The following is a 144179-nucleotide window of genomic DNA, read 5'->3' as shown; positions in this document are numbered from 1 at the left end:
GAAAAAGAATTAGCCATGATTAAATGGCGGAGCAAACTCGCTGGGCCAAATAGCCTAACTCTGCTCCTATGTCTTATAGTTTAAGGGGAACCTAAGGGGAAACTTCTTCAGTCAGAGGGTGGTGAGAATGTGGAACCAGCTGCCTACAGAAGTGGTGGATGTGGGTTTGATCTCAACATTTAGGAGAAGTTTTGATAAGTACGTGGAAGGGAGCATTATAGAGGGCTATGTTCCTCGTGCAGGTCAATAGGACTAGCACAGACTAGATGGATCGAATGGTTCCTGTACTGTAGTGTTCTATGACTCTTATAACATAGAACGGTACAGGACAGGACAGATCCCTTGACCCATGATGTCTGTGCTCACTCTGATGCCAAGAGATTAATCCAAACTGCAAATTCAACTGAAGTCCCAAATCAGCCCGTTTAATAATAAACACAGGAGATTTTGTGGATGCTGGAAATCTTGAGGAAAAAAATTACTGGAGGAACTCAGCATGTCAAGCAGCATCTACAGACGGGAGTAAACAGTCAACTTTTCGGGCCGAGACTCTCAATCACGACTGGAAAGGAAGGGGGAACAAGCCAGAAGCCCAGGAGGGGCATTAGGAGACGGAATACACGCTGGCAGGTGGTTGGTGAAATCAGATGTTGGTGGAGGGGAGAATGAAATAAGAAGCTGAGAGCTGATAGGTGGAAGAGGTGAAGGTCTGAAGAAGAAGGAATCTGCTAGGAGAGGACATGAAAAGTTGCTGACTCTGCCTCTCGGGACTGCAAAGCCATCTTAACTCAGCTGATAATCGCCTCCAATTGTCCCTGTTTCCAAGAAAAAAAATGCAGATCTCTACCCCCACCCCCCCCAGCAGCAAACAAGGTGCAGGAAGAACTCGGTGGGCCAGACAGCAACTGCGGAGAGAGACGGACAGTCAACATCTTGGCTCAAGAGCCTTCAGATCACCCACTTTGGCAGGAAAACCAGAAGATCAGATTATTATTTAAATGCTAGAGATTGCAGCGTGCTGCTGCGCAGAGGGATCTGAGAGTTCTGCAGGTGCAGCAGGCTATCGAGAAGGCAAATGGAATGTTGGCCTCCATTGCCAGAGGGATTGAATTTAAGAGCAGGGAGGTTATGCTGCAACTGTACCAGATACTGATGAGGCCGCACCTGGAGTACTGTGTGCAGTTCTGGTCTCCTTACTAGAGGAAGGATATACTGGCTTTGGAGGAGGTGCAGAGGAGGTTCACCAGGTTGATTCCAGAGGTGAGACGATTAGACTATGAGGAGAGATTGAGTCGCCTGGGACTGTACTCGCTGGAATGCAGAAGCATGAGAGGATATCTTATAGAAACATAAAATTATGAAAGGGATATACAAGATAGAGGCAGGAAAGTTGTTCCCACTAATAGGTGAGACTAGAACGAGGGGACGTAGCCTCAAGATTCGGGGGAGTAGATTGAGGACGGAGATGAGGAGGAACTGCTTTTCCCAGAGAGTGGTGAATCTGTGGAATTCACTGCCCAATGAAGCAGTGGAGGCTGCTTCAGTAAATATACTTAAGACAAGGTTGGATAGATTTTTGCATAGCAGGGGGAGATTGTTATGGGGGAAAGTCAAGTAGATGGAGATGAGTCCATGGCTCGATCAGCGAAGTAGACTCGACAGGCCAGATGGCCGACTCTTGCTCCTGTTTCTTATGTTCTTATAAAGTCTCAGTCCAGACTTTGTTGCTGGCATATGATTGACTGATTAGATAACTGCATTAACGAGCCGGTGTACATAGCAAAGTAGCCACCGAGTATATAGAAAAATAAAGTAGTGCAAAAACAGAGGAAGTGTTCATGGTCCGTCAGAAATCTGATGGTGGAGAGGAAGATATCCCCAACATGGAGTGTGCCAGTAATAATAAAGCTGATTCTGCTTCTTAAGGCACTGCCCATGTCAGAGTGGATTGTTACCACTGAAGAATAGGGTTCAGAGGTGTCTCTGTTCACTGCATCCCTTCAGACCCAGTGACAGGATTGATCCAAGGCGTTTACCATTGAAGCTTCTTGAAACTGAACTAAAGGACCCACCCAGCTAACGTCAGCTCTGTTGAACAGTGACATACTCTCCTGAACTCAGAGGCATGTGTTGACAGAATGGGAATCTTCCATGTAAATCCAAAATTCCACACTGCATGTTGAAACATCCCGTTCTGAGGGAAGCTTCCAGATTCATTGGACTTGCTGGGTAATTGCAATTTATACTCACCTCTAAAAAGGTGTAAAAGGTCTTAACAGATGTCGAACTCCCAGGAGGTTATTGACTTGTACAGTTTATCACTCAACGCTTCCATTCACATAGTGATGGCTAAACCACAGCACTGGCTTCCAGTGCCATCCCAAGTGTCCAGTTGTTAGCAAACTTGACGTAAAATCCGACCCCCCAGAGGTTAAATCACCTCTAAACATCTCACCTATCATATTGTTGGAAACAACCGTTTTTTTTAAAGAATTTTTTAAAAACTTATAACAAACTCCTGTATTTTTCACACTCAGTGGCAGAAAGCAGTTAAACTAAGTGTGTTTATTTATTGGGATATAGAGTTGAGCAAGCTCTTCAAGCCATGCCTCTCAGCAATCCCCAAGTTTAATCCTAGCCTAATCACAGGACGATTTACAATAACCAGCTAACCTGCCAACCAGTGCATCTTTGGAATGTGGGAGGAAATCAGAGCACTCAAGAGGAAACTCACACGGTCACGGAACATACAAACTTCTTACAGACAGCGGTGGTAAAAGAAACAGGGTCGCTAACACTACCTTGACACCCAAAGTTTATGACTTATTCTCATTTTTCATTGGCTAAGTATTAACACATTATCCATGTGACGTAATTGTTTTAAGTTGAGTAACCCATTAAATAGTTCATCTTTATCGAAGGAGTTTCTCTTATCTATAAAAGTAATGGATTTTTCAGAGGCTCCATAATGGCTTCCTTCCTATCTTTATTCCTTTGTCTTCACATCTATACACCTCAGAGCATAGTTTCTCAGCTCTTTATTTAGTTCGCTTAAGTATTTGTATGTTCATTTGTACTCTAAAATGAACTGAAATCTTGGAATTAAGACTGTTCATCATTCCTGACTCCCAGAAGAACCGCAAGGATCAGAACTTAAACCAAAGAACCAACAACATCCACCACTGCATCCAAATATCCCAATATGCGGACAATTACACTGAAAGGATTAAGTCTGACACTCTATTTATAAACGGGAAATGGATGAGGACACAATACCATGAAAGATAGGAACAGAATTAGGACATTTGGCCCGTCAAGACTGTTCACCATTCCATCATGGCTGGTTTTTTATCTCTCTACCCCATTCTCCTGCCTTCTCCCCGTAACATTCGACTCCCTTACTAATCGAGAACCTATCATTCTCCGCTTTAAATATACCCAGTGACTTGTCCTCCACAACCACCTGGCTAAAGAAATTCCACCTCATCTCTGTTCTATAGGGGCATCCTTCTATTTTGAGACTGTGCTCTCTGGTCCTAGACTCCCCCTCCACTTCCACTCTATCTAGGCCTTTTAATGTTTTGATAGATTTCATTGACATTCCCCCTCATACTTCTAAACTCCGGCAAGTACAGGCCCAGCAATTAAATGCATCTCATACATTAACCCTTCATTCATGTTATCATTCCCATGAACCTACACTGGGCCCGTTCCAATGCCAACACATCCTTTCTTTGATAAGGGGACCAAAACTGCTCACAATACTCCATGTGCTTTGACAAATGCCTGAACAGTACATCCTTGCATTTACATTCTAGTCATCTCAAGTTTGGTGTTTATAGCTCTGATATAACCTTGCACTTGCATTACTTACCACCAACTCAGTCCGCAAGTTAATCTTTAGGGAATCCTGCACGAGGACTCCCAAGTCACTTTTGCACCTTGAACCTCTGAATTTTCTCCCCACTTGGAAGCCATTCAGGACCTCCAACCTTGTGGTTTTCCATTCTTCCAGGAAGTGAAAAAGCTTCTGAACATTTACCCCATCTCATCAACAGAACGTAGAACAGTACAAGCCCTTTGGTCCATAATATTCTGAAGACTTTTTAAACTTGCTCCAAAATCAATCTCAACACTCCGCCCGCGCCCACGCACACACACAGAGCCTTCCATTTTTCTATCATGCATGTACCTGTCCAAGAGTCCTTGAAAAGTCTCTAATATTTCACTCTCTACCACCACCCCAGAGAGAGGAGGAAAAAATAGACCTTGATGCCGTTGAGTTGTAGAACAGAGAGGTGCTGGAAATTGTGGAAATGTAGTAACAAAACGGCATTTTTGTCTGCAACAAAATGGAACCTGCATTGTTTTGCCAATAGTGTTCATTCAACATTTTGCCGATGGAACCCGAGTCCTTGACAAACTGCAGACCAGCAAATCTGTCACTGGAAGAATGCCATACACTGTTTAAGCAGGATGGAATGCATCCTTCCCTTGACTGAAAGCACGAATAGCTGTACTTTGTGTATACAGGAGTGGCTATGTCGTCTTTTTTTTGGAGGCCATCACCGGCACTTGTGCAGTGCTAGTCTCCCCTTGCTGCATTTATGATTGATCCACCCTGACTTAATTGATGCAGTGAAAAGGTGCTCAGCAAAATCTGGAATACACGAGAATCCAGATAGTTACAAAGTCTGTCTTTGTTACTTATGGTCATCAGTGATCCTTCCTCTTCTGGACATTATCTGTGCTGTCAGTGATAACATTAACCAGAGTTAACAGCAGGAAACAAGTTTCAGTATTAAACTCCTCCCTCCAAGCAGACTACAACCTTGTCAGGGTGCTTCAATGACCTGGAGAGCTACTTTGGCTGGAGTCAGGGCCTTGTGCTTTGACTCATGCCTAACAGGTCAAAGGGTAGAGGGTTCACTTTGACTGCTAAGAGTGGTCCACCAGATTCAGCACAGGGCTGAACCCTGACTGGAAAAACAAAATAGTTATGGAAACAGCAATGAAGAATCCTTCTATATCTGTGTGTGACGGTTAAAGGACAGAGAAGGAAGACTTTCATTGCTGCCCTAAACGTCCAGCAGCGTAACGGGCAGTAAGCAAACTTCTCCGTGCCTGATTAAAGTCTGCAACATAGGAATAAATATCACCACACAACAAAGACAAAACATTTTGCCTTCAAACTGGTCCTTAGTTTATTTTCCAGGATTACAACTCAGAAGTCGCGCTTGTAGATAGCTCCATAAATACAGCGAGCGGGAAAGTCCGTGATCCCCCAGGGTTCAGTGGTATTTCCTCCAGCGTTCGTGCTCTACAAGGACACAAAACCAGCAGATCAGCCAGAGGAACGTCAGCCTTCTTGGACATTCAAACCCAACCTGTAGAGCTCTATTTTCTGGGCAGAGGTTGATAGATACTTGATTAGTCAGGGTGTGAAGGGATACGGGGAGAAGGCAGGAGATTGGGGCTGAGAGGGAAAATGGATCAGCATGATGAAATGGCGGAGCAGACCCAATGGGCCAAATGGCCTAATTCTGCTTCTGTATCTTACAGTATTTATACTTATTGTGTGTTTTTGTTTGGATTATTATTGCGTTTTTTATCATTTGTGTTTTTTCTGTGCTACATTAGATCTGGAGTAACAATGACTTTGGTCTCCTTTCCACTTGTGTACAGGAAATGAGATTGGACAATCTTGATCTCAGGCATTTAAAAAAAAACCCAGGAGATATTGTTTATCCAGTTTACTCTATATTTAATACAAAGATAAGAATATTATTGACAAATTATGGCAAATGATCTGGCATTTGGCAAATTAATTTGGCGTAGTGTTTTGCACAAGTATCAATGTACTGTTCTATACTTTATACATGCTGTTCGCTCTGTTCTTGAAACAATGTCACTGCCGATGAGGCCCCAGTTTAACATCTCATATGAAAGATGGCAAGGATTCTGCATTTTCTCAGAATTGAGGATTACAAACTCAAGTCTCCAGGGAAGGACTCAAATCCAAAAAAATAGAGCATTTCAAAAACTCTCACCCTGTGACAAAAGGAAGTCACGTTCACCTTAATATCAAGCAAATCCTTTTCTACCTTCAGCAGACTGGCATCTTCGCCATTCCCTCCAATTTTTAAGCGGAAGACAAATAGTATTTCTGTCTGTAAAATTAATTTAACAAAGCAACAAACACAAAATGCTGGATGAACTCAGCAGGCCAGGCAACCTCCATGGAAAAGAGTGAACATTCGACATTCGAGGCTGAGACCCTTCAGAGTCCTGATGAGTTCCTCCAGTTTGTGTGCGTTGCTTTGGAGTTCCAGCGTCCTTTTGGATTTCTTGTGTTTATTCATTTAGCAAGAACCTGGTTGTCTCACGGACACCAATATCAATATTGACTCTATCTTCCAGGTTTACTCAATTGAAATTTCAATTTAAATTTCTCAGCCGTGCCAAGATCAGAACCATCACTGGATCATTAACACGGACGTGCTGGTGAGCTCTCCTATCAAACCCTGTCTTTTCTTCCCCCTCCACTAAAGGATTCCACTTACTGAGGTGATCGTAGTCCCAGACGTAACTGAGCACGACGTAGCCAGCCAGCAACATGGCAACCCCGCCAATGCCACCTCGTTTCACGTTGATGTACTTGTTGTAGTATCGATCGCGGCCTAGAGGATGGAGAGCAAAGAAAGACACCAGAGACGTGGCTTAAGTCCAGATCGGTATTGACCAGCTCATTTCCACAGCATGGAGAGTCGCCCCAGCTAAGGGAAACCAAACCCAGCACTGCACTTCCTTCAGAGCACGGAACGTTCACGTCACACACCCACTGTTTATTTATTTCTTTAGCAATACATCATGGTAACAAACCCTTCTGGCCCAACGAGTCCACTCCACCAATCACACCCATGTCGCCAAATAACCTACTAACCGGCCCGTCTTTGGAATGTGGAGGAAATCCGGAGCATGCGTTTGAAACCCACACGGTCACGGGGAGAACGTACAAACTCCCTATAGACAGTGGCTGAAGTGAATCCATGACCTAGTAAAGCAGCCAGCATCATCAAAGATCCACCACCCTGGACATCAGGGCAGTGCAGTGGTTAGCACAATGCTTTACAGTACAGACGACCCGGGGTTCAGTTCCCACCATTGCCTCTAAGGGGGTTGCACGTTCTCCCCGTGACTGCATGGGTTTCCTCCCACAATCCAAAGGCATACAGGTTGGTAGGTTAATTGCTTGACTGTAAATTGTCCTGTGATTAGGCTAGGATTAAAATCTGGGGGTTGCTAGGTAGCACGGCATAAAGGGCCAGAAGGACCCATTCCACGCTGTATCTCAACTAAAAATTAAATAAATAAAAACTGTTTTCTACCAACCCTCCCCCCCCCCCCCCCCACCACCACCACCACCAATCAGGTAGAAGGTATAGAAGCCTGAAACATGTACCACCAGGCTTAAGGCAAACACGAGGAAATCTGCAGATGCTGGAAATTCAAGCAAAGCTCACAAAATGCTGGTGGAACACAGCAGGGCAGGCAGCAAATACAGGGAGAAGCACTGTCGACGTTTCAGGCCGAGACCCTTCGTCAGGAATGTGTGCCACCAGGCTGAAGGACAGCTTTTATCTCACTGTTATCAGACTGCTGAATGGTCCCCTAGTAAGAAAGCTTAAGACTTTTGACCTCACAGTCTACCCAATTGTCAACTTGCATGGTACTTTCTCCGTACCTGTTATCACTTGATCCTGCATACTGTTATTGTTTTACCTTGTCCTACCTCAATGCAATGAATTGATCGGTATGCCAGGCAAGCTTTTCATTGTACCTTGGTACATTAATCTGCTAGGGTGGTGGTACAGGCAGATACATTTGGGACATCTGAGAAAATCTTAAGACACATGGATGATAGAAAAATGGAAAGGTATATAGCAGGACTATGGATGGACACTATAAGGCAGCTATGAATGCAACATTATCTACATTGAGCTGCCTTGGCGAGGATAAAAATTCATTTAGGGCAACTATCCATAGGGTCGTCATGAGTCGACAATGACTTGTTGGCCCTTAACAACATGTTTGTGGTGGGGGGGGGGGGGGGGGGGAAAGAGTTAGATTGATCCGAGAGTTAAGGTCAGCACATCATGGGCTGAAGGGGCTGTACACTGAACTCCCTGAGACCACCTAGAATTCATCATCTATGAGATGTCAGGAGCGTTATACTGTTTCCAACTTGAGTTGTAAATTAATCTTATGCTAAATGTCAATCTGCTAGAATATTTGTTAATTTATTTGCGGTGAAATGACTTTATGCATTGTGCACCTTGGTCTGGAGGAACGTTGTTTCATTATGGAGAACATATAGAACATAGAACATAGCACAGTACAGGCCCTTCGGTCCACAACGTTGTGCCGACCCTCAAACCCTGCCTCCCATTTAACCCTCCACCTTAAATTCCTCCATATACCTGTCTAGTAGTCTCTTAAACTTCACTCGTGTTATCTGCCTCCACCACTGACTCAGGCAGTGCATTCTACGCACGAACCACTCTGAGTGAAATATCCCCCTTGAACATCCCTCCCCTTACCTTAAAGCCATGTCCTCTTGTACTGAGCAGTGCTGCCCTGGGGAAGAGGCGCTGGCTGTCCACTCTTAATATCTTGTATACCTCTATCATGTCTCCTCTCATCCTCCTTCTCTCCAAAGAGTAAAGCCCTAGCTCCCTTAATCTCTGATCATTATCCATACTCTCTAAACCAGGCAGCATCCTGGTAAATCTCCTCTGTACCCTTTCCAATGCTTCCACATCCTTCCTATAGTGAGGCGACCAGAACTGGACACAGTACTCCAAATGTGGCCTAACCAGAGTTTTATAGAGCTGCATCATTACATCGTGTCTCTTAAACTCTATCCCTCGACTTATGAAAGCTAACACCCCATAAGCTTTCTTAATTATCCTATCTACCTGTGAGGCAACTTTCAGGAATCTGTGGACATGTACACCCAGATCTCTCTGCTCCTCCACACTACCAGGTATCCTGCCATTTACTTTGCACTCTGCCTTGGAGTTTGTCCTTCCAAAGTGTACCACCTCACACTTCTCTGGGTTGAACTCCATCTGCCACTTCTCAGCCCTCTTCTGCATCCTATCAATGTCTCTCTGCAATCTTAGACAATCCTCTACACTATCTGCAACACCACCAATCTTTGTGTCATCTGCAAACTTGCCAACCCACCCTTCTACCCCCACATCCAGGTCGCTAATAAAAATCACAAAAGGTAGAGGTCCCAGAACCGATCCTTGTGGGACACCACTAGTCACAACCATCCAATCTGAATGTACTCCCTCCACCACGACCCCCTGCCTTCTGCAGGCAAGCCAATTCTGAATCCACCTGGTCAAACTTCCCTGGATCCCATGCCTTCTGACTTTCTGAATAAGCCTACTGTGTGGAACCTTGTCAAATGCCTTACTAAAATCCATGTAGATCACGTCTACTGCACTACCCTCATCTATATGCCTGGTCACCTTCTCAAAGAACTCTATCAGGCTTGTTAGGCACGATCTGCCCTTCACAAAGCCATGCTGACTGTCCCTGATCAGACCATGATTCTCTAAATGCCCACAGATCCTATCTCTAAGAATCTTTTCCAACAGCTTTCCCACCACGGATGTAAGGCTCACTGGTCTATAATTACCTGGACTATCCCTACTACCTTTTTTGAACAAGAGGACAACATTCGCCTCCCTCCAACCCTCCGGTACCATTCCCGTGGATATGTCAAATCAAATTTAATTATCGTTTAACCATAATGCACACAGCGAACAAAACAGTGTTCCTTTGGGGCCAAGGTGCAAAACCAACAAAATAGCACATGGCAAGGAAAGAAGCATATTCATGTGAACAAAAACTTTTATTATATATATAGTCAAGACCCTGAGCAACATGTCCTGACAACTGTATACAGCTGAATGACAATAAACTTGAACTTGCTGTTGTGTTCTATAATAATTTACCCGTTTCAGGGGTTAAGTGGGCTGATACACTTACCTCGCCGTAAAGCACCCAGAACACCATTGGGACTGAAATCCCGTGCAAAAACCCAGCGGGAGAGCTCTCCCAGCTTCACGTCCATCAGGCGCTTCTCCGCAACTGGAACTGGTGGCACAGAAGCAGAGAGGTCAGACATGGTTACAGGCACAAAGGTCACACAACACACAGAACCGCAAACACTTCCTCTCTGGCAATTTCCTCAAGAGGTTACGATTGTTAGCGTATTTATTCAGCATTTGGGATCAGTGCACATTGTCCATCCAGAATGGTCAGTCAGCTTCATGGATCACTGTGGGCAGCAGGATGACGACAGCACGACTGCCCATCACCCTCAGCCCCCAGCAAAACAATTACCCGTCTGTAAGTGTCCCGGCATATTACTATTTGTTATATACAGCAATATGATCACTACATATTACAATGCATTGTTATCATTAGGGGAAAGGGTGCTTGGGAAGCTGAAAGGTCACCTGGACCAGATGGACTACACCCCAGGGTTCTGAAAGAGGTAGCGGAAGAGTTTGTGGAGCCGTTGGTACAGCTCTATCAAGAACCACTAGATCCTGGCATAGTTCCGAAGTACGGGAAAATTGCAAAGGACACTCCACTCTTCAAGAAGGGAGGGAGGCAGAAGGATGGAAATGATAGGCCAGTTAGCTTGACCTTAGCAGTAGGGAAGAGGTTGGAGCTGATTGTTAAGGAGAAGGTCTCATTGTACCTGGAGGCCCATGATAAAATAGGCCAAAGTCAGCATGGTTTCTTCAAGAGCAGCTCCTGCTTGACAAAGCTGTTGGAATTCTTTGAGGAAACAACAAGCAGGACGAACAAAGGAGAACTGGTGGACATGGTGTTCTCGGATTTTCACAAGGCCTTTGACAAGAAGAGCTGATGGTATTACAGGATAGGAGAAAGGCTGATTGGCAGGAGGCAAAGATTCAGATTAAAGGGGGGCTTTTCAGGTTGGCTGCCAGTGACCAGTGATGTTCCGACTGCTTCTTTATAAGTTTTATGTTAATGACTTGGATGATGAAATTGATTACCTTGTGGCCAACTTTGCAGATGATACAAAGGAGGGGCGGGTAGCGTTGAAGAAGCAGGGCATCTGCGGAAGGACTAAGATTAAAAGAATGAGCAGAGAAATGGCAGATGGAATGCTGTGTAGGGAAGCGTACGGTCGTGCAGACTATGCACAGAATAAAAGCACAGACTACTTTCTAAACGGGGAAAAATTTCAAAAATCTGAGATGCAAAGGGATTCAGGAGACCTCGCGCAGGATTCCTTGAAGGTGAACTTGCGGGTTGAGTCAGTGGTGAGGAAGGCATATGTGATGTTTGCATTCATCTCAAGAGGACTAGAGTACAAAAGCAAGGGTGTCATCAGGCACAGGTCAGACCACACTTACTGTAAACAGACTTGGGACCCTCATCTAAGAAAGGATGTGCTAACATTGGAGACGGTTCAGAGGAGGTTCACTAGAATGTTCCTAGGAATGAAAGGGTTAACGTGTGAGAAGTGTTTGATGGCTCTGGGCCTGGACTAAATTTTATTCAGAGTAAGGAAGGTTCTCATTGAAACTTACTGAATATTGGAAGGCCTAGATAAGAGCGGATGTTTCCCTTTACAGGGGAATCTAGGGCCAGAGGGCACAGCCTCAGAATGGAGGGACGTCCAATTTGAACAGAGATGAGGAGGAATTCCTTTAGCCAGAGAGTGTGGTGAATCTGTCGAATTTGATGCCACAGGCATTTCTGGAGGCCAGGTTGTTGGGTATATTTAAGGCAGAGGTTGATAGATTCTTGATTAATCAGGGCGTGAAAGATTTTGGGGGGAAAGTAGGAGATTGGGTGTTAAAATGGATCAGCCCTGATGAAACGGTAGGGCAGACTCGATGGGCCAAATGGCTTAATATTGCTCCAATGTCTTATGGTTTTATATGGCATACTTGTCTTAGGAGCATGAGGGCATTTCTCTTTAAAGCAGGAGCTCCCAATCCTCTTTGTACCATGGATCACTAACTACCATTAACCAAGGGGTCTGTAGATCCCAGGTTGGGGACCCCTGCTTTGGAGTGAAGAGTGAGAGGCAACTTGATAGAGGTGTATAAGATCATAAGGGGGATGAATAGAGTAGACTTGCCAGTGTCTTTTTCCCACAGTGGCAATGGCGCACATCAGAAGGCATCCATTTCAGGTGAGTGGAAGAAAGCTGAGTAGAAATGGCAGAGGAAGTGTTTCTTTTTACACAGAGTGTAAAAAGTGCCCAGACTCTGCTAAGCAGGGGGAGGGGGAGTGTTAGAGGCTGATAACGAGGGGCTTTTAAGAGACTTAGGTACAAGGATGAGAGAAAAATGGAGAGTTGCAGGTTATGTGGAAGGGTTAAAATTTCAGCACATCCTGGGTCAAAGGGCCCATGCTGTTTCCTTGTTTGAATTCATAGACACCAATAACACAAACATCCGCACCTTTACTTCCACCCAGAGTCATTTAAAATCTTAAAACAAATTCATCAAATTCCCACTGACACTGATCAGCAGGTTTTTCAAACATTAAAAATCTATCCTTAAACGTAATTCCTTAGGTACAACTCAGTGCTACAGCTCCACTGAGTACGGTCAAGCCCCCCCCCCCCACCCGCGAAAGGAGGGTTGGGCATGGGGCTAGCAGCCCCACAACCCCATCCCGTAAAAACCCAGAGCTACAGAGATGCCAGCAGAAGGCTCTAAGACCTCAACCCCGGGATCTTCACTGAGATGTGTGAAGTCATGAGGTGAGAGTAGAAGCCACAGGCCGATCAACCATCCACTGGCCCAGGACAGGGGACTCTGGTGAGCTGCCCACGCCCCAGTAGGGGTGACAGGCCTCAGAAGAACACAAAGCTACCATAACACACAAGAAGAATAATCAGCCACACAAAAGGTTCTGCTGTAAGTCCAGAGCAACACACAAAATGCAGATCAGGCAGCATCTACACAAAGGGAAAATAAACAAGTTGACGTTTCAGGCCGAGATAGCCGAAAGGGTCTCAACGCAAAAGGTAGCCTATCCGTTTCCCTCCACAGCTGTCGAGTTCCTCTTGTGTCCGTCTCCAAGCACAATACCCTCCTCAATCACATCAGATGCTGTCATACGTGGTGAAATTTGTTGTCTTTGTGGCAGCAGTGCAATGCATAATAGGAGAGAAAAACTGAATTATAGTCAGCATATATTAAATAGTTAAACAATTAGTGCAAACATAGAAATAAAAAAGCAATGAGGTAGTGTTCATGGGTTCAATGCCCATTCAGAAATCAGATGGCAGAGGGGAAGAAGCTGTCAATGAATCGTTGAGTGTGTCCCTTCAGCCTCTTGTACCTCCTGCCTGATGGTAACAATGAGAAGAGGGCATGTCCTGAGTGATGGGGGTCTTTAATGATGGACACCACCTTTTGAGGCACCGCTCCTTGAAAATGTCCTGGATACTACAGACCTTAATCATCTCCTAGTCGGCTGAATTGTACTGAGCACAGATTCCAATTAATTTCAAAATCCACATTCCTATGCTGATTTCATCCAACACACTCTTTCCCAAGCTGAACTCTTACCAGCTCTATCACAAAATCCCTGGAATGACTGACACTGACAATTTAATTCCTAATATTCCAACACACAGTCCCCCTCCCAAGGGTATATTCAACCTCCAGTCAACTCCAAAGGGACATCGCCTTTGCCCCTCCACCTCACAGCCAATCGTCTCTTACGTTGGAATCTGGCTCCATGTCCAACACACTCTGCCTGGGGTTGTCTCCACCACCCGCCCGCTCCCCAGCCCCCTACCCTCTGGGTCGGAGAGACGGCAGAAGCTGGAAATCTGGAGCAGCACACGCAAAAGGCTGGAGATTCTAACGAAAGGCCTCGGGCTGCAACGACAGTTCCCAATCATGGATATTTCCTGACCCGCTGATTTCCTCCAGCGTGTTATACGTGAGGCTACACCACTCAAATCCCTCCCCAACACTGACCTCTTGCCCTTGCTGTCCAGCCAACGACCCAGGGCAGGATTCCACCCATTCAGGGTGACCTTGCTGACAAATGCTTCCGACCGGCTCCCTGCTCCCCATACACCGTCCCCCCGACCCCGCGGGACGCATCGTATCGAGCAGCCCCCATCGGATACATTGTCGCCAGCCCCGGCGCTGCGAACGCCACAGTATCCCCGCTCGCTACATTGTATCCAGCCCCGCGCTCACCTGGCCGGTCCGCCATCTTCGCTGCCCTGCCCGGTCGGAGCCCCGCGCGACTCTTGCGTGATTACGTCAGGAGAGACGGCCGTCGCCGCTCTTCCAATCGCGTGCCGCCGAAGGAAGGCCGGCGAACCAGCGGGGCCAATCACCTTCGAGAAGATGGTCCATTTTACTGGCCTATGGGAGGCTGGTTTTGTCTTCGTGGAATAACTCCATCGAGAAGTAAGTTTGCTCAGGTCAAAAAGGTCAGTTGCTGTATGTGAAGCAACAAGTTTGCCCCGTCGGAGGCGCAGACGTATTTACATTTCATAGGTATACATCGAGGGCGTAGGCCATTCGGCCCAACTAGCCCATGCTGACCAGGATGCCTACCTGTGTTCAAAGTCAAGTTTACTGTCGTAGGCCCGGATGTCCTGGTATAAAAACACAGAAACATAGAAAACCTACAGGACAATAAGGCCCTTCGGCCCACAAAGTTGTGTCAAACATGTACTTACTTTAGAAATGACTAGGCTTACCCATAGCCCTCTATTTTTCTAAGCTCCATGTACCTATCCCAAAGTCTCTTAAAAGACCCTATCATATCCGCCTCCACCACCGTTGCCGACAGCCCATTCCACACACTCACCACTCTCTGAGTAAAAGACTTACCCCCGACATCTCCTCTGTACCTACTCCCCAGCACCTTAAACCTGTGTCCTCTTGTGGCAACCATTTCAGCCCTGGGAAAAAGCCTCCGACTATCCACACGATCAATGCCTCTCATCATCTTATACACCTCCGTCAGGTCACCTCTCATCCTCCTTCACTCCAAGGAGAAAAGGCCGAGTTCACTCAACCTATTCTCATAAGGCATGCTCCCCAATCCAGGCAACATCCTTGTAAATCTCTTCTGCACCCTTTCCATGGTTTCCACATCCTTCCTGTAGTGAGGCAATCAGAACTGAGCACAATACTCCAAGTGGGGTCTGACCAGGGTCCTATTTAGCTGCAACATTACCTCTCAGCTCCTAAATTCAATACCACGATTGATAAAGGCCAATACACCATATGCCTTCTTAACCACAGAGTCAACCTGCCCAGCAGTTTTGAGTGTCCTATGGACTCGGACCCCAAGATCCCTCTGATCCTCCACACTGCCAGGAGTCTTACCATTCTGCCATCATATTTGACCTACCAAAATGAACCACTTCACACTTATGTGGGTTGAACTCCATCTGCCACTTCTCAGCCAGTTTTGGATCAATGTCCCGTTGTAACCTCTGACAGCCCTTCACACGATCCACAACACCTCCAACCTTTGTGTCATCCGCAAACTTACTAACCCATCCATCCACTTCCTCATCCAGGTCACAAAAATTAACGTTTTGTTACATAAACATAACACAACCATAAATTAACATAAATTAGCATGACAAAATAAACATAATTACAAGGGACTGCAGGTTCTGGAATCCAGAGCAATGCACAAAGTGTTGGATTAAATCAACTGTTGCTGGGCTTGTGGGACCAGAGGGGCCTATTCCATGCTCTGTCCCAACAAATACACTCAGCAAGTCAGGAAATGGTTGATGTTTCGCATTGGGATGGTGATCATAGTGGTGTGAATCACATCGACAGAGAGTGAGAGTGAAAATAAAATATGGTCCGAGGAAGCGTTAGGGTTTTTCAGGTAGAATCAAGATCCTGGTAGCAGTGAGGAAAATGCTGTTGCTGAACTTGGGTGGTTAGGCTCCTGTACTTCCTGCTTGGCATCTGCAACATGGTCTAGATGGAGGGGTCCCTAATGATGGGCATCACAATCCTGAGTCATAACCTCTCGTAGATGTCCACAATGGTGGAGAGCGTTACCCACAATGAACTGTCTGATCCTATTGTAGATGTTCTCAAAAGTGGAGAGAGTTGTACCCACAATGGGACAGGTTTGCGTCTCCTCCTGCCTGTAGCCTCTTGTAGTTTTTCTCAATGGTGCGGAGAGCTGTACCACCAGGGAACTGCCTGAGCCTCTTGTGGATGTCCACAATGGTGTAGAAAGCTGTACCTACAATGGAACTGAGTCTACTCCCGTCAGTAGCCTCTTGTTGATGTTCTCAAAGGTGGAGAGAAATGTAACCACAAGGAAACTGTCTGAGTCTACCCCTGTCTGTAGCATCTTATACATTTAAATTTCCACAACAGCCCATGATGCAAATACTCAAAGTGTTAGTCCTACTTGTCGTTGTTTGGCCCGTATCTTCCGATCATGTATCTGTCCAAATATTTTTTAAACGTTGCAGTTGTACCCCTCTCTTCCGCCTCTACACCCACCACCCTCCCCCTCCCAAACCCTTTAAATCGTACCCAAGTCACCATAGACCAATGGCATGTAGGCGCCCCTACCATTCACTTTATCTGTGCCCCTTATAGATTCAAAGATGCAAAGTACATTTATTATCACGGTATGTATGCAGCGTACAACCCTGAGATTCCTCTTCCCACAGACAGCCACGAAACAAAGGAAACCACGGAACCCGTTCAGCAAGAAAACAGCAAGCCCATCCGACGCACAAGAAAAAGTAAATCTTGCAAACGGCAACAAGAACATCAAACCCCCCCCCCCGCACATGAGGAAAGTCAAATAATTTAAATGGCAACAATAACATCAAACCTCCCACCCCCCCACCTTCATCCCCCTGCTCAAAAAACAAATGGTCCATCTGGAAGATGTTCGCTGGCGCCAGCTTGACCGTGATTATATAAGCTGGAAATAACTCCAAAAATGTGCAGCTCGGCTGGTTGACGGATGGGTCGAGTTGTTCTCTGATCTTGGCGATCCATTTGCAGACGTTTCGTTCACCACACGAGGACCCGTCGTCGGTGAGCCGTTTACTTGTGGCGTGTCATCCAAATGCTTGGCTTTTAAAGCGTTTGAAAATGAATTGCCAAGATCAGAGAACAGCTCAACCCAACCATTTTATAAACCCTTTGAGATCAACCCTTGGTCTCCCGTATTCCAATGAGAACGGACTCAGTTCATCCAGCTCTATATACAGGTCTGTAGCTGTTACACTTTTCTCTGCAGTTTGGTGAGTAATTAAATACTGATCTTAATTTAAAGATTAACTTTTTCGTCATGCCATGTGTCATTTACGACTTCAACCAACACAGTTCAAGGAAGTCCTGGGGGCAGCCCACAAGTGTCTCCATGCCTCTGGCGCCAACACAGAATGCCCACAGCATACCAGCCCAAACCCATATGTCTTTTGAATGTAGGAGGAAACTGGAGCACCCTGAGGAGACCCACATGGTCACAGGGGTAGGGTGGGGTAGCATGCAATCTCCTTACCAGTGGGAATTCAGAGCCCTCGACCGCTGACGGGATAAATGTCACACTTAGGGGGAAGGGGGGGGTGGAGTGCACGCTAGAAGGTGATGAGTGAAGACGGGTGAGGGGAGAAGGAGGTGGGTGGTGGGAGAGGATGAATTGAGAACCTGGGAGGGGTGATGGGCGGTAGAGGTAACGGGCGGGAGAAGAAGGAATCTGACAGGAGAGGAGAGTGGATCACGGGAGAATGGGAAGAAGGAGGGGCACCAGAGGCAGGTGGGAAAAAACAAGGGGGTAAGAGTGGAAGCAGAATGGTTAAAGAAAGAAGGGGCAGGGGGAGAAATTACCAAAAGTTAAAGAAATCAATGCTCAGGCTGTCAGATGGAATAGGATAAGGTACCTGAGAGTGGCATTCAATTACACTATTCAGATTCTTTTTATAGCTAGAACTCTTGATTCTAGGAAATATCCTGGTGAATCTCTTCCATTAGGTGCTACCATGTCTTTTCCGTAGTGTTGAGACCAGAACTGCTCCTTATCCCTGCTCGGACTGATTAATCCAATTTCTCTGTGAGGCGTTCGGTAAAGTTGAAAAGGGAAGTTCCCCTGCAGTTTGTCTTCAGAACACTGGGGGGCGCTGTCCGCCTGTGGTTGAGTGTCTGTGCGTCTTCAGTCAAGATGGAAGGAGGAACAATTAAAGTGATGCCACCACTGAAGGAAAGACACCAGAGATTCCGCAGATGCTATCTCCTGTACCTCCCTCTCTGATGGTAGCAATGAGAAGGGTGATGGGGGTCCTCAATGATGGGTGCTACCTTTCTGAGGTTGGAGATGTCCTCGATGGTGAGGTGGCTAAGTGCCCAGGATGGTGTTGGCCAAGTTTGCAACTTTCTGCAGATTTTTTACAGATTCTGTGCACTGGCCCCTCTTTGGTAACATTCCAAATCTCCTCAGACATCTAATGAAATATAACCGCAGGCGTGCTCACTTCATAATTGCATCAATATGTTTCCAAGGAATATAATACGAGTTCAGGCTCAAGTTTAATTATCATTCAACTGTAGACGTGTATACAGCCAAATGAAACAGTGTTACTCAAGGGCCAAGGTGCAAAACACAGAACCAACAGTCACAGACGGCACACAGATCAGGCTTAATATCTCTGGCATACGCCGTGAAATTTGTTGTCATGTGGCAGCAGTACAATGCAATACATATAAATAAAAAACTGTAAATTACAGTAAGTACATTAAAAAATTAAAGCAATAGTAATTTTTATTTCTACTGTAACCATCAGGTTCGACCTGCATGCATTTGTCTAGGGGAAGACAGCCTCTGGCCCAGCCAAACTGAGAAATCTCGTTTGTGTGGATGCGGTGTGATGTGTTGCCTGGTTACGAATCCGAACTGCAAAATATCAGACAGTACACCATATACAATTAAACGATTGAACTTGATAAGTCTTAATCTAACTATACAGTAAAGAAAATAAAAAGAAAGAGGGCCCATTTTAATGAAACAGTTTAAATTGCACTGCGGAACTCACGGATTCATCCATTTGTTCCCCATTGACCTCCTCTGAGCGTCATTGACCATCGGACCCTCGCTCCGAGTCCACTCCGTCCGCCAGTCTACCAACTCTCTCCATTCGCGTCTTCTCTCTTTCATCTCTCGCCGACAAAAGCCTGTGAAATCCCTGCTCCCAGACCTACAAGAGAAAACAACAGGCCTCTCATCGGATGGCGAACATTCTAAAGCCCCCATTATCTCTAGTCATAACCCAAGCATTGCTGCTGCAGAGAAGCCATTACATCAGCAGTGAAACCTTACAGCACGTTACACTATTTTTTACACTACTTATTTATTTTAACTATTTTATATATATATATATATACTGTAACAGTTTTTTTCCTATTATGTATTGTATTGTACTGTTACTGCAAAGACAACAAATTTCACAACATACGCCGGTGATATTAAACCTGATTCTGATGTCCCACTGTGGCCCTTATCTGCGCATTCTTGGTAACTGCTACACTACTCTGTTTTCTTTTTACCACTATGATGTACGTATATTTGTACGATCTGCCTAGATGGCATGGGAACAAAAAGCTTTTCACTGTATATGTGAAAGTAATAAGCAAATGCCAATAATGACTCACTCAAAAGATGGTTCCTCTCACTAGGTAGCAGCCTCTCAGTATTGCTCTGGGAGACAATCTGGAATTTGGATGTTTCAGTCTCGGGACTGAACCCACAACTAGCTAAAGAGGGATCCCTGGGAGCCTAAAATTGCTGTTACAGTGAATTGAACAGGAACAATTCTTGACAAATAACTTTATTTATAGACCACTTTTCATACAGATGATGTAGCTCTAAGTGCTTAACAATGGGATAAAAGTACAAACATGAATATAAAATAAAACACAAAAATAAGCATGAAGATATAATACAACACGAGTGAATCTGCAGCTGCTGGAAATAAATAAAAAACACAAAATGCTGGCAGACAACGTTTCGGGCCGAAACGTCGTCACTACCTCCTCCCATAGATGCTGTCTGGCCTGCTGAGTTCTGCCAGCATTTTGTGTTTTTATGAAGATATAATAACAACTTTATTGATCCCGAGTGGGAATTTTTTTCATTATAGCAGCAACATTTAAAAACACACTTAGCGGTGAGCAGACCTTAATAATAAAGTACAGAATAATAATATAGACAATGATAATTTACCAATGTGCAATAATAATAAAACAGATTATCGTACTATGATGTGTGTTCTGCTGGACAGAGATGAAGTGTTGTATGTGCTTATTCCATTTGGTAGGAAAGATTTTCTGTAACAATCCTTGTGACAGCGGAGCTGAGTGAGTCTGTTCGAAAGGGTGCTCCGATGTGCCATCACGAGAGGCTGGACAAACTTGGGTTGTTTTTTCTGGTGTGTCGGAGGCTGAGGAGAGATCTGATAGAGGTTTATAAGATGGTGAGAGGCATACCATCTACCATAATGGTGAGAGGTAGACAGACAGTATCTGTCACCAGCAGGCATACATTTGAGAGGAGGTAATTTCGAAGGTGGGGCATTATATAACTATATAACAATCACAGCGCGGAAACAGGCCATCTCAGCCCTTCTAGTCCGTGCCGAACACTTACTCTCACCTAGTCCCACTGACCTGCACTCAGCCCATAACTCTCCATTCCTTTCCTGTCCATATACCTATCCAATTTTTTTTTAAATGACAAAATTGAACCTGCCCCTACCACTTCTACTGGAAGCTCGTTCCACACAGCTACCACTCTCTGTAAAGAAATTCCCCCTCGTGTTACCCTTAAACTTTTGCCCCTTAACTCTCAACTCATGTCCTCTTGTTTGAATCTCCCCTACTGTCAATGGGAAAAGCCTATTCACGTCAACTCTATCTATCCCCCTCATAATTTTAAGTACCTCTATCAAGTCCCCCCTCAACCTTCTACGCTCCAAAGAATAAAGACCTAACATGTTCAACTTTTCTCTGTAACTTAAGCGCAGAAACACAGGTAACATTCTAGTAAATCTCCTCTGTACTCTCTCTATTTTGTTGACATCTTTCCTATAAGTCGGTGACCAGAACTGTACACAATACTCCAAATTTGGCCTTACCAATGCCTTGTACAATTTTAACATTACATCCCAACTCCTATGCTCAGTGCTCTGATTTATAAAGGCCAGCAAACCAAAAGCTTTCTTCACCACCCTATCCACATGGGATTCCACCTTCAGGGAACTATGCACCATTATTCCTAGATCACTCTGTTCTACTGCATTCCTTAATGCCCTACCATTTACCATGTAAATTCCTATTTTGATTATTCCTACCAAAATGTAGCACCTCACACTTATCAGCATTAAAGGGTCTCGGCCTGAAACATTGACTGCTCATTTCAACGGATGCTGCCCGACCTGCTGAGTTCATCCAGCTTGTTTGTACGTGTTGATTTGACCACAGCATCTGCGGTGTACTTTGTGTTTATCAGTCCTAGAAAAGTTGTTCAATGTCATTTCCCATATACGAGTGTAAAGGAGACTGAAAATAATTGATTTTATTGAATATTTTATTGAATTATTGAATAATTGAAAATAGTAGATCCAATATAGCACAAAAAAAAATGCAAAAGATAAATACCACAGTGAGGGGGCGTTGTTTTAAGGTGCTTGGAAATAGGTACAGAGGGGATGTCAGGGGTAAGTTTTTCACACAGAGTGTGGTGGGGGTGTGGAATGCACTGGCAGCAGCAGTGGTAGAGGTGGATACAACAGGGTCTTTTAAGAGACTCTTAGGTAGGTACATGGAAAAATAGAGGTACATTAGAAAAATAGAGGGCTATGCGCTCGGGAAACTCTAGGCAGTCTCCAGAGTAGGTTACATGGTCAACGCAACATTGTGGGCTGAAGGGCCTGTAGATTTCTAATAACAAAACACACAATAAATATGATAGCTTATATTCATAGATTGTCAGCCCATAAAGTGATGCTAAGCTGTACATAATGCGACTGGCAAGAAATACTGAAGTTGTGATGGAGTTAGTGAGTGGGGGGTGGGTGAACTGCCAGGAGTGGTTATAGAAGCAGGAGCTTCAGAGACTTTTATTTATTTATTGGCGTACAACTTATCTACATATCCTCACAAGCATGTTGCCGGGGCTTGAGGACCTCAGCTAGAGAGGAAAAGCTGACTAGGTTAACGTGACGCTCCTACTGCGCCAGTGGCCCAGGGTGAATTCCGTCATTGCCTGTAAGGAGTCTGTACGTTCTCCCCGTGACCGCCCGCCTTTCCTCAGGTTGCTCCGGTTTCCTCCCACAGGTTAGCAGGTTAATTGGTCGCATGCGTGTGATCGGGCAGCGCCACCCTGTAACTCTGCTGTTTACTAAATGAAGTGAAACAAAAGATTCGAGATTCAAGATTGTTTAATGTCATTTCCTGAACACAAGTGTAAAGGAGAACAAAACTATTATTGCTCTGGATCCGGTGCAGTGCAAAAAAACCCACAAAAGATAAAGAATACAATAATAATAAAACACATGATAAATGTAAATATGTAAGACAGCTTATATACATAGATTGATTGTGTGTCCATAAAGTGACACTGGGCTGTACATAAGGTGACTAACAGGAAATAATAAAATAGTGGTGGAGTTAGTGGGTGGAGGTGTTGATCAGCCTCACTGCTTGGGAAAAAGGAACTGTTTTTGACTCTGGCGGACCTGGCATGGATGCTATGTAGCCTCCTCCCTAATGGGAGTGGGACAAATTAAACTGAAGTAATTTTTTAATGAACCATGTTTTCTAACGGAATCTATTTACATTAGCATGAGCAAGGGGGTGAGTGAGATCAAAAACAAAAGGATCATAATCTTATAGACAATAGGTGCAGGAATAGGCCATTCAGCCCTTCGAGCCAGCACCGCCATTTACTGTGATCATGGCTGATCATCCACAATCAGTACCCCGTTCCTGCCTTCTCCCCATATCCCTTGACTCCGCTATCTTTAAGAGCTCTCTCTAACTCTTTCTTGAAAGCATCCAGAGAATTGGCCTCCACTGCCTTCTGAGGCAGAGCATTCCACAGATAATCTTGAAGCAATAGCTAAGCTATTTAGGAGGCAAATTTGCACAGAGGCTTTTAGATATCAGGGACACGGGAAAGTCTGTAGATGCTGGAAACCCAGAGCAACACATGCTGGTGGGAGCCCAGCAGGTCAGGCGGCATCTGTGGAGGGGAAATCAAAAGTCAACATTTCGTGCTGAGGCCCTTCTTTGAGAAGGAAGACGGCAGAATAAAGAGGTGTGGGGAGAGGGAGGAGGCTAACTGTAAGGTGATAGGTGTAGCCAGGTGGGTGGGAAAGGTCAGGGGCTGGGGAAGAAGGGATCTGATAAAAGAGGAGAGTGAACTATAGGAGAAAGGGAAGGAGGAGGGGATCCAGGAGGAAGTGATAGGCAGGTGAAAAGAGCTAAAAGGTCAGAGTGGGGAATAGAGGAAGGGGGAGGGGAGGGAAGATTTTTTACTGGAAATCGATGTCGTGCCACCAGGCTGGAGGCTACCTAAACAGAATATGAGGTGTTGCTCCTCCACCTTCAGGGTGGCCTTATCTTGGCTCAAGAGGAGGCTGTGGACCGACATGTCGGAATGGGAATGGGAATTACAATGTTTGGGCATGGGGAAGTTCTGCTGGTAGCAGAGGTGCTCGACAAAGCGGTCCCCCAATATACAACAGGTCTCACCAATACAGAGGACACAGTAGATGACCCCAGCAGACATCAGGAGACCTGTTCTATGAGACAATTAAGTTTGTACAACAACAAAAAAACATTAATTTTCATTAACGAGAGTTACTGAGCTGGTGGCGCAGTGACATCAGCGCCGGACTCCGGAGTGAAGGTTCCCGAGTTCGAATCCAAGTCGGGCCACCCCCGAACACATTTCTATCCGTGCCGGGTTGAGCGTCGAGCTAGCCACTCGTCCTCATAAAAAAAAACAAAGGGTCGGGTCAGGAATGTTCATACCGTGACCCGGTTAATCTGAAAGGAGACCAATCCTGACACCACGCGCCAGACAAGAATGGCCGACTGTCTGGTGCAACGCGCTAAAAAAAAAACTGAGCTAAAGAGGATGCAGATGTTCCAAACAAAGTTAAAGTCAAGTTTATTGTCATGTGGCCAAGTCCATGTATGCACAGGTGCAATGAATATCTTACTCACAGCAGCATCAAAGGCATGTCAAAGTGAAATCAGATCAAGTCAAGTTTAACTATCATTCAACCATACCTAGAGACAGCTGAACGAGACAGTGTTCCTCTGGGGCCAGGGTGCAAAACATTCAAAATAGCAAGCAAACTTCAAAATAGCAAGCAAAGAATCATAATCGTTTGGGGTTTAAAAAAAAGGAAATACGTATAGTCCAAGTCCCCAAGCGACAATGTCCAGCAGTCGATGGTGCAGTCTCCCGACGGTGCGCAGACGCACGCAATCCAGCCTGTCACTCCACTGCTCGAACACGGGAGGACAGCACTGACGAGGGAGTCCAGCCCCCAGCCAAGCGCAGGCGCCACGCTGTAACGCTTCCCGGTCTTCTCATCTGGTCTGCAGCAGCAGGCGTGTCCGAGGCTTGAGGCCGAGTTCTCACTGCAGCCCAAGCTACACAGCTCCCATGTGGCAGCCGAGATGCAATACACTCAAATAAAAATGTAAGCTAAACATAAGTTAGTTTGGTAAATTGGTTTATTACCGAAGTACAAAGAAAAGCTTGTCATCCATACAGCAGAAGGACGCAGTATAATTATACAAACTTATACTAGAAAGAACAGAATTGGTACTAATAAAGAAAATGCATTGTAACCTGGTCAAAGAATTACCCTACACTGAAGTAATGATTAGAGTGGTGTAGGTTGGTGTGAAAGCTAAATGACTGAAGGGAAGTGACTATTCTTGAACCTGGTGGTGTGGGATTTAATAAGGCCACAAGGCACAAGAAGAACTCAGAATCAAAATCCGGTTTAATATCAACAGCGTATTTCGTGAAATTTGTTAACTTTGTGACAGCAGTACTCTGCAGTGTAGTAATAGAGAAAAAAACTGAGTTACAGTAAATATAAATATATATATCATTAAATTAAATAATCAGTGCAAAAATAGAAATAAATAAGTAGTGAGGTAGTGTTCGTGGGTTCAATGTCCATTCAGAAATCGGATGGCAGAGGGGAAGAAGCTGTTACTGAATCACTGAGTGTGAGCCTTCATGCACCAACAATTCAGCCCATCGAATCAGAACTCCCATTCCACCATGTCTGATTTAATATCGCTTTCAACCCCTTCTCCTGCCTTCTCACCATAACCTTTGACGCCCTCACTATTCAAGAACTTATCAACCTCCGCTTTAAATATACCCGACGACTTGGCCTCCACCGTCATCTGTGGGTTCCACAGATTCACCACGATCTGGCGAAAGAAATTCCTCCTCATCTCTGTCCTAAAGGAACGCCCTTCTATTCTGAGGCCGTGCTCCTAGGCTCCCCCACTATAGGAAACATCCACTCCAATTAGGCCTGTTAATATTCAATAATTTTAAATGAAATACCCCATAAATACAGGAGAGTGTGGGCCCGGAGCCATCAAATGCTCCTCGTACTGTGTGTTAACCCCTCCCCCCCCCCCCATTCCCAGAACCTTCATGCTTCTGTGCCTCCTGTCCGATGGTGGCTGCAAGCTGATAGCATGGCCCAGATGATGGGAGTCTGGTTGGTGGATGCCATGTTCTCGAGACAAGTCCACTGATGGTGGAGAGGGAGGCACCCATGGGTGCATTGGGTTGAGTCCACTACTCTCTGCAGTGTCCTATGTTCCTTCATGTTGGAACTTCCATGCTAATGGGGTTAGGATCAAGGCCGCCAGCTCCAACAGGGGCACTGGCCTCCCCAGCATCCAGGACACCTTCAAAAGGCAGCGCCTCAAAAAGGCGATGTCCATCGCAAAGGACCCCCATCACCCAGGACATGCTCTCTTCTCATTGCTACCATCAAGGAGGAGGTACAGAAGCCTGAAGGCACACACAATGATTCAGGGACAGTTTCTTCCCAGCCTTCATCAGATTTCTGAATGGACATTGAACCCATGAACACCCACTCAGTATCCTCCCCTGTCTTTTTGGGTCACTTATTTAGTTTAATATTTTATATATACTTATTGTAATTTATAGTTTTATTATTATGTACTGCTGCTGCAAAACAACAAATTTCAGGACAAATGCCAAAGATGTGAAAACTGATTCTGACTGATTAACTTTGTTGGCGCTTATGAAAACGGCGACTGAAGCTAAATTTTATTCAAAAAATTAAAGAGGCGTGTAAAGTATTTGGAGGAAGAACATTCGTAGTTCATCAACATTAAATTGTGGTTTCCAATAACCTTTGAACCCTTTGAAGTACTTGTAGCACCCAATCCCAGGCCTCTGCTAATTAAATTGGAATCACTTCCTGAATGAAACAGAACCTCATAAGCCCAGCTTGTGTCCTTTTTTGGATTCTCACTTTCATCTTCAAATATATATAAAACACAACTAAGAGCCAAAAATCGAGATTCCATTCGGATTTGCACTGAACTGTTCTGAGCAGCCAAATTCTCCCTTTTAGCTTCGCTGTTGTACTGAGAACGAAGAGAATTAAGTTGACCACATCAGCAGAAAGCATCAGAACCACTCCACACCTCTCAGCAAAAAATAAACTCCCTCGCCTCCAGAAATATGAGACAAAGAGTCTGTCCTTACATTTAGCTGAACTTCCTGTGGTTTCAAACAGGAAATTTGCAGCTTTGGGCTATTTTTTATAATATTTACAAAATGGTGGGTGCAAAATCTATCAAGTTAACTAAAACCCACCTCTGCAACTCCAAGTCATAAATTCCTTTCTGTGTTAGGTTTCTTGCTCCGCCGCAGTGAAGTTAGGACTTCACAATGGTGCGGAGGCAGATTTACTCAGATTTGCCGGTCCTGGAGGTGGTGGGATACAGCAGACAGAGCTTCACTCCATGGCTAACTTTTTGATGGGAGAGCGTGGAGATATCTTTCCTCTGTAACCAGCCTGTTCTGAAAGTGCTTGTTGGGACTGGGTAGACCATACGACATAGGAGCAGAATTAAGCCATTCAGCCCATCAAGTCTGCTCCATCATTCCATCATGGCTGGTTTATTATCCCACTCAGCCCCATTCTCCTGCCTTATCCCTGTAACTTTTGACACCCTTAATAATTAAAAGCCTATCAATCTCTGCTTTAAATATGTCAATGGCCTGGCTCCCACAGCTGTAGGTGTCAATGAGTTCCACAGATTTGCCACCCACTGGCTAATGAAATTCTTTCTCATCTCTGTTCTAAAAGGACATCCTTCTGTTATGAGGATGTGCCCTCTGGTTCCAGACTCTCCCATTCTTGGAAACATCCTACCCAGTGTAGATGGAGCTTTACTCTGTAATCTAACCCCATTCAGTGTTGGAGGGGATAGTGAAGCTCCTTCTGCATTGTCCCATCAAACGCTCCAAGGACAGGTTAGGTAGGGACTAACTCTCAATGTAACTTGTGCTGTGCCTGAAATAGAAACAAGAGGCGCTTGAAATATTCAGCAGCTCAGACAGCATAGCTAGGAAACGGATCTGAGCTAATGTTTCAGGCTGACAAATCTATATCCAGTCTATATCTGCCTTGGGCTTGGTTGATGGTTCAGCATGCAGGGAGTCTCACTCTGCGTCTGACCCACATCAGAGTGGTCAAAGCAGCGGATGGAAGGGAGAGTGGCAAACTTGGTTCAAAACTTACTGGCAAGAGATTGAAGTTCAAAGTGCATTTCTTTTCAAAGTATGTGTACTTTCTATAACCTTGAGATTCGTCTCCTTACAGGCAGCCGCAAAACACAATAGAGCCCATTAAGAACAAAAGACGGCCATCAAACGCCCAATATTCAGAGAGGGGGAGAAATAAACCATCAGGCAACAATAAAAGTAAGCAAACAGCATCCAGAACTGTACTGCCGCCGCAAAACAACAAATTTCAAGATATAATCAGTGATAATGAACATGATTCTGATCCTGCGAAACCCTCATCAAATCTAAATATTATTTAAGATCTGTACCTTTCAGGGTTCTGGACAAAGTGCTGGAAGGTAGGATTCCTTTGGCATTTTACCAGCACAGCCACAAAGGGCTGAATAGCCTCCTTCTGGGTTGCTGCTACTCATAATTTCCAAGACCTTTTTTATTTGCCCCAATTATGATGGGACTGTATTGAAGGTGTTCCATCAGTGCATGATTGTGGTGACCTACATATACCTGTCTGGACATGCCCCCCGCCCCCCCGGCTGACTGCTCCTGTGGCTCCTCCCACAGACCCCTGTATAAAGGTGATTGGAGGCACTGCTCCTCCCTCAGTCTCCAGGATGTTGTGTGATGGTCTCTTGCGGCTGATGGTGCTTCCTTCCAGCTAATAAAAGCCTACCTTGACTCACGTCTCCGAGAGTTATTGAAGGTGCATCAATGATGTACATCTCTTGAGATTGTTTCGTTTCCGTTTTGTGGGGGGGGGGGGGAGTTTTACTCTGTATCTAACTCATCTTTATGTGTTATTTTTGTTGAGTTTAAAATTTAAAAAAAAACAACAAATCCTTATATGAAAGTGTTCTTGGTGTCTGTAGTATCCAGGATACTAGGATCAGTTGCAAGGAGCATTTGCCTCAAAAGGCAGCATCCATCATTAAGGATCCCCATCACCCAGGTCATGCCTTGTTCTCATTGATACCATCAGGAAGCATGAAGGTACACACTCAGTGATTCAGAAACAGTTTCTTCCTCTTGGCCATCTGATTTCTGAATGGACATTCAACCCATGAACACTACTTCACTACTTTTTTATTTCTATTTTTGCACTATTTATTTTAACTTGTCAATTAATATACACATATATACTTACTGTAATTCATTTTTTAAAAATATTTACCATGTATTGCATTGTACTGCTGCCACAAAGTTAACACATTTCACAACATATGCTGGTGATATTAAACCCGATTCTGACTCTGATTCAGTGAGATTCTCCATCCCCTATGGTGCTTGGTATTTACAGATCAAGTTCCTGTTACCTGACACCACTTTGCACAAGAATCTATACCCCGGCTCCTCAGTCTAAAGGGGGAGGGATTCCACATCACGTTCATGCCTTTTCCAGATAATGGCTGGGGGGGGTGGGGGGGCGTGAGGAAGTGGAGAGTTTACAGGAATAGTCCTTGCATGAAACTTTTTGGAAGCAATAAGGAAGGGCATTTCTAAGAGCTAAGGAGTGTTAGGGGCTTGGGTCCAGTAATCTGATTGCACTGAGTGAAGCTAAGCATGTTGCACATATCAGGGTCTGCTTGACTCCCACATAGGCTTATCTTCTCGCGGCATCAGAGCTTCAGTTCTTTTTTTACAGCTTGCTCCTCAACTATCAGGTCTATCACCACATCCACTCCTGCCAACCACAGCCTCCTTCCCCACCAGCAAGCAGATACCTTGATTTGTCCCAGACTCTGAAACAATCTCAGGCTCGTTGAAGCTTTAATTTTTATCTTACCCTTGCAGTACCTGTTCTGGAATTGCTTGATGGGATAGTGTAGAGGGGGCTTCTCTCTGTGCCTAACCTGTGCTTCTCCTGCTCTGGAAGTCTGGAGTTTGAGGCCTAGTGTTTGGTGATAAAGTCTGGAGTTAGAGGCCTAGCGTTTGCTGATCTAGCCTGGAGTTCGAGGCCTAGTGTTTGGCGATATAGTCTGGAGTTTGAGGCCTAGCGTTTGCTGATCTAGCCTGGAGTTCGAGGCCTAGTGTTTGGCGATATAGTCTGGAGTTTGAGGCCTAGTGTTTGCTGATCTAGCCTGGAGTTTGAGGCCTAGTGTTTGGTGATATAGTCTGGAGTTAGAGGCCTAGCGTTTGCTGATCTAACCTGGAGTTCGAGGCCTAGTGTTTGGCGATATAGTCTGGAGTTTGAGGCCTAGTGTTTGCTGATCTAGCCTGGAGTGTGAGGCCTAATGTTTGGTAACAGAATCTGAAGTTCAAGGCTTATTATGCTTTCCAAGATGGCACTGGTGAACCACAGTGAGGATTTTGCAAGCTACATACAATACATCCAGTATACCTCTTTTGGATTACTCTCACTGCAATCTGCAGCATGTAGTTGCCCTTTAAGCAATCTACTTTTAAATCAACTTAATGATCTACAGATTTCATGATTTTCTGAAGGACTCAGTGGGCTTAACTCTCAAGCAGGCAGGCAGGACACCTTTGAGCAGACGAACGTTCCTCATCATGGCCATAGGCTAGGGGAGGGGGGATCTCCAAGCCAGGCTAAAACACAGAACAATGAGACAACCCCCCCCCCCCCCAGCTTGTAAGCAAATGTGCAGTTGGTGGAGCACAAACCTGAGGACCCGAGGGCAAGATTGCTGTATCAGAGGGAAATGGAATATTGTTGTGCTTTACATTGCCTTGAAAAAGTATTTGGCTTCCAGTCCTTTGTTCACATAAATGCGTATTACAACCAGGGATTTTGATCAATTCAACTGAGAATTTTTATTTGTGAATCACACACTCATTCTTTCTCAGTAGAGCCAAAAAAAAACTTGAGAAAATTGTAAAGCATGAAAAATTAAAAACTCAAAAACTGAAATGTCAGCAGTTCAAAAGTCTTCATCACCCTTTGCTCGGTATTTAGTTGAACCACCTCTCGCAGCTATTATGGCCAGTAGTCTTTTTTGGATAAGTCTCTATTAGCTTTGCACAATGTGATGGAGCAAGATTTGCCCATTACTCCTCGCAAAATTGCTCAGGCTGCACCAGGTCAGTTGGAGAGTGGTGGTGGACAGCAATTGTGAGGTCGTGCCAGAGATGTTCAATTGGGTTAAGGTCAGGAAGGTCAGGACTCTGACAGGGTCACTCAAGGGCATCAATTTTCTTCATCTGAAGCCGCTCCATGGTTACTCTTTGAGTTGTCCTGCTAAAAGACAAATTTAAGCTTTCTGGCAGAGGACAGCAGGTTTTCCTTTATCTAGGATCTCTCTGCATTTAGCAGCATTCATCTTCCCACCTATCCTGACCAGATTTCCAAACCCTGCTACTGAAAGATATCCCCTCAGCATGATCTGTCTCCACCATACCTTACAGTAGATGTGGTCTGACCTGGCTGGTGTGCATTGTTAGATTAATGTCACATGTTCCACTGAAGAAAAGCATGTCCTTGCCTGTAAAGACTCTGCAAAGTGTCTCTTGGAAGATGCTGTAAAACTATGGAAGAAAGTCTTGTGGTCAGATGAAAGTGAAGTGAAACTTTCTGGCCCCAATTCTAAGTGGCACTTGTGGCATAAATCTAATACTGTGCAATAGCCAGGTAACACCATCCTTACTGTAAAGTATGGTGGAGGTAGCTTCATGCTGTGGGGATACCTTTCAGTAGCAGGGACTGGAACTCTGGTCAGGTTTGACGGGAAGATGAATGCTGCTAAATTCAGAGAGGTGCTAGCCTCTGTCAGAAAAGTTAAACTGGTGGGGAAGTTCACCTTTCAGCAGGGCAACAGCCCACTGCCAAAAGCAACCATGGAGCAGCTTCAAATGAAGAAAATTGAGGTCCTGGAGTGGGCCTGTCAGAGTCCTGACCTTAACCCAATTGAACATCTCTGGCAAGACTCCAAGACCGCTGTCCACCGCTACTCCCCACCTAACCCGGTGCAGCTGCGCAATCTTTCAAGGAGAACTAGACAAATCTTGCTCCATCACAAAGTTAATAGAGTCTTGTCCAGATTACTGGCTGTAATAGCTGTGAGAGGCGGTTCAACTGAGCAAAGGGGGATGAATACTTTTCAACTGCTGACATTTCAGTTTTTGAATTTTTAGTTTTTCATCCTTTACAATTCTCCCTGTTTTTTGGGCTCTTCTGTGAAAAACAAACATGTGATTCACAAATAAAAAATCTCAGTTAAATTGATCCATGGCTGTAATGTTCATTTTATATGGACGATGGATTGGGGTGGGGGGGGGGGGGGCTGAATATTTTTTCAAGGCAACGTATTCTTAAACGAAACATGGCTTACTCCCAGCCTGATAGATTGGTGATCAGGCCCAATGGCTTCTCGATTCACAGGATGGACTGAACTGCTGATTCAGAAAAGGCAAAAGGTGGAGGCGTGCGTTTCATGATAAAATTTCGGTGTTTCTCTGATGTGGTGGTTTGGCCAAATTCGTGTTCCCCTGATCTTGAGCACCTAACGGTCAAGTGCTGTTCATTCTATTTTCTTAGGGAGTTCTCCTCCATAAATCTGACTGCAGTTGGCATACCACCAGCGGATGATTATAATCAAGTGCTTGAGATAATGCATGGTGTGGTCACCAAACAAGAAACAATCCCTCCCAACACTTTTCAAATCATAGTCATGGACTTCAAGCGGGCTTGCTTGAGGAAATCCCTGTCCAATTACCATCTGAAGCACCAGCACACTAGATCACTGTTGTACTATGATTGATTCTATTATGGATTTATTGAGTATGCCTGCAAGAAAATGAATCTCGGTGTTGTATGTGGTAACATATACGTACTCTGATAATAAGTTTACTTTGAACTTTGAATTTTAGTGTTTGGTGATACAGTTTGGAGTTCAAGTACTTGCTGATCAGCGTGTCCTGGGATCAATGCCGAGTATCGAGACCTGGGGGTCAAATCAGAAGTCCAGGAGTCAAGACCAGTTTCTGGGGCCGAGTATGTGAATTTCCACGAGTTTCCTAGGGAGGTCGAAGCACAATGTCTGTAAGTCCGAGTCGGAGTCCTCCAGAGGCTGGAGGTTGAAGAAGACAGGGGGTGGGTGTGTGTGTGTGTGTGTGTTGCAGGGAGGAACGGGACTTGTTTTGCTATTGTTGTCTTGTCGCTCGTTCTGTTCTGTGTTGGATGTGCCAAGCATCTTGGCCATCCTATGTTGGCGCCAGAATGTGTGATGGCTCTTGCTGGCTGCCCCCCCCCCACCACCCCCAGCACATCCTGACGTGCGTTGGCTATTTATGCAAGCCATACATTTGACTGCATGTTTCAATGTCCAGATCATAACTAACCTGGAATCTTGAATTTTGAATCTTTGGTCTTTCGATGGGAAGAAGGAGAGAGAAGTTCACACTTGTAACTAATTGTGGTGTCTTATAAAATGATTGATGTTGGAGTTCAACCTGTTCTAGCCCAGAACTCCCTCCTAGGACGCTCCTCTCTCTCACAATGGACACAGTACAATGTATGTTCATGGTCTTCTCCTGCTGTAGCCCATCCACTTCAAGGTTCGACGTGTTGTGCATTCAGAGACTCTCTTCTGCACACCACTGTTGTAAGGTGTGGTTATTTGAGTTACTGTCGCCTTCCTGTCAGCTTGAACCAGTCTGACTGTTCTCTGACCTCTGTGGTGTTTTGTCCCTCCAGACTGCTGCACACTGGATGTGTCTTTGTTTTTCCCATCATCCTCTGTAAATTCTAGAGACTGGTGCACGTAGCAATCCCAGCAGATCAGCAGTCTCTAGGACACTCAAACCACCAGCAATCATTCAAAGGTCAAAGTCACTTAGATCACACTTCTTCCCCATTCTGTTGTTCGGTCTGCACAACAGCTGAACCTCTTGACCACGTCTGCATGCTTTTATGCATTGAGTTGCTGCCACGTGATTGGCTGATTAGATATTTGCATTAACGAGCAGGTGTGCAGGTGTACATAGTAAAGTTGATACTGGGTGTATTTTCCCCAGCACAGATGTAGTTCCTCAGGAGGGGGTTCACAACTAAGGAAACGAGAAGTGCAAAGCAGAAGCTTTTACTCAGGAAAGTTCGAAAAAAGACTCTGATCACATGCCCAGGCTCAGCTGACAGCTACATTGTAAGCAGTAAGGGTTGGCCTTTGAGGACTGAGTTTTGCAATGATAAATTTGTTGGTTTCTGCATTGTGCTCATATGCCGTAAAGTGAAACAGATCGTGCCAAAAGGGAAACTGGAGGCTTTCTTAGCTTACAACTTCCGCATTCAGCCAGAACATGGTGAATCTGTGGAATTCATTACCACGGCCGGCTGTGGAGGCCAAGTCATTGGGTATTTTTGAAGCAGAGGTTGAGAAGATCTTGATTAGTTGGGGCGTCAAAGGTTTCGGGGAGAAGGCAGCAGAACGGGGTTGAAAGGGAAGATGAATCGGCCACAATGGAATGGCGGAGCAGACTCAATGGGTCGAATGGGCTAATCCTGTTCCTGTGACTTATCTAGACTGAGTGCCAATTCATATTGGGACAGAGATGTGGGCTGAGGAAGATGGAAACTTTGACAGTGGTTTTAGAGATGTGGAGTTGACTGGAGGGGTAGGATTTCTGAGACAGGAAACCAGGCTCAAGCACAACTTATGTTGGCTATTGAACAGACATCTTGGACAACAAGGAGGACACTTGACGTCACTATGAACTTGCACCTTATTGTCTGCCAGTCCCGCACCTTCTCTGTATCTGAGATTTTATTCCTTTTTAGAACATGAGGCAGTATGGGTCCATGCTGGCCTTTTGACCCACAATGTTGTGCTGATCTTTTAACCTAGTCCAAGATTAATCTAGGAATTCCCTCTAATTTAGCCCTCCATTTTTCCCATGTGCCAATCCAAGTGTCTCTTAAATGACCGTAATATATCTCCCTGTACCATCACACCTGGCAGCCCCATTCCATGTACCCACCAACCTCTAGGCAAAACACCTACTTCTGAAATCCCACCTACACTTTCCTTCAATCACCTTAAAGTTATGCCCTCTCATATTAGTCATTTCCGTCACTGGAAAAAAGGCTCTGGTTGTTCACTTAATCTGTGCCTCTTATCATCTTGTAATCTCAATTGACACCTCTCATCTGCCTTCACTCCAAAGAGAAAGGTCCTAGCTCACGCGACCCATCTTCATAGGACGTGCTCTCTAATCCAGACAGCATCCTGGTAAATCTCCTCTGCACTCTCTCTAAAGCTTCCACCTCTTTCCTATAATGAGGCAACCGGAATTGAACACAATACTCCGTGGCCTGATTGGAGTTTTATAGAGCTGCAATTTTACCTCTTGAACTCAATCCTCTGACTCTCTAACACCTCCCTCTCCTTTCTTGATTTCTCTGCTTCCATCTCTGGAGACGAACTGTCATCTTTTATAAACCTACTGATTCCCACATTCAACTGAACTAGACCTCTTCCCACCCTATCTCCCGTAAAAAACGCTATTTGCTTTTCTCAGTTTCTTCACCTCCACCACATCCATTCCCAGGAAGTGGCTTTCCATTCCAGGATATCCCAGACATATTCTCCTGCTTTAAAGAATGGTGTTTCCATCCTGATGTTGCATCTCCTCAACTTCCCGCACATCCGCACTTACCCCATCTTCCCGCCGTCGTAATAGTGACAGAGTCCCTCTTGTCCTTGCCTACCACTCTGTCATCCATCACATCCAACGCATTATCCTCAGCAACTTCCGCCATTTCCAAAGGAACCCTACCTTTACCAACCATTCCCTCTGCTTCCCACAGGGTCAGTCCCTCCTGGATCCTCTTGTCCCTCCCTACTAATCTCCCTCCAAGCACTTTCCCTAAATGCTACACCTGCCCATACACCAAACGGTCCTTCCAGGTGGGCCAAAACTTAGCCTGCAAATCTGCTAGGACCATCTATTGTGTCCAATGCTCCCGATGCAGCCCCCTGTGCATTGGTGAGTCGTAAACTGGGGGACCGCTTCGTCGAGCGCTTCTGCTCCAACCGCCACAAGTGGGACTTCCTGGTTGCCAAACGCTTGCATGGTAAAGGACAGCAGCATGCGTCTCAAAGGCAGAAGCTGCTTTAGGATCTCGAGTGTGGCCCATAGCAGCATCCACTTGGCTGCATATTATACGTGATGCAAAACATGGTGAAATGGTAACCGCTGTGCGACACTCCTGGAAGGGTCAAACTTTAATTACATTGACCTAAAGATCATAATCATAAGACATAGGAACAGAATTAGGCCTCTTTGCCCATCAAATCTGCTCTGGCTGCTTTATTATCCCTCTCAACCCCAAACTTCTGCTTTCTGCCCTGCCCCCCACAATCTAATCAAGAACCTTTCGACCTCTACTTTAAATATGCCCAATGACTTGGCCTGCACAGATGTCTGTGGCAAGGAATTCCACAGATTCACCACCCTCCGGCTAAAGAAATTCCTCTAACCTCTGATCTAAATGGACATCACTTTCCTGAGGCTGCGCCCTCTGGTCCTAGACTCCCCAACTACAGGAAGCATCCTCTCCATGTCCACTCTGTCCAATCTTTCGATACTGTATTCGATAGGTTTGAATAAGATTCCCCCCCCCATTCTTCTAAACTCCAGCGACCCAGACCCAGAGCCATCAAGCAGATCCTCACACATTAACCCTTTAATTCCTGGATCATTTTTGAGAACCTCTTCTGGACCCTCTCCAATCTTAATTTCTTAGATAAGGGGCCCAAAACTGCTTGCAAATACTCCCGTGCCTTATAAAACCTGAACACCACATCCTTGCCTTTATATTCTAGTCCTCTCAAAATGAATGCCAACATTGCATTTGCCTCCTGGCTCAACCTGCAAGTTCTCCTAAATTAGCATTGTACAATCCAATTTCCAGAAACAAATATCTTCATCAGATTCTCTTGAACCTTTTGAATTCCTCCAAGTACTAATTTCTTCGGGTATCTCAACTCTTTCGATGTTTCCTATGGCCCTTCAGTCCTCCTGTGGAGTGGAGTGTCTGAGGAGGAGTGTGTAAATGCAGTGAACAGAGGGAGCCTTACTCTGTATCATACCTTTCAGAAACAGTGGTAACCCTACAACCATCAGGCTACCAAGCCAGCGTGACTGTCAACACTATCCAAAGGTTCAAAGGTCCAATTTGGAAACGGACCAGAGAACTATATACAATAAACACCTTGAAATGTGTTTTCTTTGCAAACATCCACGAAAACAGAGGAGTGGCCCCAAAGAATGAACGGCAGTTAAACGTGAGAACCCCAAAGTTCCCTCCCCCCCAGCTCCCCCCCTCCCGTGCGTAACCGGCAGCGAGCAACAATCCCCCCCTCCACCGGCAAAAAAAGCATCGGCACCCCCACCATTGAGCATCAAGTGCAAGCAAGGCAATAGCAAAGATACAGACTTGCAGTTACCCCAAAGACGTCGCGTTTCATCTGGCATTCGACGTGCCACAGGCTCTCCACAAAGCCGAACAGATTTCACTTCCAAGGACTCTACAACTCAGGTTCTCAGTATTACCTGTCTATCTACGTAATTATTCTTTATTTGCCCACCTTTTCCACATTCATTATTTATCCTTCATTGTTCTTTCATAATTTCTATTGTTTTTCTAATTTTCATGAACATTTCTACAGATCTATCATGGAAAACATTCTTACTGGCTGCATCACCGTCTGGTATGAGGGTGGGGGGGGGTGGGCGGGATTGAAATAAGCTGCAGAGAATTGTAAACTTAGTCAACTCTATTATGGGCACTAACCTCCGCTGTATCCAGGACACCAATGGTGGTCATGCACTTTGGTAGAAGAAATGAAAGGGCTGACTGTTTTCCAAATGGAGAGAAAATACAAAAGACAGAGGTGCAAAGGGTCTTGGGAGTCCTTGTGCAGGTGATGCACCATCAATAACTCACTCTGAGACGTAAAGGCAAGATATCGGCTTTTATTGACTGGAAGAAGGAACCAGCAGTGAGTGACCACCATACTACATCCTGGAGACTGAGAGGCCGGCCCCAGGCCTCGATCGCCTTTATACAGGGGTCTGTGGGAGGAGCCACAGGAGCAGTCGGCAGGGGGCGAGTCCAGACAGGCACACGTAGTTCACCACAGCAGGATTCCCTAAAGGTCAATTTGCAGGTTGGGTCTGTGGTGAGGAAGACAAATGCGATGTAGCATTCATTTCAAGAGGACTAGAATGTAAAAACAAGGATATAACGTTGAGACTTTATAAAGCACTGGTGAGGCCTCACTTGGAGTATTGTGAGCAGCTTTGAGCCCTCTGTCTTGTAAAGGATGCACTGAAACTGGAGAGGGTTCAAAGGAGATTCACAAAAAGTAATTCCAGGTTTGAAATGCTTGTCATATTAAGTGTGTTTGATGGCTCTGGGTCTGTATTCACTGGAGTTCAGAAGAATGAGGGGTGACCTCACTGAAACCTATTGAACGTTGAAAGGCCTTGATAGAGTGGTTGTGGAGGGGCTGTTTCCTCCTGTGGGGGAGTCTAAAACCAGAGGAGACAGCCTCAGAATAGAGGGATGTCCTTTTCGAACAGAGATGAGGAGGAATTTCTTTAGCCAGAGAGTGCTGAATCTGTGAATAGGCAGCTGTGGAGGCCAAGTCCTTATGTTTATTAAAGGCAGAAGTTGATAGATTCGTGATTGCTCAGGGCTTGAAGGGAGAAGGCAGGAGACTGGAGCTGAGAGGAAAATTGGATCAGCCATGGTGAAATGGTGGGGCAGACTCAATGGGCCAAATAGCCTCATTCTGCTCTTACAGTCCTATGGTCTTGTGGTCCAGGGGCAGGGAGTGTGTATTAGAAGAATTCAGAGGGAGCTTTAAATAGTATCCCTCCCACTGCTATATCTGTGCTGAGGGTAAAGAGACGATATTGAGGGAGCTTCACTGCCGTTCAAGGAGAGCAGGGCACAGAAAACGCCTGCAGAAACGGGCTCCGCTCATATGGAGTAACACCGAATTTCTACCTTCTAGTGAGTTTCACAAACCGATTTCCGCAACACTCAAATGATGCTCACGTTCTTACAGAAATGACTTCCTAATGAAAAGTGAAGCAAGTTAGACTTTCCCTCTCAAGTGCTCTTTCTCCTGGAGTTTGTCAGAAGCTCTGCGTTCCCCTTGCCCAAAGCGTTTCCCTTCATTTCTGCCTGATTTTCGGAGGGCTATCCAACAGGAGGCTGCGACACTGAAGAGGGACCAGGGCCTCTCCTTACGTTGGATTCACAGGTGGGATGTGGTGTGGCGAGGTTGCAGAGGGGGTGTGGGGTTATTTACAATAGGAGGGGCTCCTGTAAAGCATCTTCAGGCATATTTTCTTCACGAACGTCAGTGGCTTTGCAAATAAAGCTTCTTCCTCATCGTTCACTGGAGCGGATGATTCCTTTTTGGGTCCTTGCACGGGTTGGGTAAGAGTGCTGAGACTCGGGGGTTGTCTTTGACCAGTGGAGAACCACACCCCCACAACAAATCCCCTGTACTGTGCATAAGTTTTAACCCGGGACACTTCCCTGATTCTGTGATGCAGATAGACCATAGGAGACACAGGAGCAGAATTAGGCCATTCAGCCCATTGAATCTGCTCTACCATTGGCTGATGTGCTATCCCTCTCAACCCCATTCTCCTACCTTCTCCCCGTAACCTTTGACACCCTGACTAATCAAGAACCAATCAACCTCTGCTTTAAATATACCCAATGACCTGGCCTCCACGGCCGGTTGTGGCAATGAATTCCACCATCCACTGGCTAAAGATTAATGCGTTAAGTGATTGACTCTGTGCTGGGGACTAAATGCCATATAGAAAGTTGAGAGAGTCCTTTAGGGCGAAGATGTCAAATGTTCATGAGAAGCCACAGGTTCCAGATGAGGGGGAAAGTTCAAAGGTGATTTCAAGGCAAGTATTTTTACACGGAGTATACTAGATGCCCGGAATTCACTGGCAAGGGAGGAGCTGGAAGCAGCTACAACAGCAGCCTTAGAGGCAGCTCATAGAGGGATATGGACACCAGCTGGCAGATGGGATTAAGTTGGATTGGCATCATGGTCAGCACAGGCTCTGTGGACAGAAGGGACTGTTCCTGCCCAGTTCTAAGCTCTGAATGGGACATCTTGAGCAGAATGTCCTGCATGCATGCTTGCTTATTTATTCACCTATTTGTTTGATTTATCTATCTATCTATTTGAGATATAATGCAGAATAGGGCCTTGCAGCCGGCCTCGTCACACCACCCAAAACCCACTGATTTTAACCTTGGCCTAATCGCAGGACAGCTTACAATGACCAACCAACCTTCTGACTGGCCCACCTTTGGACTGTGGGAGGAAACTGGAGCGCCTGGAAGAAACCCACACGCGCACAATCTCGCTGACAGGGGACGCCGGAATTGGATCTGAACTCCGACACCCCGAGCTGTAATAGCATCACGCTAACCGTGACACATGCGCTCAAAGCAGCGCGGGCTTTACGCCAGTGTGTAGTGCCGTGGAGAGTAACGTCTATCCACCTCAAATCAGAGCTCTCGTACCCAGCCTTGCTCCCTCACTTCCTATTTCTCAAGCATAGAGAAGCTGGAAAAGAGTCAGACCCAGGTTTAACATCAACGGTATCTGTTACGAAATTTGTTGACTTTGCGCCAGCAGTATGTTGAAATACAAAATAGAGAAAGAGAACTGTGAATTACATTAAGTATATATATACTAAATAGTTCAATTAAAATAAGTATTGCAAAAATAGAAATAAAGAGGTAGTGAGGTATGTTCATGGTTCAATGTCAATTCAGAAACTGGAACAATTATTACTCCCCAGCCATCAGGCTCCTGAACCAGCGTGGATAATTTCACTCACCCCAACTCTTAACGAATTCTACAACCTATGGAAACACTTTCAAAGACTCTATATCCCATGTTCTCCGTATTATTTATTTTTTTTACTATTATTTTTGTGTTTGCACAGTTTGTCTTCTTCTGCACACTGGTTGTTTGCCAGTCTTTGTTTCTTATTGTGTTTCTTTGTGCTACTGAGATTGGCCACAAGAAAGTGAATCTCAAGGAAATATATGTTCTTTGACAGTAAATGGCCTCTGAACTTTAAAATTGCTAACTCTACCATCAAGAACATGGAACACAGAACAGTACAGCATGGTAACAGGCCATTTGGCCCATCTTGTCTGTGCCGACATCGGCCTGCATATGGTCCACATCTCCCAATCTCTGTCTGTTCATGTGTCTGTGTTGAATCAATCAGGACAGCATCACTCACCCTATCACTGAAAAGTTCCCATAACCTATCACTTTCAAGGACTTTTCATTTCATGTTCTTGATTTTTATTGCTCATTTATTATTATTATTATTAACGTTATTACTTTTTTCTTTCCTTTTGATTTGTTGTCTTTTATACGCTGGCCGTCCGTCCTGTTGGCTGCGGTCTTTCATTGCTTCTATCATGGTTCTTCGATTCACTGAGTATGCCCGCAAGCAAATACATCTCAGGGTTGTATATGATGACATGTGTGTACTTTGATAATAAAATTTACTTTGAACTTTGTCTAAAAGCCTTTTAAATGTCACTATTGCATCTGTTTCCCCCCCCCCCCCATCACATTCTGGGTACCTACTGTGTTTGGTGTGAGAAAACTCACCTCACAAATTTCCTTCAAACTTTTCCCCTCTCACCTCTTGTATTTGCAGTAATACGCACAAAATGCCGGGGGAACTCAGCAGGTCAGGCAGCATCTGTGGAGTAGAATAAGCAGTCGATGATACGACCCAGGACCCTTCTTCAGGGCTGTTCTGCAGATGGTGGAAATCCAGAGCAGCACACGCAAAAAGCTGGTGAACCTCAGCCAGTCAGGCAGCATCTATGGAGAAGAATAAACACTTGACGTTTCAGGCCAAAACCCTTCATCAGGACTGGAAAAGAAGAAGGAAGAAGCCAGACTAAGAAGGTTGGGGGAGGGGAAGAAATACAAGATGCCAGATGAGGGTGAAGGTGGGTGAAGTGAGAAGCTGCAAAGTGATAGGTGAAAAATATAAATGGCTTAAGAAGAAGGAAACTGATTGGAGAGGAAAGTTTTCCTCACTGGGAAAAGGACTCTGACTATCCTATCTACGAGCGGTGATTGATAAGTTTGTGGCCTAAGGTAGAAGGAGTCAATTTTAGAAAACCTAGCACATTTATTTTTCAACATAGTCCCCTCCTACATTCACACACTTAGTCCAGCGGTCGTGAAGCATACGGATCTTGGACCTCCAGAAAGTGTCCACAGATGGGTGATTGATAAGTTTGTGGCCTAAGGTAGAAGGAGATGAGTTATACAGCTCTCGTTACATGCACGTGCAGTTCAACTCTTTGACTGATTATGCAGAAAGTTTGAATATCTCACCTCCTTCTACCTTAGGTCACGAACTTATCAATCACCCCTGCTGTGGACCACTTCCACAAAGAAGGGATCCATATGCTCCACGATCGCTTGACTAAGTGTGTGAATGTAGGAGGGGACTATGTTGAAAAATAAATGTGCTAGGTTTTCTAAAATTGACTCCTTCTATCTTAAGCCACAAACGAATACACTTCTATTCGGTCTCCCCTCAGACTGTGATACTCCAGGTGCGCAGGGACTCATAGGTTTCCCCCACAACCATTGAGCACATCTGCATGGAACGCTGTCATAAGAAAGCAGCATCCATCATCAGACTGCGCTCTTTTCTCGCTGCTGCCATCAGGAAGGTGCTGGAGTCTCAGGACTCGCACCGCCAGGTCCAGGAACATTCACCATCAGGCTCATGAACATAAGGGGATAACTTCACTCAACTTCACTTGCCCCATCATGCCCCAGTGGACCCACTTTGAAGAACTCGTCATCTCATGGTCTCAATATTTATTTATATTTGCATTTGTGCAGTTCGGTGACTTCTGCTCTCTGGTTGAACGCCTAGTTGGACGGTCTTTCATTGATTCCATAGGAGTCACTTTTCTATAGATTTATTGAGTATGCCCACAAGAAAATGAACCTCAGGGTTGTATATGGTGACGTATACTGTGTGTACTTTGATAATAAAATTTACTTTGAACTTTGAAATCACACAGAATCCCCTAGACAATCTATTAGTATTCCTTCATCAGCATCGGTACTAAATTCTGGAGCACGGCAAAGGTTTGAGAAGGTGGACTCACCGCTGTCTACTCGAGGGCAGTAAGTGTGAACTCACCAATAGCGGCCATGCTCCAAGAATTTTAAATAAACTGGAAAAGAGGAACAATGACAGAATGAAAGGAATTTCCCCTTTTACAACAGATTATATTGCTGATAACATGACTGGGCTTCCTCTTTCATCCATCTCACTAATCTTGCTGAATGAGAATGGGGCAGTGAAGAAACTCCAGTGACAAGCCGGTGCCTTTACTATGGGCCCAGAATGGATCAGACATGCATTTTGGATTCTGACGTTTTAATGAAAAGTTCTTTCAGAAGTCAGGAACAGGGCACAAAACTTGTTGCTTCATGGTCATTTTATTGATCGAAGAAAGAAAAAAAATGAACCACTGACAGAAGTCTACTGGTTAAAGAGAGAGAGAGAGAAAGCTATGAAAAGAATGGTGCTGCCTTACAGCCAGCTATTTTCATACTACAGAAGTTACATGTAAATAAGTAATTATATAAAAATCACGCAGATAATTACTTGTTAAGCTACAAAGAAAATATCAATTATACTGTCTAAGAATTAAACAGTCGGATCCAACATGGATGAAGGGAATGCTGAGATTAAGGATACTGTTAGATTAGTTAGTACTCATTTTCATGTTCCCAGTATTATTTATTCATTTTTATTTTTACTTAGAGATGCAGTACAGTAACGGGCCCTTTCGGCCCAATGAGTCTGCACCACCCATTTTCATCCATGTAACTAATTAGCCTACTGACTCCTACATCTTTGGAATGTGGGAGGGAACCAGAATGCCCGGAGGAGACCCACACAGTCACAGAGAGAACGTACAAACCCCTTAGAGGCAGCAGTAGGAATTGAACCCCAATTGCTGGAATAGCATCATGTTAGTCACTACACTACTGTGTCACCAATAATAATATTTATTGAGGTTGTTAATATTTATTATTACAATTTGTTTATTTGTGTAAGCACAGTTTGTCTTCTTTTGCACATTGAAAGCTTGATAGTCTTTGTATGTAGGTTTTCATTGACTCTACTGTGTTTCTTTGTCCTACTGTGACTGCTTGCAAGGAAATGAATCTCAGTGTATGGTGACATATATGCACTTTGATAATAATTTGACCTTGAACTAATGCTCGGACTGGAAAATCTGGAGACTTTGTGGAGCCCTATTCCAGAGGAAAACTTAGCTTTCAGGAAGACACGGAAGGAAAATGAAAAGAACATGCCTTTCATAACGAAGCACTTTCCAAATAGCAGGGAAAGGCAATTCTACCCTTTCTGGTAAAATTTACTAACTTTACAACTCCTCCCTCAGAGTGTCAGACACCCTGAGCCAATAGGCTAGTCCTGGACTAATTTCCACTTGGCATTACTTACTTATTATTATTTAATTATTTGTGGGTTTATATTGCTATATTTCTAAACCATTCTTGGTTGGTGCGACTGTAACGAAACCCAATTTCCCTCGGGATCAATAAAGTATGTCTGTCTGTCTGGTGCTGTTTCTTAGCTCCAGGATTGAATGCAGAAGACACAAAGGTCTGTACTATCAGGTTCAAAGACAGCTTCTATCCCGCGGTTATATATCTCTTGAACAGTTCCCTGGTCTGATAAGGAGGGCTCAACCTCACAAGCTACCTCATTGTAGTTTTACACCTGCATTAGTTAATTGGTGCCTCATCTAGAGTTGTTAAGCCTTTGTGCTTTCTGTTGAATCTTGTCAAGTTTATTTTGACTGGCACGGGGTTTTCAGTGTACTGCACTCATTTAAAGTGGACTCCTGATTAGCGCAGGTCCTTGTGTGTGTGTCGAGAATTATTCAGCTCTCGGGGTCGCTCGACGTTCAGTTTGAATTCTTATGAATAAACTCTTGTTTCTGTCTGAACGTGGGAGTCTGTCGTTCCACTGCACCTGTCATTGGTCAGCGTACTCTGTGACAGAAGGACCTTGTGCCGTAAACGGACCCAGCAGAGGTTCAACAGAGGCCTGGGCATTGGCCGGCCAGAGGCAAAGATGCCTTCTACTCTCAGTGCTTGTTGCAATACCTCAAGTTTCCCAAGGATTTCTGAGTTTCTAGCCTCCATGTCCTGACCTTCTCTAGTCTAATACTAGGTGGTCAAGTTTTCCTGAGTTTCCCATGGCCCTCCAGGCTTCCAGGGACTATTGCAAGCTTCCAAGTACTATTCCATGTTCCCAAATTTGATGCAATATTTCCAAGTACTATTTCATGCTCCTGAGTTTGAAGCTATGCTCCCAAGTTTGATGCTACATTCTAGAGTTATATGCTTTGTTCTTGAGTTACATGCTACGTTCCTGAGTTTTCAAGAACATCAGGTCTGTCTCAGTTTACTAGCCCCGTCTCGAAAGCATCAGGTATCCCTGGGCCATCAGGTGCCAGCCTTAGGGAGGGAGGTATTGCTGTGAGCCTGTGCCTCTGCATTTGTCTTATCGGGAGTTGTTAAGCCCTTGTGCTTTCAGTTTAATCTTATGAAGTTTACTTTGACCGGCATGGGTTTTCAGCGCATCGCACTTACTTAAAGAGGATTCCCAATTAGCGCAGGGTCCTTGTTTGTATTTTGAGAATGACTCACTTGGCAGTGTTGCTTGGAATTCCGATAAATAAGCTCAACGTGGGAGTCTGTCGTTCCACTGCACCTGGGTTCAGTTGTCTGTCAACACACACCGTGACAGCACCTTTTGTCTGCCTGCAGTGCACTTCCTCTGTGACCGTGACATTTCACTCGCCTTCTGTTGTTGCTCTGCCCGTACAACCTCAATGCACCGATGTGCAGAAATTGTCTGTAAGACAATGTTTTTCATTGTTGCTCAGTGCGTGTGACGATGATAAACCAGCTTAGCAGATTAACAGCTTCTGACAGAGATAGTCTGACAGTCACTCAGCAGTCCTGCAGTCTACCAGCTGTGTCACTATGACACTCTTAAACTATTTCTCCCACCAGCTGGTGAACATCTTAACCTCTGGAATGCCCTCCCTATCCCCTCCATTTCTCTCTCCTCCTTCAAAAAGCACCTTAAAATCTGCCTCCGAGTGCTGTCCTTGTGCAGTTTAGTCAAAGTCAAAGCAAATTTATCATGAAAGGTCACATGCTGAACGTCACCATGTACAATCCTGAGATTCATTTTCTTGTGGGCATTTACCGGAAAGTTAAAACATTGAAAAGAATTTATGTGAAACTTTACGTAAAAACGCTATACAGTATATAGATAATAATAACCAATGTGTGTAAGAAGACAAAGTGTGAAAATAAAAATAATAGATAGATAGTTAGTTAGATAGTTAGACAGATAGAGAGATAAATGAAAAGATAGATAGACATGACCTTCTGTCACAGCATATGCACTGGACATCAATCATCCATTTAAACTAATTCTACATAAATATAATCTCTTATTGGGATTTAAGAAGAGAGTTGACTTGATAAAGGTTACACAATAATAAAAGCCATCGATAGAATAAATAGCCAGACACCCTTTCCCTCAGCCCTGCACAGGCAGGCATCTCCCAGTCAACTCAGAGCTAACAGGAACCACCTGCTACTCATTTCTGATTCATCCCCTGCAGCCTATTTAAACCCAGTTCACATCTGCAGCCTATTTAAACCCAGTTCGCATCTGCAGCCTATTTAAACACAGCCTATGTTCACTCATGCAAAGCAGTGAGCATGAATCAGTTACTCCTGGTCCTCAGACAGAGTGGACAGCCAGAGCCTCTTCCCCAGGGCACCACTGCTCAATACAAGAGGACATGGCTTTAAGGTAAGGGGTGGGAAGTTCAAAGGGGATATTAGAGGAAGTTTTTTTTTACTCAGAGAGTGGTTGATGCATGGAATGCACTACCTGAGTCAGTGGTGGAGGTAGATACACTAGTGAAATTTAAAAAACTACTAGACAGGTATATGGAGGAATTTAAGGTGGGGGTATATATGGGAGGCAGGGTTTAAGGGTCGGCACAACATTGTGGGCCGAAGGGCCTGTACTGTGCTGTATTGTTCTATGTTCAGTTACCTTGTTGCCTTGTCATGCTAAATATCTGTTCTCTCTAGTTTTGTGGCCTGTTGTTTTGAAGTTTACTTGTAAAATATTGTTTACTGCTAAATTGTCTTTGCTCCTCTGCTGTTTGGTCAAGCCTCCTCTACCTTTCCTGCTGCAGGGCAAAAATGGCTAATACAAGAGGGAAAATTTTAAGGTGTTTGAAAGAAAACATGGGGAGGGGGGGTGATGTCAGAAGTAAGTTCTTTACACAGAGAGTGATGGGTGTGTGGAGTGCCCTGCCAGGGAAGGTGGCAGGGGCAGGTGCATTCAGGACATTTAAGAAACACTCAAGTAGGCCACATGGATGATGGAAAACTGGAGAGCTATGTCAAAGGGAAGGTTAGATTGACCTTATAGGTTATAAAATCAGCACAACGTCCTAGGTTGAAGGACCTGTACTGCACTGAAGTGTTCCAATGGTCATTCCAGATTCTCTTCAACTCTTCCTAGATGACAGTAGTCACCTACACAGTCAGGACAATTTCCTATCGATCTATTTAGCTATCTATTTGTCTTTCTATCTATCTTTTTACCTATCAACCTGCACTCTTTGAAATGTTGGAGGAAACCAGACCATCCAGAGGAAATCCAAGTGGTCCTGAGGAGAACGTTCAAACTCCACACAGACAGCAGTTGAGGTCAGATCAGACTTTGAAATCTGTGAGGCTGTGGCTCTACTTTCAAGAGACACTTGGATAGGTACATGGAGCTTAGAAAAATAGAGGGCTGTGAGGTAGGGAAATTCTAGGCAGCTTCTAGAGTAGGTTACATGGTCGACACAGCGTTGTGGGCCGAAGGGCCTGCAATGTGCTGTAGGTTTCTGTTTCTATGTTTAACAGCTGTGCCTCTGTGGCATGCTTAAACCTCAGCAAATTCCTCCCAGTAGCTGATGAGTGGCTCTCCTTCAAAAAAACACCTCAAAATCTGCCTCCCAGTGCCGTCCTTGTGTGGTTTTGACAAATTCCAAAGTAAATTTCAAATTGCATATATGTCACCATATACGACCCCGAGATTCATTTCCTTGTGGGCATTTACAGAAAAGTAAAAACAAATTGCTTTTCTGAGAAACTACATGTGAAAACACTGATAAATGAAAATAACCAATGTGTATAAGAAAATAAATTATGAAAATAAAAATAAGTAGACAGACAGTTAGACAGAGGTACATGGATGGATAGATAGATGGGCAGATAGATAGTTAGATAATTGGATGGATAAATAGATGATAGACAGAAAGATAGACTGATAAATAAATGGATAGAGAGAAAGGTAAATAGAAAGATGGAGAGATGGATAGCTAGATAGTTAGATAATTAGACAGATAGAAAGATAATTAGATAGAAAAAGATAGACAGAAAGATAGCTAGATAGAAAAAGTAGATATAGTAAGACAGACAGATGGAAAGATAGATAGAAAAGGATATAGTTAGACACAGATAGAAAAAATAGAAATAGTTAGACAGACTGACAGATAGATAAAGCTGAGATCTTGAGTTGCAGAGCCCTTGAAAGTGTGCCTGTAGGTTGTGCAATAGTTGAGTGTTGGTTGAGTGCAGCTATCCATGCCGGTTCAGGAGCCTGTCGGTTGTAGAGTAACAGCTGTTCCTGTGTCAGCCAGTGTAAAGTACCAAGCTCAGGATGCAGCCCTGCATCGTCAGACACCGCGGCGAACATGCAGCCGTAAGGCACTGCTGAGTTAGAGGTGCTGTGACAATGCAAGGTGCTAGTATTTCTTGCAGCCCGAGGCTTTGCTTTAAATCTGGTGCAGGAGCGATGGAGGGTTTCGCTACCACACGCAGCAAATCATTGTGCCCCACGTTCAACCCAAGGGTGGGGGTGTGTGTGTGTGCAACACCTGCGTGCAGCATTGCAAAATGCTCTAAATAGACTCAGTCACCAAAGGTCGTGCACTCCGCCTTCCTGTCAGATCTCACTCCAAATAAAGTTTCAAACCGTGTGCCCCTGCTGTATAACAGAGCCTGCTTCCCCCCCCCCCCCCCCCACAACCGGTCTCTCCCCCCCAACTCATTCCCTGTTCGACCCCGCCCCCACCTTTGTCAACTCCTCAGCAGGCTGAATTCTGTAGCTATAAAGCGTTAATCAAGCCATTTAAAGATTATAGACTAATAGCTTTATTGGTCATATACATATCAAAACAGACTGTGAACGGCATCATTTCCATCAATGACCAATGCAGTGTGAATGTGCTGGGGGGCAGCCTGCATGTTGCCATGTTTCTGACCTCACCATCGCACACCCACAACTTATTAACCTGTAATTTATTTACCTGTGTCTCTTTTTTTTTATTGGAATGTGGAGGAAACCCACGTGGACACGTTGGGAATGTACAGACTCCTTGCAGGCAGCAGCAGGAACTCAGCCCCAATCTTGCCATCGCTAGCGCTCTACAGCCTTCCAGCCCACAATGTTGTGCCGCCCTTTCAACCTACTCCAAGATCAATCTAACCCTTCCCTCCCAGTTAGCCCTCTTGGAGCATTCGGTTCGGTTCAGTTCTGGTCACTTTAGTGTAAGAAATAGGAGCAGGAGTTGGCCTTCTGGCCCGTCGAGCCTGCTCCGCCATTCAGTAAGATCATGGCTGATCTGGCCGTGGACTCATCTCCACCTACCTGCCTTCTTCCCGTAACCCTTAACTCCCCTTACTATGCAAAAATCTATCCAACCTTGTCTTAAGTATATTTACTGAGGTAGCCTCCTCTGCTTCATTGGGCAGAGAAATCCACAAATAAATGTACCATGTTTACAGGAATGTACAAACTCTTACAGGCAGTGGTGGGAATTGAACCCAGGTCACTGGTGCAGTAATAGTAGACTCTGTTACCGTTCCAATGCTATGCAGAGATAAAGCATAATCACTATTATGTGCTGTTTTGTATGATGTGGGCAATCATGGTCTTTCATCATGATTGTTCTTGGCAAATTTTTCTACAGAAGTGGTTTGCCATTGCCTGCTTCTGGGCAGTGTCTTTACAAGACGGGTGAATCCCCAGCCATGATCGATACTCTTCAGAGATTGTCTGCCCGATATCAGTGGTCACATAACCAGGACTTGTGATGTGCACTGGCTGCTCATACGACCATTCACCACTTGCTCCCATGGTTTCACATGACCCTGATCAGGGGCTAATCAGGTGCTACACCTTGCCCAAGGGGGACCTGCAGACCAGCGGAGGGAAGGAGCTCCTTACAACTCCTTTGACAGATGTGTTTCCACCCCTACCACCCCAAAAAGGACACTAGGCTCTGCATAAGGTAGGTGACGGGAAATAATAAAGTAGCGGTGGAGGTGTTGATCATTACAGCTTGGGGAAAGGATCTGGTGGTCCTGGCACGGACACTCCGCAGCCTCCTCTCGTGGTAGAGTAGCAGCTCGCGTGGCTCTGTCACAGCTTGGCGAGTTCTGGAGTTTGGAGCTCTCGGCACATCTTCCCTGTGGAATGCACGTTTTTTATCTCCGAGTTCTCCAGTTTCCCTCCCACGGTCTAAAGATGCACCAAGAAGGCTAATTCCTCATTTCAGACTGTCCTGTGATTAGGTTAAAGTTGGTCAATCGTGTTTACCAAGGGTTGCTGGGGTAACCTGGCTCAAAGATTTAGTCCCCTAATCTGAGGAAAGACATTCTTGCCATAGAGGGAGTACAGAGAAAGTTCACCAGATTGATTCCTGGGATGGCAGGACTTTAATATGAAGAAAGACTGGATCGACTAGGCTTATACTCGCTGGAATTTAGAAGATTGAGGGGGGATCTTATTGAAACGTATAAAATTCTAAAGGGATTGGACAGGCTAGATGAAGGAAGATTGTTTCCAATGTTGGGAGTCCAGAACGAGGGGTCACAGTTTAAGGATAAAGGGGAAGCCTTTTAGGACCGAGATGAGGAAAAACTTCTTCACACAGAGAGTGGTGAATCTGTGGAATTCTCTGCCACAGGAAGCAGTTGAGGCCGGTTCATTGGCTATATTTAAGAGTTAGATATGGCCCTTGTGGCTAAAGGGATCAGGGGTATGGAGAGAAAGCAGGTACAGGGTTCTGAGTTGGATGATCAGCTATGATCATACTGAATGGCGGTGCAGGCTTGAAGGGCCGAATGGCCTAATCCACCTATTTTCTATGTTTCTATGTTTAAAGGGCCTACTCTGCACAGTATCGCTAAATAAATAAATTAATTAATAAATGATGGGAGCGGGATAAACGGTCCATGAGCAAGGTGGGTGGGATCCTTCATGATGTTACTGGTCCTCTTCCATCACCTTTCTGTGTATATGTCCTTGATAGTGGGTGTGCTGGTGCTGATGATGTGTTGGGCAGTCTCGACTACTGGACAGGTTAATTGTCACTGATGTATGTTGTGACGTGGCATGGATGGATGGCCACAGGACAAGCCCATGAGATCTTTGACATACACCGTCCAACCTCTAATCCTCGAAAGAGCCTCAAATTCTCCCTTTGAGCATACGTCGTCCAGAGTTGGGAGTCAAATCCGCAAGGTTCGTGACCGAGAGTCAGGGTGGAATTCACGGAGACAGAATTGACATTAAGGGACACCGTTTCTTTAAAGAGAACAGAAGATGTATAATTATTTATTTAGAAATACAGCATGGAGCAGGCATTTCTGGCTCAGTGAGCCACGCCGTCCAGTCCTGAAGAAAGGTCTTGGCTCAAAACATCGATATCTGCTCTTTTCCACAGATGCTGCCTGACCTGCTGAGTTCCAATGACCACTAATTTCAAGATTAGTTGTCATTCAACCATACATGAACACCAATGAATACAGCCAAACCAAACACTGTTATTCTAGGACCAAGGCACAAAACCCAGTACCAACAGTCAAACACAACACAAAGAACATGTAGCATGTATTAAACAGCAGTAAACTTCATGGTTTGTCTTTGGAATGTGGGAGGAAACCAGAGCACCCGGAGGAGACCCAGGTAGCTGTGTGGAGAACATACGAACTCCTTACAGATGGCACCGGGAACTAAACTCCAAACTCCATTGTCTGATCCAGTGCTGAAAGTATTAAAAGCAAGGAGGTGCTGCTGAGGCTTTATAAGGCAGCAGTCAGACCACAAGTGGAGAACGTTGAGCAGGTTCGTGCCCTTTATCTCAGAGTTATGCTGGCATTGGAGAGGGTCTCAAGGAGGTTCATGAGAATTATCCCAGGAATTAAATGGCTAATGTACAAGGAGTGTTTGATGGCTCTGGGCCTGTACTCACTGGGGTGTAGAAGACTGGTGGAGGATCCCATTGAAACCTACTGAATATTGAAAGGCCTAGATAGAGTGGACATGGAGAGGATGCTTCCTATAGTGAGAGAGTCTAGGACCAGAGGGCACAGCCTCAGACTAGAGTGAAATCCATTTAGAACAGAGATGAGGATCACGTTCTTTAGCCAGACCGTGGCGAATCCATGGAATTCATCGCCACCGACAGTCACCAAGTCACTGTATATATTTAAAGCAGAGGTTGACAGGTTCTTGATCAGTAAGGGCATCAATAGGTACAGGGAGAAGGCGGAAGAATGGGGGTTGATATTAAATCAGTCATGATAGAATGGTAGAGCAGACTCGACGGGCCGAATGGCCTGACTCTGGTCCAATGTCTTATGGTCATTATGGAAGAGACGCCACTCTAAATTCATAACTCTTTGCCATCTGACCGATTCATGTGTGTGGGTGTCACTTTAAGACAAAGTTTCATATTCGCCTATTGTGGGAGGGAAGGATCTGCACACGCCCACGGCACCCGGAGCGCCTGGTATGGTAGAGGAGAAACTGCAGATACAGGCAGACTAACGGAGACACGGGCAGGGAATTGTCTGTTTTGTTTTCTTTTTAAGTTTTAAAAATGATGAAGAAACAGCTCAATCGGATGTTACAGCTGGCAAACCACGCCGCGGGAAGGTAAGAGACCTGCATGATGTCGTTTTGAACGCCTTGACAATTGCTTTCTGCAATACTCGATTAAGGAAGTTGAAGTCTCGCTGGCTGGTTTGACTGCTCTTCGGTTACATTAAAAAGCAGGGGGCTCCTCCCGTCAGGTCGTAAATGCCTTCATATTATGTGACTGGACACATCTGGGAGGTGGGTGGCCGCTGGAGGTTTGGACGCATGTTCCGTGCCAGGTTTTTTTTTCATCTTCACTGCACAATCATAACCCAGAAATGTGCTCGCAACCGCGATCCCCCTTTCTCTCCCAGTCCCTCCACTCCTTCGTGCAACTGGCCTTGGGGTTGAACCAGAAATCAGAATCGCATTTAATATCCCCGGCGCACGTCGTGAAATATGCGAACTTTGCGGCAGAAGTACGCGATAATGCAGAGAAAAAAAATTGAATCATAGTAAATAATAGTTAAATAAGCAGTACAAAAATAGGAAATAAAAAAAAGCTGAGAGGTGGTGTTCATGGGTTCAGTGTCCATGCAGAAATCGGATGGCAGAGGGGAAGAAGCTGTTCCTGAATCGCTGAGTGTGTTCCTTCAGACTTCTGTACCTCCTTCCTGATGGTAGCAACGAGAAGAGGGCACGTCCTGGGTGGTGGGGGTCCTTAATGATAGACGCAGCCTTTCTGAGGCATCGCTCCTTAAAGATGCCCTGGATGCTCCGGATTTTTGGAGAGAACTTCCACACTGAGTGTTAGCCATCTCCAGCAGGACAGAATCTAACCACCCAGTACTCATTTACCACTGCTTCAGTCTCTCAACACTGACAAGGTGAAAAATACCTTGTACCACAACCTTCGGGGTACTGGCCGCATAATTACCGAGGCAGTGACTTCAGGTGAGGACTCGCTCAGCAGGGTGTCTCAGTGCTGTAAATTGTCTGGGCAGTCTGAGTTCTAATCCACCACAGATGCTGAGGGATTCAAATGTAAGAAATTAAATAAATCTTGTCTTTCGTTTTTTTTAAAAAAAAACTGAGGCAAGGCTTAGTAACAGTGACTATCAAGCTACTGAAATCAGTCCCGTGATTAGGCTAGGCTAGGGTTAAACCTATAAGCAAATTAAATAATCGGATGCCCTTTTCTGGTCTGGCCAGTGTATGACTCCAGGCTGACCCACTGTGACTGGCTGTAAGCTGGTTTCTCTGCTCGAGTACAGTTAGGGTAGACACTGCAGATGTCCTGTGAACCAATAACTGGAAGCCAAGTGCCTCGTCCTCTTTCCACCTTCCACAAAGCACAGATTAGAAACGGAGGAAATTCCCTCATTTCAGAATCGGGTTTAATGTCACCAATATTACAGTGGCACGCAAAAGTTTGGGCACCCCAAGAGACTTGAGCTCTCGAGTAACTTTTACCAAGGTCTCAGACCTTAATTAGCTTGTTAAGGCTGTGGCTTGTTCAGAGTCATCATTAGGAAAGGCCAAGTGATGCAACTTTAAAAGCTTTATAAATACCCTGACTCCTCAAATCTTGTCCCAACAATCAGCAGCCATGGGCTCCTCTAAGCAGCTGCCTAGCACTCTGAAAATTAAAATAAATGCCCATAAAGCAGGAAAAGGCTGTAAGAAACACAGAGTGCACTGCAGATGCTGTGGTCAAATCAAGACATACAGAAAAGCTGGATGAATTCAGCAGGTCGGGCAGCATCCGTTGAAAGGATCCGTCAACGTTTCGAGTCGAGACCCTTCGTCAGGACTAAAGGAGGGGGCAGGGGCCCTATAAAGAAGGTGGGGGGAGGGTGGAAAACCAATCGGAGGAACATTCAAAGTGTGAGGGAGGGGATAGGCCGGAGAGGTGAAGAAGGAATCTAAGGGGAAAGCACTATGGGTAGTAGAAGAAGGCAGAGTCGTGAGAGGTGATAGGCAACTAGAAGAGGAGACAGTGAAACTGGGATGGGGGAGGGGAGAGGGAGGGAATTACCGGAAGTTGGAGAATTCAATATTCATGCCAAGGGGCTGGAGACTACCCAGATGGTAAATGAGGTGTTTCTCCTCCAACCTGACTTTGGCCTCATGGCAGTAGAGGAGGCCATGTATGGGCATATCTGAATGGGAATGTGAAGCAGAGTTGAAGTGAGTGGCAACTGGGAGATCCTCTTTGTTGTGGCGGATGGAGAGTAGGTAATTCTGTCCCTCTCTCTTCCCCCATCCCACCTTCACTCTCTCTTCTAGCTGCCTATCACCTCTCATGACTCTGCCTTCTTCTACTACCCATAGTGCTTTCCCCTTAGATTCCTTCTTCACCTCTCCGGCCTATCCCCTCCCTGCTTCCCCTCCCCCACCCCTTGACCTTTCCTCTGATTGGTTTTCTACCCTCCCCACCCCCACCTTCTTTATAGGGCTCCTGCCCCCTCCTTTAGTCCTGACAAAGGGCCTCGACCCGAAACGTTGACTGCTCCTTTCAACGGTTGCTGCCTGACCTGCTGAGTTCATCCAGCTTTTCTGTACGTCTTGAAGGCTATAAGAAGATAGCAAAGTGTTTTCAGGTAGCCGTTTCCTCAGTTTGTAATGTAATTAAGGAATGGCAGTTAACAGGAGCAGTGCAGGTCAAGTTGAGGTCTGGAAGACCAAGAAAACTTTCCGAGAGAACTGCCTGTAGGATTGCTAGAAAGGCAAATCAAAACCCCCGTTTGACTGCAGAAGACCTTCAGGAAGATTTAGCAGACTCTGGAGTGGTGGTGCACTGTTCTACTGGGCGGCAACACCTGCACAAATATGACCTTCATGGAAGAGTCATCAGAAGAGAACCTTTCCTGCATCCTCACCACAAAATTTAGCATCAGAAGTTTGGAAAGGAACATCCAAACAAGCCTGATGCATTTTGGAAACCAGTCCTGTGGACTGATGAAGTTAAAATAAAACTTTTTGGCTGCAATGAGCAAAGGTAAGTTTGGAGAAAAAAGGGTGCAGAATTTCATGAAATTAAAGAACACCTCTCCAACTGTTAAGCACGGGGGTGGATCAATCGTGCTTTGGGCTTGTGTTGCAGCCAGTGGCACGGGGAACATTTCACTGGTAGAAAGAAGAATGAATTTAATTAAATACCAGCAAATTCTGGAAGCAACCGTCAAAAAGCTGAAAATGAAAAGAGGATGGCTTCTACAACAGGATAATGATCCTAAACACACCTCAAAATCCACAATGGACTACCTCAAGAGGTGCAAGCTGAAGGTTTTGCCATGGCCCTCACAGTCCCCCGACCTAAACATCATCGAAAATCTGTGGACGGACCTCAAGAGCAGTGCATGAAAGACGGTCCAAGAATCTCACAGAACTAGAAGCCTTTTGCAAAGAAGAGTGGGTGACAATCCCCCAAACAAGAGTTAAGACTCTTGGCTGGCTACAGAAAGCATTTACAAGCTGTGATACTTGCCAAAGGGGTCCTTTGCAGAGACCCCTCCATAGACTGTGAGGGAACCTGTTACATCGGGAGAAATTTGCGAGAGCTTTCCTCCGTGACTAATGATGCTCATGAAGCTTTGAACCCATGCAGGACTGAAATGTGTCTGCTCAAGTTCGGCCAAAGGGCCAATTTCCATGCTGCGTGACTGTAATCGAGATCCCCTCCGTGGCCGTCCTACTGGGATTGTAGGGGCGTCTTCATCACACCACCACTGCAAATGGCTCACCAACACATTCTCAAAGGGCAATAAGGGAGGGGTAGAAAAGGCTGTCCTTTGTCACTAATCTACATTACAAAGGAAGAGAGATGAAGAGGGGTAGGGAAGGAGGAATGGGGAGAGGGGGACAGAGAAAGATTAGCTTTATTTATCACATGTACATTGAAATTTCGAAACATACAGTGAAATGCATCTTTTTTGGTTCAATGGCCAATACCACCTGAGGATGTGGTAGGGGCAGCCCACAAGTGTCGCCACATGTCTGGCGCCAACATACCATGCCCACCACTCAACAGTTCTAACCTGTACATCTTTGGAAAGTGGGAGGAAACTGGAACATTTGGGGGAAACCCATGCAGACACAGAGGGAACATGAAAACTCCTTACCAGCAACTTTGGGAATTGAGGCCCAATCAATAATCACAGGCACTGTAAAGCGACAGCACTAGCCTCTATGCTATCGTGCCAGCGACACAATGTGCAAAGGTGATGATGTCCATGTGCAGCTTGTATCTCCTGCATCTGTCAAAGGTTCTTGACGCACCCAGTGGTTAAACAGTAAACGTATCCAACTAGATTGAGAGCACCAATGTTCGTTATTGATTCTTCACGCACATGTGGGTGCGTGTGCGCACAGGCACGCCACCTGAGTTTAAAGAATCTTTGCCTAAAATGAAAAATTAAGGAACCACTGTGGAATGTTTATTGCTTTCATTCTAATTCTTGCATCTTTTAGATGATATTGAAAGTGTCCAACATATCTGTTTGAATTCTATGAGTCTTAACTTCAACCGTTCATACTTCAACTGTTTCATGAAACGTTCTTGGTTTCATCATATTGGAACAAGAGGCCAGAGATTCTATGGGAATGAGGAAGTGTGATTCATTCTTAACAAGATGCAAAGTTACTGTAATGTCCCTGTCTGTTTTCTTGGGCCCTTAGCTCCCAGTGGAGCATACGTCATCGATGACTTCCCGTCTCCATTGTCGAAAGTTAGTGGTATGGTTGGAGTTCATCAATGTTTCTGTAATTTACTGTGCCCACAGTACAGGGGATTGACCCATACAGCTTCACCAGAGCCCTGTTTCCTGGCCTTACCCATTTCCACCTCTTCAATTTCCTGGGTGTCAATATCTCTGAGGTCCTAACCTGGAACCAACATATTGTTGTAGTTATAATTAAGGCAAGACCACAGCTATATTTCATTAGGAGTTTGAGGAGATTTGATGTGTAACCAAACATGCTCGCAAATTTCTACAGATGTACCATGAACAATGTTGTAACTGGCTGCATCACTGTCTGGTTTTGGGGCTACTGCACAGAATCGAAGTAAGCTGCAGAGGGTTGTAAACTCAGTCAGCTCCATCATGGGCACTAGCCTCCATAGTATCAAGGACATCTTCAAGGAGCAATGCCTCAAGAAGGTGGCATCCATCATTAAGGACTTCCATCACCCAGGTCATGCCCTCTTCTCATTGCTACTATCAGGAAGGATGTACAGAAGCCTGAAGACACACACTCACTAATTCAGGAACAGTTTCTTCCCCCTACAATCCAATTTCTGAATGAACAACCCATGAACACAACCTCACTACTTTTTAATTTCTATTTTTGTACTACTTATTTAATTTAACTATTATATTTATATGTAGTGCAAAAATAGAAACAATATTTACACAAAGTGGATGACTTTGCATTTACCAACATTGCATTTCATCTGCCAGACCCTTGTCCACTCACTTAACCTATCTGCAGATTTTCCTCATCCTCTGTGCAATATGCTTTTCCATTCAGCTTAACTTCATGAGCAAACTTACAGAAGATAAACTACACGTACATGGTAATGTTACAGCTCTATAGTACCCTGATCAGACCCCACTTGGACTATTGTGCTCAGTTCTGGTCGCCTCACGACAGGAATAATGTGCAAACTATAGAAAGGGTGCAGAGGAGATTTAGAAGGATGTTGCCTGGATTGGGGAGCATCACTCATAGGTTGAGTGAACTCAGCCTTTTTTCCTTGGAGCAATGGAGGATGACGGGTGACCTGATAGAAGTGTATAAGATGAGAGGCACTGATCTTGTGGATAGTCAGAGGCTCTTTCCCAGGGCTGAAATAGCTAGCACGAGAGGGCACAGTTTTAAGGTGCTTGGAAGCAGGTACAGAGGAGATGTCAGGGGAAAGTTTTTTTACGCAGAGAGTGGTGAGTGCATGGAATGGGCTGTCAGCGATGGTGGTGGAGGCAGATATGATGGGGTCCTTTAAGAGACTCCTGGACAGGTACATGGAGCTCAGAAAAATAGAGGGCTATGGGTAACCTTTGGTAATTTCTAAGGTAAGGACATGTTTGGCACAGCTTTGTGGGCCAAAGGGCCTGTACTATGCTGTAGGTTTTCTATGTTTCTCTATCCTGTAATTCAGATTTTCCCTCTTTGTATTGCTGCCAGTAAGACAACAAATTTCACGACATACACCAGTGATATTAAATCTGATTCTGTTGCTTAGCAAGGTCTTTGAGAGGTCGTCTCTCTCCCTCTGACTTGCAAAAAAGATCCTTTGGCCATCAGCTGAAAAAAGAGGCCCTTGGCCAACACTTACTCTTCAGCCAAATGTGATTCTCATCACAGTGCCTTTGTTTGAGTTTGCTGAGTACTCAGAAGTGTCACCCCCCCCCCTTCCAAAGTGAGAGGGCAGATCGCTAACTTGGTCTGCAGTGTTGGCATTTATAGAAATGAATAGGTGGTCGAATTTTCGGGCCGAGACCCTTCTTCGGGACTGAGAAGGAAGGAGAAAGACGCCCGAATAAAAAGGTGCGGGGAGTGAAAGGAGGCCAGCTGGAAGAAGGTGGGTGGGAAAGGTCGGGAACTGGAGAGGGAGGAATCTGATAGGAGAGTGGACCATAGGAGAAAGGGAAGGAGGAGGGGACGAAGGGGGAAGCAGTAGACAGGTGAGAAGTAAAAGTTCAGCGAATAGAGGAAGGGGGGGGGAAATATACGTAATAACTTTCCCAAATTCCCGTCATCTCAAACCTACCGCAATGTGTGCAGTATGCAATGCTGTTACAGCTCTGGGGTGTCGGAGTTCAGAGCTCAGCCCTGGTGTCCTCTGTATGTCCTCCCCATGGAATGCGTGCGTTTCCCCTGGTGCGGCAGTTCCCTCCCGCTCAGTTGCCGGTCGGTAGGTTAATTGGTCATTGTAAATTGTCCTGTGATTAGGTTAGGGTTAAGTAGGTGGGTCGTGGGGCATTGTGGCACAAAGGACCAAAGGGGCCCATTCAGCACTGAATTGCTAAAATAAAAAATAAAATGTGGAACAAGCCCTTCCAACCTTCAAACCGCCCAGCAAACTCCAATTTAACTCTAGCCATATTCACAGGACAATTAAATTAACCCAAGACCTGGATGCCTTTGGACTGTGGGAGGAAACCAGAGCTCCCGGAGGAAACCCACGCGGTCACGGGGAGAACGTACAAACTCCTTATAGGCAGCGTCGGGAATTGAACCCAGGCCGCTGGTTCTGTGAAGCCCTGTGCTAACCACTATGCTCCAGTCCATTTCATCTTCAAGTCTTCCCAATTTCTGCAGACATATCTTTACCATTTTTTTTAGATCATTGCAGGCAGAAGGATGTCTGGTGTGTGACGAAGTTGTTAAATGGCATATTGGTGCGGTCACTTGAATCATATCCCTCCCAGCTCGGCCCTGTGAACTGTAAAATGCTGCTGTCAATATGACATGAGGAATCACTCCACTGCGTCTTGGTCTGATGTGGTGTTTGACCCTGGAGTTTGTTCTGGGTGCAGAGGATCCCAAACGTTAAATGATTTCAGATGCCCCAAAGTCCCTCCGTAATTAGCTTTCAGTTATTTCCACTGCCTATTGGCAGATCCCAAAATTTTCCCCACACAGCATGTTCCAGATATCTTAGCTGCCTTTTTAGCTGTGACATTCTCCCTCAGGGATTCAATGAGTTTCTGAAACAAAGTCAAAATCAACAGGGCTACACAAGTTATGTCGTCTTAAAGGACAGCTGTGTGCGCCTAACCTGCCTCCCCTCTTTTCTCACTCCTACCGTTGGGCACAAAGTGCTGGAGTCCTGACCAGCTGTATTTGCCTCACTTTCGAGGTCTCTGCAGTTCCTGTTCTGTGTGTTATTTGGTCATATTTTTATGGTTTGCACGATTGGTATTTTTTTGCAATTTAGATGTTTGACACTCTTTGAAATGTGGTTTGTTTTTTTTTGATTCTATTGCATTTCTTTTCATAATCGGGTTTATTGTCACCGGCATGTATCACGAAACCTGTTAACAGCAACAGTTCAATGCAATACATAATCTAGAAAAAATATAAAATAATAATAATGAATCAATTAATAATATATTAGATTAAAAATCGTGCAAAAACAAATGGTATATATTTAAAGTGAGGGTGTTCAAGGAGTCGATGTCCATTTAGGAATGGGATGGCGGAGGGGAAGATGCTGTTTCCTGAATTGCTGAGTGTGTGCCTTTACACTACCTCCTTCCTGATTGTAGCAGTGAGTAAAGGCCATGCCCTGGGTGCTGGAGGTCCTTAATAATGGACGCTGCCTTTCTGGGACATCACTCCTTGAAGATGTCCTGGGTACTTTGTACCTAAGATGGAGCTGACTAAATATGCAAGCCTCTGCAGCTTCTTTCAGTCCTGTGCATTAGCCCCCCCCCCCCCATACCAGACAGTGATGCACCCTGTCAGAATGCTCTCTGCAGTACAACTATAGAAGCTTTTGAGTGTATTTGTTGACATACCAGATCTCTTCAAACTCCTAATGAAGTATAGTCACTGTTTTCCTTCTTTATAACTGCATCAATATGTTGGGACCAGATTAGATCCTCAGAGGTCTTGACGCCCAGGAATTTGGAACTGCTCACTCTCTCCTTGTGTAGCTGCATGAATCTCAAGGTTGGATATGCTATACATACTTTGATAACAAATGTACTTTGAACTTAACATCAGGATCCTGGACAAGAGAAAATCTGCAGATGCTAGAATTCCAAGCAACACAAAATGCTGGAGGAACTCAGCAGGCCAGGCAGCATCTATGGAAAAACGGTACAGCCGACATTTCGGCCTGTACTTTTATCGACTGTACTTTTTTTTCCCAAGATCCTGCCTGGCATGTGCGTGTGTGCATGTGTCCAACCCCAACCATTTTCAAAGTTCAAAGTAAATTTATTTAAATTCGAAGTATGCATATGTCACTGTGTACTGTACCTACCCAGAGATTCATTTTCTTGCAGGCATTCACAGGAAAATAAAGAAATAATTTGTGGAAAAACTATAAATAAGAAGTCTGACAAACGACCAATGTGCAAAAGAAGACAAGTCGTGCAAACAATAAAAACAATTATAATACTGAGTTGTAATAAGTTTTATAGGTTGTGGAATCAGTTAAGTGTTGAGGTGAGTGAAATTATCCAAGAGCGGGTCCCATGGTTCTCCTTGTTTCCTGGCAGTCTGTGGGAAGATGAATCTCAGGGTTGTGTATTGCATGCATACTTTGATCCTGATGGTTAGGGGTAATAACTTTACTGAACCTGGTGGAGTGGGACATACCGCTTGCCTGACGGCAGCAGCGAGAAGAGAACGTGGCCTGGATGGTGGTGGACCTTGACGATGGAGGCTGCTTTCCTGTGACAGATCTCCTTGTAGATGTGCTCAGCGATGGGGAGGGATTACCTCCTGAGGGATAGAACAGTCTGGCAGCACCCTAGATTGTAATTACATTTTATTTTCCATGCTGTTTTAGAGAAAAATACTCTTTCTTTCTCCAGTCAATTTCTGCAATATTATGGCATAAAATCCACAGGCTATATAAAAAATTTTTTAAAAAAAAAATCAAGTTCTGACTTGAATGCTCTTAGTTGCTGTGATATCCCTGTCGCAAGGAGCCCAAGACAGCCACTCGTTGTCAAGGTTGGATAGATTTTTGCATAGCAGGGGAGATGAGGGTTATGGGGGGAAGGCAGGTGGGTGGAGATGAGTCCATGGCCAGATCAGCCATGATCGTATTGAATGGTGCAGCAGGATTGATGGGCCAAATGGACTACTGCTGCTCCTATTTCTTGTGTTCTAACCATCTAACTTTAAGTTCACTATATCTTTTATGAGAGTGCACCATGTTCACACGAACCATCAACTCACCAATCACGTTTAATTCTCTCCATGTTAACATCCTCTCCCTTTGGATTCTTCCACTCTTGCACTCCTGGGGCAAGGTTAACCCACTGTTCAGCATGTCTTTGGAGGGAACTGGAGCACTCTCGAAGTCGTGCAGGCTCCGCGTAGACAGCCCGGGAGGAGAGGATTGGAACCCTGTGACTCCATCCCACAATCAATTACCTTGTAGGGGGCGGCACGGTAGCATAATGGGTAGCACAATGCTTCACGGTACCAGAGACCCGGGTTCAATTCCCGGCGCTGCCTGTTGGAAGTTTGTACTGTCTCCCTGTGATCATGTGCGTTTCCACTGGGTGCCCTGATTTCCTCACAGTCCAAAGACATGCTGGTCAGTAAGTTAAGTGGTCATTGTAAATTGCCCCTTGATTAGGCTGGGGTTAAATTGGGGGACTGCTGGACAGCGCAGCTCGAAGGGCCAGAAGGGCCTGTTCTGTACCGTATCTCAATAAATAATGTTGATTCTGAATATTGTCATTGGATACCAAAACAACACGGTGTGATTTCCTCGTGACATCAGACCAAACCTCAGCTGAATTGAAAACCAGACGGATTTGTCTGTTTACTCTGGAATTTTGGAAGCTGAGGAAAGACCTCTTAGAATTTTTATAAGTAACTTAAATAGGGTAGACAATCAAATCAGAGTCTATTTCTAGAGGGCATAGCTTTAATGTGAGAGGGGGATAATTTAAAGGAGATGTGAAGGACGTTTTTTTTTACACAGTTTGTAGTGGGTAGGCCGACACGATAATATTGGGATTGTATTATTTTTGGCACTGAGGAGTGCGGAGGAACAAAGGGATTTGAGAATACAAGCTCCATAATTCATTAAAAGTGGTGTCACAAATAGATGGGGTCGTGAAGAAAGCTTTTGGCACATTGACCTTCATAAGTCAAAGTACTGAATGCAGGAGCTGAGATGTTATGTTCAAGTTGTATGAGAAGTTGGTGAGGCCTAATTTGGAGTATTGTGTGCAGTTTTGGTCACCTACCTACAGGACAGATGTGCAGAGAAAATTTACAAGGGCGTTACCAGCTCAAGAGGACCTGAGTTATAAGGAAAGATTGACTAGGTTAGGACTTTATTCCTTGGAATTTAGAAGATTAAGAGGAGCGTTTGGTGGAAATATATAAAACTAAGGGTAAGTGTAAGCAGACTTTTTCCACTGAGGTTGGGTGCGACTACAACCAGAGGTCATGTGTAAAGGGTGAAAGTGAAAAAGTTTAGGGGGAACATGGAGGGGAAAATTCTTCACTCACTGGGTCACGAGAGTGTGGAATTAGTTGCCAGCACAAGTGCTGGATGCGATTTTGATTTCAATGTTTAAGAGAAGTTTGGATGGATGGTAGGGGTATGGAGGGTTATGTCCCGGTGCAGGTCGATGGGGGTAGGCAGTTTTAAATGGTTCAGCATGGACTAGATGGGCCGAAGAGTCTATTTCTGCACTGTACTTTTCTACAACTCCTGAGATACAGTTAAGAGCTTGCCTTCCATACGATTCATACAAATCAGATCACAGTGCATTGAGTTAGAGCAAGGTAAAACAACAACAATGCAGAATAAAGTGTAACAGATACAGAGGAAGTGCAGAGCAGGTACACAAGTGCAAGTTCACAACGAGGTAGATTGTGAGGTCAAGGTCCACATTGAGCTGGAAAGGCGAGACCTCTGCTCTACCAGCTGTGCTGCGTGCTATCCCTAAACTGCAACGTGACTCACTCAGGGTGGACTCCAGAAATGAGATCCTGCCAAGGCATCGAATGCTTGAAAGTGGAAGCTTTTAAGTCCTGTGTGACACAGAGAATATTACACCTAACGACTATTGAAAGGCCTGGATAGAGTGAATGTTGAGAGGATGTTTCCTGTGGTGGTGGAGTCTAGGACTAGAGTGCAAGGCTTCAGAATAGAACAGAAATGAGGAGTAATTTCTTGAGCCAGTGAGTGGTGAATCTGTTGGAATTCATTGCCACAGACAGCTGTGGAGGCCAAGTCATCGGGTATATTTAAAGAGGAGGTTGAAGGGTTCTTGGTTGAGGAGAAGGCTGGAGGTTCGGATTTATTATCCCTCTCTCATGGAAAATGAGACGAGGATAATAATTTGTCACAGTGGCCATTGACAGAACTGGACCTGGGCGTGGAGAAATGGCAGACTTTCCGTGAAGAGACTGAAGCAGGAGGTTGTACATTGGAATACCAACAGAACATCAGAGGCACAACCGAGACAAATCATTCTCAACACAAAGACCCCGCGATGTTCTCTAAACCGGAGTCCGCTTGAACTAACCATAGAATACGTAAAACCCGTGGAAGTCACAATTACCTTCACAAGATTAAACAGAAAGTGCAAGAGCTTAACGATCACAATTCATAAATATAGCTGCTCAATGCTTTACATCACACCACAGAGGTCTGCGGGGCCCATGACATAAATCGTTAATGATGGAATTGGGGGGCAGAGTAATTCTACTCCTATGTCTTGTGATCTTCTGAAACACAGAAATGTATCACTCAACTTGCTTATTGGCCATGACAAGGTCCAACTTGCAAAGTGAATATCTATTGCTTCCTAATTCCCCTCAGGAGTGTGCCGGGGGTGGGGGTGGGGGGAAGGAAATGAACCTTCACCCTGAAATGGCTCAGTCTATGTGTTAACAGTGCTGCATGATGTCAGAGGGCAAAGGGCAAGAGGTAAAACAGATGGGCGCTGACCTCTCAGTGACTGGAGAGGACACAGTCAGACTGAGCCCATCAGATATCTCCACATTCTTTTGTGTGTCTCCATCCCCCTCCCCTCTCTCTCGTTGTCTCTCTCCATCTCGATCGAAATCTCCCTCCCTCTCCTGCTGCTTCTTTCTCTCACTGTTTGTCACTCAGCCCATTGTCGTGTCTTCAATATTTGAACTGTGTTGTAAATTATTTTATACTTTGACAACTAGAACACAGCGACCATAGTCGACCTTGACCGACAAAGGCCTCCTGTTTCACTAAGTTCCCATAATATTAATAGTTTCATAAGTCCAATGCACATCCGTACATTTGTTGATTAACAGAAGTAGTTCCCCCACTTCACTTTTAGTAATCATTCTTTCATATCCATTTTATGCGTCTTAAGTGCTATTCGTTACAATACTGTGAATGAACAGTTACCATAATGAAGGCATTTTTTGTAGACAAAGGCAACAAATAGTATAAAAACGAAACCCAATCACTTCTGAGATTCACTACGCTCTGGGTGAAGAACATTGACACTACATTGATTGGCCTAATCTCAAATAATAATGAGGCAGCCTGTGTCATCACACTGACACAGTGGTGTCAAGTAAACAACCTCTCCCTCAGCGAAGGAGGAGTGGAGACAGGCTAACCCCTATTGACATAAATGGATCTGGGGTTGAAAGGGTGAACAGCTCAGCATACACATCACCGAGGATATCTCGTGGTCTGTACCCACTGGCCGAGTGGTGAGAAAGGCACATCAGTGCCTCTTTAACCTCAGAAGGTTGAAGAAGTTTGGTACGGGCCCCCAGATTCCATACCAGGGGTACATTTGAGAGCATCCTGACTGGCTGCATCACTGCCTGTTATGGGAACTGTACTTCCCTCAATCGCAGGACTCTGCAGAGAGTGGTGCGGACAGCCCAGCGCATCTGTAGATGTGAACTTCCCACTATCAGGACATTTACAAAGACAGGTGTGTAAAAAGGGCCCGAAAGATAATTGGGGACTGAGTCAACCCAACCACAAACTGTTCCAGCTGCCACCATCTGGGAAATGGTACCACAGCATAAAGGCCAGGACCAACAGGCTCTGGGACAGCTTCTTCCACCAGGCCATCAGACTGATAAATTCATGCTGATACTATTGTATCTCTGTTATATTGACTGTCCTGTTGTACATACTATTTATTATAAATTACTATAAGTTGCATATTTAGACAGAGACCTAACGTGAAGATTTTTACTCCTTCTGTACATGAAGGATTTAAAAAAAAAAAATACAAGTCAATTCAATTCTCTCACAAGCCCCTAATTTTGACATGGTGACCCTGGGTTCATGACACCCCAGCCAGGAGAAATTTATTTGATCCTGAGCTGTAACCTGGAGCAGGCCCCTCTGGCCCAAAGAGACACGCTACCCACCAGCCCACCTATTTAACCCTAGCCTGATCACGGGACAGTTTACAATGACGGACTAATCTACTAACAGTCTTTGGACTGTGGGAGGAAACCAGAGCATCCAGAGGAAACCCACATGGAGGTCGTCCAAACCCTTTACAGACAGCGTGGTGATGGAACTTCGAACCCCGCCGCCCCAAGCTGTAATAATGTCACGCCAACCCCAACTCTACCGTGATGCCCCTGTCTCCCCCTGCATTTACCTGCCAAGCCCGGTAAGGATTTTGTACGCTCCAGTGAAAGGTGGAAATTGGTTTGACCTGTTCCTACTGGGTCTTGCACAATGGACTATAACATGTTCTTTCACTTCTGGTGTTTGGTTTTAAGAAAAGCTGAAACTGTGACATAAGAGCCAACAGCACACGGGACAGGAAACAGTCCTTTACTCTCAGCGACACACTCAAAATGCTGGAGGAACCATATATTCTGGATATATACCTCAAGAATGGTTGAAAAGAGATAAATATTTAATGAATATACTGGCTGGTAAAAAGACTCTTACTAGGAAATGGTTATCACAGGAGAGCCCAACTTTAAATACATGGATGGAAATTACAATGGACATGTGGTGAACTACATATACCTGTCTGGACACGCCCCCCACCGCCCCGCTGACTGCTCCTGTGGCTCCTCCCACGGACCCCTGTATAAAGGCGATTGGAGACACAGCCCCGGCCTCAGTCTCCAGGATGTAGTGTGGTGGTCAATTGCTGCTTGTTCTTTCTTCCAGCCAATAAAAGCCTACCTTAACCCACGTCTCAGAGTTATTGATGGTGCATCAGGACATTTACAAAATGGAGAAGATAACAGCATCTGTTAACCATAAGCTGGAACAATTTGATTCATACTGGGGAAAAATGGTTTAACTACATAATGCCTCATAGGCCTGATTTTATTCTCACAAATCAATGAATATGTTTTTAAAAAAATCACTCCCTACTTGTACATAGTTCTTTCCTTTTGCTTGTTTTTTTCTTTCCACTCTTTTCTATAAGTGTATACCTCAGATGAATACTTTGTGGAGATTTGTGATATATATGATATATATGTACAATGTCTGAAATACATCTTATGGAAATGTTTGATGAACTTCAACAAAAAATATAAATTACAAATTGCTGGAGGAACTCAGCAGGCCAGGCAGCATCTATGGAGAAGAGTATTGTTGACGTCTTGGCCTGTATTTCCAGCTCGGATTTCCAGCATCTGCAGATTTTCTCTTGTTTGTGATTCAGTCCTTTACTCTACGGGCTTTGTAATTCATTCTGTGATACGGATCTACCCCTTAGTAATAAAGAGACACAGAGAGAATCTGAAATTACCTACAAGTACCTTTATTGTCTCAGCTGAAGAGCACGTATATTTACACAACCTGTGTGTACACCTAAGTTTTTCTGACCCATCCTGAACATTAAAACAATAGAAAAGATATTACCCGGGGAAGGAGTCTATGCTGCCCATGTCTTCCTCAGAGTTCCGATTTAATCTCACGTGTCTGTGGGGTCCTCCACATCCTCGATGATTAGAATCTGAAGAGATGTCGCTCCTTTGCATTTGAAGCTTATAGCTCTTGTAGTGTTCCTCATGATGCTCTTCCATCCCATTGGCTCAAGGTCACCTGACCTACCTGGGTCACCACCTTGTTCATTCTGGTCCGGGGCTACAGCCGGCATTGTTTTATCGTCTCTGCTCTCAACCTTGTGCCTTTGTTCTTTCCACCTCTAACTGGTTCAAACCAGGTGAGTCTAATGAGATTACAGATTGCTTCTCCTGCAAGCCCGCCACTTTACATTTTATATAGCTTCTCGTCTGCGATTGTTCTCAGGTTTAGCAGGTCATTGGTTGAAATTCCTTGTGCCCATCTTCAATTGCTCTGATTACGTTATCGCAGAGCAAGAATCAGTTCACAAAATGGGGGGGGGGGGGGGGATGCATGGACGGTATCACAAAATGGCCGCCTTCATTCCTGTTCACTAACTTTCATTCTTTCTGGCCAACAATGCACTTTAGAAGGCGCTGGTCAGATTATATTTGAGCAATTTTGAAGCCCATATCTAAGAAAAGATACCTTAGGCCCTGGAGAGGGTCTAGATAAGGTTCGCAAGAACGATCTCAGAAATGAAAGGTTTGACATGTGAGGAGCCTCAATATCTGTAGGCTTGGATGGGTGGGTGGAGTGGATCTCATTAAAACCTACGGAGTACTGAAAGGCCTGCATGAAGTGGACGTGGAGAGGCTGTTTCCATTAGTAGGAGGGTCAATGTAAAGGGATCCCTTTAGAATGGAGATGAGGATGAGTTTTTACAGCCAGCGGGTGATGAATTTGAATCTGTGCAATTTGTTGTCACAGCGGGCTGTGGAAGCCAAGTCACTGGTTGTTGTAGGGGCCAGGAATCTGTTCTCTATCCGCATGGTAGTCCATGTTGTGTGTGTTTATGTTTATTATGGTAATTAGTCACGTGGGTTGGGTGTGGTAGAGGCGAAGAGTTTTAGTTACTTATTCATAACTTGTGTCTTTAGTTCAGTTAGAATTAGAGACAGTGGGAAATGACATCTTTCATGTTGACCACTTAACTTTGCTCAAAGCCACTTAATTACATTTTAAAATGGCTTAATTACGTTGAAGAAAGCTTAAGTATGTTTATTACACTAAGACTGATGATTTTGTTATATCACTAGTACTAGTTCATTAGTTTTATCATTTCCAGGTTGTTCATTGTGCTGGTTTTTCAATAAAGGATTGAATATTTTCTTCGACTTTGAAGCCTTATTATTGGATTTGATTAGAAGGCACATCACACGGGATTAATCCCCACCCCCCTCCCATGCTTAGTCTCCCAGCGACGATAGTTTGTTCAAGTAGCCACAACAGGTGTATTTAAGGCAGATATTGATAAGGTCTTAATTAATAAGGGGATTAAGGGTGACTGTGAGAAGACAGGAGAATGGGATTGAAAATAAAAGGTGTCATGATAGAATAGTGGAGGAGCAGACACGATGGGCTGAATGGCCTAATAATGCTCCTCTTTCTCATGGTCTTAGCTCAACAGAGCTCTGTCAGCTCTGCAAATTGGCTAAATGGCCAAGTTATTGGGTATATTTAAAGGCAGAGATTTATAGATTCTTGATTAGACAGGGTAATGAAAGGATACCGAGAGAAGGCAGGAGATTGGGTTTGAGAAATGGATTAGCCATGATGAAATGGTGGAGCAGACTCAATGGGCCAAATGGCCTAATTCAGCTCCTCTAACGTATGGTCTTAGAAGTGCAACTCTGGCACCAAGTTTGATGCTCCACAGCATCTCAAATGGAAGCTACCAGATTGGCATGTCATCCACCACCCTAGACCCCCCATTCCCACCAGCCCCAGCACACGTGGGCAGTGTAGTCTATGAATAAGATGCATTGTGGCAACTCACCAAGGCAGCAGCTTCATGGGGCTGCCACCACCTCCAAGTATTCTCACGTTCTCTAACAGAGTAGAGGAGCACTGGTCGGCCCATTGAGTCTCAGACTAATCCCATCCAAACCCCTTTTCCCTCTAACCTGTGTTCTCTCTCTCGTACAGCATTACATCACAAAATGGCAGCAGAGAGCGGGGTCATTTTGCAGCCAGTTCCCCAAAATGTCCGCCAGTTCCCATGGCAACACTAACACGAAATCAGAATCAGATTTATTATCGCTAACATATGTCGTGAAATTTCTTGATTTTTGTGGCAGCAGTCCAGTGCAATACATAAACTATAAATTTCTGTAAGAACTATATTTTTAAAAATTAATAAGTAGTGCAAAAGTAGTGAGGCTGTGTTTATTGGTTCATGAATATTCCCATTACCAACCCGAAAGAGCTTTAACATTACCTCAGACTAATAATCTTGCACTAGTTCAGTTCAATGCCGGAAGGGCTCTGTATCTCAATAAATAAATACTAAAATATAATTTTGAGGTAAAATTTTAAGTGGTCAATTTACCAATCAGGGTGTGAGAGGCAACTGGAGCGCCGTATGTGGGAGCCTGCAAACACCACACAGAGAGCGCTGGACGTCAACATTGAACCTGCATCACTGGAGCAGCTCCAGTACTATATACTTACAAGTTTTACGCCACACTGACTTGCGAATAACTTGCTGGTTCTTCATCATATAAATCCTGCAGTTCACCAGTTGTTTATGGTTTTCTGTGTGTTGTCGACAAAGCTGGAATTTAGAGAGTCGGACAGCAGGGAAACAGGCCCTTTGGCCCAAGTCATCGTTGGATGCTGCTGTTCGAGATCTGCGGTCGTTCAGCCATCAGGGTTGAGACGAATCATCGCTTTGTGATTGCTTGCTCTGGACAACAAATTTTTTTCAGAAGTGTTACTTCCTGAGAAATTTTTTTGGTTATGATAGACCATTTCCACATGGAATCTGCAGAAACAGGAAGTTAACTTCTATTGAATATGATGTGTTAAATTGTGTAACGGTGCTGATGCTTTGCAATAGTTCGACTAAGCTAAAAATGTTTTGTTGAGAATTTTTATTCATACTCAGCACCTCTGAGGCTTCTCACTTAAGTGTCCAACAATAATCAGGCAGCACTGATGGATTCCAGTTGCCCTGATACCGTTTCTCCATGACCGCAATGTCCCGGTGAAACCTTTCACCGTGCTCGTCACTGACAGCGCCAAGATTTGCGGGGGAGAAGTCTAAATGGGAATGCAGAAAATGAATCTTTAGTGACATGTTGTACTTCATGGTTTTGTATGTTTGAAGCATGTTGTCAACCCACTGCACGTAGTTTGGTGCTCTGTAGTTGCCAAGAAAAATTTCAACACCATCCTTGAATGCCTTCCATGTGATTTTCTCCGGTCCCAGTAGAAGTTTTTCAAATTGCCTGTTTGATTTGTGGACCAACGTAAATGCCTTCCTTAATCTAGGCATCGTTTATTCTGACTGGAATTATGGATTGAAATAACGCATATGGGCGATTTCAAAAAAATGGTGCGTGATAGGTAAATTTCACGGTGATTTTCATGATCAGCAGCCCCAAATCCACAAGATGCACCCAAAAGCATTCAGGAAGCAAAATCTTTGTTGTCCAGTGTTATTAAGCGTCAAGAGAACAAAAGGGATTGGGCAAGGAGAGTAACGAGAGAAAAGCCGATGGCAGAGAAAGAGGGCTCAAGACAATGTGTTCTGCTCCTCTTGTACCAGTGTGCTAACTCCATAGATAACAGGCATTCCATTAAAAATTTGTAGATAAGAGTTAACCAATCAGATAGCCCCTATTTAAATAACGCAATACCCAAGAAGCTTCCGGAAGAACACAGAACTGTAACCCCGAGGAAACACACTGCCTCATGTTGTGGTTCCGGCAGAGTCCGTGATCCGAAGTTCAGACTCCGGTTCTGCACGAGCGGTGGATTTTCGGACTGACTGTGCGGCCTAACGCTTCGCTATCTCCAGGAACGTGTGCCCTCGGGACTGGGAGGTCCGGAAGTCAGGGAGCAGCCCCGCGGGTGTCCCAGTTCCTCGTCAATCTCGCCAACTGAGGCGTCAGGACTGGAACCCTGAGGCAGCGGGCAGTGTGTTTGCTCATCACCGGCTGCTGTCGGATGGCCCCTGTACTTGAGTGATTTCCCCTCCCCCTTTCTCTTTCAATGAGTGAGAGCCTGTTGGTCCTCAAGTGGGTGGGGGGCGGGGAGTGTGGGTTTGGAGAAGCAATGCAGAAGATTGTAGCATTGGAAAAGCAAGTAACTGGTCTGTGTTCTCATTATTGCAGAAGCAAACCCTTTCTCCCTCATTGGGTCGAGATCTATAGTTTTGATGGACTCTTTGGTGCTTCTGCTGCTTGGGGAAGGGGTTTGGTACTTCTGCTGTTGCAGGTGAGGGTGGAGCCAGGGGTGGTGGGGGGGGGGGGGCGGTGAGCATCAAGTCTTTAGAATCAGGTTTAATATCATTGGCACATGTTGTGAAATTTGATAACTTTGCAGCTTCTGTCGTTCTGTTAGAGTTTCTTTGCTTTGTGGTCTTCTGTGAAGTATGTGAATATCAGGTCATGTACTGTGTACATACTCTATTAAATGCACTTTGAAAAGGTTTTAATAATTGCCTATAAAACAACTATTCAACCCCCTTGGAAGTTTTATTGTTTTGCAACATTGAATCACAGTAGATCTAATTTGTCTTTTTTGACCATGATCCCTAGAAAAAAGACTCTTTCATGTCAAAGTGAAAACAGATCTCTACAAAGTGATCTAAATTAATTACAACTATATGTTGTAGCCCGGGGAAAAGTACACATTTGACAACAACTACTTTTTCAGGTTTTAATTCCTTTATCTGTTTTAGATGTTTAGTGCCAGAAGAGGGTCTTAAAACAAGATGAACAAACTTTACAATCAGATCCCCCATTACAATCTCCGTTTAATGTTCAATCCACACACTTGTGTGTCCACCAGTTGCGTATGCAGTATAAAAAAATACAAAGGAAATCGCACAAAACTAATACAGTACTAATACGGTAGAGGCAATTCATTCTGCTTGGCTGGTAAGGAACCTTGTACAAGCCACGCTATCCAGCGTCGAGACCTTTACTCGTGAAAGTCTCTCCTCACCATGCGGAGCACCTCTGGAGGAGCTTGGACCCTGTGGTGAACTACATATACCTGTCTGGACACGCCCCCTGCTGACTGCTCCTGTGGCTCCTCCCACAGACCCCGGTATAAAGGCAATTGAGGCCTGAGCCCTGCCCTCAGTCTCCAGGATGTAGCGTGGTGGTCAATTGCTGCTTGTTCTTTCTTCCAGTCGATAAAAGCCGATATCTCGCCTCACGTCTCAGAGAGTTATTGATGGTGCATCAATCCCAAAGCCCCACCAGCTTCGGCAGCAGAAAGCCAAATGGTCTTCCCGCTATCCCGCACGTGCGTAATGACATCACCATCTCCACTTAAAGGCACAGACAACTATTCTAGCATTACCCAGGTGAATGCCTGAACACACTTAACGACAATGAATAGCATTCAAAGGTCACCTGGTGACATATAAAACACAAAGTAATTGATTGCATAAGGATTCACCCCCTTTAATATGACACACCAAATCAGCAATGGTGCAGCCAACTGGTTTCAGAAGTCACTTAATTAGTTAAATAGAAATCACCTGTGTGCAGTCAAGGTGTTTCAATTGATTGTAGTAAAAATACACCTGTATCTGGAAGGTCCAACTGCTGGTGAGTATCCTGGCAAAAACTACACCATGAAGACAAAAGAACACTCCAAGCAACTCCGCGAAAAGGTTATTGAATAGCATGAGTCAGGAGATGGAAACAAGAAAATTTCTAAGTCCCTTGGAGTACAGTTAGGTCAATCATCAAGAAATGGAAATATGGCACAGCTGTAAATCTAACTAGAGCAGGTCATCCTCAAAAACTGAGTGACTGTGTAAGGAGTCTAGTGAGGGAGGCCACCAAGAGACCTATGATAACTCTGGAGGAGTTACAAGCTTCAGTGGCTGAGATGGGAGAGACTGCACATACAACAACTGTTGCCCAGGTGCTTTACCAGTCGCGGCTTTATGGGAGAGAGGCAAAGAGAAAGCCAGTGTTGAAAAAAACTCACATGAAATCTTGGCCAGAGTTTACCAGAAGGCACGTGGGAGACTCGGAAGTCAGCAGGAAGAAGGTTTTGTGGTTTGTTGAAACCGAAATTCAGCTTTTTGGCCACCAGACTTCATCAAAAACACCCCATCCCTAACATGAAGCATGGTGGTGGCTGCATCATGCTGTGGGGATGCTTCACTGCAGCAGGCCCAGGAAGGTGGAGGGTAAAATGAATGCAGCAAAATACAGGGAAATCCTGGAGGAAAACCTGATGCAGTCCGCAAGAGAACTGCGACTTGGGAGAAGATTTGTTTTCCAGCAAGTCAAAGACCCCAAGGATAAAGCAAAGCTGGAATGGCTTAAAAACAACAAGTTAACACCCTGGAGTGGCCAAGTCAGAGTCCAGACCTCAATCCCATTGAGAGTTTGTGGCTGGACTTGAAAAGGGCTGTTCACTCACAATCCCTGTGCAATCTGACAGAGCTTGATAGTTTTGTAAAGAAGAACGGGGGAGCAATTGCAGTGTTCAGATCTACAAACCAATAGAGACCTGTTCACACAAACTCAAGGCTGTAATTGCTGCCAAAAGCACACCTACTAAATACTGACTTGAAGCAGGTGAATACTTATGCAACTAATTATATTGAGGTTTATATTTATAATTAATGAAGATCACTTTGTAGAGATCTGTTTTCACCTCGACACAAAAGTGTCTTTTTCTGTTGATCAGTGGCAAAAAAAGCCCAATTAAATCCACTGTGATTCAATGTTGTAAAACAATAAAATATGAAACTTCCAAGAGAGGTGAATACACCTTAAAACACTCTATATAGGTAATTATATAAAATGCATACAAGCAGAAGGAAGTTAAACTGCAAAGAAAATAACATTCATACAGTCTATTGCAACATCATCCAAGACAAACAAGAAGCTTGTCTAAGCCAGTCCCAATCTGCCCTTGTAAACACTTTCGATGTGGCTTACTTACCTGGTATTCTACTTGTCCTACTTGTCAAATCTACTTGTCCCAATGAAGGTTTTCCATCTCTGTCTGTCCTTGGCCTGTCAGATGTAGAAGGATTCTTCATTGCTGTTTCCGTAACAATTTTGTTTGACCAGTCAGGGTTGTTAGTCCTGAGCTGAACCCTCCAAACCTGGAGGACCAGTGGACCACTCTTAGTCTGGCCTCTACCCTTTGACCTGTTTGGCATGGGTGACCCAACCAAGATCCAAAGTTGACTTCAGCCAACATAGCTCTCCGGGTCATTGGGGCAGACAAGCCTCCAAACCACACTGCATTTGTGTCCTCTTGGAGGCTTTGTATGGCTAGTCCAGTTGAACTTCCGGTCACTGATGCCAACCCATGACAGAGAAGGTGGTGATGTGCTGCACTGGTGAACGACTGCAGTCCCACTGGTAGAAGTGTTCCGCAGTGCCGTTGGGAGGGAATTCCAGGGTTTAAACCCGGCAGCGATGCAGGGACAGTGATGTACTTATCAAGTTAGCAGTGTGGGACTTGGAAGTTGAAACTTTACCCTTGCCCTTCTGGAGAGACGTGGGGGGGTGCCGCTGGAGTTACAGGTGGCGTATACCGCAGTCGCAATTTGTCGGGGAGGAAATGAATATTGGGGGTGTTGAATGGGTGACCTGTCCTGTCCCGGGGTGGTGTGCAGCTTCTTAAGTGTTAGAAGGTTGAAGAGCACAGTGCAGCCCATGATCTTGTGCCGACCTTTGAACTTTAAGATCAACCTAACCCTTCCCTCCCCTGCCCTAAAATATCTCTACAACTAGCACCCCTGTCAGAGCCTTCCATGCACCTACCACCCCCTGTGTTTAAAACCCATTCCTCTGGTATCCCCCCCCCCCCCATATTCTTCTCCAAGCACCGTAAGTTGTGCCCCTTCATATCAGCCGTTTCCACCCTGGGAATAAATCTCTGGTTATCCATTCTATCTACTTGTTTTATCATCTTACACACCTCTATTACGTTACCTCTCATCCTCCTCCCCTCTAAAGCCCTCGTTCACTTAGCCTCTCTTCGTCAGACACCCTCTTTAACCCAGGCAGCATCCTGGTGAATCTCCTCTGCACCCTCTCTAACCCAGGCAGCATCCTGGTGAATCTCCTCTGCACCCTTTCTGACCCAGGCAGCATCCTGGTGAACCTCCTCTGGTCTAACTAGTGCTTTTTAGATCTGCAGGATTACTCCGCAGCTCTTGAACTCAACGAAAGAGAACATGTCCACTTTATAAACTTGTGTGGTAACTTTGAGGGAGCTGTAGACCTGAATCTCAATATCCCTCTGTTCCTCCACCTAACTAAGAATCCTGCCATTAACCCTGTATTCTGCCTTTCAAGTTGACCTTCCAAAGTCAAAGTACATGTATGTCACCATATACAACCCGGAGATTCATTTTCCTGTGGGCATACTCAATGAATCTATTGAGTAGTAACTGTAACAGGGTTAATGAAAGATCAACCAGAGTGCGGAAGACAACAAACTGTGCAAATGCAAATATAAATAAACAGCAATAAATAATGAGAACATGAGGTAAAGGGTCTTTAAAGTGAGATCATTGGTTGTGGGAACATCTCAATGATGGAGCGAGTGAGTGTAGTTACCCCCTTTTGTTTAAGAGCTGATGGTTGAGGGGTAGTAACTGTTCCTGAACTTGGTGGTGCGAGTCCCGAGGCTCTTGTACCTTCTACCTTGATGGCAGCAGTGGGGAGAGAGCATGGCCTGGGTGGTGGGGATCTCTGATGATGGATGCTGGTTTCCTGTGACAGCATGTCATGTAGACGTGCTCATTGGTTGGAAGGGCTTTACCTGTGACAGACTGGGCCAAGTCCATCATCTTGGTAGGAATTTTCCGTTCAAAGGCATTGGTCCAAAATGTAACTATTTTCCAGTGTGGAGTGTTGGAGGTGCACCTCTCCAGTCAAGTGAACGCTCCTGATTTGTGTCTTGTAGATGGTAGAAAGGTTTTGGGGTGTCAGGAGGTGAATACCCTGGCAGCAACCTGGTCTTGTAGCCGAGGTATTTATATGGCTGGTCTGTTGAATCTCTGGTCAATGTTGTCAACCTACGGCATTGATCCTGAAGGAGGTGGAGATTAATAATCTTTTAACTTTGGAGCAAAGGAGGATGAGAGGTGATTTGACAGAGATGTACAAGCTGATAAGAGGCATTGATCCAGTGGCTTATTCCCAGGGCAGAAATGGCATCACTTTAAGGTGATTGGAGGAAAGTATGGGGGGGGGGGTGGTTGGAGATGTATTTTCCACAAAGAGTGGTGGGAAATGGTGGTAGAAGAAGATACGTTAGGGACATTGAAGTTCTTAGGAAAGTAAACGACAGAAAAATGCAGAGTTACGTAGGGGTGAAGGGTTAGATTGATCTTGGACTAGGTTAAAAGATCAGCACAACATTTTGGGCCGAAGGGCCTGTTCTGTGTAGATTAATGAAAGTACGCACTTCTGGCTGTAATACAGAAGAGAAGGTTGGTGATTTGATCTACCACTGAAAGGCAGTTGAGTTTGGTTAGACCTGGGACTTTGCTCGAGGAACTGCAGCTCTGTTTCCGGAAGCTGGGATGATCAATTTCCAACATCACCCCCCCCCCCCCACCCCATCTTGCTCTATGCAAAGTATGAACTTTAGGGCTTCTTCAGCTGAGGGACTGCAGAAGGTCTAGGAGACCCCACCAGTTAGTTCTGGGGAATGAAAATATACGAACATCATAAATATAGATGTGTTATACCACACAGCTCACAAACTTCTTTCAACCAGAAACATATATTTTTAAATAAACGACACACCTAATCCTGTTTTCTCTTCTCTGTCTTCCCTCCAGAACCGAGAATTCACTGCTTCTCAGCGAGGACCTCATCCAGGTACGTTGCTGCTACAAACTTAGAAGACCCCTGCTATGTAACTCAGAACCTTTAATGCCAGGCTGTGCTTGCACTATAAGCGGGCATGCTGGGAAACGAGCAGTGGACTGAGGCAAATGGTCCCATTTTCTCCGGCACGCCTGCAAGAACATCCTGACATTAAAGGTTCTGAAAAGAAACAGAATTATAACCCAGAGGCTTCTCACTGCCCACTGATCTTGACAACCCGCCCATCCATTCCCTTCTGGCCCTTCGAGACATGCTGCCCGACAACCCCCCCAGTTTAATCCAAGCCGAGTCACAGGACAATTTGCGGTGACCAATTAATCTACGGACAGGTGTGTCTTTGGACCGGGGGAGGAAACCAGAGCACCCGGAGGAAACCTGCACGATCACAGGGAGAATGTGCAAGGCCCTTTCAGGCAGTGGCAGGATCTGAACCTGGGTTGCCGGTACTGTAAAACACTGTGCTAACCACTGTGCTCTCCTGACTAGTGGATCAGTCCAGTGTTGGAGGCTTTTCGCAAAGGAGTCATAACTCTCATGCATTTTGACATTCTCACTATGTGTCACACAGTTTAACCACACTGGTAGTATTTGTACATGCAGGTTAGAGATGCTGAGGGACGAATTCAAGTTCATTTATTGTCATTCAACCAGGTACATGTATACTGCCAAACGAAACAATGTTCCTCCAGACCAAGGTGCACAAAACAGTACTTCTAACTGCACACACAACACATAAAGTAACATTACCACAAATAACTTAACAAGGCATTTACAACAACCTTCTGGAATATTTATATACAAGTTGTTAATTTATTTGTAGTAATACTTACGACACGTTAAAATGCAGAAGTTAAGCTAGTGATAAGACCTGGGTGGGGGTAGGGAGTTCAGTAGTCTCACTGAGGGACGAAGCTGTTTCCCATTCTAACAACCTTTGTCCTAACACTACTGTACCTCCAGCCTGATGGTAGGGGTCAAAGAGATGGTTGGACTGATGGGAGGGGTCATTGACAATACCGAGGGCCCTGCACTCCTGATAAATGTCTCGGAACGGTGGAAGAGATGCCCCAGTGATAACTAATACTGAGGCAGCACTGTCACTCTGGTAACTAAGGAAGTCTTGTATTGCCTGAGATGCAATGCCTAAACTAATTAATCTGTCTTTAAGGCACACTGTGAGGTAAGAGGCCTGGGTTTTTAGAGAGTTGAACAAAACGCTTTTTCTTCGATCGGTCTTCGGCCTTTGTTGCTATGGCAACTCTACTACCATGTCGATGCAGAGTGAGTTGATCTCGCACCTTCTTTCTTGTCTCCCCCATCGATCAGTTTGAGAACAGGATTGAACCAGCGCGGCGCGCCACATCCAACACGTACAAGAAGCTGCAGGCCTGCCTTCAAGGTCAACAGGGGTCAGATCTGGAGAGACGCCTGGTGAGTGAAGCAACGCCGTGTTTATAACAACGGGCTGATGCCCCGTCACGCACACTTCAATCTGCGCGCAGATGAAATTAGCCTGAGTGATACCAGCAATCATGGCTTGGATGCTTGAGAGGGGTTGGAAGGAAGATGCTGTGAGGCCGTTTCCCTGTTTGGAGAACCGAGAATTGGGAGGGGTTCAGTGTGTTGGCAGAAGGGGTTAGACCACGTTGGGACTAAACTTTCTTCACATAGAACCTTTAGACTTTTCAACCCCAGAGGCTAGACAGCCCAGCGTCTGCGTGTCCAAACGTGAATCCAGGTAGACTGGAGGCTGAAGACGATGGCCTGTCTTGAGATGAGAGGAGTGAGTGTGTGTGTGTGTCTGTGGAAATTGGGTTTGTCTTGTTGCTTGCTGTGTTCTTTGTTGCTCTGCCAAGCATTGTGAGCACACTAAGCTTGCTCCGGAACGTGTGTGCCACACCCTGCGGGCTGCCTCCAGCGCATCCTCTGGTGTGTTCTTAGCGCAAACGATGTGTTTCGCCATGCTGTATGTGTCATGAAGTCACAGAAAAGGACAGCACAGAAACAGGCCCTTCAGCCCATCTAGTCCGTACTGAACTATTTCAACCTACGTGTGATAAATAGAATTGTAACTTAAATCGTAATCATTAAGATATTCATGGCTAGAGTTGCTAATTTATTGGATAAAAAATGAAATAGACATGGGAGCAGAATTAGGTCATTTGTCCCATTGAGTCTGATCTGCTATTTATCATGGCTGATTTCTTATCCTCTCAACCCCATTCTCCTGCCTTCTCCCCATAACCTTTGACACCCTTACTAATCAAGAATCTACCAACTACTGTTCTAAATGTACCCAATGACTTGACCTCCAGAGCCATCTGTGGCAATAAACTCAATAGATTTACCATCCTCTGGTTAAAGAAATTACTCCTCATCTGTATTCTAAATGGACGACCCTCTATTCTGAGGCTGTCCGTTTGGTTGCAGACTCCCTCACTACAGAAAACATTCATTCGATCCAGTTAGTTAGTTAGTTACGCCGCTGGCATTTAGGGCAGTAATGAAGGCCCTCCGTCTCTCTCTGTCCTATACCGTCGCACACAGATATAGAAGGGTTTTTTATTGCTGTTTCCATGACAATTCTATTTTATCAGTCAGGGTTGTTAGCCCTGAGCTGAACCCTGAAGCTGGAGGACCGGTGGACAACACTCAGTCTGGCCTCTACCCCCTGACCTGGGTGACCCTATATGCCAAAGCATAAAGCCCTGACTCCGGCCAACACAGCTCTCTGGGTCATTGAGGCACGCAAACCTCCAAACCCTACGACAAGGTTGTGGGCCTCTTACAGGATCCACTCTATCTAGGCATTTCAATACTAGTCATATTTCAATGAGATTCTACCCCATTCTTCTAAACTCCAGCGAGTGTACAAAATTCTGAGGGGTATAGATAGGGTAAATGCAAGCAGGCTTGTTCCACCTGAGGTTTTGTGGGACTACAACCAGAGGTCATGGGTTAAGGGTGAACACAGCACCATCCAGAGACAGAGAAGCAGCTTCAGCGGCAGGTTGCTGTCAATGCAATGCTCCTCAGACAGGATGAAGAGATCATTACTCCCCAACGCCATTCGGCTCTACAATTCAACCACCAGGGGCAAGACATGTTAAAGTGCCGGGGTTAGGACTGAGCTTAAGTTACCACTCAATGCACTTTAGTAAACTATTTAAGAACTTTTTAAAAGCTATTTATTAATGCTGTTTGGGAGGGTGATTTTAGATGCATATCATATTTATACTGAGTTAAATACTGTATGTAATTAGTTTTGCTACAATAAGTGTATGGGACACTGGAAAAATGTTGATTTTCCCCTTGGGGATGAATAAAGTATCTATCTATCTAAAGGTGAGAAGTTTAAGTTATCACTCGGAGGGTGGTGAGAGTGTGGAATGAGCTGCCGGCACAAGTGGTGCATTCGAGCTCGATTTCGATGTTTGAATAGTTTGGATAGGTACATGGATGGGGGGTGGGGTAGTATGGAGGGCTTTGGTTCTGGCGCAGGTTGATGGGAGCGGGCAGTTTAAATGGTTTGGCATGGATTAGATGGGCTGAATGGTGTGTTTCTATGTTGTACTTCTCTCTGACTCTACAGGCCCCAGTTTTCCATCCCCAGGTTTTTTTTTTAAAAAGAGTCCAAGGAGGAGCGAAAACTTATCGCTTCACGATTGTTTATTTGACGTTTAAAGGGAAAAAAAACAGGTACAGAACACATGAAACTAAAGAGAAGAAACTTAAGACAAAGATAAGATGGCAATTTTTTCAGAGACCGGCGCTGTTAACCAAAGCCAAGGCAAATTCCTGAGATAAGCAAAGGGCCGATTAAAAGACACACAGTTACAGTATATGTCTCATGCCAACACTTCAAAGGGTAAACTGTTATGTAACTGCTATACCACTCTTCCACCAGTAGGTGGGGACAAACACCATGTATTGTGAAAAATATGAGTCAGTAAACTGCAATTCCAATTTAAATCATTAATTCAACTAATGTCTTTTAAAAGTATAAAAAAAACTGATTCCAACAATGGAAAATACATAGAAACAGACTAAATAATTATCAACAGGACAAGGAGATCGGAAAAAACCCATTTAACAAATGTTATGCAGGGACAGTTCGGGTATTACACCTGAGTGAGTTTTGAGAAGCTGGACAGTTACAGGAAAGGTGCTTCAGAGATGATGTGTATTCCTGGTGGTGATGGACTTGTAGCATCTTCCTGATGGCAATTTGGTGAATAGGTGACTGCTAAGAGTAGACGCCAGAATAAGAAGGTGAGACAGTGGCTTCTTCCCCTCCCTTTCCACTCTCATCCCGAAACGTCGGCTGTTTATTCCCCTCCAAAGATGCTGCCTGACCTGCTGGGTTCCACCAGCGTTTTGCGTGTGTTGCTGTGGATTTCCAGCGTCTGCAGAACCTGCTGTGTCTTCGAGAAACGGCAGATGAAAATAATACCGTGAAGATGTGTTGTAAAGAGTTGCTGAAAGTGAGATTGGACTGTACCTGCTGCAAGTATCTAATCCCAGCCCCAATGGAGAGTTGTCAATTTGAAATGTGATTGTTTACCCCATCCCCAGAAGCTGCCAGTCATGCTGAGAATTAACTCCACTCCCCCACCCCCGACCTTGCCTGTATTCACACCCTGGCATACACGTATCCACTGTCCCTACCACCCTCTACTTGTCCCTTCAGTCCACCTTCTCTTCCCTTGGGGAGAGCTGCCACCTTTTAAGATTTTAAGGAGGTCAACGTTATTGTATGTCAGAACGTGCAGTGAAAGGTATCCAGAGTTTACTCGTCCTAACCCGTAATCTATGGAACTGCAACGCTGTGCTGGGAGGCAGCCGGCAAGTTTCCACATGCTCCTGGCACCGACGTGGCGTTCCCTCAACGGACTAACCTCTTACAATGCGGCAGGAAACCCAGGCGGTCATGCGGAGAGCGTACGAGCTCCTTACGGACAGCGGCGGGGTCCGCCGACTGTGTGGACCCTGCATGTCTTCCCGGGGGGGGGGGGGGGGGTTCCCTCTGGCTATCCCTGTTTCCTTCCACATCTCAAAGACGTACAAATTGGGGAATGGCTGTAAATCGCCTCTGTTGTGTAGGTGAGTGGCAGTGTCTGGAGGGAAGGTGACGAAAGCTCAAGGAGGGTAAGATGGGTGAAGTCACGCTTGGCATAAAAAGGAGTGCATCTTCCTAAGCCTGTTATTCACTGTTTAGGTGTGCACCCTTCCGATGTTCCTGAAGTCCTACTTGGTTCACTGTGACTACCCCCTCCCTCCCCGCCATCACCTTGCTCTCAGTGGCCACTATTAGCCACAGAAGTGGACCCCGGTGCAGTCTTCTGCTTCTGTAGCCCATCCACTTCAAGGCTCGACGTGTTGTGCATTCAGAGATGCTCTTCTGCACACCACTGTTGTAACGTGTGGTTATTTGAGTGGCCCTTGGACTAGTCTGACCATTCTCCTCTGACTTCGCTCTCCTTGACAAAGGCATTTTCATTGAACAGTTCGGCACAGAAACAGGCCTTTGGCTCACAATGTGTCGTTCGCTGGATTCTTTTTTGTTTGCCATACCATTCTCTGTAAACTCTACTGAAGGAGATTCCAACCCGGGGTCCCTAGACCCCTTGCGTAAATGCGTTGGTCCTTGCAATTAAAAAAAAGGTCGGGAACTGCTTGCTTTAGAGACTGTTCTATGTGAAAATCCCAGGAAATCAGCAGTTTTCGAGATACTCAAGCCTCCCCATCTGCCACAAACTATCTTTCCACAGTTAAAGTCGCATTTCTTCCCCATCCTGATGTTTGGCCTGAACAGCAACTAAACCTCTTGACCATGTCTGCATGCTTTTATGCATTGAGTTGCTGCCACGTGATTGGCTGATTAGATATTTGCATTAATGAGCAGGTGTACCTAATGAAATGGCCACTGATTCCCTTCGGCAACGCCTACAATAATTGTTTCTTGTTCTGCAGAAAAAGATGCCGCTGATGGTGTTGTCACAGTGTATGGCAGAAAGCAGTAGAGAGCTGGACAGTGAGTCCTTCATTCGGTGAGTCAGTAGCCGTCCGTTAAAGGTGGAAGTCTAGACGTGGCCGGGACGAGGGACAGGAATGTTCCAAGCATGCCCCGCGAGGTGTGGAGAATGACCAGAGGGAAAATAGTTACGGAAATAACATCAAAATGGCTGATTGGTCTGAGGGTGATGCAGTCATGTTAATGAGATTTGAGGTTCATTATTGTTACATATTCCGAGGTACAGTGAAAGTCCTTGCTTTACGTGCTGTCCGTAGCAATCATTTCACCACGTTGACACTGAGGCAGTAACAGAATGCAGAATAAAGTGTTCCAGTCACGGAGAAAGGGCAGGAGCAAAACAGAATAAAATAACAGAATGCACTCACGCAAACATACATTATTTTACTTGTGCGCAGGGAGAACAGCGCAACCCCTGTCACCCACACTGTTCTGAATTCTGAACAGAGAACGACAATTTTTATAGAGAATTGGCTTATCAGTTATGGGCATTGATTATTTTAGATTGTGTACGTTGGATTTTCTTACTTGCAAGATAAACCAACATTTGCAATAGAGGTGTTCAATTCAATTTTAATTGTCATTCAACCATACATGAATACAGCTGAGAGAGCATCCCCCCCCCCCCCCCCAGGGTCAAGGTACAAAACACAACACTGACAGTCACACTCAGCACGTATGAGACAGCAAGACATAGTATCAGTCAAATACAGCCGCACAAAAAATAATAAGGCAGACACTGAATCAATCGAAACTTTAAGCTGACAACTGACAATATTTTGGTGTTAGTAAAGACAATTGATTGTTTATTGATTGAAACTTTAAGCTGACAACCTTAGTTGTTGGGTGTAGTTCACGTCCTTCCATTATTCCTGCCTCATCTGTCTCCAGCTCCCATAACTGTGTTCTTCTCGATTTTTGTCGACAATGCCAAAACCGGTCTCACCTCTCCGTCTGCAGTAAGCAAATTTGGCCCCAGCAGACTTCATTCAAAGTTCAAAATTCAAAGCAAATTTACTGTCCAAGTGCACGCTTGGCACCACACACAACCTTGGTATTCATTTTTTTGATATTCGTTTCTTGCAGGCATACACAGTAAATCTGAGCAACACGATAGAATGAATCAGTGAAAGGCTACATCCAGCAGAACGACTAGCCAGTGTGCAAAAGACAATTAACTGCAAATAACAAAAGAAAATCAGTAATAATAAATAAGCAGTAAATATCCAGAACGTGAGATGAAGAGTCATTGGAAGTGAGTCCGTAGGTTGTGGGAACAGTTCAGTGATGGGGAAAGTGAAGTTATCCCCTCCAGTTCAAGAGCCTGATGGTAGAGGGGTATTAACTGTTCCTGAAGCTCTTGTACCTTCTTCCTGATGGCAGCAGCGAGGTCTGGGTGGTGGGGGTCCCTGATGACGGACACTGCTTTCCTGCAACACCACTCTGTGTAGATGTGCTCAGTGGTGGGGAGGGCTTTACCCATGGTGGACTGGGCTGTATCCACTACTTTTGCAGGATTCCCTGTACAAGGGCATCGGTGTTTCCACACCAGTCTGTGATGCAGCCGGTCAATATACTCTCCACCACGTCTATAGAAGTTTGTCAAGGGTTTAGATAAACTTCTAGGGAAGTGATGGAGTTGCTGTGCTTTCTTCATAATCACACTTGCTTTAAGGACCCGATCCACTGAAATGACAACACTGAGGAATTTAAAACTGCTGACCCTCTCCACCTCTGATCCCCCGATGAGGACTGGCTCATGGACCTCTGGGGTCCTCCTGCTCCTGGTTTCCCCTCTCTCAGGTCTCTAGCCATCGTTGCCTGGCTGTTGTCTTGAACCCCTGCCTTGCCACATCTTCCACAAAGTCACACAACAAGCCTCAAGTTCCATGAAACCATTAACTCGTTACAAATACTTTGAAACGCGCAGTGAGACGTGTTGACCAACACTACGCTGGGGCAGTCCACGGGTGTCGTCACGTTTCCAGTGCCCACGTGGGGTCACACTGACCACAACCGCCATCTGTGGAGTGTGGGAAGAAACCAGGGCACCCGGAGGAAACACAAGGAGTCGAGGGGAGAACGTGCAAACTCCTCAAAGACAGTGGTGGGGATTGGAATTGAACCTGGATCTTCTTGATCACTGGTCCTGGGAAGTGTTATGATAGCCACTGTGCCAGCGAGCTGCCACAATCAACGATAGCCCACCACGTGGTAATGAGCCAAGTGGAACCTCCCGTTCTATCACCAGTCAATGCCGTTTTCACTTTATTTCTAAGGAGGCAATGAGAGATTCCGCTAAGGAATCTGCTCCTATTCAAAATCTGGCGACTATTCCCATTGTAGCCGTCATCTGCTGAAGGCCTGGTGCTCGGCGTTTGACGTTTCACGTCTGTCGGCCTCAGCCTTTCGGGGATTGTCAGCTTCTCCCGGATGGTGCGTCCTACCACAACCCACTAGAAGGTGCTCGGAGACTCGTCGCTGAATAGGGTTGCCATGGTAGCATAGCGGTTGGCGTGATGCTGTTACAGCTCGGGATGTCGGAGTTGAATTCCAGCGTCCCCTGTAAGAAACCTCATACTTCCCCCTCTGTGCTCGGGTTTCCTCCAGGTTCTGCAGTTCCTCCCGCAGCCCAAAGATGAATCGGTCGTGAGATATTCTCCTGTGATTAGTCTAGGGTTAAAATTACTGGGTTGCCTGCTCCACACTAAACTTGTAAGTAAATGAATAAAATAAAAAATAAATTCTGGTCGCCTCACTACAGGAAGGATGTGGAAGCCATAGAAAGGGTGCAGAGGAGATTTACCAGGATGTTGCCTGGATTGGGGAGCGTGCCTTATGAGAATAAGTTGAGTGAACTCGGCCTTTTCTCCTTGGAGCGACAGAGGAGAGGTGATCTGATAGAGGTGTATAAGATGATGAGAGGCATTGATCGTGTGGATAGTCAGAGGCTTTTTCCCAGGGCTGAAATGATTGCCACAAGAGGACACAGGTTTAAGGTGCTGGGGAGTAGGTACAGAGGAGATATCGGGGGTAAGTCTTTTACTCAGAGTGGTGAGTGTGTGGAATGGGCTGCTGGCAACGGTGGTGGAGGCGGATACGATAGGGTCTTTTAAGAGAATTTTGGTTAAGTACATGGAGCTTAGGAAAATAGAGGGCTATGGGTAACTGTAGGTAATTTCTAAGGTAGGGACATGCTCGGCACAACTTTGTGGGCCGAAGGGCCTGTGTTGTCTTGTAGGTTTTCTATGTTTATCAGGGAAGCCTTGTACTGAGGGGAACTGATGCTTCACATTTCCAGTGACCTGTCCATGCAACTCAGCAGGCCAGGCAGCACCTGTGGAAAAAAAAGTACAGCCAGCATTTTGGCCAAAACCCTTCGGCAGGACTGGAGGAGGAAAAGCTGAGGAGCGGATTTAAAAGGTGGGGAGGGGGGGAGAGAAAGACAGGGTGATGGGTGAAACCTGAAGGGGGAGGGTTGAAGTAAAGAGCTAGGCAGTTGATTGGTGACAGAGACAGAAGGCCATGGGAGAAAGAAAAAGGGTGGGAATGAGGAGCGCTGGGGGGAGGCGACGGACAGGAAAGGAGATGAGGCGGGAGAGGGAAAAGGGATGGGAAATGGTGAAAGGGGGGAAGTTGGTGGGGGGGGGGGGAACCATTACCAGAAGTTTGAGATCACGATGTTCATGCCATCAGGTTGCAGGCTACCCAAACAGGATATAAGGTGTTGTTCCTCCAACCCGAGTATGTCCTCATCACAACAGTAGATGGCCACATCTGAATGGGAAGTGGAATTAAAATGGGTGGCCACTGGGAGATCCCGCTTTCTCTGGCGGACGGAGTGCAGATGCTCGTCTGATGGTATGGAGTAACAACACCTTCCCCTTCGCCCATGCAAAGTTCTTAGTCACCGATCTGTATATATTTTTTATTTTTATCTATTGGAATTAGCCCTTCCAGCCAAGCCATTCGGCAATCCCACCAATTTAACCTTAATCACAGGACGATTTACAATGACCAATTGATTTACCAACTGAGATGTCTTGGAACTGTGGGAGGAAACCGGAGCACCCGGAGGAAACCAATGTGGTCACAGAGAGAACGTACAAACTCCTTACAGGCAGCGGTGGGAATTGAACCCAGGTCACCGGCACTGCTACCCACTACGTTACCGTGCCATCCTGATAATATAATTAAAATACGTAGTTATTTTTGTTACTATGTATTGCAATACACTGCAGTCACAATGCAATCATTTAGCGACTTACACCAAAGGTATTAAACCTGATTCTGATTCTCAATGTTTAGTCCACTTACCACTGTACACACCAGCTGTGGGGTGAAAAGGACACAACAGCACCTCTTTCATCAGACAGTTGAGGAAGTTTGGTATGGGCCCCAAATCTTAAGAACTTTCTACAGAGGCACAATTGAGAGCATCCTGACTGGCTGTATCACTGCCTGGTATGGGAACTGTACTTCCCTCAATCGCAGGACTCCACAGAGAGTGCTGCGGACAGCCCAGCCCATTTGTAGTTGTGAACTTCCCGTGATTCAGGACATTTACAAGATCAGGTGTATAACAGGAGCCCATAGGATCACTGGGGACCTAAGCCACTCCAAACACAACCTATTCCAGCTGCTACCATCCGGGAAACGCTACCGCAGAATAAAAGCCGGGACCAACAGGCTCCGGGACAGGTCCTTCCACCAGGCCATCAGCCTGATGAATTGATTTGAGTGTACTCTATATTACATTGACTGTTCTATTTATTATAAGTTACTACGACTGCACATTGCATGTTTAGTTGGAGATGTAAAGATTTTTTACTCGTGTATGTGAAGGATGTAAGAAATAAAGTCAATTCAATTCACCCAGTAGCCCCATCAGAGAGAGTCTCGGAATGGGCTTCTGACATGATACACCCTGCCTTGCTGGACCCAGGTTCTCACCTGCTCCCTTTGCTTCTCACTCTACCTGGACTCTCCCGCAGGAAAATGTTGGAGGTGTGCTGCTACGTGGAAGGTACTTTGGCGAAGGTGCACGTTGAACACGAACTCCATCTGGAGAAAGAAATCCTGGACCCTCTCATTAAGTTATCCGAGGTGAGGGAATAAGACAGTCACGGGGTGTGTGGCCAAACGTTTCAATTCCCATTCCCGTCCCGACAATGTCACAGCGGGCACTTCCAAAGTGCCGGTCATTTGCACAGAGGGGTATCAGATTGATTTGTTCCAGGCTGGTTCGAGTTCTCCGCAGGCTGCTGTTGCTGTGTGCAGTCATTCTCTGGAACGGCTCCCCTTAACGATGTGTAACTACCCATGAGGAGAGTGTGCAAATGGTTCTATATATAGTCAGTTCACAAGCTATTTCTCCGTGAACTTCATTGTCCCAGGGGTGCATTCAAAATTCCCAGGAGTTAGCTCCGTGTCCTTATGGAGTTGTATGTAGGCCCTGGGCGATGCTGTTACAGTTCCAGGTATCAGATTTTGAAGTTCAGTTCTGGCATTCTCTGCAGCAAGTTCGTACGTTTTTCCCCAGCACAGGTGCGTGGGTTTCCTCAGGGTGCTCTGGTTTCCTCCCACAGTCCAAAGATGTGCCAGTTTGTGGTCATTGTAAATTGTCCAGTGATTAGGCTAGAGGTAAACCGATGGGTTGCTGGGCAACCCAGCTCAGGAGGCCGGAAGGGCTGTTCCGCGCTCTATCGCGAAAGAAAGTAAAATAAAATTCCACATCGCAGAGTTGGCGGGCACTCGAGCGGAGGGGTTGGGGGGTGGGTTGGCGGTCGCTCTGCTGAGAGAGAGAACGAGCTTGGGGTTACTTCCGAGCTGGACAGAGGAGCATTCTGTTACTCTGGGATTCTCGTCACTCTGTCTCAGGCCTAACGGGCCTGGGTCACTTGAGACAGATATGACCTTTAGAGATGCGGTGTCATTCTGTGAGTGGATCTTTCTGTCTCTGTCCCTTTCACCCGCCACCCCCCAAAACGATGTCCTCTACAAAGTATCCTTATGCTAAGCCTGTGGCCTTTCCACCCCTCCCCCCCCACCTTCTCAGCCACTCCTTGGCATTTCAGACAGAGAAGCTTCGACATGAAGCATTAAGCTCCTTCCACAGATGCTGCCTGACCCACTCTGTGTTCATCTGTTATTGATTCCCCGTTCGATTGACGTGTTTGGCGAGGAAGATGGTCCCTGAGGAGTGTGGGTCAGGGGAGGCCCCGATGGGAGTCAGGGTTGTTGGGAAACGAAACCAATGGGGCCGGTCACTTCCCAGAAATACTCCCACCCGACCTAACCTCGCTTTCTCTTGCAAAACAGGAGGAGCTTCCCAACATTCTCAAACACAAGAAGCAGCTTGCCAAGCTAACGCAGGACTGGACAGCAGCAAAGAATCGGTAAGATCACAGCTGAGGGCAGAGCCCAACACTCAGCCGTTTCCGGTGACTGGTGTACACTCAGTTAAAGCTAAAGTCTGTGCATAAAGCCAGTGTTTATGCCGTGTCCGTGGCGTGAAGCGACTGAGAGTACGAGACTTCCCCCCACCGGTCTATCGTGAGGTTAACCCCCAGCGTTTTGCCGGTACCCATTTTCAGCTGGGTGGACTGGAGCAGTGTGTGGTTAAGTGCTTTGCTCAAGGACACAATACGCTGCCTCGGCCGGGGCTCGAACTCATGACCTTCAGATTGCTAGTCCAGCGCCTTAACCACTCGGCCACGCGCCACACTGGTGTACACTCAGTGGCCACTTTATTAGGTACCTCCTGTATCTAATGAAGTGGCCACTGAGTGCATGTCCGTGGTCTTATGCTGCTGTAGCCCATCCACTTCAAGGTTCGACGTGTTGTGCATTCAGAGATGTTCCTCTGCACACCACTGTTGTAATGTGTGGTTATTTGAGTTACTGTCACCTTCCTGTCAGCTTGAACCAGTCTGACCGTTCTCCTCTGACCTCCCTCATTAACAAGTTGTTTTCACCCACAGAACTGCCACTCATCGGATGTGTTTTTCACAACATTCTCTGTAAACTCTAGAGACTGTTGTGCACGAAAATCCCAGGAGATCAGCAGTTCCTGAGATACTCAAACCACCCCGTCTGGCACCAACAATCATTCCACAGTCAAAGTCACTTAGATCACATTTCTTCTCCATTCTGATGTTTGGTCTGAACAACAACTGAACCTCTTGACCATGTCTGCATGCTTTTGTGCATTGAGTTGCTGCCACCTGATTGGCTGATTAGATATGTGCATTAATGAGCCCGTGTACCTAATAAAGATACCACGGACTGTAATCATCCCTCTAGGCCAGGATTCCTAACCTTACTTATTCCATGGATTCCTCCCATTAATCAAAGGGTCCGTGGATCCCAGGTTGGCAATACCTGCTCTATGCCATTTCAACTCCTACCATTCTAGAAAAATGCACGGTACAAATGCAACATTACACTGCATTTACCTGAATCAACGTGCCAATTAATTGCCCATTTTGCCAGTTTGTTAAAGTCCTCCTGTAGTTGTGGCAGCTCTATTTTGAGTTAACAGCATCTCCCAATTTAGAATTTATGCTTCTGATTCAGGGTCTGAATTTTCAACTGAGCAGTGCTGTCATTCTGTCCTTGGGGAACATCTTTCTCCCTTGTGAAAAGTGACTCCTTCGTCCCACGGTCTGTATTTCGGCCTTGCTACAATCAGTGCTACTTTCACTGATGTTTTGCAGTGGACCGTTGTGAAGTATGTTTCAGAGTCATTGTCTGCTTTCTCTGTGGCACTCACAAAAACGAGTGGGTCAGACAAGATTTTCAATTTGGCCAGTCAGTCCAGCTAGTCAGCTGGTGGTGTAGTGGCATCAACACTGGACCTTGAAGCAAGAAGTCCTGACTTCAGATTGGACTGCCTCCTTGCTTGCTTTCCATCTGTGCTGGGTTCAGTGTTGAGCAACTTGGCCTTGTTTTTTAAAAAAAAAGACAAATCTGTGAAATTACCACCTGACCCTGACCCTGACCCTTTACATCCATATTGGCCTTTCCAAATTTTTATCTGTGGCCAAGCAATGGTTCGTTCTGATCCAGATTTTAATGTCTATCTGCACGTGCGCACACCTAGAAACATGCCACAACTCAGAGAGAGAGAGAGAGAGAACAGAAAAACACACAGAGAGAAGAACGCGCAGAGAAGAAAGGGCATAGAGCACAGTACAGAAACACCCTCATAGAGGGCTACAAGTCCTCATGCACAGAGAACCTCCGGTACAGTAGGATAGGCACGGAGACACTGGCGCGGAAACGCGGGCACAGAGACGCTGGCACAGAAACGCGGGCATGCAGACACTGGTGTGGAATCAGAGGAAACAACTTCACAAGCACCAAATCACAGGCACCAAGACACACACACACACACACACACACACACACTTGTGCACGCATGCTGGACAGAATGAAGTTTATTTCTGCGCCCCCCCCCCCCCAGTTAAATCATTATTTGAGCTTTGATCAGGATTATTGCAGGCAGGTTGAGGAATGGAATGGCAAGTGTATTCTGTTTAACTCTCCGATTAGAGAGCTCTATTGCGCACAGTTTACCCCAGACTTGAGGACTGTTCCCACATTAAAACGTGTTTGATTATGGATGTGGATATTGGGCCGTCTTCCACCCAGCCTCAAGCTGCTTGTGGTCATTCTCTCTTTCATAGAAACTAGAAAATAGGTGCAGGAGTAGGCCATTCAGCCCTTCGAGCCTGCACTGCCATTCAGTATGATCATGGCTGATCATCCAACTCAGAAACCTGTACCTGCTTTCTCTCCATACCCCCGATCCCTTTAGCCACAAGGGCCATATCTAACTTCCTCTTAAATATAGCCAATGAACCAGCCTCAACTGTTCCCTGTGGCAGAGAGTTCCACAGATTCACCACTCTCTGTGTGAAGAAGTTTCTCTTCATCTCGGTCCTAAAAGGCTTCCCCTTTATCCCCTTATATCCCTCGTTCTGGACTTCCCCAACATCGGGAACAATCTTCCTGCATCTAGCCTGTCCAATCCATTTAGAATTTTATACGTTTCAATAAGATCCCCCCTCAATCTTCTAAATTCTAGTGAGTATAAGCCGAGTCGATCCAGTCTTTCTTCATATTCCTGCCATCCCAGGAATCAATCTGGTGAACCTTCTCTGTACTCCCTCTATGGCAAGAATGTCTTTCCTCAGATTAGGGGACCAAAACTGCACAATATTCTAGGTGTGGTCTCACCAAGGCCTTGTACAACTGCAGTAGAACCTCCCTGCTCCTGTACTCAAATCCTTTTGCTATGAATGCCAACATACCATTTGCCTTTTTCACCACCTGCTGTACCTGCATGCCCACCTTTAATGACTGGTGTACAATGACACTCAGGTCTCGTTGCATCTCCCCTTTTCCTAATCGGCCACCGTTCAGATAATAATCTGTTTTCCTGTTCTTGCAACCAAAGTGGATAACCTCACATTTATCCACATTAAATTGCATCTGCCATGAATTTGCCCACTCACCTAACCTATGCAAGTCACCCTGCATCCTCCTCACAGCTAACACCGCCACCCAGCTTCGTGTCATCTGCAAACTTGGAGATGCTGCATTTAATTCCCTCGTCTAAATCATTAATATATATTGTAAACAACTGGGGTCCCAGCACTGAGCCTTGCGGTACCCCACTAGTCACTGCCTGCCGTTCTGGAAAGGTCCCGTTTACTCCCACTCTCTGCTTCCTAGGCTGTCGCAGGCGACCAAGTCAACCAACGCAGGAGCGGCCGCTCAGTCTCAGACGACGAAGGTGGACCTCCTCAAAGAAGAGGTGGAGGAAATCTGGAGAAAAGTCGAGCTATCTAAGGTGCGTGGGGAGCACGTCAGAGGCAGGGATTAGATGAACTGTGTCTGTTTAACAGAAACACAAACAAGCTACAGGGACCTTAGGAATACTAATGTATGGCAAAGTTGGGGAGTTGGTCCGTAGCTCCCTGAAAGTGGAGACCCAGGTATATACTCAATGGCTACATTCTGTCAGGCACCCCCTGTGCCTAATAAAGTGGCCACTGACTGCACGTGCATAGCTTTCTGCTACTGTAGCCGATTCAGTTCAAGTTCTGATGTGTTGTGTGTTCAGAGATGCTCTTCTGCACACCACTGTTGCGATGTGTAGTTGTTTAAGTTACTATCACCTTCCCATCTGCTTGAACCAGTCTGCCCATTCTCCTGTGATCTCTCACGTTAACGAAGTGTTTTCACCCACAGAACTGCCACTCACTGGACATTCTCACTGTTCTCTGTAAACTCTAGAGTCTGTTGTACACGATAATCCCAGGAGATCGGCAGTTTCTGAGATACTCAAACCACCCCGTCTGGCACCAACAATCATTCCACAGTCAAAGTTACTTAGATCACATTTCTTCCCCACTGAACCTCTTGACCATGTCTACATGCTTTTATGCATTGAGTTTTATTTCTTTATTCCACTCACCCTGCTCATGGAGGAGGCTACGCAGCATTCACGCCAGACTCAAAACCAGTTCCTTTCCCCAAGCAGTAAGGCTGATCAACACCTCCACCACTACTTTATTATTTCCCATCAGTCACCTTATGTTCAGCCTAGTGTCACTTTGTAGACATATAATCAATTTATGTATGTAAGCTATCTTATGTATTTATATTTATTGTGGTTTTTTATTATTATTGTGTTCTTTATCTTTTTTGTGTGAGTGTTTGTGTGTGTGTGTGTTTGTGTGAGTGTGTTTGAGTGTGTGTGTGTGTTTGTGAGTGAGTGTGAGTGTTTCTGTGTGTCAGTGTGTGTGTGAGTGTGTGCTTCTTGTGTTGCACCAGATCCAAAGTAACAATTCTTTCGTTCTCCTTTACACTTTGTGTACTGGAAAATGACATTGAACAATCTTGAATCTTTAAAGTCGTGCTACTGTAACAACGAGGCCATGCCATCCAATTACTGACCAATTAACCTACTAGCCCAGACATCTTTGGAATGTAGGAGGAAACCAGAGCACCTGGAGGAAACCCATGTGGTCACTGGGAGAATGTACATCCTTCTTACAACGCACACAAAATATTGGAGGAACTGGAACATTTTTTTCACTGTTGTTTTAGATTTCCAGCATCTGCAAAATGTCCTTGTTTTTATGATTTGAAATTCCTCGACAGCAGCGGGAATTGAACCCAGTTCGCTGGCTCTGTGATAGCGTTGCCTAGCAACGGTTGGGTTGAGTTGTTCTCCAATCTTGGCAAATTCCTTGCATGTGTTTTGTCTCCATGCAAGGAGACATCGTGAATGCTTGGCCTTTATATACTTATCCATCAGCTGATTGGACGTCAGGACAGAAACTCAGTTGTGATGTGGGGAGGAAATCTTGTCACTGATTGGTTTCTGGGCGAACCTCGTGCGTTGTGTGGTCTGGAATTTTGCCCTCTGTGGCTCATAAACCGATCAGGGTCTACGTGTTTGTTTACAGATTTACTCGTAGAAAATCATGCTTCTTGGAATTGCGTTTCTGAAAACCAAGTTTCCAGGACTTGGGTTTCGTAAATGACATCCAGTCAGCCGGTTGTAAAGTCTGTATGGGCCAAACGTTTGGAGGACACACCACAGTTAACAGCACACTGACGACGTTTCCTCGCATGGTGATGAAACGTTTGCAAATAAATTGCCAAGAACAACTCAATTTGACCATCAACCACCCGAGCTACACATGCTTGCAATGCAACGCCCTGGCAAGAAAGGAGATTTCTTTTAGATCAGCTTTCTGTCCCCTGAATCCCAGGAAATGTGACCCGACGTTACTTACTACAACACAGGCCACTCGCCCCTCCATGCCCATACCGGCCCCCAGCAGAGTAGCCCGTCTGTCCCATTCCCTCTCTCCGTATTTCTCTCCACCCCTTTAACACCATATAACACCGTACAACCGTAACGGTTGAGAGGAGAATTAGGCCATTCTGCCCATCTAATCCCCACTGTTCAGTCATGACAGTTTTGTTTTCAACCAACTTCCCCCCCCCCATAACCCTTAAACACCCCCCCGCCAATCAAAAACCTATCAACCTCTGCCTTAATCCCTGCCGCTGCCTGTAAGGAGTTTGTACGCTCTTCCCCGTGACCGTGTGGGTTTCCTCTGGGCGCTCCGGTTTCCTCCCGCAGTCCCAAAGACACGCCGGATGATCGGTTAATTGGTCTTTGTAAATTGCCCTGCACTTAGGCTCGGATTTAATCGGGGGTTGCCGGGTGGCATGACTCGAAGAGCCGGGAGGGGCTATTCTGCACTGTGTCTCAATCAATCAATAAATAAACAAACAAACAAACACACCCAGTGACCCTCTGAGCCTCTCAAAAGGAGTTCTTCCTCCCCTCCATTCTGAAGGGATTTCCCTTTATTCTGAGGCTGTGCCCCTGGTTCTGAATCCTTCCTGTTAATGGGAACGTCCGTCCAGCCTTTAAACGTTCTGTAGGCTTCACTGAGATCCCCCATATGCTTCTGAACTCCATAGAGCATGATCCCTGGACATTAATCGTTCCTCATCGGCCAGGCCTGGGGTCATTCTTCTGGGCTGCCTCTGGACCCTCTCCAATACCAGCACATCCTTCCTTAAAGAAGGGGCCCAAAACTGCTCCAAGTGAGGTCTGACATTTCGGAGCGACTCTCACGCTCTCAGAGTGAGACCGTTTCTGGGTGGTGTAGCCACACTTCCCTTCCACAGACGTTAGACCAGGCGCTTATTGACGAGGATACCTGTCCCCTTTCCCGATCGCTCGGGTCTACGGCAGCACTCCCGTAACCGGAATCAGAGGCCCAGAAGGTTTGCAGGTGCCGGAATCTGGAGCGACAGCAGATCCGATGGAGGAATCGGTCCTGACACGGGGAGTCAGCCCAATAAATCAACAACTCCGTCCCCCACTCTGATGCCGGTGGGCCGGCTGAGTCCCTCCAGTAGGTGAACAGTTGCCTCATGAGCAAAGCTATCCTCCTGAGAACCCCCTCAGTCAGTACCTTCAGAACCAGTCACTTCCATGGACCCATTTAATATCAGAGAACGCACGCAGTACACAACCTGAAATTTTGACTCTTCACAGGCATCCGTGAAACAGAGAAAGAAAACACAAAGAACAAACGACAGGAAAAAAACAGAAGAACCCTGAAGCCCACTCCCCCTCCCAGGCACATGCAGTAGCAAAAACATCAACCCCTCCCTCTTTCCCCCACCCTCACTAATTCCATTAAAAAAGCATCAGCCCTCCCCCCTCACCAACAGCAAAGCCCCCCGAAGAGGGGCCACAGTTCCCTCAGGCTCCCCCTCTCTCACTAACGAGGGAGGGGGGGCATCGCTCCTCCCACAGCGAGGGGGGGGGGCGGCAAACGGTCGCCGATCCGACGTTACAGTCTGTCTGCAGCACTGCCCTTATTCCGAGCCCCCCAACTCGAGCACCGGCAGCAAACTCTCTCCTGGTCTGAATCATTTCCTTCATCTCGTTACAGGACGAGTACGCTGCTGACTTGTATCACTTTGCCAGCAAAGAGGAGGAATACTCCAACTACTTCTACTTGGTAAGCCAGAAAAATGGAACTACAACACTGAGTACAGGCCCTCAACGTCAAACACCCCTGGGATGGGCTTTACCCCTTCATTCGAGAGGTTGGGACTCGGCACAATTATCAATGAACGATCACTTCAGGGTTGATAGGAGGGATGGAGTGGTGAGGTTATGCTATTTCAGTGCTGGGGGGTCAGCAATGGGGGTTCCATTTCACCTCTGTCTGGAAGGAGATTGGACGTTCCCCACGCCCCTCCCCGACCACGAGGCTTCCCTCCGGGTGCTCCGGTTTCCACCCACATTTTAAAGGCGTACCGGTTAACCGGTTAGTTGGTCACATGGGTGTAACTGGACTGTACGGGCCTACTGGGCCTGAAACGGAAATGTGAGAGGAAACCGGGGTGCTTGGAGGAAACCCATGTGGTCACAGGGATACGTGCAAACTCCTCACAGACAGCGGTGGGAATCGGAACTCGGGCCGCGGACGCGGTAATGGCGTTGGGCTAATCTCTACGCTGTTCGAGGTCCTGTTAATGTAACTTCCTTTTCTTCAACTTTCGAAGCTAATGGAAGCCCAGGCAGATTACCACAGGAGGTCACTGAATGCTCTGGACACCCTGCTGCCGACACTGAAGACCAGCACCAACACACCAGGTCAGTACTCTGCTCCGTCCAGCGCGGGCTGGTACCAGACTCGGCTGCTCCGTCCAGCGTGGGCTGGTACAGACTCGGCTGCTCCGTCCAGCGTGGGCTGGTACCAGACTCGGCTGCTCCGTCCAGCGCGGGCTGGTACCAGACTCGGCTGCTCCGTCCAGCGCGGGCTGGTACCAGACTCGGCTGCTCCGTCCAGCGCGGGCTGGTACCAGACTCGGCTGCTCCGTCCAGCGCGGGCTGGTACCAGACTCGGCTGCTCCGTCCAGCGCGGGCTGGTACCAGACTCGGCTGCTCCGTCCAGCGTGGGCTGGTACCAGACTCGGCTGCTCCGTCCAGCGCGGGCTGGTACCAGACTCGGCTGCTCCGTCCAGCGCGGGCTGGTACCAGACTCGGCTGCTCCGTCCAGCGCGGGCTGGTACCAGACTCGGCTGCTCCCTCCAGCGCGGGCTGGTACCAGACTCGGCTGCTCCGTCCAGCGTGGGCTGGTACCAGACTCGGCTCTGACCGTCAAACGAGGCCACTTTCTGCTTTCGCTTTCATTATTTCAAACGTGCGCACGCACAAACACAGGCGTACTTGAACACTCACGTACAAACACAAACACACACTCACTCTCGTACATACACGCCCGCACAGCTGAATGGCACGGGGTGTTTATTGGCCCCCGGCCGTCAGTCACATGCCAATGACGGTTCCTTCCTCTGCCCCGGGTCCTTAACCCCCTGCCCATTCTCCGTGAGAAGCTGTCATCCCAAAGAACCCTGCCTTCGGATGTCCGCTGGAAGAGCACCTGGAGAGCCGAGGGCAGGACATCGCCCTTCCCATCGAGGCCTGCGTCATGATGCTGCTCGAGAAAGGGATGAAAGAAGAGGTAGGCTGAGGAGTGAGAGAGTGAAATGAATGAGATGGGGAGGGAGGGGAGAGAGCAAGAGATTCTGCAGATGCTGGAAACCCAGAGCGACGCGTACAATCTGCTGAAGGAACTCGGCTGGCCTCCCGGACGAACATTAATTTCTCTAACTTCGAGTAATTTCTCCCCTCTCGTTTTTTTTCCATTCCCCGCTCTGGTTCCCCGCTCATCCCTTCTCCTCGCCACACCTCCCCCAGGTCCCCTCCTCCTTCCCTTTCTCCTCTCCCATCAGATTCCTCCTTCTTCAGCCCTTTTCCTCTTCAAACTTTCACCTCCCAGTTACTCACTAGCTTCCACCTAGCTTTTCCTATCACTTGTACTGGCTCCCCCCCCCCAACCTTCTTAATCTGGCTTCTTCCCCCTTTCCTCCACAGTCCTGATGAAGGATCTCCGCCTGAAATATTGCCTGCTTATTCCTCTCCATAGATGCTGCCTGACCTGCTGAGTTCCTCCAGTATTTTGTAAAAGTGAAGTGATTATTTTAAATAATTCATTCAAGGGGTGTGGGCTTCGCAGACGGGGCAAATGTTTAGTTGTCCGTCCCTACTTGTCTTTAAGAAGTTGGTGATGAGCCACCTTTTTGAACCTTTGTTGTCTTTGAGGTGTGGTATTCCCACATTGTGCTTTGCGACTTCAAAGCATTGAACTAATTCAAAAGAAGACACGGGAGTCCAAAATGTAGGTCTAACTTTGAGTTAACTTTAAGCGAGGTGCTCACCCATCACATGGTAGCGTGATGACATGTGTGATTCATGTATTTTTACATATAATGCATGAACTATTGAAACAAGAATGCTTAATCAACATGTCTTTGGTAGATGGGATTGGAAAGAAAGCTTTTGGCATATTGGCCTTCATAAGTCACAGTATTGAGCACAGGAGATGGGATGTTATGTTGAAGTTGTTTAAGACATTGGTGAGGCCTAATTTGGAGTATTGTGTGCAGTGTTGGTCACCCACCTACAGGAAAGATGTAAATAAGGTTGAAAGAGTGCAGAGAAAATTTGCAGGGATGTTGCCGAGTCTGGAAGACCTGAAATATAAGGAAAGATTGAGTAGGTTAGGACTTTATTCCTTGAAACGTAGGAGATTGAGGGGAGATTTGATAGAGTTAAACAAAATTATGAGGGGTATAGATAGGGTAAATGCAAGCAAGCTTTTTCTACCGAGGTTGGGTGGGACTAGAACCAGAGGTCACGGGTTCGGAGTGAAAGATGAGAAGTTTAAGGGGAAGATTAAGGGAAACCTCTTCACTCAGAGGGTGGTGAGAGTGTGGAATGAGCTGCCAGCGCAAGTGGTGGGTACACAGATGGTAGGGGTATAGAGGGTTATGGTCCCCGTACAGATTGATGGGAGTAGGCTGTTTAAATGGTTCGGCACAGACCAGATGGGCTAAATGACCTGTTTCTGCAACCTAACAAAGGTATAGGAATAGTAATTTACTTCCAAGTCAGGATCATGCATACTGTTCTATTTAATGTGCTGGAAACATGGCAACACCCTAGTACGTAGCTTGCTGATTTAATATGATGCATTTCACTCTAAGTTTCGATGTATATATGACAAATAAAGCTAACCTATAGATTAAATAGTGAGTTCTGAGGAAAATGCAAAAAAAGATCGAGTTGTCAAAACGTTCAGTTATGGCAAAAGTGCAGAGGGAGACAACGAAGTGGGTCGACAGTTCACTGACTTTAACGAGATTTGTTGCAGAATTGAAAGGAATGCAATAAACACTCAGCCTACGGGACAGTTAACTAAAACTCTCAAACTGGAAGTTAACACCAACACTGCAGCTGTAAGGAATAACCAAATGCTAAACGAAAACAACTCCTTCACAGTGTCAGTCAAAATGGTAGTCCGCTTTCCCGGAGAGGGTAAGCAGGGAGCGTAAATGTCGCTGCGCTTTTGGTCAAGTGTCAACAAGACTGGAGCGCAGAAAAAGGGGAGTTAAATACCACCATAATAGAACAATGATTCGCTCAAACTTGGTTACTCACGAGCAGAATTGCCAGAACTGTTGCGCAGCCTGCCCACAAGGGAACACAGACCTCCCATAGCAGAGCCCGTGGTTGTGACGCTAGTTGAGTCTGTGAGTAAATGTGAAGTTCATATCATATAGTTATCATGAAGCGATGGCACAGCTGACCTTCAGTTGAACTTCCCTCACACTGAATGATGGTGAACCGAATTGCAGGGAAAAGTCACACAAAATGAGAGGAAGGAATCCAACGAGGCTTTAGTGGATTCCTTAACAGGCAAGGTATAAGCAGGGTGTCTTAAAAAAACTCACAGGCGAAGTCAAAATCCGAAAAAGAACATTAACTATAGTTCCAGAAACTCAAGATTCCTACAAACTTCACTTACAAAATATAACTCCAAGAGTGAACAGCAAAGATAAGCAGTTTATTTTTGGCTGCAAACAAAGTACAGGTAATTACAATGAACTAATAATTAGCCTAATGGGAAGGGGTCGGCCTTCTAATCTCTGTCTCCCTCTGGTGGCCAGTTTGAGGTATGACACCAAAAGGGAAGGCACAGACCATGCAAGAGATTAAGACCACTGATAACACACCAACATGCAGTTTTGCTTGTTTTATCTAATGTGATACATGCAGATAATTTTTTTAATCTTTGTTTATGAGTGATCCAGTCTGAATTATTAAGCCATAATGCTCTTTCAATTCCTGCAGGGCCTGTTCCGACTGGCAGCTGCAGCTTCTGTTCTGAAGCGTTTAAAATCTGCGCTGGACAGTGGCTCCTTCGACCCACAGGAGTTTAATTCAGACCCACACGCTGTAGCGGGTAAGAATTTTTCCGGCACAGATTTCGTGGGGTTCTTTTGCACGCACCTTACAGTAGCCTTGCTGTAACTGGTCGGAGACTTTTGATGGGATGGTGTGTAGAGATTACCCTTTTGCCCCTCACCGGCATACACTGTTGCCGCTCACAGCAAGCCTGGCGGAGCAATGGTGCAGCTGGTAGTGCTGCTGCCCCACAACTCCCTCAGTCCAGCTTCAATGCTGACCTCGGGTGCAGCCTGTGGTTGTCCCTGTGACTGCAATATCCTCTTTCTTCACACACCCAAAAGCATGCAGGATGGTCCATTGGTGTTTAGATGATAAAATATAGGAGCAGAATTAGGCCATTGGGCCCATCATCTCTGCTCTGCCATTTTATTATGGCTGATCCATTTTCCCTCTTGGCTCCAGTCTCCTGCTTTTTCCTGTATCCCTTCATGCTCTGACCAATCAAGAATCTATCATCCTCTGCCTCAAACATACATAAAGACTTGGCCTCCACAGCTGCCTGTGGCAAAGAATTCCAGATTTACTTCTCTCTGGCTAAAGAAATTCCTCCTCACCTCCGTTCTAAAAGTATACCCCTCTATTCTGAGGCTGTGTCCTCTGATCTTGGACTCTGCCACCATAGGAAACACCCTCTCCACATCCACTCTAGCAAGGCCTTTCACCATTCAATAGATTTCAATAAAGTCACCCCTCATTCTTCTGAATTCTAGTGAATACAGGCCCAGAGCCATCAAACGCTCTTCATATGACAAGACATTCAATCCTGGAATCATTTTCATGAACCTCCTGTGAACCCTCTCCGGTTTCAGCACATCCTTTCTAAGATAAGGGGCCCAAACCTGCTCACAATACTCCAAGTGAGGTTCACCAGTGCTTTACAAAGTCTCAACATTACATCCTTGCTTTTATATTCTAGTCCTCTTGAAATGAATGCTAACATCACATATGCCTTCCTCACCACTGACTCAATCTGCAAATTAACCTTTAGGGAATCCTGCGCAGGGACTCCCAAGTCCCTTTGCACGTCAGTCTTTTGTATTTACTCTCCATTTAGCAAAAAAGCAACCCTGTCACTTCTACAAAAGTGCATGACCATACACTCCCCAACACTGTATTCCATTTGTCATTCCTTTGCCCATTCTCCTAATCTGTTTAAGTCTTTCTGTAGCCTCTCTACTTTCTCAAAACTACCTGCCCCCTACCTATCTTCATATTGTCTGCAAACTTGGCAACAAAGCCACCAATTCCATCACCCAAATCATTGACATAGAATGTAAAAAGAATTGGTCCCCGTGGAACAGCACTATTTATCAGCGGCCAACCGGAAAAGGCACCCTTTGCTCCCACTCTTTGCCTCCAGCCAATCAGCCTCTGCTTTACCCATACTAGAAGCTTCCCTGTAATACCATTGGCTCATGCATTATTAAGCAGCCTCGTGTGTGGCATCTTGTCAAAGGCCAATTGAAAATCCAAGTTCACAACGTCTACCGATTCTTCTTTGTCTATCATGAATGTTATTTCTTTAAGGAATTACAATAGATTTATCAGAGAAGATTTACCTTAAGGAAACCATGCTGTCTATGGCCAATTTTATCATGCACCTCCAAGTACCCTGAAACCCCATCCTTAATTATCAATTCCAACATCTCCCTACCACTAATGTAAGACTAACTGGCCAATAGTTTCCTTTCTTCTGCCTCTCCTCTCTTGAAAAGTGGAGTGACATTTGCAATTTTCCAATCATGGGACAGCGTAGTAGAGCTTCACTCTGTATCTAACCCGTGCTGACCCTGTCCTGGGAGTGTGTGATGGGACAGTGTAGAGGAAGCTTCACTCTGTATCTAACCCGTGCTGATGCTGTCCTGGGAGTGTGTGATGGGACTGTGTAGAGGGAGCTTCACTCTGTATCACTCTGTATCTAACCCGTGCTGTCCCTGTCCCGGGAGTGTGTGATGGGACAGTGTAGAGGAAGCTTCACTCTGTATCTAACCCGTGCTGACGCTGTCCTGGGAGTGTGTGATGGGACAGTGTAGAGGGAGCTTCACTCTGTATCTAACTCGTGCTGTCCCTGTCCTGGGAGTGTGTGATGGGACAGTGTAGAGGGAGCTTCACTCTGTATCTAACTCGTGCTGTCCCTGTCCTGGGAGTGTGTGTTGGGACAGTGTAGAGGGAGCTTCACTCTGTATCTAACTCGTGCTGTCCCTGTCCTGGGAGTGTGTGATGGGACAGTGCAGAGGGAGCTTCACTCTGTATCACTCTGTATCTAACCCGTGCTGACCCTGTCCTGGGAGTGTGTGATGGGACAGTGCAGAGGGAGCTTCACTCTGTATCTAACCCGTGCTGACCCTGTCCTGGGAGTGTGTGATGGGACAGTGTAGAGGGAGCTTCACTCTGTATCTAACCCGTGCTGACCCTGTCCTGGGAGTGTGTGATGGGACAGTGTGGAGGGAGCTTCACTCTGTATCTAACCCGTGCTGTCCCTGTCCTGGGAGTGTGTGATGGGACAGTGTAGAGGAAGCTTCACTCTGTATCTAACTCGTGCTGTCCCTGTCCTGGGAGTGTGTGATGGGACAGTGTAGAGGGAGCTTCACTCTGTATCTAACTCGTGCTGTCCCTGTCCTGGGAGTGTGTGATGGGACAGTGTAGAGGGAGCTTCACTCTGTATCTAACTCGTGCTGTCCCTGTCCTGGGAGTGTGTGATGGGACAGTGTAGAGGGAGCTTCACTCTGTATCTAACTCGTGCTGTCCCTGTCCTGGGAGTGTGTGATGGGACAGTGTAGAGGGAGCTTCACTCTGTATCTAACTCGTGCTGTCCCTGTCCTGGGAGTGTGTGATGGGACAGTGCAGGGGGAGCTTCACTCTGTATCTAACCTGTGCTGACTCTCTCTGTTTAATTTCCTCTATACTTCCCCTGCTTGTTTTTCCTCACCACAGACGCTGCCTGACCCGCTGAGTGTGTCCAGCATTTTCAGATTCCCTCCACCTGCAGCTTTTTGAAATTATTTTCATTTTCTGTCTTTTGTCCTGTGCTGTTTCTGACTTGGGGATGAGGGAGACACGTTCCCTCCACATCTAACCCGTCCCACTCGGGAGTGCCCTGGAGATATCTGATGGCAGGACGTGTCTTGGTGTGTCACATACAACAGGCTGAGATGTAAACTTTGACCCTAAGGGTGCATTCATTGCTGTGGTGGAAATAATACAGCTTAAGTTGATTAGTGTAAACAATTTGCTTCTACAAGATCATGGGTTTGACCACAAGGAAAGGTAAGGAAAACAATTATCATTACATCAGCTTAGCCAGCCTCCTGGGGCTCGGGGATCAATTCTGGCACCATTCTGTAAGGAGTCTGTGGAATGTGAGGGTTTGCTCCGGTTTCCTCCCACAGTCCAAAGACGTACCGGGTAGGTTAATCGGTCATGGTCAGTTGCCCCATGGTTAGGTTAAGGTAAACCGGGGTTGTCAAGGGTAGCGGGGACGGCACAGCTTGAAGGGCCTGAAGGGTTTTCCCTGTCCTGTAACACTAAATAAATAATCAATAATGAGAAAATTGGATGTTAAGATATTTGTATTTGTCAAAGGAGAGGATTCTGGTGATTTAAAATTAGGAAGCGTGGAATGCAGGTGAATTCAATTGTCGTGTCTCTATGAATCTTCCTCTCTGGGACAGGTGCGCTGAAGTCCTATCTGCGGGAGTTACCTCAGCCACTCATGACATTTGATCTGTACGATGAATGGTTTCAAGCTGCCAGGTACGTGATGCCGCGTTCGTCACTGAAATCAGCCGCGGGGTGTGTCGCTTTGAGGCAGCGGTACGGTACGGTACGGTGCGGGCAGGGCGAGACGCTGCGAGTTACAGTAGCACTGAATGCGTAATGCGAAGGAGGAACAGTGAGGTCGTGCTCACGGGTTCAATGTCCGCTCAGAAATCTGATGGCAGAGGGAAAGGAACTGTTCTTGAATCGTTGAGTGTGTGTCTTCAGGCTCCTGTGCCTCCTCCCTGATGGTGATGAAACGCTAAGGGGGCAAGTCCTGGATGTTGAGGGTCCTTAATGATGGACGCAGCCTTCTTGAGGGTGTCCTCTATGGTGCGTAGGCTTTTGCTGATGTTGGAGGTGGCTGCATAATAACCACTTGAAACCTGTAAAGATTCTGTGAACTGCTGTCTCCTTAAATGGTAGTGAAACCAGCGAGAATTTTGTGGTTCTGCGGAGCGTGTGTGCCTTTTAAAGCTACTTTCAATCCCTTTCCCTCCAGTGCCACAGCTGGAACCCCTTCGAAGGTAATGGAGCTGTTCCCCGATCTTGGCGATTTGCTTGCAAGCGTTTCATCACCGTGCAGGGAGACATGGTCAGCGCGCTGTTGGCTGTGGCGCGTCCTCCCAATGCTTGACCTTTATATAATTTTCAATCAGCTGTTCGGTTGTCATTTCGGAAACTCAGTTGTGACTTGGGGAGGAAATCTCGCTGATTGGCGGCGTGGCAAACTTCGTGCACTGTGGTCTGGAATTCTGCCCACATTGGCTCATAAATAAGATCAAGGTCTACGTGTCTGTTTACAGAATTGTCCACGGAAAGCCACGCTTCCAGGAATTCTCTTGCGCGCCGTGTTTGCTTGTGCCAAAACTTCCACTGATGCCCAGTCAAACTTGTGTCCCTCTTGATCTCCGTGGGTAGAGACGAGGGAGGGTTGGCCATGCCGCTTTGCGGCCAGTTGATGTCAATGGATCCCTGTGGATAGTTTGCTCCCGGTTTGGCCGACGTAATATTTGCTGCATTGGTCTCATCCAGTAGCCTGTTTCATTCTTCCAGTCTGCAAAGTACTCTCCTCAATGTTGCTGTTAGCTTATGCACAACTGAAATTCTATGTTCTTGGAGCAGTCGGGCTGTCATTTTGCACAATGCACCCACAACGTACGAAGTTCACCACACAACCAATCAGCGATGAGAATTCCTCCTCGCGTCACAACTGAGTCTCCAAAATGACGGCCAGTCAGCTGGTTGGAAAGTATATAAAAGGCGAACATTCAGAGGACACATTGCCCACATCTGTGGAATCTGTTGCCACAAGCAGCCAAGTCATTGGGTACATTTAAGGCAGAGATAGATAGGCTCTTGATTAGCCCAGTCATCAAAGGGTCTGGGGAGAAGGCAGGGGAGCGGGGATGACTGGAAGAACTGGATCAGCCACGATGGAATGGTGGAGCAGACTTGATGGGCCAAATAGCCTATTTCTGCTCCTATATCTTATGGATGCACCACAAATAACAGCGCACTGACAATAGTTCCTCGTATGGTGATGAAACATTTACAAGTAAATTGCCAAGATTGGAGAACAACTCAACCCAGCCAGAGCTACACATTTTCTGAATTATTTCTGAGTAATGCAGTGGCCTGCAACCAAAGACAGCCACTGGGTGATATCTGGGCTTATATTCTGATCTCTGATTGGTTGTCTAAGGAGTAAACTGTTCTGTGTAGATGAATCACATTGGTAAATAAGTCTGCCCACCTGACCCACATTGACTTCACCTATGAGGCAGGAATATCACGCAGTCTGCCACATTTAGAATACTGTATTCATCTCTGGTTGCTGCACTTTGGGAAAATGCAAAGGGCCAAGAAGATTGCTGGGAAGGTTCTGAAGATACTGTGCATTAGAACATTGTTTACTTTGCAGCTGAGGAGGCCGAGTGGAGACTTAAGCATGTAAAATAACAAGGGGCTTAGTACAAACGAGAAGAACCCATTTTCTGTAGAAGGGTTTGAAAAGCAGATGCATGGAACCCGGGTGACAGTCAGGAGGATTATGGGGGAGATGAGGAGAAATATTTCACCCAGAATGTCTGGAACTCAGTGTCTGAAAGGGTGGTGAAGGCAGAGACCCTCATCACGTTGGAGCAGTGCTTCGATAAGGTACAGCTTCAATTCAAACGGCGTAGAGCGAGGTCTGGGCGCATTGCATTGCACACAGGAGCTGGGGTGCTATTTTGAAGTTGTGCATGACATTGTATGGCTGAATTTGGAGTACCTGCTCACCTAACTACAAATAAAATGATAAAGTGTGAAAGAGTGCAGAGAAAACCAAAAGGAAATCACTGCAACTTGAGGACCTGAGTTATAGAAAAAAGTTGAATAAGTTAGGACTTTATACATTGCAATACAGGAGGAGGTCTCAGAGATCAGGGGTGCCCAACCTTTCTTATGCCTTGGACCCCTGCCCTTAACCAAACAGTCCATGGGCCCCAGGTCAGGAATATACAAAATTATGATGGGTATATTGATAGGGTGAATGTTTGCAGGCTTTTCCCCCTCACATTGGGTGAGACTAGAACTGGAGGTCATAGGGTTAGCATGAAAGGTGACACATTTAAGGGGAACCTGGGGGGGGGGAGCTTTGCCCCTCAGAGGGTGGTGTGAATGTGGTAGAAGTTGCCAGTGGAAGCGTTGGACAAAGGTTCAATCGCAGCGTTTGGGAGTTGTTTCAATGGTTGAGAAGCACGGAGGACTGTTACCTGGGTGCAGGAAGACGGTTCAGGGCGAAGCAGGGTGGCGCAGACTAGATGGGCTGAGGGGCCTGTTTCCGTGCTGTAGTGCACAATGACTATTATCTACAAGAGTTGCCTCCTACAGGGTTACAGACCCAGTGCTGGAAGATGGAAGTAGGCCTGGGAGTGTAGACTTGATGGGCTGAATAGCCTCTGTCACCACAGTAAGTAAACCCTAATGATACAGTGAGAGCTTTCAATCAGATTTAGAGTGAAGAAGCTGGGCTGATTCACTGAAGTACAACGGTTGCAAAGAGATTTGACCGGATTATATAAGGTTATACAAATATCTAATCAGCCAATCACATGGCAGCAACTCAATGCATAGAAGCATGCAGATATGGTCAAGAGGTTCAGTTGTTGTTCGGACCAAACATCAGAATGGGGAAGAAATGTGATCTAAGTGGCTCTGACCGTGGAGTGATTGTTTGTATCAAACGGGGTGGTTTGAGTATCTCGGAAACTGCTGATCTCCTGGGAGTTTCACGCCTAACTGTCTCTCCGTCTCTAGAGTTTACAGACAGTGGTGTGAGAAACAAAAAACATCCAGTGAGCTGCAGTTCTGTGGCTGGAACACCTCGTTAATGAGAGAGGTCAGAGGGGAATGGCCAGACAGATGACAGGAAGGTGACAGTAACTCAAATAACCAGACGTTACACCAGTGGTGTGTGGAGGAGTATCTCTGAATGCTCAACACATGGAACCTTGAAGTGGATGGGCTACAGTGGCAGAAAACCACAAATATACCCTCAGTGGCCGCTTGATTGGAAAAGGAGGTGCCTTATAAAGTGGGCATTAGGGGAAATGGTCCAATTAGTGGCCGGATCAAAAATCAGACAGAATGGATTCAAAGGCATGGGCATAAAATAGCGAGTGCCGGGAGAGACTGCTTTCAAAACTCATGTTGTCTACTTTACCCTGCGCAGTGAGAAAGATCTTCCTAAGCAGATAGAACGGCTGAAAGACGTGTGTGCCAAGATGCCTGCAGAATTCTACAAGAACTTGCGGTAAGGCCACCCGGGAGCATGGTGCGGGTCGACGGTTACTCAGTTTTGTACGCTGGTGCCCCGCCCCTGGCCAAGAACTGAGCTGGGGTGCAGTGCTAGCTTGCATTTATAAAGTGTAAATAATGAGCAGGTATCAAGCTCGATACTGGGCAAATGAGCAGCGGCTCAGTGGGTTTAATGGATTGTCTTAATGTGGTGAGACAGAGAGGGCGATGTGCATGTGCTGGATAGGCAGAAATTCCTGATGTAGACCAGGAGCAACAGGACAGGAAAAGGTCCTTCGGCCCAATGTCCATTCTGACTTAATTATACTTAGCCTACATCATCCTGTCCTCTTTCAATTCTTCCTTCATCATCTCTCCCCCGTCCACCTGGCTTCACCTATCACCTTCTAGTTCGTAATTCTCCACCCTCTCCACGTTCTTATTCTGCGGTCTTCCCCTTTCCTTTCATGTCCTGATGAAGGGTCTCTGCCCAAAACATCAAATCTTGATTCCTCTCCATAGACGCTGCTTGACCTGCTGAGTTCCTCCAGGATTTTACGTGTGTTCATCTGGGCTTCCAGCATCTGCAGAATCTCTTTTGTATTTATCTTTTAAGTTCTCCCCACGTTCTCATCAGCACCCACTGGATTCCACCACTCACCTACGTTCAGGGTGCTTTACAGCGGCCAACGGGACTTGGGGGTGTGATGTTTTTGTTGCTGCCTGCACGATTTGTGTTTGCGCAGGTAGGGGTTAGAGTTCTTGTTGTCTGCACGATTTGTTTTTCGTGGGCGGGGGGGGGTTATGTTTTTCTTTGTATGGCTTCCGTGACTGTCCTTGTTTCGTGGCTCCCTGGAGTAGGTGAATCTCAGAGTTGTATACTGCATGCATACTTTGACAATAAATGAACCTTGAACTGGATCCTTCGACTGTCCTGCATGCCTTTCAGGAGCGGATCACGGCACCCGGAGCGGAGGCCAATCTGTGTTATCACAGAGAGAGTGTGCAAACTCCGCACAGACAGCGCCAAAGGTCGGGACTGAACTCTGTTCTCAGGCGCACTGAGGCAGGCTCTACCAGCTGTGCCTCCGTGCCTCCGCCCTTCTGTTAGACAGAGCCCCCCGTAATGGGGAGGGCAGAGGAGGGGTGGCAAACCTTGGTGAGATCATGTGCCCATATTGTCGGTGATCAACAGATCCTCTTGTATGACATGGTGGTTTTCCAAAGAGATTATCATTGATTAGTGAATAAATAATTATAATTACGAACCCTTTAGGGAAAAATAATGAATCCTGGGTCTTATGTACATATATTCATTGTTTAATATGAATGAAACTATAACAGAGACCGATTGAAATAAAATCAAGCATGTTTAAGGTTATTAATATTAATCTTGTAAAAGGACAATGGAAAAATTCCATAATTTTTAAATCCCAAACACGAGATCTGCAGATGCTGGAAATCCCAAAGCAACACACGAAGCAGGCCTGGCAACATCTATGGAAAAGAGCAAACAGTCGATGTTTCTGGCCAAGATCCTTGTTCAGGACCAAGAAAGGGTCTCACCCAGAAATATTTACTCTTTTACATATTGGCTGCCTGGCTTCCTGCGTTCCTGCAGCATTTTGTGTGTATAATTTTTAAATAGCAATCCAGGTGCAGTTCGATGATACTAGGCAGAATAATAGTTCAGCATTGACTAGATGGGCTGAAGGGCCTGTTTTTGTGCTTGTAGTATTCCATGAGCCTGTGTCTCTATTGTTTTAGTCATCATGTGGGCGATCACGGTCTATGTGACCAGGAACGTTCTGGGCAGGTTTTTCTACAGAAGCGATTTGCCATCGCCACCTTCTGGGCAGTGTCTTCACAAGACGGGTGTCCCCAGCCGTTATCAATACTCTTCAGAGATTATCTGGCTGGTGTCAGTGGTCACATAACCAGGACTTGTGATGTGCACCGGCTGCTCATATGACTGTCCCCCACTTGCTCCCATGGCTTCACATGACCCTGATTGAGGGGGCTAAGCAGGGGCTACACCTTGCCCAAGGGTGACCTGCAGGCAAGTGGAGGGAAGGAGCACCTTACACCTCCTTTGGTAGAGACGTATCTCCACCCTGCAGCCCAGTTTACATGTAAAATTGCTGTTGTACCTCAAATATACCATAAGAAATATGAACTTGGAATTGTAAGCATCAGTGCAAATTCATAAAAGATCACGAGAAGGAAGATAAACACACTTTACTCTTGTCAACACAAGATGCTGGAAATCTTGAGGAACACACACAAAATGTTGGAGAGATTCAGCTGGTCAGGTAGCATCCATGGTGGGGAATAAAGAGTCAATGTTTCAGGCTGAGACCCTTCATCAGGCCAGCTAGCACAATGCTTTACAGTACAGGTGACCCAGGTTCGATTCCCGCCACTGCCCGTAAGGAGTTTGTACATTCTCCCCATGACCACGTGGGTTTCCTTCGGGTCCTCTGGTTTTGCTCCCACAGTTCAAAGACCTACCGGTTGATAGGTTAATTGGTCGTTGTCCTGTGGTTAGGCTAGGATTAAATTGGGAGATTGCTGGGTGGCATTGCTCGAAGGACAGGAAAGGCACTGGATCTCAATAAACAAATCAAGACTGGAAAGGAAGGAAGGGAGAAGCCAGAATAAGAAGGCAGAGGGGGGGAAAAGAGTACAAGCTGGCAGGTGATAGGTGAGGCCAGGTGAGGGAGAAGGTGGATGAAGTAGGAACTGGGTGGGGTGTGATAGGTAGAACAGGTAAAGGGCCGAAGGGGAAGGAATCTGCTAGGAGAGGAGAGTGGACCATGGGAGAAAGGGAAGGAGGAGGGGCACCAGAGGGAGGTGAGGAGGAAAGAAAGGTAAGAGGGGAGCCAGAATGAGAATGGGAAAAGAGAGAAAGGGAAGTTAGCAGAAGTTACCAGAAGTTAGAGAAATCAATGTTCATGCCATCAGGTTGGAGGCTACCCAAACCGAATATGAGGTGTTGCTTCATTGTGAGTTTGGCATCACTGTGGCAGTAGACCTTTATTCTCATTGTGCCACATGCTAACAAAAAGTTTGCATGTGCCATTTTGGGCAAGTGTGTCATAGGTTTGCCATCTCTGTGAGGGTATGGTTTGGGAATCGCTCTTACCCCCACTAATAGAATTCACTACAAATGGGACACAAGAAGGTCCCAATTCTGTAATCCACCCACTAACCAAACTCACCCACTTTTGTACAGAGTAGCCTGAATTGTATTGTGATGCCTCACACAGTTAAATAGCTCACCACCAAAGGTGATCCCAGTTGGCTGACTATCTACCTCAAGAGAAAATAGATCTTTATTTTGTTTTGAAAACCAGGTATCTCATTAAATTTTTGGCGAAGTTAGCGGAATACCGGGAAGTGAACAAAATGACGCCCAGCAACATCGCCATTGTGCTAGGGCCAAATCTTCTTTGGCCCAGGAATGAAGGGTAGGTTAAAGGTCAGGTAAGAGGTCACTTTCAAGGACTCTTTACAACTTGTGTTCTCAGTATTGTGGTTTTGCACTATTCATCTTCTTCCTCATTGGTTGTTTGTCGGTATCTGAATCTTTTTTGTAAAATTCTATTGTATTTCTTTTTTCCTCTAAATGCCTGCAAGGAAAAGGAATATTTTATGAGGTAATATATGGTAATATATGCATATACTTTGAACTTACTACAAAGTGTAGCTTGCATTTATTATAATACAACACAGACACATTGTTCCCTACTGTCAGGTACTGCCTCAAGAAGGCATCATCAAAGATACCCATCACCTAAGCTGCTCCATCTTCTCACAGCTAACACTGGGCAGGAGGTACAGAGCATAAAGTCCCACACACCACCAGGTTCAAGAACAGCTACCGGCCTTCATCCGTTCTGTTCTTGAACCTACCTGCGCAACCCTGATCAGTATAGCAAAACTATGATCACTTTGCACTACCACGTACTTGGCTTCTTTTTTGAGGGAAATGGGTTGCTTCTTGTCAAAATTTCATATCTGCTTCTTCCTTAAGCCCACCACACCTCCGGTGGTATAGACCACCGAGAATCCTCTGCCCTAGGCCAAAGGTTGATCAGCCCTGTGGCTTCTTTCACCGCACAACCTCCTACGTCTTTTAGGCAAAGTTCCTTCCTCTTCCAGGAATGATGTCTTTGGAACTCCCTGTTGGTGTTTCTGTAGCACAAACACAAGAAGATCTGCAGATGCTAGAAATCCGAGCAACACACACAGAATGCTGGAGGAACTCGGCAGGCAGCATCTATGGAAGCAACTACAACCAGTCCTGCTGAAGGGTTTTTCAGCCAGAAATATTGACTGTACTTTTTTCCATAGATGCTCCCTGGTCTGCCGAGTTCCTCTGGCATTTTGTCTGTGTTGCTTGGTGTTTCTGTAGCTCTGGGTTTTTGCATGATGGGGTTGCTAGCCCCATGCCCAACCCTCCTCCTTTCACAGCCGGGCTTGGGACTGTCCATGGAAGAGTTAAACATTTTGTAGTTTATCTTTAATTTATATTTTTCTTGTAAATGTTGCATATCTGACGCTATTTGCCTGTGATACTTCTATAAGTAAGTTTCTCATTACATCTGTGCACACACATATATGACAATAAACTCCACTTTGACTTCAGTCACAGCAAGCTCTCAATGACAGAGGGATGCCTATTGTCTCCTGTTTCCTTAGATCAGTAAGTTGTTCCGTATCACTTTGTCCTGAGAGTAGAAAGATCCCATGGAAACTGGCGTAACACAATAATATGGCATGTGGTTGATCAGAAATCCTGACAGTCCAGTATCTGACTCATTCATTGGTCCAGAATGAGCCTGGGGTGGAAGTGCAGTTGGGCGGAATAGCTGCAGCCAGGGTACAGATTGTGGATTGGGGTCCAGATACCAAGGCTCAGGTACCTGGGTCAATTTTCCAGATAGCTTGTGTCTTTCCTGCTCCCTTTATGTTCACTATACTACTGTATTGTGTAGCACTTCATTATTTTTTAAATTATTTTGCTTTTTAAGATACAGCCACACCACACAGCAATCCCCTAACTTTACCCTAGCCTAACCATTACAATGACCAATTAACCTACCAACCGGATGCTCTCCACAGCCCCTCTTTCAAGGATCCGTTTGCAGGGGGAGGTACAGAGGCCGGGGTTTCGAAGTTGGTCGATTAGTACTGAGGATCTGACGCTTGTGTTTTCTCATTTCCCAGGAAGGTGTCGATGATGGATATGGCATCAGCATCTTCGGTCCAGGTAGTGTCCGTCATTGAGCCCATCATACAGAACGCAGACAGCATCTTCCCTGAAGGTACAGTCCTGTTTCCATTTATTTATTTGAGGTACAGCGCAGAATAGGCCATTTCAGCCCTTCAGGCCACAGCATCCAGTAAACCTCATGTAACACCCAGGGCTATCAGCTTGTGTATGTCCAGGGGAGAATCCGTCCACCCGCCAAACCGCGTCTCCCGTTTGTACGGATGCTGTGTAATGCACACTGGTACAAACTCGCACACATAATATCAGACCGCACACCATGTACGTTTACAGAGTACGCTTTATAAATCTTACTGGAACTAAGTAATTAATAGTGACACAATATAAAAAGAAAAGGAGAAAAGGCTCCAGAACTTATCAGAGTTCAATCAATCCATGCACAACCGTTGGAGCTCAATTAGCGAAGCCATCGGTTCACTATCCGGTCTCCTCCAACCTCCTCGACCTGCCGCCTGGGACCAACCTTGGTGGTCGACCAAAGCACGTCCTTCCTCTTCGGTTCTCCTCCCAAAAAATCCTGCGCACTGACTCCAGGTTCCCACGCATACAGATAGAACAACTTCGCTTCCACTGGTTTGTTCCTCTGTTATCAATAATTATAACCCAAACATTCCAACTAAACAGAGCATTACCTCATCAGTTACCCACAAAGAAGCCTTTTCATTATAACGCTACAGAGAAGCCATTTTGTATTAACAGTTAACAGTTGTGTACAGTTTGTGTACAATCCTGTACAGTTCTGGTCACCGAATTATAGGAAAGTTATCAACAAAATAGAGAGAGTACAGAGAAGACTTACTAGAATGTTACCTGGATATCAACACCTAAGTTACAGAGAAAGGTTGAACAAGTTAGGTCTTTCTTCATTGGAGCGTAGAAGGTTTGAGGGGGGACTTGATAGAGGTATTTAAAATAATGTGGGGGATAGATAGAGTTGATGTGGATAGGCTTTTTCCATTGAGAGTTGGGGAGATTCAAACAAGAGGACATGAGTTGAGAGTTAGGGGGCAAAAGTTTAGGGGTAACACGAGGGGGAATTTCTTTACTCAGAGAGTGGTAGCTGTGTGGAATGAGCTTCCAGTAAAAGTGGTAGAAGCAGGTGCGGTATTGTCATTTAAAGTAAAATTGGATAGGTATATGGCCAGGAAAGGAATGGAGGGTTATGGGCTGAGTGCGGGCCAGTGGGACTAGGTGAGAGTAGGCGTCGGCACGGACTAGAAGGGCCGGGATGGCCTGTTTCCATGCTGTAATTATTATATGGTTAACATTACAGTTAATAATCTGAGAACCCTACACACACAATTAATCCCAGCCTAATCATGGGACAATTTACAATGACCAATTAACCTACTAACCAGTACGCCTTTGGACTGTGGGAGGAAACCGGAGCACCCGGAGGAAACCCACGTGCTGCAGGCAGCAGCAGGAATTGAACCGAGGTCACTGGTACTGTAAAGTGTTCGGCAAGCCACTATGCTGCCCCGCCCCCAATAATACAATTTTAATAGACAGCCTCTACTGTGGCAATGAGGCCGCACTCAGGTTGGAGGAGCAACGTCTTGTATTCTGTCTGGGTAGCCTCCAACCCGACGGCATGAGCATTGATTTCTCAGACATTTGGTGAATGCCCCGCTCCCCCCACCATTCCCATCCCCGTTTCCCCTTCTCACCTTATCCCCATACCTGCCCATCACCTCCCTCTGGTGCTACTCCCCTTCCCTTTCTTCAACAAGGCACCCCAGGTATACATATGTGTCTGAGACTTTTGCACTGTACCGTATAGAATTATTGTCTTGGGCACTAGCAGAGAAACCATGGGGGGGGGAGGGTTTAAAACAAATTCAAGTGTGGTATGAACATTGAAAACGGTGGGTAGGTTGATATTTGACTGACGTTTAAAATTAATCCATTTTGGTGGGAAATGGAGTGATTTTTGAATGGGGCAAAACATTGAGGTGGGAAGGTGTTGGGTTGTCGATGGGGCAGTGGGAGATTCAGCATCCCACCCTTCAGAGCTGGCCCATGCCATCATTGGATTTGGTTTATTATTCTCACATGTGCTGAGCTACAGTGAAAAGTTCATACAGATCAGATCATTACACAGTACAGTGGGGTAGAACGAGGTGAAACAATAACAATGCAGAATAAAGTGTAACAGCTACACAGAAAGTGCAGAACAGGGAAACAAAGTGCAAGGTCATAGCAAGGTAGTCAAGCGACCATTTTACTGTACAAGGGAACCATTTAATAGTCTGATAGTGGGGTAGGAGCCTGGTGTACACGCTTTCAGACGCTTGTGCCCGATGGGAGATGAGAGAATATCTGGGGAGGGTGGAGTTTTTGACTGCTGGCTGCCTCACTGAGGTAGCGGGAGGTGAAGAGAGAGCCCATGGAGAGGAGGCCATCACTCCACCGACAGGCTCTTCGAATATCATTTTGGGAGGGACAAGCGGAATTTCATGTTGCTGTCATAATCTGAGAAAAGGCAAGTTAAAGACATCAACCAACCCAGTCAGAGCTTGGTATCATCCTCTTCCTCAGGTTCCCCCAGGGACCGGTTGGAGAAATGTCTACAATTAGGGCACGGGTCGGTGGGTAGAGACCGGCCCATCCATACACAGTCCTGTCACCTAACGTGACACTGGCCCACCTCTCACTGGCCTGTGCTGTCCCTGTCCTGGGAGAGTATATTGGGACAGTCTAGTCTAGAGTGAGATTTTCTCTGTATCTAAACTGTGTTGTCCTTGCCTGGTGATATTAAAAAGAATAATGCAGAGGTCTGCAGTGCTGATCAGTTGTGTACCTGTGGCCTGCAGCCATCGGGCTCCTGGATCGGCTACAACACCACTCTGTCTCCACGGCTGTGGACTCGCTTTCGGGGACTCTACAGTTCATGTTCTGTGTAGCTTGTTTACTCTTTTTTATTGCTCACACAACTTGTTCTTATTTTTTCTTTGCACATCGGGTGTTTGATGGAGTTTGTAGTGGGGTTTTTTTTAGTGGGTTCTGTTGTGTTGCCTTCTTTTGTGAATGCCTGCAAGGAGATGAATCTCACGGTTCTGTGAAGAATAGAAGGACGTCCCTAAGGAATTTCTTGAGCCAGAGGGTGGTGAATCTGAGGAATTCATTGCCACAGACGGCTGTGGAGGCCTCGTCATTGGGTGTGTTTAAAGCAGAGGATGATAGGTTCTTGTTTAAGGTTGATTTACACTTCTGTGTAGGCTCTACGCCATTGTGAGCATTTGTACTTGTGCGTTAGTGTGTCTGCATCGCTCTGCAATTCACCATCAAAGCGCTGGTTGGCGGTGGGGTTTCTGTGCCACTGTGTTGAGTTTCTTCGTGTACTTCAAACAATGGTGACTGAAACTGAGCGCATCATGTCGGAGTTGGAGCAGATAAATGATGAACAAGTGTTACTTTTATTGAAATTACTGCAAGGCAGAAAAGAGAGAAGCCATCGGAGGAGATGGTGTGTCCAACCATTGAACAGATTGAGGCAGAAGGAGGGCGAATTTTCTGTGCTTGTCCGGCCACTGACAAGGACGAGGAAGTGCACGACAAATATTTTTGGATGGTGGCAGGTAGATTTGACAATTTGGTTCATCGTTCAGAAGCAACCAGAAATGTGTAGGAGGAAATGCGATGCCACCAAGCGGACCAATCACAGTTGTTGCTGTCTGCGTCGCTGCGCCGCGTAGTTACATTTTTGAGGAGGTGCACATCAGGCTACGGCGTAGGGTACGCGCCTGCACTGTACCTACGGCGTAGATTTGACACAGAGGTATAAATTGGCCTTTAGTAAGGGTGTCAGAGGTTACAGGGAGAAGGCAGGAGAATGGGGTTGAGAGAGATGGTAAATCAGCCATGACTGAATGCCAGTGCCGACTCAATAAACTGAATAGCCTAACTCTGATTCTGTCTTATGGTATACATACTTTGTACTTCAAACCTTGTGAGCTTTGAGGGAGCTTTACTCTGTGCCTAACCCATGTTGTCCGATCCCTGGCTGTGTTTACGGGATAGTGTAGAGGCAGATTTACTCTGTATAAAATCTGCAAGGTCCCTGCTTTGGTATCGGTAACCAGCATGCCCCAGTTTCGGGTATGTTTGACAGGACAGGACAGGTTAGAGGAAGCTCTACTCTGTATCTAACCCATGCTGTGACTTTAAAAGGCACAAACAACCCTTTGCACAGACAGCACAGTGGAAAGGTGAGAGATCCTGAGAATCTCAGTCAGAGTGGATTGAGAGGCAATTCTGTCCCACAGCGCCATCATCTGTCAGCTCACCACAACAGCAGTGTTAATGGGAGATTCTCAGTCTCAAAGTTCAAGTAAATTTATTATAAAAGTAAATGTATACAGCCCTCAGATTAATTTTCTTGCAGGCATTCACAGTAAACACAATAGAATCAATGAAAGTAGTGAATGAAAGGGTTATCATATGAGGAACGTTTGATCCAGTTAACTAGGCCACCAGTTAATCAGAGCAGCCGTTTATTCGGGACACGCCTTAAAGGAGAAAAACTAATCAAGAAAATAGTGATTTCCTCTAAACGTTGTTTATTTAGACAATATTCCACTTAACTGGGGCAGGAGACTGCTGCCAAACAATTTCTAACCATCATCAGTCACATGCACGTGTGTGGCCGTCAGACCCTGCAATGTGCTCAGACTGAACAGTTTTTAAATAGCACCAGTTGTGTGTGCTCGTATTCAAAAAGCAGTGATTTTTGTCACTGATAGTTGGTGGGGAATAAGCAGTAAGGCAATTCAGAACTGTTTTGCTCACTGTGGGTTCGAGCATTCAGAGAACGGCCGGAAGTGAAAAAGGAATGATTTCATCACTTCAACAAGTTAGGAACTATGAAGAACTCCCCCCCCCCCCCCTCCATCCTTCCCCTCCCCCCCCCCCAACCTTTCCTGGTAAAAGTCCCTTCCATGCCAACAAGCCTACGCTATCCAGCTGTACCCATTTAACCTACTGACCGATCAGGGTCCACAGAGTGCTTTTGTTTTTGCAGATTTGGATTTCAGTGTGTCGGGAATGTTCGGCCCAAGTTCCCTGTATTCGAGTTACACAGCTCCAAAGAAAGAGACTGTCCCGATGGAGCCGACACAGACTGCAGCCCCACCGGTCAAGGAGTTCGCAGTGCAGAAGGAAGAGTAGGTTCCGTGTTTATCGATCAATTTAACTCGTGTGTTCCTAAGCACAGGAGATTCTGCAGATGCTGGAAATCCAGAGCAACACACACAAAATGATGTGTGTTCCTATACGCTCAGTGGCCACTTTATTAAGTACACCTGTTTGTTAATGCAAATATCTAATTAACCAATCGTGTGGCAGCAACTCAATGCATAAAAGCATGCAGACATGGTCAAGAGGTTCAGTTGTTGTTCAGGCCAAACATCAGAATGGGGAAGAAATGTGGTCTAAGTGACTCTGATCGTGGGATGATAGTTGGTGCCAGATGGGGTGGTTTGAGTATCTCAGAAACTGCTGATCGCCTCAGATGTTCACACACAAATCTCTAGGGTTTACAGAGAATGATGCAAGAAACAAAAAAGATCCAGTGCTCGGAAACACCTTGTTAATGAGGGAGGTCAGAGGGGAATGGCCAGACTGGTTCAAGCTGACAGGAAGGTGACAGGAACTCAAATAACCACGCATTACAACAGTGGTGTGCAGAAGAGCATCTCTGAAATAACAACATGCTGGACCTTAAAGTGAATGGGCTACAGCAGCAGAAAACCACAAACATACACTCAGTGGCCACTTTATTAATTATGGGAGATACCTAATAAAGTGACCACCTGGAGTATTAATTGTTCCCCTTTCTTCAGTGGCCTGGGTCCCAAACTTGCAAATTCAACAGATCAAACCAGTCCACAAAAGACGATACATTAAGAAGGCTGCAGCAATTACGAAGGGCCCTCACCATCTGGGGCACACCCTCTTCTCATTACTACCGTCAAGGAGGAGGTACAGGAGCCTGAAGATCCACACTCAATGTTTAAGGAACAGCTTCTTCCCCTCCATGATCAGATTTCTGAGCAGGCTTTGAACCCATGATATACCTCATTAATTTGCTCTGTCTTTGCCTTATTTATTTAAAGATTGGCTTTGCCAATACGTCGAGACTTGCAGCGAAATGCATCATTTGTATCAAATCAAATCAGCGAGAATTGATCTGGGAAGAGTCACCACTCTTCCAGGGTTAGCAGAGCATGCCCACAGCTCACTGACCCTAAACATTTATCTTTGGAACTCCACCATGGACTGTCCCAAGGTCAGCTGCGAAAGGAGGATGGTTGGGCATTACCGCTAGCATCTCCATCCATTAAAAACCCAGAGCTACAGCAATACATTCATGGTCTTCTGCTGCTGTAGCCCCTCCACTTAAAGGTTCTTCTGCACACCACTGTTGTAACATGGTTATTTGAGTTACTGTCTCCTTCCTGTCAGCTTGAACCAGTCTGGCCATTCTCTTCTAATATCTCTACTCCACAGAACTGCCACTCACTATATATATTTTTTTGTTTCTCTCATCATTCCCTGGAAAGTCTAGAGAATGTTGTGCGTAAAAATCCCAGGAGATCAGTTTCTGAGATACTCAAACCACCCCATCTGGCACCAGCAATCCTTCCAGGGCCAAAATCACTTAGATCACATTTCTTCTCCATTTTGATGTTTGGTGTGAACAACAACTGAACCTCTCGACTATGTCTGCATGCTTTTATACATTGTGCAGCTGCCACGCGATTGGCTGGTTAGATATTTGCATTAATGAGCAGGTGTACCTGATAAAGTGGCCACTCTCGAACTGTAGAACATCGGAACAAGCCCTTTGGCTCTCTGTGCTGAACGTGAAGCTAAATTAAACTTCATCTTCTGCTCACACACGATCCATATCCCACTATTCACTGACTATCCCCATATGTCCAACTGCCTCTTAAACAGCTCCTAAAAAATCTTAAACCATCTCCTTCAAACATCTGTTGGCTGTCTGTATTCAGTGTATGCTCTTTGGTGTCAAATTCTCCCTAATAATGTTCCTGGATTACACCTAGAAGTGCTTTACTTCGTTTAAAGGAACTGTACATGTACGTGTTCAGGGATACAGTTGAAACGGCCAGAAAAACAGCGACTAAATTTTCCATCATCAACGCTGCCTTCAACCGCATCTCTTCCACTTTGCGCATGTCTGCCCTCACCCCAACCTACCACCACCCTGCCAGGGATAAGGTTCCTCTTGTACTCACCTACCAGCCTTTGCGTCCAGTAGATAATTCTCTATAACTTCCGTCATCTCCAACGGGGATCCCACCGCCAGGCACATCTTTACCCCCCCCCCCCCCCCGCTTTCCCCAGAGAACGCTCCTTACATGACTCCCTTGACAATCCATCCCTCCCCACTGATCTCCCTCCTGACACTTATCCTCGCAAGCAGAACAAGTGCCACACCTGCCCCTACACCCCCCTCCCTACTATTCAGGGCCCCAGACGGTCCTTCCAGGCAGGGTGACACCGCCTGAGAGTCTGAGAGTCTGTTGTATCCGGTGCTCCCGGTGTGGCCTCTTGTATATCAGTCAGGCCCGATGATGATTGGCTGACGGCTTCACCAAGCACTTGTGCTCCATCTACCAGAAAAAGCGGGATCTCCCAGTGGCCTCACATTTTAATTCCACTTCCCATTCCCATTCCGACATGTCAGTCCATAGCCTCCTCTATTGTTGTGATGAGGCCACAATCAGGGTGGAGGAGCAACACCTTATATTCCGTCTGGGTAGCCTCCAACCTGATGGTTTGAACATCGGTTTCTCAAACTTCTGGTGATCCTACCCCCACCGGCTTCTCTATACCCCATTCCCGTTTCACCCCCTTACCTTATCTCCTTGCCTGCCCATCACCTCCGTCTGGTTCTCCTCCCCTTTTTTTCTTTCTCCTATGGCCTCCTGTCGTCTCCTATCATATTCCCTCTTCTCCAGCACTACAGCTCTTTCTCCAATCAACTTCCCAGATCTTTACTTCACCCCTTCCCCTTGCCCCTCCCTCTGGTTTCACCCATCGCCTTGTGTTTCTCCTTCCCCTTTGCCCACCCTCGTATTCTGACTCCTCGTCCCGACAAAGGGTCTTGACCCAAAACGTCAGCTGTGCTCTTTCCCATAGAAGCTGCCTGGCCTGCTGAGTTCCTCCAGCATTTTGTGTGTGTGTCACTTGGATATCCAGCATCTGCTGATTTTCTCTTGCTTGTGATTGGATTAAATATTTTAAATTACTTATTTTTTATCACTTTTGTTCTTGGATCCCTAATCCTATGAATTGTATATTCTGTGGGGGAGACTTAAATTTACAATTACAACCAAAGTTAGACTCTTCCGATAGAAAAACCTATGAAACAAAATCCTTACATAAGAAAGTTAATACACTTTTTGAGGATGTTGGTCGAATTGATACATGGAGAGACCTTTTCCCCGACAGAAGGGATTACACTCATTGTTCTGCCCCCCATTCTGTGTATACAAGAATAGACTATTCATAACATTTGGAAAAGATAAAGGCAAAATCAACACCTGTGGAATTGGAACAATAGATGTAAGTGACCATGCACCTATATACTTATCTGTTGATTTTGACCTACAACCAAAGAATACTATCTGGAAACTAAATTCAAGTCTACTCAATGATTCCTATTTTAAGGAATAAATTACTTATTTATTGAGATACAGTGCGGAGTAGTCCCTTCTGGCCCTTTGAACCATGTCACCCAGCAATGCCCCGATTTAACCCTGACCTAATCACAGGACAATACCTTTGGACTGTGGGAGGAAACCACAGCACCCAGAGGAAACACACGCGGTTACGCGAAGAATGCACAAACTCTTTCAGACAGCGGCAGGAATTGAACCTGGGTTGTCTGTACTGTAAAGTGTTGTGCTAACCTCTACACTACCATGCTGAGAGTGATCTGGGTCAATGTACATCTGCTTCTCCGGACAGGTGCTTGAGCGAGGAACAGCCCTTGGTTCCTCCACCATCACCGCCCTCGCACATGGCTGAGGGGCCCAGCAAAGTGGAAGCCCGACCGAACCAGACCCCATCCGTCCAGGCCGAGGTTACCGCCAGCCAGAATCCTAACAACTCGGCGAAGAAAGGTTAGCGGTGACGAAGCATACCTTAGTTTTAATGAACTAGCTTGGTCATTCTTGGGTCATGTTGAGGATTCCAGTTCGGGTTGGAGGGAGAGGTCATGTCTCCTTTCTGTTGAAGAGGCTGTGGTCCACTTTGGAGAGAGTTTTTTTGTTGCATCACTTCGAGTTGTGGGAGGGGAGGGGGTAGGGAACGGAACATGAAAATGAGGTGCTATTGACTAATGGAAAAAATGGAAAACTATTGATACTGCTTCTACAGCTGCTGACTGACCTGCTGGGTATTTCCTGCGTTTGCTATTTCTGTTCCAGTAATTTTAGTAAATGCTTTCAATTGAAAGTGAGAATTCTACATCAAAGAGAGGGAGACTTGCAGTGTAGTGAGGAAAGAGTGAAGATTGTGATTAGAGGAAGGTGCACGTGGGGATTATCAGTGCGATCGAGTGGATTCATCATTGAATTCAAAATGGCTTTTGTGTGTGTGTTTTTGTGCCTGTGCCCAGCTCTGGATCTTTCCCTCGCGGTTCACTCCCAAAGCCTTCCCCACGAGTGGGTGCAGCCGCAAGGCAGCGGAGGTTTGAGATCAGAGTTGTCCTTCTCCTAGATGGGCTGACGAACCCCATCTGCTTGAAGCGACTCATTTTAAGGCGCCAGTAACCCGCCTTTGCCTCTTCTTCTGTCAGTAGAAATAGTTCCGCCGGGTTTAGTAGCTAAACCACACGTGAAGACCAGGGGCTGGACTCGGTTGTCAGAGGCTATTTGAGATGCACACCACTGGGAGCATTTAATAGGTAGTGGGAGCTTATCCCCATTACCAACCCCGACTATAACAACTTTACAGGGCCTTGCTCACAGCACATATTTGTATTGCTTACTACTCTTCTTCTTAAGGGCCCCTCATTCCTACTGTGAGATAGGCCGCCGACAGCAACTTAATATGGTCCTCTGTCCTGGGCCAGTCTTTCAATCTTTCAAGGTGTAGCCCATTGAAAATCCTCCCTCTCCCAGGGCTGAGGTGATTGGAGGCGCTGTTGGTGTGGCTGTAGCGCTGGGTGTTTACAGGATGAGGTTGCTAGCCCACGCCTGGCCCCCTCCTCTCGCAGACAGGACTGGGCCCGTCTGTGGCAGAGTTGTGCCTGGCATTAGTATTGGTTTATTATTGTCACAGCGGAGAGCTTGTCTTGCACGCTGTTCATTCAGATCAGACCATTACTCAGTGCATTGAGGTAGAGTGAGGTACAACGGTAACAATGCAGAATGAAGCGTAACAGCCACAGAGAAAGTGCGGTGTGCAGGTAAACAGTAAGCCACAAGATTATATAGAGGCGGATTATGAGGTCCAGGATTTATCTTATTGTGCAAGAGGCCCATTTCGAGAGGCTGATAACAAGAAACACGTACAACAAGCTGGAGGAACTCTGCAGGTGGGGCAGCATCCGTGGAAATGAGCGGTCAACGTTTCGGGCCGAGACCCTTCGTCAGGACTGAAGAGGGAGGGGGCAGGGGCCCTATAAAGAAGGTGGGGGGAGGGTGGAAGGTGCCAGGTGAAAAACCAATCAGAGGAATGACCAAGGGGTGAGGGAGGGGATAGGCAGGAGAGGTGAGGAAGGAATGTAAGGGGAAAGCACTATGGGTAATAGAAGAAGGCGGAATCATGAGAGAGGTGATAGGCAGCTGGAGGAGGAGGCAGAGTGAAACTGGGATGGGGGAAGGGAGGGGAGTGGAATTATCGGAAGTTGGAGAATTCAATGTTCATGTCGTCTGCCATGCTAACAAGACGCTGTCCTTGAGCCTGGTGGTGCGTGCTTTCAGAATTTTGTATCTTCTGCCTGACGGGAAAGGGGAGAAAAGAGGAAGAATGTGTGGGATGGGTGGGTCTTTGATTGAGTTGGTTGCTTTAGTGAGGCAGCAAGAAGGGTAGACAGGGTCCATGGAGGGGAGGTTAAATTCTGAGATGTGCTGAAGGGGTCCACAACTCTGTGCAGATTTTGTGGTTGTTTGCTGTGTCAAGCCGTTGTGCTTCCATGCAGAAGAGTGTATCAGCAAAGCTATTGGCTCCAGGAACTCCAGTGTAGTGGGGTCCACCACCGACCGTAACACGAAATGCGTTTTGTCTCCCTGTTCCAGCAAAGAAACCAGGCCCCACCAGACCGTCCTACCCTCCCCCACAGCAGCCGAAAGCCAATCTGCCATGGACATCGAAGCCAGTCTGCAGCACCCTGACCAACACCGGCGAGGAGCGGGTACCTATCAGCCGCAGAGCCACCACCGGTCCGGTCCGAGTGCCCGCAGTGCCCCCCCCTCCCGTTCCCGCCCCTCGCTCCCACCTGCGGACCACCAGCCTGGACCTGCCCAGCTCGATGGTGGCAGACGGCCTGCAGCTGGGCTCCAAGGACAAGAGCAAGCAGACGCTGGAGGCCCTGGTCAAGCGGACCATCCCCGAAACGCTGCCCTCGCACCAGCGGGTGCTGGTCTGCTGGGACATGCAGCCTGAGGCCACGCCCAGGACCAGGGTCTACTCGGCCGGTCAGGCGATGATTTCCGGTGTGAAATTGGAGATGAACGGATCTTCCTCCGAGGACAAAAGTGGTAAGCGTGGAAAAGGGGGGCAGCAGTTGAGGGAGGAAATGTGGAGAAGCATTTGATAAAACTGAACAAAGTATAGTACAGGTCCAGAACAGGCCCTCCAGCTCACAATGTTACACTGAACTAATTAAATGGATAACGCCAAATTAAGTTAATCCTTCTACCACCAACTGGTCCATACCCCTCCATCCTCTGCATACTCATGTGCCACTTAAACACCCTACTGTATCAGATTCTGTCATTGCTGAAAATAAAATAAAGTAACTAAAATAATTAGGCCCAGAACAAACAAACAAACAAACAATCTCTCTCTCTCTCTCTCTCTCTCTCTCTCTCTCTCTCACACTCTCTCACACTCTCTCACACTCTCTCACACTCTCTCACACTCTCTCACACTCTCTCACTCTCTCTCTCACTCTCTCTCTCACTCTCTCTCTCACTCTCTCTCTCACTCTCTCTCTCACTCTCTCTCTCACTCTCTCTCTCACTCTCTCTCTCACTCTCTCTCTCACTCTCTCTCTCACTCTCTCTCTCACTCTCCTATGACTCAAGCATACTGTTCTCGTGCACAGGGAGAACAGCATGGCCCTGTCACCCACACTGTTCTGACTTCTGAACCAGTGTTCCCTCAAATGTTTTTTTCTTACAGGCCAGCCATTGCTCTGGGCAGGAAACTTTTACATGGCCTGAAGACTGCACGACACTTTAATTTTTTTTTTGTAATATGCGTACTATGGCTATCTCGAATGAAAATTGAAATATCACCTACTTTTGATTTTATTTGTTAACTAAAGGGTATAATGAAATTCAACAAAAAACCTTCAACGTTTTGTAAATTTTTTCTAGTTGCATGGCAGCTTGGGCTACATATGTGGTGACATTTCAGTTACTGTGTTACTGTACACCCGCGCAGCTTAGAGGCAACAGTGATCTCAACAGAAAACTACTATTTTTATACTGAAATGGCTTACCATGTATGGATATTGACCATTTGGTAAATTGTACATCTATTTGAATTTCTTACTTATAAAATCAATCACCATTCTCAGTAGAGATTTTAAAAGTCAATCAAAACTTCAAGCTGACAACTGATGTCATTTTGAAGTTAGTACAGACCTTAGCTGTTGGTGTATTTCACATCGTTCCGTTAGTCCTATCTCATCTGTATCCGGCACTCCCTACTGTGTTATAGTAGTGAAGCTTATGTTATAGGGAGACTTTTCTAGACTCTCTACTGGGGCTTCATTCACTTGGCTTGACTACACACCGTCACAGTCACCCCCGCCTATCTCATCTGTAGTAAGCAGAGGTTGTTTCACTTCAAAGGTCTTTCTTGTCTGGGTTTGACCACAGCACAGCCATCCTCACCTGGATGTTGTCTTTTATTCTTGCCTTACCGCAATGTCCACATTTCCACCTCACATTCCAGGCACCCACCATTCTGTGTTTTCAAAAAAAACATGCCCCGCGAATCTCTTTTGTACTTCCCCCTCTCACTTTACATGTGCGCCCTCTGTTATTATACATTTTGACCCAGGGCAAAGATAATGACTGTCACTCTATGCATCTCATTATTTTGTAAACTTCTATCCGGTCTCCTCTCAGCTTCTGCTGCCCCAGTGCGTCTTACAACCACAGACACAAGGCATTCTACGGATGTTGGAAATCCAGAGCAACACACACAGAATGCTGGAGGAACTCAACGGGTCAGGCAGCCAGCCTCTATGGAGATAAATAAACAGTCCACATTTCAGGCCAAGATTCTTCGTCAGTACGTCTTACCCTTCCTTATAGCATGTGCCCTCTAATCCAGACAACATCCTGGAAACCTTGTTTATATCCTCTCCAAATCCTCAATATTCCTCCTGTGATAGGGTTACCAGATTTGAATGCACTAACTCCAGATGCAGCCCAATCAGACTTTTACAAAGCTGCTACATAACTTCCTGACTCTAGATTTCAGTCCCTTGACATATAAAGGCTACTATTCCACGTGTGCCTTTCTCAGCACCCTAATTCTTGTGCAGCTGTCGACTTGGACAAGATCGGCACAGTTAGCAGTCCTGCCTGGTTCAGGAACAGTTATAACCCTTCAACCATCAGGCTCCTGAACCTGTGTGGATAACTTCACTCACCTCAACAATGAACTGGTTCATTGGACTCATTTCAAGGACTCATGTTCTCTGTATTATTTATTCATTTGAATTTACATTGTTTGGCTTCTTTTGCACTTTGGTTGTCTGCCAGTCTTTGTTTGACCACAGGTTCAAAGGTTCATTTATTATCAAAGTATACAAACCTAGAATTCTTCTTCTCCAGATGGTCAGGAAACCAAGAAAGGAAAGTACGACCATCAACCTACCCCCACCCCAAATCCCTCCTCCCCACACAAAAAAAAATGGAACAGGCGCTCGTCAACCCCCCAAATCCCCCTCCCCCACGCACAGAGAAACAAGAAAGGACAGGCAAAAATGCAGAATATTAAAAAAACGATAACGCTGAAAAAAACGTCTGTAGTCCAAGTCCATATCCGAAACACAGAAAACCTGGGGAACACTCTGGGTTTGTGAGTAGTTTTTCATCGGCTCAGTTACATTAGTTGTGTTCAGCAGGGATCTGTGCTGGGACCTCGGCTGTTTATAATGTATATAAATGGTCTGGATAAAAATGCAGATGGGTGGGTTAGTAAATTTGTGGATGATGCCAAGATTGGTGCTGTCCTCTTCTATGTTCCATTTGTTTGTTTTACTATGAATGCCTGCAGGAAAATTAATCTTCGGGCTGTATGTGGTGATATATAAATACTATGATAATAGATCAACTTTGAACTTTGCTAGTGCCTCCTCCCACTCCTCTTCATTTCAGCTACTATCCTTAACCCTTCCCCCTTCTCCATCTTGTGCTTCACCTTAAACCAGGGGTTCCCAACCTCTTTTATACTATGGACCCGCTACCATTAACCGAGGGCTCTGTGGATCCCAGGTTGAGAAGCCCTGCCTTAAACCCGTCACAGGTCTCCTCAGCCACTGCACAAGAGCAAGTTCCACGTTCTTCCGTCTCCCTGGTCCCTTGTTCTGGTCCATCCTTCTAGCAGAGAAGATGCTTCGGATTCCTTTACTGATTCTAAAGCCCCATCAGTCTTCTCCATTCTAGAGAAAAGAGCCTCGTCTCTTTCACATTCCCAACGGTAAAGTCTCACAATTCTGACAGTGCCCTTGCAAATCTATTTGGAACCGTTTCTTAACGGAGTGGCCAAAAACAGGGCACCCTCTATGTGTGGTAGCTGTTATTTTTGAACTTGCAGCAATTTGGAGAAACAATTAGGTGACATATCCTTTAAGTACCGGTGCTCAAGTCAAGATGCTTATAATGACTTAAGGTGGAGAGAGAGGACTGATCTTTCTAACTGGAAGGTGTGAGGTGTGGGACGGGGGTTGTGGGGGCTGGGTATAGGGGGGATTGGTGGGGAGGATGTGAGGAGTGGGATGGGTGTTGGGGGTTTGTGAGTGGTGGGGATAACGTGCTGGGGGTTTGTGAGGGCCAGAGATACGGGAATGGGTGTTGGGGGGTTGTGAGGGCTGGGGAAAGGGGGGATTGCTGGGGAGGGTGTGAGGAGTAGGATAATGTGCTGGGGGTTTGTGAGGGCCTGGGATAGGGGGACGGGTGTTGTGGGGGTTGTGAGGGCTGGGGAAAGGGGGGATTGGTGGGGAGGGTGTGAGGAGTGGGATGGGTGTTGGGGGTTTGTGAGTGGTGGGGATAACGTGCTGGGGGTTTGTGAGGGCCAGGGATAGGGGGATAGGTGTTGGGTGGTTGTGAGGGGTGGGAATAGGTGTTGGGGGTTCTGAGGGGTCGGGATAGGGGATAACGTGTTGGTGTTGTTGTGAGGGTTGGGGATAATGGGAGGGGTGTCGGGGGAAGTAATGAGGGCTGGGTTAGGGGGATGGATGTTGGGTTGTGAGGGGTGGGAATAAGGGGTTGTGTGTTGGAGGGTTATGAGGACTGGGGATAGGGGATGGATGTTGGGGGTTGTGAGAGATGGGGAAAGGGGGGATTGGTGGGGAGGGTGTGAGGAGTGGGATGGGTGTTGGGAGTTGTGAGAGATGGGGATGGGGGAATGGTGGTGGGGAGGGTGTGAGGATGGAAGGAGTGGATGGATGGGGGGAGCTGTGAGTGGTGGGAATGGGGAAAATCCACAACTCAAAATGAGCACAGGCTCCCTCAGGAGTATGGCCAATACTCCATACAACGCTTGTGGAGATTTAATAATCATAATAACTTTATTTAAAGAGCTTTAAAGAAAGATGATGTAATTCAAAGTGCTTTACAATAGGATAAAAGAACAAACATGAAAATAAAATAAACATGGCAATAAAAGACAAAAAGATGTTAGTTAAAGGCGAGGTTAAATAAATGGGCTTTGACCCGCCATTTATAAGCATGAACTTGGGCTGCATCCCTCATAGCTTTAGGTTTTGAATTCCACAGTTTAGAAGCGTAGATATTAAAGTGACCGACACAATCTGTGTCTGCCCCCAAAGAGGGTTTCACATCCTTCCATTATCCTTATCCCACCTGTCTCAGGCATCCCCTGTGTAAAGGACTGCTATGTTCCAGAAAGCTCTTTCTGTGACACGACAGAGACCTTACTCATCTGGATTGTCGCAGACACCCCAGTCTATCTCGTCTGTCCTAAGCGAAGGCGCCTCTGATGGTCTCACTGGACCACAACTGGCCGGGTTATCCTTGCCTGGACGTTGTCTTCAACCCTCGCCTTGCCGCAACTTACACAGTCGCATTGGGCTAGTAGGCAGCAGATCACTGCACATCATTGCAACTTGATACAGAGGGACAACTCAGCCTTGAGCTACACGCACTAAATGCTGGAGGAATTCAGCAGCTAAGGAAAAGAATAGAGAGTCGATGTCTTTCTTCTTTATTTATTGGGATACAGTGTGGAATCGGCCCTTCAAGCCACGCTACCCGGCGACCCTCGATTTAACCCTAGCCCATTCATGGAAGAATTTACAATGACCAATTAAGCACCAACCAGTACGTCTTTGGACTGTGGGAGGAAACCGGAGCACCCGGAGGAGACCCACATGGTCACGGGGAGAACGTACAAACACCGCATAGGCAGCGGCGGGAATTGAACCCGGGTCGATAGTACTGTAAAGAGTTGTGCTAATCACTACACTACCATGCTGCTCACTGTAAAGAGACTCTTCATCAGGACTAGAAAGGAAGCCAGAATGAGAGGGGAGGAGGGGAGGTTAGGGAGTAGAAACTGGCAAGTGACAGGCGAGACCAGGTGGGTGGGTAGGAGAGGGAGGTGAAGTAAGAAGCTGGGAAGGGATAGGTGGAAGAGATAAAGGGCTGAAGAAGAAGTGATCTGATAGGATCTTAGTCATACAGCACAGAAACAGGTAATTCAGTCCATGCCGATCTATCATTTTGCCTAAAACCTAAAGCTCTTCCAGCCCTAAGCATTTTGGATAAGGGGAACTGAGCCTGTACCGTCTGTTTCCTTGCAGGTTCCCAGGAGCAGTTACCAGAAGCCACCACAGAAGAGCAGTCATGATGATCATCATCCTTCCTGTACTCCCCCCACCCACCCAGTTCCAAAAACAGAACCTATGATTGGAGAGCACTGGAGCTCCTGCAATCCAAATTATTTTTTTGGCTCCCCTACCACTCCAGCATCTAATGAGAAAGTGAGGATTTGAGACCTGCCTGTCCTATTGGTTAGCTCACGCCGGAGAAGCGTCCAATTGCTTCGGGCAGATCCTGGTTTTCCTTTTGTCAACGGGGAAGGCCGAAGGTCTGGAGTGAGGGTGGAGGAGACTTGACGGAACCAGCAATGACCATGACAAGTGCGAGCAGTCTGTCGCCAGGCAGGAGAAGAGCGTTCCAGTTCAAGACCAACTCCCATCCCCGGAAATGTTCTGCCCCCTGGCATGGGGATGCAAATCAGGGACAGAGATCCGAGGACTGAGTGCGGCCTCTGCCCAGTCTCAGCCAGGGGGTAAAATGGTGCTGTCCTCAGATGCAAGACGTTCCAGAGCATTTCCAGAGTGTGTAGTCACTCCACGAAAGATTAGCCTTATTTGTCACACGTACATCGAAATGCGCCATTTGCGTCAACAGCCAACACAGTCCGAGGATGTGCTGGGGGCAGCCCGCAAGTGCGCCAAAGTAGCAACCCCACAACTTACTGACCCTAGCCTCTGCGTGTTTGGAGTGTGGGAGGAAATGCACGTCATCACAGGGAGAACATTCCAGACTCCTTACAGGCAGCAGCAGGAATTGAACACTGGTCTTAGCACTGGCATTGTACAGCGTGGCGCTAGCCGCTACGCTACTGTGCTGCCCGACCCATTCTCCCGTCGGTGCCGGCGTTTCTGAAGTGGGGGAAGCTCAACTTCTCAGCCACCTGCCTCAGGACAAAGAGTACGACCCCGTGCGCCAGAGCTGGCACCTTGCGGTGAGCGCAGTGGAGCATTCAGCCCGGTCTCTGCCCGGACTGCGGCGCAGTGAGTGGGCTTCCAGTGAGGGGTGGGACGCCTCTGCCTCCATCTGCTTCAGCCCTCTGATCAGAAGTGCCATCTTCTGTCCCCAGTGGCCCAGGCCTCTTTATTTTTGTACAAAAATATCTCACTGTAAATACTACATGAAAAGTGCCTTGTGTAATTTAAATATGTCTGATGCCACAGTAATAAAAGAAATTAGAGTTTTCTGACTTGCTATTCATTTATCTGAGAAAAGAACATCTTTGCAGCTTATTCAGTCCTTTGAGTTCATGCTAGCCATGGAAGAACAATCGGGCCTAATCCCTCGTCTCAGCTTTTGGTCTATAACCCTGTTGGTTATAGTTGTACAAGATCTTTTTAATGTTAGACCTACTGCATGGTAACAACCTATTAGGCCCAATAAGACCATAAGACCATAATGCATAGGAACAGAATGATGCCACATTTGACAAATTGCCCTATTGGCCTGCATGTCTCTGGGATGTGGGATGAAACTGGAGCACCCAGAGGAAACCCCTGCCGTTACTGGGAGAACGTGCAAACTCTTCACAGTCAGTGGCAGGAATTGAACCCAGGTCACCTGGAGAAAACCTGAGCAGTCCGATGGGAGAACGTACTAACAGCCAGTGGTGGGAATTGAACCGGGGTCACTGGCTCTGTAATAGCATTAGGCCGACCACTACAGTCCTGTGTCCATTGCTTCTGCCACACTCTCAGGCGGAAAGTTCAGGCCTCTTTGCACCTTTCTGGATGAAAATAATTCTGCTTAATGTCCATCCAAATCCCCAACAAGTATTTTAAATATTGATTTCTCCTTCGGACGAACAAGTTCCTGCCCAACCCCACCTTCCTCTATTCCCCCACTCTGACCTTCTACCTCTTCTCACCTGCCTATAACTTCCTCCTGTGTTCCCTCCTCCTCCCTTTCTCCTGTGGTCCACTATCAGATTCCTTCCTCTCCAGCCCTTTACCTTTCCCACCCACCTAGCTTCACCCATCACCTTCCAGCTAACCTCCTTCCCCACCCCCACCCCCACCTTTTCCTTCTGGCCTTTTGCCCCTTTGTTCTCAGTCCTGAAGAAGGGTCTGGACCTGAAACGTCGACTATTTATTCCTTTCCATAGATGCTGCCTGACCTGCTGAGATCCTCCAGCATTTTGTGTGTGTTGATCTGGATTTTAAATTGATGACTTTGTACAAGCAGTGGTATAAAAGTGACGAGGGGAGAGTGGCCAAATTTGATCAGTCAAATTGGGAATCAGATTTATTGTCACTAAAGAATGTCGTAACACTAGTCGTTTTGCAGCAGCACAGATCAATATATAAAATATACCACAAATTGTTGTGACTATGAACCGGGAGAGTCTGAAGTTGGTGAATATTAAAGTCTTCATTCAGCAAAGTAAGCAGGCATCACACCGGAGACACTGGTGGAAGAAGAGGCTCATAAACTCAAAGTTCATCACATTTTTATATCTTTAAGATCAATGGTAACTCTATACTGTTCCAATAGTTACAATGACATAGCTTCCTTCAATACTTTAGGTTGGCAATGCTTACTTCGAGCTTACTTTCATATAATTTTCAAACACCTCAATCTTCAACCAGCACCTCAGACATCCTAGATTGAATGTAAATCACCACTGTCTCTGAGTTACACTCATGCATATTGATGCACCATCAATAACTCCCCGAGATGTGAGGTGAGATAAAGGCTTTTATTGGCTCGAAGAAAGAACAAGCAGCAAGTGACCACCACACTACATCCTGGAGACTGAGACCAGGTATACCTTTATAAAGGTGCCTTTATACTGCCTTTTTTCAGTGGGGGGAGCCACAGGAGCAGTCAGTGGGGGGGGGGGGGGGGGGAGGGGCGTGTCCAGACAGGTATATATAGTTCACCACACATATGCATGTCAATGAGATGAATCCTGGTTTGCAATCGGCCTCAGTCTGCAGACAGACAGACATACTTTATTGATCACGAGGGAAATTGGGTTTCGTTACAGCCGCACCAACCAAGAATAGTGAAGAAATATAGCTATATAAAACCATAAATAATTAAATAATGATAAGTTAATTGAATCAGAATTAAAATAGTGAGGTTTTGTTTTTGTTTTCATTGCGATAGATACAACACCAAATGGCTCCTTCGGGCCCTTTGAACCATACTGCTTAGCAACCTCAATTTAACTGGAAGTGGAAATGAGTCCAGGACCAGCCTATTGGCTCAGGGTGTCTGACACTCCGAGGGAGGAGTTGTAAAGTTTGATGGCCACAGGCAGGAATGACTTCCTATGATGCTCAATAGACAGAAGTAGACCATTCGGCCCCTCGAGTCTGCACCGCCATTCTGAGATCATGGCTGATCATTCACTATCAATACCCAGTCCCTGCCTTGTCCCCATATCCCTTGATTCCCCTATCCATCAGATATCTATCTAGCTCCTTCTTGAAAGCATCCAGAGAATTGGCCTCCACCGTCTTCCGAGGCAATGCATTCCACACCTCCAGTGTTACATCTCGGTGGAATGAGTCTCTGGCTGAATGTACTCCTGTGCCTAACCAGTACATTATGGAGTGGATGGGAGTTATTGTCCAAGATGGCATGCAACTTGGACAGCATCCTCTTTTCAGACACCACCGTCAGAGAGTCCAGTTCCACCCCCACAACATCACTGGCCTTGCGAATGAGTTTGTTGATTCTGTTGGTGTCTGCTACCCTCAGCCTGCTGCCCCAGCACACAACAGTAAACATGATAGCACTGGCCACCACAGACTCGTAGAACATCCTCAGCATCGTCCGGCAGATGTTAAAGGACCTCAGTCTCCTCAGGAAATGGAGACGGCTCTGACCCTTCTTGTAGACAGCCCCGCAGGTCCAAGAACACCATTGTTTGGAGCTGCGTTTTAAATTCAGTCTACAATCCACATTCAGATCTTAAGACTGGTTGCTGTTGAAATCAGAATACACCCTAGCATAAGTAACAATAAAAAAAATAAAAATAAGTAGTACAAAGAGAGGGCAAAATAGTGATGAAATCGTAAACATGAGAATTTCTGCAGATGTTGGAAATCCAGAACAATATTCACAAAATGCTGGAGGACCTCAGTGGGTTGGGCAGTGTGAAATGTCAGGAGAATGTTATGAGAATGCAGGGTGTCTTGGACAGGTTGGGTGAGTGGGCAAATGTATGGCAGATGCAGTTTAATGTGGATAAATGTGAGATTATCCACTTTGGTGGCAAGAACAGGAAGGCAGATTACTATCTAAATGGAGTCAAGTTAGGAAAAGGGGAAGTACAATGAGATCTAGGTGTTCTTGTACATCAGTCAATGAAAGCAAGCATGCAGGTACAGCAGGCAGTGAAGAAAGCTAATGGCATGCTGGCCTTTATAACAAGAGGAATTGAGTATAGGAGTAAAGAGGTCCTTCTGCAGCTGTACAGGGCTTTGGTGAGACCCCACCTAGAGTATTGTGTGCAGTTTTGGTCTCCAAATTTGAGGAAGGACATTCTTGCTATTGAGGGAGTGCAGCGTAGGTTCACAAGGTTAATTCCCGAAATGGTGGAACAGTCATATGTTGAAAGATTGGAGAGAATGGGCTTGTATACACTGGAATTTAGAAGGATGAGAGGGGATCTGATTGAGACCTATAAGATTATTAAGGGATATTAAGGGAGGCAGGAAGCATGTTCCCGCTGATGGTGAGTCCAGAACTAGAGGCCACAGTTTAAGGTAGGCCATTTAGACCAGAGATGCAGAAGAACTCTTTCACCCAGAGAATGGTGGATATGTGGAACACTCTGCCCCAGAAGGCAGTGGAGGCCAAGTCTCTGGATGCATTCAATGGAGAGTTAGATAGAACTCTTATAGATAGCGGGGTCAAGGGATATGGGGAGAGGGCAGGAACGGGGTACTGATTGTGTATGATCAGCCATGATCACAGTGAATGGTGGTGCTGGCCAGAAGGGCCGAAGGGCCTCCTCCTGCACCTAATGTCTATTGTCAATGCATGACTGGCTTTGGGACTTCAGCTTCAGATTTTTCCTTCAGGGTTTTACTCCTGAAGCCTTCCCCGTGAGTGGGTGTAGCCACAAGGCAGCAGAGCTTTGAGATCAGAGTTTTCCTTCTCCTAGATGAGCTGCCAACCATGTCTCATGAGTCCCATCTGCCTGAAATGACTGGTTTTAAGATGCCAATAACCTACCTTTGCCCCTCATTCTGTCAGTAGAATCGGTTCCGCTGGGCTTTGTCTATGTATGTTGTATATATATCAGGACATAAAGTGAAATGTGTGGTTCCGATCAGCGAGGATTGTGCAGTTGTGCAAGTGTAACTGCACTTCCAACGCCAACGTAGCCTGCCCACAACTCACTAAACCTACCCGCACCAAGAGGAAACCCACACCATCATGGGGAGAATGCACAAGATCCTCACAGACTGAAGTGGGAATTGAATCCTGACCTTACAAGTAGGGTTGTACGGCTACACTACCCTGTCTGGCATGTTCAACACACACGACATGCTGGAGGAACCCACCAGCTCAGGCATCAGCCGTGGAAATGAATAAACAGTCGATGTTTTGGGCCAAGACCCTTCTTCAGGACTGGAGAAAAGGGGGTAAGATGCCAGAATAAAAAACTGGGGGGAGGGGAAGGAGAATAGCTAGAAAGTGACAGGTGAAGTCAGATGGGTGTGGAAGTTCAAGGGCTGGAGATGAAGGAATCTGATAGAAATGGAGACCGGACCTTCAGAGAAAGGGAAGGAGGGGACCCAGTGGGAGGTGATAGGCAGTTAAGAGTGACCAGAGTGGGGAATAAAAGAAGAGGGAATTTCTTTTTTGCCAAAAGGGGAAATCATTGGAGGCTACACCATCAGGTTGGAGGCTACCTCGATGGAATATAAGGTGTTGCTCCTCCATTCTGAGGGGGGCCTCATCTTGGCACAGGAGGCCATGGACCAACATGTCGGAATGGGAATTGGAGTTAAAATGTTTGGCCATGGGGAGTTCTGCCTGCAGCGGATGGAGCAGAGGTGCTCAACGAAGCAGTCCCCCAATTTACAACAGGTCTTACCAATGCAGAGGAGGTCACATCGGGACTGCGGGACAAAGTAGACGATCCCAGCAGATTCACAACTTAAGTTCAAGTTCACGTTTTATGATCAGTCCACCATACATAAGTACCCATCAATGTAGCCAAGCAAAAGTGTTCCTTTGGAGCCAAGGTGCAAAACACAGAATATATAGCAACACCATATATTCCAGCTGGGTAGCCTCCAATCTGATGGCAATGTAACCCCCTGGGTCGCCTCAGGCTGGCTCAGCTCGTTTCGTCTAGGGGAGCAGCCTTCAGCCCCACCAAACTGGCTAATCAGCTGGTGTGGATGCTGTGTGATGTCCCCGCCTCGCCCAAAACCAGACAGTACACCATATGCGATTAAATGAATACAATTTATAAAGGTTACTATAACTAAGTGATTAATAACGATACAGTATATATGAAGAGAAAATTAAAGAAAAGGCGCCAAACTTATCAAAGTCCAAACCACTTCGTGCACAACCGTTGGAGCTCAATTACTGAAGTCTTCTGGCCACCATTTGATCCCCTCCGAACTCCTCGACTCGCAGCTCAGGACCCTCCGAACTCCTCGACTCTCCAAACAGCTCAGGGCTCTCTGAGTGGTCAACCAAGCACATCTAGCTTCATCCCCCCCCCCCCCTCCTCGGAGAATCCCCCCTTTGGGGTCCGATCCTCGCCCAGCTTAGAGCATTGCGTCCTCTCTCTCGACCCCCTCGCGCCGATCTGCCCAAAAGCCCGTCAACAAAAGCTTACAGACTCAGAAGAAAGAACATTAATCCCCATTTGGTTTACAAAGGAATACCATTCTCGTTATCAGTAAATTGGCATTCCTGCTAGTTAACAAAAAGAAACCCTTTCCCAACAGTAACAAAGAAAAAAGAAGAAACGCCCTTTACACTCTCCCTCCACCAAATAAAAGTCATGTCCTCATGACTACTAAATAACTTGCCACCTTTCCTGCCAACACACCGTAACCCAAGCACAAACAGTGACATCTCCTCCCCACACAGTAACCCTCACGCCCTGTTCCTCAGGCGCTACTTAGGCCAACTATCTGGGAGTTCCCTAACCCTTCTGAGGCCTCCGTACCCCCTCACCTAAACCCTTCAGGCTCGGACACAACTGGGGATACCTTGGGCCCACTACCAACTCCTCTCTCAACCTCTCACTCATGCCCCACACTGCACACAGCTAACCCTCCCCGCTACACCTGACTCAATGGGAGAAGGGCCAAAGGTCTCTTCCTCAATCAAGGGAAAGTCAGCAAAAGGCAGCATGTACCACACATCCAGCACATCATCCATCGAATCTGTATTCTTCCTCATTCCTGTGATCGGTAGCTGCTGTTTGATCTTCTCCAAACGGAAACACGTGGCCTGCACTGCTCCCGCAGTCTCTTCAGCCTCCTGTTCAGTATTCACTGCACTTCTCTCCAGATTTTTCTTCCTCATGACTTCTTCCAGATCAACTTTCAGGTTTTGCTCTTCATTTGAACTGTCGATGGTCATCTTCAGGTTCCCTTCAAGCTTCCGCTCCGCTCTTCTGAGAGTCATCTGTAATTTCTTCACCTCTGCAAACTCCCCTCTCCGGGTTCTCAGTTTGCTATTACCCTCAGTCAGACAACTTTCTTCATTCTCTCCAACTTGTAAGTCTTCCGACTGGTTCCAGATCGCTTTCTCCAGTCTCTCCGTCTTCATTTCAAACTTGATTCCGTAGAGACAATCACTCACGAGCTGCGACCTTCGCCAGCCCTGACACGAGTCCAGAAAACACTTTAACTCGGTAGTTCTCAGCTGCTCCTGCAACGACCTCACTTCATATTCTCCTGAGGCAAATCCAAATACCAAGAGATCATCCACATACACCAAAACTCCAAACGCCTCCATATCCCCTATGGTCTTCCACCTGCCCCGCAGGAAGGTTGCAAGGGCTCCAGATATGCCCTGTGGCATCTTTTCGGACCCGAAGACTCCTAGGGAATTTATAACGGCCGTCTTGTCCTTGTCGGCCCCACTCATCGGGATCTGGCAACATCCACTCCTCAGATCGAGCACCTTAAACCACATCGCACCATTCAGACAGGCCATCACCTCTCTGGCCCTCAGGGCCATATTCTGGTCACTGACAGTGCGCCTCTTCAACGCAATACAATCCACACACACGCTGCCTACGTCTTCCACGGCTTCAGGGGCCAGACGCCGCAACCTCTCTCTCTCCGAGGTGTCTTCAGCAGTCAACTCCCCTCTCTCGTGGTATTTCACAGCGTCCACTAAGAGGGTCTCACCCTCAGATACTTCCCCCAGGCCGTACCACCACTGGCTCTTGTTTGAATTCGGTATTGGCCCAATGCTGCTACACACATCCGCACATGCAGCTCGAAACTCTGGGTGCATCGACAATGCCTCCAAACAGCGCTCACCCGCCTCCTCCGGGCAGGCCCCCAAGTGCACCAGCAGGATATTGGTTCTCTCTAGAACAGAAACGCTGCCCGTCTCAACAGGGTCCGGACACATCAGCATTAACGATTCACGAACCTCAGTCTCCTCCACATTTGCCTCTAAGAACTCCATTTTCACTGACCAACAACCATCGTCTGGATAATCACCGGCACTGGTACCCCGAATCTCCAGTGTCCTCAATGTCGTCAAGGGTAAATGCTTCCAATAACGGTTATGAAACAAACTGTACAGCAACTTAACCGGCGCCCCGGTGCCGAGGATGGCTTTAACTTGACTTCCATCCATCCGTAACAACACCTGTGCGCGTGGCCCCTCTAAGCCTTCAGGAATAGAGTCTGTTCCTTTCGGGAGTTCCTTGGTACATTGCTGGGAACGTGCTCCCCCAGAGACCCCAAGCCGTTCCCCCACTGGGCCTCCTCTAAGTTTCCCAACACCTCTCGAATCAACGGAACAACTGATCCCCTTGGCACCACAAGCAATTTATCTGCCCCCCTAGGCAAAAAGGGATACCCTAAAAACTTCCCACCAATCTCCTGCCACGGCTATGATAAGCCCCCCAGCTGCGGCATTTGACTTCCAGTCGAACCACCCGCATTTTCCCACACTTTCCCAGAACTGGCAGCGGTCACTTCGAGGTAATTGCGCCTGACAGTTCTAACAAAGTCACCAGCCCGCCTACTCAAACTTTCAACCCATCCCTGTCGCTTTTCCTCAGCCAAGCACTGCCACTCACCCAATAACTGAGGGGTCCGCTCCACCCACGCTTCCGCCCCTTTAGGGCTGGACATTATTTCAATAACTGGGCGGAGCTCACCACTGCTGAAACATCCCAACCTGTCACTCCTCACTCTCCAAACAATACGGACAACCCATGGTCCCACCACCATTTCGTCAGCACTAGTCGGAACTCGAACAACGACCTCCAGGCTACCAACAGCAGCCACCCCACCCAACACACACACACAGCGATCACCAGCAATCGCACACCCACAAAGGCACACCAGCTCTTCGCCGCAGACACAATTTAAATAGGGTGATCACACAGCCTCCACAGAAATCAACCCCGGATGAGCACCCCACAATGTAACCCCCTGGGTCGCCTCAGGCTGGCTCAGCTCGTTTCGTCTAGGGGAGCAGCCTTCGGCCCCGCCAAACTGGGTAATCAGCTGGTGTGGATGCTGTGTGATGTCCCCGCCTCGCCCAAAACCAGACAGTACAACATATGCGATTAAATGAGTACAATTTATAAAGGTTACTATAACTAAGTGATTAATAACGATACAGTATATATGAAGAGAAAATTAAAGAAAAGGCGCCAAACTTATCAAAGTCCAAACCACTTCGTGCACAACCGTTGGAGCTCAATTACTGAAGTCTTCTGGCCACCATTTGATCCCCTCCGAACTCCTCGACTCGCAGCTCAGGACCCTCCGAACTCCTCGACTCTCCAAACAGCTCAGGACCCTCCGAGTGGTCAACCAAGCACATCTAGCTTCATCCCCCCCCCCCTCGGAGAATCTCCCGGCCTCGGACCCCCCTTTGGGGTCCGATCCTCGCCCAGCTTAGAGCATTGCGTCCTCTCTCTCGACCCCCTCACGCCGATCTGCCCAAAAGCCCGTCAACAAAAGCTTACAGACTCAGAAGAAAGAACATTAATCCCCATTTGGTTTACAAAGGAATACCATTCTCATTATCAGTAAATTAGCATTCCTGCTAGTTAACAAAAAGAAATCCTTTCCCAAAAAAGAAGAAACCCCCTTTACACATGGCATGAATATCGATTTCTCCTCCCAGTGAAACAATTCCCTTGCCCTCCCCTCTTCTTTTATTCACCACTCTGGCCACTCTTCTCAAATGCCTATCACTTCCCACTGGGTGCCCATCTTTTTTTCCTCTCCTGTCAGTTTCCTTCCGCTCCAGCCCTTTATCTTTCCAGCCCAACCTGTTGCATTGTGGCTTGACCACGTTTCCATCCGCCATTTTATAAGCCTGTGAAAGACTGGTCTTTCTTTCACTCTCTAGGTGGAAGGTGCCTGTCTTTGCTCAGTCACCATATCGCTTGCTGCTGCCAGAGCTCTGGGTCTGGAGCAGGGTTTAATCGATGTGGTTTGTGGGTCAGACTCTGTAGTTCACGTAATGATATGTATCTGGTCACTCCTGTGTCTTGTTGCTATTTTGACTGCAGCCTGCAGTCAGGGTGTCATATTGAACTGAACTGAATATTCCCGGACTGCTTCGATGACGTGGTTTGAAGTTTCATATCTGTGCTTTTTGATAATTTTTTGTACCATTTGTGTAATCTATTCTTTGCTCATTGGGAGTTTGAATTTTTTTCTTTGAATTAGTTTTTTTTTGCTTTGTAGTGGTCTGTGGGAAGGGTTGTATACTGCATACTTTGATAATAAATGCACTTTTAATCTTTGAATTATAGGCATCCGTTAGTCATGAGAGACCATGGATTTGCACCTTGGAAGGTTTCCAGGGCACAGGCCTGGGCAGGGTTGTATGGGAGACCGGCAGTTGCCCATGCTGCAAGCCTTCCCCTCTCCACACCACCGACGTTGTCCAAGGGAAGGGCAAGAGCCGATACAGCTTGGCACCGGTGTCGTTGCAGAGCAATGTGTGGTTAAGTGCCTTGCTCAAGGACACAACACGCTGCCTTAGCTGAGGCTTGAACTAGCAACCTTCAGATCACTAGACCAATGCCTTAACCACTTGGCCACACGCCAACACAATAAGGGGGTAAACATACAGTCATACGGCAAATGGATATATAGCCCAAGTCTCCAAGTGAAATGACCTGTACGTTGATGATGCTTAAGCGTTATTGGCAAGATCAAGCCCTCAGCAGTCTGCAGACGAATGCACATCATCCAGCTTTTCTTGCGCGAAACTGGTGGTCAGTACCGATGGGAGGGGCCAAGCCACCTCTGGTACCACCCCTCCCAGACAGTTGCA

General features: G+C 46.2%; 2 protein-coding genes across 2 annotated transcripts; one reads left to right on the top strand and one right to left on the bottom strand.

The window, feature by feature from the left end:
- Positions 1-5179: 5179 nt before the first annotated feature.
- Positions 5180-14412, bottom strand: LOC132382950 (ATP synthase subunit f, mitochondrial-like). Its single transcript, XM_059953559.1, has 4 exons — positions 14295-14412; positions 10066-10173; positions 6564-6680; positions 5180-5320 (listed from the first exon to the last, which is right to left on the bottom strand). Exons 1-4 carry the CDS (start codon positions 14308-14310, stop codon positions 5292-5294), a joined length of 270 nt encoding a protein of 89 aa, XP_059809542.1. The 5' UTR covers positions 14311-14412; the 3' UTR covers positions 5180-5291.
- A 38512-nt stretch (positions 14413-52924) lies between these two features.
- On the top strand, positions 52925-133883 carry LOC132382949 (SH3 domain-binding protein 1-like). Its single transcript, XM_059953558.1, has 19 exons — positions 52925-53082; positions 78567-78606; positions 79942-80046; positions 84589-84665; positions 89644-89755; positions 90971-91047; positions 94391-94508; positions 98152-98220; positions 98771-98861; positions 99605-99732; positions 102465-102576; positions 106253-106334; positions 110056-110136; positions 113477-113590; positions 115353-115450; positions 120440-120581; positions 124417-124571; positions 126693-127154; positions 132683-133883. Exons 1-19 carry the CDS (start codon positions 53027-53029, stop codon positions 132727-132729), a joined length of 2166 nt encoding a protein of 721 aa, XP_059809541.1. The 5' UTR covers positions 52925-53026; the 3' UTR covers positions 132730-133883.
- Positions 133884-144179: the final 10296 nt, after the last annotated feature.

This window comes from Hypanus sabinus, chromosome 29 (genome assembly GCF_030144855.1).
Source record: "Hypanus sabinus isolate sHypSab1 chromosome 29, sHypSab1.hap1, whole genome shotgun sequence".
Classification (NCBI taxonomy): domain Eukaryota; kingdom Metazoa; phylum Chordata; class Chondrichthyes; order Myliobatiformes; family Dasyatidae; genus Hypanus; species Hypanus sabinus.
The sequence above is the reverse complement of the archived record's forward strand: the minus strand, read 5'-3'. Positions and strand labels throughout refer to the sequence as shown.

Bases quoted from the DNA above. Each gene is read 5' to 3' on its own strand.
- LOC132382950 (XM_059953559.1), bottom strand. The intron at 6,681-10,065 runs GTAAGTGTATCA...TCCATCCTCTAG, and splicing joins TCTGGGTGCTTTACGGCGAG to GCCGCGATCGATACTACAAC. The intron at 5,321-6,563 runs GTAAGTGGAATC...GTGTCCTTGTAG, and splicing joins CTGGGACTACGATCACCTCA to AGCACGAACGCTGGAGGAAA.
- LOC132382949 (XM_059953558.1), top strand. From the start codon at position 53,027: ATGATGAAGAAACAGCTCAATCGGATGTTACAGCTGGCAAACCACGCC. The intron at 94,509-98,151 runs GTGCGTGGGGAG...ATCTCGTTACAG, and splicing joins GAAAAGTCGAGCTATCTAAG to GACGAGTACGCTGCTGACTT. The intron at 98,221-98,770 runs GTAAGCCAGAAA...CAACTTTCGAAG, and splicing joins ACTCCAACTACTTCTACTTG to CTAATGGAAGCCCAGGCAGA.